General features: G+C 38.1%; 6 protein-coding genes and 3 long non-coding RNA genes across 17 annotated transcripts; 2 read left to right on the plus strand and 7 right to left on the minus strand.

Moving 5' to 3' along the window:
• Window positions 1-585: 585 nt before the first annotated feature.
• ints8 (integrator complex subunit 8) lies at window positions 586-19,511 on the minus strand. 3 transcript variants are annotated; one of them, XM_065290911.2, is made up of 28 exons: window positions 19,370-19,511; window positions 18,663-18,798; window positions 18,331-18,505; window positions 17,963-18,103; window positions 16,981-17,052; window positions 16,845-16,896; window positions 15,585-15,767; window positions 15,311-15,418; window positions 14,459-14,611; window positions 12,546-12,646; window positions 11,805-11,940; window positions 11,339-11,403; window positions 11,080-11,255; window positions 10,837-10,967; window positions 10,372-10,482; window positions 9,937-10,141; window positions 7,398-7,519; window positions 7,115-7,299; window positions 6,941-6,974; window positions 4,986-5,045; window positions 4,793-4,854; window positions 4,512-4,630; window positions 4,041-4,144; window positions 3,902-3,952; window positions 3,751-3,824; window positions 3,600-3,667; window positions 2,658-2,701; window positions 586-1,048 (listed from the first exon to the last, which is right to left on the minus strand). In XM_065290911.2, exons 2-28 carry the CDS (start codon window positions 18,790-18,792, stop codon window positions 932-934), a joined length of 2,979 nt encoding a protein of 992 aa, XP_065146983.1. In that variant the 5' UTR covers window positions 18,793-18,798; window positions 19,370-19,511; the 3' UTR covers window positions 586-931. The 3 variants fall into 3 exon arrangements, with proteins under 3 accessions (XP_065146983.1, XP_065146981.1, XP_065146982.1); XM_065290909.2 differs by having other exon boundaries at window positions 587-1,048; window positions 11,805-11,946; XM_065290910.2 differs by having other exon boundaries at window positions 588-1,048; window positions 3,600-3,664; window positions 11,805-11,946.
• Window positions 19,512-20,087: 576 nt separating this feature from the next.
• On the plus strand, window positions 20,088-24,391 carry LOC135785836 (zona pellucida sperm-binding protein 1-like). The gene is made up of 11 exons (XM_065295409.2): window positions 20,088-20,400; window positions 20,481-20,599; window positions 20,760-20,985; window positions 21,260-21,382; window positions 22,263-22,435; window positions 22,521-22,618; window positions 22,823-22,977; window positions 23,072-23,249; window positions 23,908-24,046; window positions 24,126-24,200; window positions 24,295-24,391. The coding sequence occupies exons 1-11, from the start codon at window positions 20,130-20,132 to the stop codon at window positions 24,301-24,303; spliced, it is 1,566 nt and encodes a 521-aa protein (XP_065151481.2). The 5' UTR covers window positions 20,088-20,129; the 3' UTR covers window positions 24,304-24,391.
• Window positions 24,392-30,540: 6,149 nt separating this feature from the next.
• Window positions 30,541-31,088, plus strand: LOC135780079 (uncharacterized). The gene is made up of 3 exons (XR_012335504.1): window positions 30,541-30,663; window positions 30,746-30,847; window positions 30,958-31,088. It is a non-coding gene; the product is annotated as an uncharacterized lncRNA (long non-coding RNA).
• On the minus strand, window positions 30,913-31,646 carry LOC141281076 (uncharacterized). Its single transcript, XR_012335503.1, has 2 exons — window positions 31,476-31,646; window positions 30,913-31,249 (listed from the first exon to the last, which is right to left on the minus strand). It is a non-coding gene; the product is annotated as an uncharacterized lncRNA (long non-coding RNA).
• A 215-nt stretch (window positions 31,647-31,861) lies between these two features.
• Window positions 31,862-35,994, minus strand: LOC135779968 (uncharacterized). The gene is made up of 8 exons (XR_010544918.2): window positions 35,635-35,994; window positions 35,483-35,545; window positions 35,323-35,394; window positions 35,112-35,198; window positions 34,777-34,817; window positions 34,551-34,625; window positions 33,878-33,956; window positions 31,862-33,715 (listed from the first exon to the last, which is right to left on the minus strand). It is a non-coding gene; the product is annotated as an uncharacterized lncRNA (long non-coding RNA).
• Window positions 35,995-55,303: 19,309 nt separating this feature from the next.
• Window positions 55,304-73,986, minus strand: LOC135779967 (class I histocompatibility antigen, F10 alpha chain-like). Of its 5 annotated transcripts, XM_065290905.2 has the most exons (10): window positions 73,826-73,984; window positions 70,390-70,662; window positions 70,002-70,289; window positions 69,634-69,918; window positions 69,376-69,498; window positions 67,263-67,325; window positions 66,944-67,072; window positions 66,752-66,796; window positions 65,844-65,921; window positions 62,766-64,023 (listed from the first exon to the last, which is right to left on the minus strand). In XM_065290905.2, the coding sequence occupies exons 1-10, from the start codon at window positions 73,887-73,889 to the stop codon at window positions 64,019-64,021; spliced, it is 1,353 nt and encodes a 450-aa protein (XP_065146977.1). In that variant the 5' UTR covers window positions 73,890-73,984; the 3' UTR covers window positions 62,766-64,018. The 5 variants fall into 5 exon arrangements, with proteins under 5 accessions (XP_065146980.1, XP_073668801.1, XP_065146979.1 ...); XM_065290906.2 differs by lacking the exon at window positions 67,263-67,325; XM_065290908.1 differs by lacking the exons at window positions 62,766-64,023; window positions 65,844-65,921; window positions 66,752-66,796; ... (4 more) ...; window positions 70,002-70,289; window positions 70,390-70,662 and adding exons at window positions 55,304-57,113; window positions 57,185-57,258; window positions 57,932-57,958; ... (2 more) ...; window positions 59,556-59,843; window positions 59,944-60,216 and having other exon boundaries at window positions 73,826-73,986.
• A 1,531-nt stretch (window positions 73,987-75,517) lies between these two features.
• Window positions 75,518-77,166, minus strand: qrfp (pyroglutamylated RFamide peptide). The gene has a single exon (XM_073812737.1). It carries the CDS (start codon window positions 77,164-77,166, stop codon window positions 76,666-76,668), a length of 501 nt encoding a protein of 166 aa, XP_073668838.1. The 3' UTR covers window positions 75,518-76,665.
• A 19,729-nt stretch (window positions 77,167-96,895) lies between these two features.
• On the minus strand, window positions 96,896-101,226 carry cenpa (histone H3-like centromeric protein A). Of its 3 annotated transcripts, none has more exons than XM_065291010.2 (5): window positions 101,034-101,226; window positions 100,263-100,411; window positions 98,653-98,768; window positions 97,518-97,592; window positions 96,896-97,257 (listed from the first exon to the last, which is right to left on the minus strand). In XM_065291010.2, exons 2-5 carry the CDS (start codon window positions 100,378-100,380, stop codon window positions 97,129-97,131), a joined length of 438 nt encoding a protein of 145 aa, XP_065147082.1. In that variant the 5' UTR covers window positions 100,381-100,411; window positions 101,034-101,226; the 3' UTR covers window positions 96,896-97,128. The 3 variants fall into 3 exon arrangements, with proteins under 3 accessions (XP_065147082.1, XP_065147084.1, XP_065147083.1); XM_065291012.1 differs by lacking the exon at window positions 101,034-101,226 and adding an exon at window positions 100,735-100,842; XM_065291011.2 differs by lacking the exon at window positions 101,034-101,226 and adding an exon at window positions 100,546-100,705.
• Window positions 101,227-101,895: 669 nt separating this feature from the next.
• psmb10 (proteasome 20S subunit beta 10) lies at window positions 101,896-106,735 on the minus strand. Its single transcript, XM_065290904.1, has 8 exons — window positions 106,528-106,735; window positions 105,469-105,562; window positions 105,102-105,199; window positions 104,835-104,975; window positions 104,591-104,706; window positions 104,315-104,373; window positions 102,653-102,804; window positions 101,896-102,470 (listed from the first exon to the last, which is right to left on the minus strand). Exons 1-8 carry the CDS (start codon window positions 106,590-106,592, stop codon window positions 102,359-102,361), a joined length of 837 nt encoding a protein of 278 aa, XP_065146976.1. The 5' UTR covers window positions 106,593-106,735; the 3' UTR covers window positions 101,896-102,358.
• Window positions 106,736-117,745: the final 11,010 nt, after the last annotated feature.

Raw genomic sequence — 117,745 nt, forward strand, 5'->3', positions numbered from 1 at the left:
GATCAGTGCCCTGACTACTGAACAAGGGAGCTGATTGAGCCACAGTAGTTAAGTGAACAGAGTTAACGTGATGTGCCAGCATCACCCATGACGTTGCACATTTTCAATGACGCACATCACGTCCTTATATGGGAATATCCGATTTTTACGCTTACATTGCGGATGCAAATGCATGTTTCAAATTAATATTCGATTTATTTCCACATATGAATGAGGCCTGAAACTGATATGAGATTATTGGAATTTATGTGCTTTTTCCTGCTTACACGTCCATGGGTAGTATACAATCTGTGCCACTTGAGGGGAAAAATTGGAATCGAGTCACTTCAAACAGGCAGTGTAAATGCGGCCTAACCGCACAAACCCCTTCAATAGTGCTCTTCACACACACACAGAAGATAAAAGATAATCTTCTGTGCATGTGTGATTATTAAAACATAAAACCCCCTTAACTGCTTTTCAATTTTATGTTGCAGCCTTACAGTACAATCAATTAAATTTTTTTTAGTCAATAATCTACCCTAAGTACCCCATAATGACAAAGTGAAAACTGAATTTTAGAAATGGCTGTACATTTATTTTGAAAAAACTTAAAGATCACATTTACATCGGTTTTAAGACCCTTTACTCGGCACTACAATATCACTATGACCTTGTGATTTAAAAAAAAAAATCTAATTCTTGCTCCTTGTACAGTATGTATGGTTCATGGTATATAAATGTACACTTTATTTACACATTTCACCTTTGCCAAAAGCATTCAATTGCATATGTATGATAATTTCATAAACAACTGTGAAATATGACAATTAGTTTGAACACTCAAAATGATGTATGAATGCATTAAAGACATTAGGTGACACACATTTTAATTTGAATCAAATTCAGTTAAAAATATATTTATTTTTTTATGCACACTCTTGAAGTTGATCTAGAAGTAAAGTTTAGCCATGGCCTGCAGGAATCTTTTCTTCCTTTTCTGAGCTGCAAGCTGCAAGACTTCCTCTGGATTACTGGAGTTCAACTCTGTCTGCCCAATGGCTTTAATCTGTTAAAATGCATTAAACATCATCAGTATCATGGACATGAAATGAACACTTAAGGCAAACTCACACTACTGGAAAGTGAGATTACTTGATTGCTGTAGTGCTCACACTAAACACAAGATCTGTCATCTTGTTGTAGCTATGACAGACAGCAAAAAAAAAATTTCTTACATAAATTCACTTGAGAACTTGGCCAACATTTCTGTTTATACCTGTACACCAATGATACGCAGATTGCAGTTATAGCTGCAGATAATTTGTGGTCGAGAGAGCCCAGGGATAAAAATAACAATCTGATAACTTGTGGGTGGGTGCAATAAATCACAATTGATTGAAATATCATCTACATTCTCTAAAATAAGAACTTTGAAGTATGCTGCTTTTAAATAAACGTTTATTTAAAGGCGGAGTCCACGATGTTTGAAAAACGGTTTGGAAAAGGAGACGGGCCGACTACCAAAACACACTTATAGCCAATCAAATCAAATCAAATGCCGGGTTGCGTATGTGTGGGGCGGGTCTATCATCAGAAGGTCCAGATTCTATTGGGGTAGGGGCGTGTTTGTTTAGGTGATTTCAAATATAAACATTGGCTTTCAAACATCATGGACTCCGCCTTTAAAATAATACATTACCATGTTATTGGACCAAACACTGTGAATCACAGTAAAACGTTATGCAACTATCGGGTAGGGGTCGGGCAGCATTTTTTTTTTTACAGCGGATTCAGGCTCATATCATGTTGCTGACCTGCACAAACTTATAACAAACTTCAACGACCGCAATAAGCACCGATTCAGCCGCAATGCAGGGGTTTGGTTGCAGACCGCAAAATGCCTGTTAAGGCAAATATTAAATGTGTTCTTGAGTTTGTCACACCACAGAAAAATGTGTTATTAACCACCCAACCAAATTTGAATGCTGAAAAAGGCTAAGTAACTAAAATAAGTTATCAAATTCTTGGAAAAACTGCAGGATTCTCTGCTCTCAAGTGGTGGGGGCGTGTCCGCTGTTGGTTGCTGAAACCACCCCCACTCATGGGAAAGCTGCTGTCTCTCTCATCTTTAAAAACTGCTACAACCTGATTGGATGCTCGTGATTGTGTTGGGGTGGGGCCATGCACGGTGGCTCAAGGGCATCAATGAGCCAATTTAACCCTGCCTAAATTATCCTGAACACAATGGTGAAAAACTTTTTTATTTTGCAATTCAGTACTACATAGTTTACAGTCTTTTTGCTATACATTTCTAAAATTATAATTTGTTTATAAACAATTTTCAAGATTGACTTTAAACAGACTTTAAAAATCTGTCTGCAACAACATCAAAATCTGGCCAAAAGTCTGAAATCTTGCCTTTAGAGATTTCCTTTGTCTAAATTGTTACATTTGAAAATTAGTTGGCTTGATTTTCTTCAATTAATTTAGTTAGTTGAGCTATTTCTATTAACTAGATGTCCAAATCTATAAAAATGTGTTTCAGTGGCAATAACTGCTGGACAAAGTTTTCAAAGACAAGAAAGCCATCAGCCCGGTTTGAGGTCAGTGAAAGAAAGAACGGGACCTTTAACAAAGCTCAACTGTGTCTTACAGCGTGATTCTTCAATGCTTACCGCAACTTGTCGTTTGTCGCTCTCTCCTCGTTTGTGATGAATGGCTGAGGCACAAAGGTTATGGATTAACTAACAACAAGTCAAAAGCGCTTTCACTTTGATAGATGATGACATATTAGACTAAATCTTGACTTATAACTAGAAATTGGCTAAAGAGTATCCATAAAGATTTCCAAACATGCTGCACTAATCAAGTGAGATTTTTATATAAACAATGAGTATACAAAAATCTCATTATCATAATACTGAACAACTGTTATAAGATACCCGAAATGCTTGGGACAAACTACCTGCAAAGCTCCATTAAAAAAATGTTGATCACGTTGATCAAGGGGCAAAAAAGAGTGATGACATTAAATATGATTTGATTGATTTAATTAATAAAGCATTTCCATGTCATTATTCTTAAAAACATCCTCATTTCAGAGTTTATTTCAAGTGCCTGAACTTTTTACATTACTGCAGTTTTTAGGTGGCTTGTTCCAAAAAACTTGATGTTTGCCATAGTTCTTATGGATTGAAGCGGTCTCAGCTGCCTCTAATTCCACAAACACTGATCTGATCATGGTTCGATCAAATCTATTCAATTCAATTTTATTCATACAGAATTTTACAGCAGTGTTTTAACACAGCTTAACATTAAGGGATAAGAAACATTTAAAAGTAATAAATATATAATAAAAAGAACAGAATATTCAGGAAAATTCAACTGCAGTAGCCACCGTTTAACCTGAAGAGGGCGGCACTCAGACGTTTTTACACCATATATTGTAGCATTGAAACACTTTATACCCAAACGTCAAAAAAGTTATTTAAATCGATTAACAGCACTAATAAAACCCCAGATCATTAACTAAAAAAATTGGTTTAGGGTTTAGTTACTCTTTAAAAAACAAATAAAACCATAAGATACAGTCACAATGGCTGAAGTCTAAAGGATACATGTAAGATATTCCAGAATGGTCACATCCCAGATGTAGTCATAGAACGAGTCCATGGAGTCATGACTGCTGGATTGAACAATAAAACCAATACTTAAAACTTGACTCATTTTTTAAGGCGAGTATCTACACAGCATGCTGCACGAGTTCACCTGCTCTGCTCTTGAAGGGCTTTGAATGCCGTCATGTAATCGACTTCTCTCAGGAACTGGCAGAGAACAGCCACCTGCAGACAATGACTGCATGAGTTTATCAACAATCATCTGGGATAGCGGGATTTGTGACAAAGATGCAGTGCGGTACCTGAGTGTGACAGTTCAACAGCGAGCAACACTTGATCATTCTCTTTAAAACCTGTATGCAAGGTTTCCGATCAATTACATGTCATCAGATAAATCAACAGAGAAGTGTGTAAACTGCAGGTTATTTTAAACTTTCGCACCTGGTCCGTGTAAACATCCGGTGGGACGGGTTTAGTAAAGTAATCTGAGCACACTGCCCCAGCCTGTAGGTAATAATGCATTGCTGCAGAATACTGGTTGGTGACTGTTAAACAAAAATGAACACATTAATACTTAAAAACTGCTGCTTTAAGAGTTCGAATTTTTAAAAGTTGCCATGTAAAGAAATTTATCCTCCCCCAAAACAATAAATGAATTAAAGGAATTATGTGTTCAAGCTAAACCTGTTTTTCTCTTTTATATTTACATGCTTGACAACATTTAATTCCTTTAGATTGTGATATTTCTGTGTTCAATTAATATGACTTGGTTTACTTTTGAGAGCACAAATTTAGCAACTGTTAATGTTTTATACCCGTGTTGTTAAACTTGTTTATCTTGTGTGAAGAGGCCTATAATGCTGCTTACATTTTCCAATGTAGTATGAATTAACAAATAAGACTACTACCCACCAAAGTAAATGTCGGCCTGTGTGCAGAGCCAAGACTGATTGTTGGGGTTCAGGCTGAGTGCGTAGTTCACCAACTCCTTTAATGTGACAACCACAGCTTCAACGTCAACTGCCTGTAAACTGCAAATCCAATAAAATCATTGTCATTACAGCATTGGACACAAACACTGTACCATCAAAAAACATCCTTCTAATTATTAATCAGTCATTACATAGACAGGTATATCGTAAAACACTATGGCCTTATATAATGTTTCATGCGTTTGACACATAGCGACGTACTTGGCCAGAGACGAAGGCCATATGGAGAGATGTTCAGCGGTCACCTCATTCACTATATCATCCTGTAAAAAACACAATGTGCATAAATAATGTGCAAATAATTGACATAATGAATTCTTTCCAGTCTAAAACGTCATCCCTGATGTGATGCTACAATATAAGAAATAATTATTGTAAGTAAGCGGTGTATTACCCGTACGATACTATGAAGCCTCACAAACAAAGAAATGAGTGTCGTCAGAACCAGTGGCTCCTAAAACAGAAAAACAAACAAAATAAAAAACAGAAAACATTTTACATAATTTAATATAATATAAACAGTAGAGCCTAAAAGTAGGAGAGCCCTCATGAAAACGCATATAAATGTACATAAAAATAATCCTACATATAAAATAAGTGATTTTTTAATGAATATTTGCTTTATGACATCTGACTCTCAAGCTGGCATGGTCTCCACAAAACAAAAGGGGCAGTTTCCCGGACAGGGATTAGACTATTCCTAGATTTAAATAAATTTAAGAGCTGTCCAAACTAAAAAACAATTTGCACTGACATATCATTAAACAAATAAGTGCACTTTGTTTTGCCTCAAAATGCACACAAGTTATGTTTTTTTAGTAAGGCATGTTTGTTAAAACTAGTTATGTTTCCTAATTAAACCAAGGCCTAGTTCAGGTTTAACCCTTAAAAGATCCTAGAGACATTTTGTGCCATTTTGATTTTTAAACCATTTTGACTGTGATGATTGAATATTGCCCAAATTTGCCAGAGGTTAATCATTTTTGATAAATTTTAGAATTTTGGTTTCAGTTTTAAATTAGCTTAAAATGGCTAAGCTACGCAAAAAAACAACACAAAAAAGGGACAAAAAATGCCCCATTGAAAACCATTATAACTACCATTTTTGACCCCCCATTTATCTTAACATAAACTAATACATACCTTTATGTTAATATATCATTTTGAACTACTGGCCTTCAAGTTTTAATTTTTATACTTGTCCACCAGGTGGCGCTACTTTTTACCATTTCATGCATTCATCAAAATGTCAAAATTTTGGCTGTTTTCTGCGGGCCACATTGCTACTAATCAGATAAACCTTTAATGTTGAAAATTGGTGTGTGTGTAAAAAAAAGTGTGTCTGAGTGGTAAGGGGTTGGGGGTGATGTCGGGGTGGGGTCTGTGTTGAGTGGGGCAGGGGGCATATTCAATATATTCACATTCTTCTCTCTTTGAAGGGCACATTCTGCGTTATAAACTAATTCAGTAATAAAAACGATGAGAGGCCAGAAAAGAAACAAAATCAATCTTCATTTTGGTTCTCGCTCCTGTTGTTTATGTAAACAAACAGACATAAAGGGTTAAAATTTCGACAAATTTAATTCATATTTGATATGTATGTTTCAGGCAGAAGTATTTCTAAAAGACTGCATCGTTTAAAGTGGAAAAAAAATATTGATGTATGATATTTTTAGAGCAGTTTTTGGGAAGGTATCATTTTGTGGCGTTAGGAACACTAAAGTAAGTTTTCTTTAAGGATCTCTTGAGGGTTAAAGGTGCAGTGTGTAAATTTTTGTGGCATCTAGTGGTGAGGTTGCGAATTGCAACCAACGGCTCAGTCCACTGCGCACCTCTTGCTTTTGAAACACATAGAGAAGCTACGGTAGCCGCCACCAGACAACCTTGTCATCGTTGGAGACAACTTAGTAAAAAAGTTTGTCCGTTAAGGGCTTCTGTAGAAACATGGCTGCACAAAATGGCGGCTTCCATGTAAGGGGACCTGTGGTGTATGTAGATAAAACGTCTCATTCTAAGGTAATAAACACATAACAGTTCACTTTGAAAGGTCTTTATACACCCCTGATAATTTAGTTTTGTAGATTATATTGCATTTCTGTCAAGAGATCCTTCTAAAAATTACACACTGCACCTTTAAACTAATCCTTGTCTGGGAAACCACCCCATAGTGATTTAATTAAAGCGAGGTAGTCATTAAGTAACATTTTAGTGTCCAAAAATTATTTTGTGAACAGTAAATAAGACTATATTTTTCATAATACTTGTTGGTTTTGCATTTTTGTTTCCCGTTTTAAATCCCACATTTCAATGTGCTTGCAGACTGTAAATGTGGAAAATTGTCCCACTTACCCGTAGTTTCTTCATAAAAGTCATGAATTTGCTCCTTAAATAAAAACACACACAAAGAATATAACAATAAATTAAAAATGTGCAGGCCCTGCAACACTAATAAGCACAGTATGATTTCAAAATACATGAAGTTAAATATAAGCTCATAAGATCATGTTGAGCTGTAAGTCTCACCGGGGCAGTATGCCGAGTGAAGACTCCCTTTGTTTCAGAAGACTGACTCTGCCATCATTGCTGCGTTTGTGCTGGCTGGAAACACTACAGATCTGCACCACCACTTCCCAGAGCTCTTTAGCCGTCCGTCTGCTCTCTTTAGGGCCCGGCAGCTCTTTACAGGTGGATGCTATCAGCTGCCCCAGCTACACCAGTGAGAGTACAGATAAATGTTATTTATGACAATCTGAGATTAAAGAGGTAAAGATTATGCTGGCGTTTCATACAGGTTAGGTATAGACACCTTGACATAGGGGTTGTTGTTGACCAGTGACTGTGGAACCTGCAGGGTCAGATACTCGTTCTCTCTCCAGTTCAGCATAAAAACCACACACTCCTCACCAACAATCTGACGCATGGGAATATCTGAGAAAATAAACATTTGGATGAAATATTACATAAAAAAATACAGTATACCTGTTCATATCATTAACAACCTAACTGCCATCCGCAGTGTTCATAGTGCTACACACATGGGTAGATGAGGTGTAATTTACTCACCCCAGAGAGTGTGCTTATGTAGTAGATATGTATACAAGTAGAACGACCATTTAAATACACTGGCATTATCTTCATTAAATTTAACTTAAAGACAATTTTGTCACCAAATGTTAACAAAAACATTTTAAAATGGGCAAACCCAATGAGATGAATCTTTCCAGTTGTTTTATTTAGAACCCCAACTTGAAAACATTTCTAAGTTTGCAAGTAAGAAAACAGGGCTTGAGGTCTTACTATTAACTACATTTGTAAAATTTAAGTCAACTATTTAATATTTAGGGTTCAAGTATGTGTATTTGCTGTATATTGCTGTATTTAAAACTGATTGTGCAGACCAAACGATAAGGCCTAGAGACTTGAAACTTTGCCCAATGGTAGAACTCAATTTGGGAAGAGCATGACAGAGGATCAGCCAATGGGGGGCACTACAGCGATGGATATTTTGTCCAAATATCAAGTGCCTTGTATCCATTGGTTTACACACTGGGTGTATGATTGGGAAAACTGATGCTTGGCCCTGAAGGTCTGTTCAAAGTATAAAAAAATCGGCATCCAGGGGGCGCTGTCACATTTTGTCTGTATATCAGTGGTTGTATATTACTAATCTCATTCACTTTGATGTTCTGAGGCTGCTTGTAAGTGTGAAACATATAAACAACCTAATTACTTTCAGTATCCCACACCTTAGTTAACTTCAAATTCAAGGACCTTTCAAGGACTTTCCAGGTCCAATACCCTCAAATTCAAGGACTAAATGTGGGGACACATTTCAAGTGAGAGGACGGTTACATGGTGTTACCTTTTAAGAAACATTGTTACAGTTCCCTTTCGAGGGAACTCGCGCTGCGTCGCTGCGGTGACACTTTGGGGATGCCTCCAGGGGTAAGTGCGTCTGAATGTGTATAACAAATTCAACCAATGGTGAGGCTTAACGACAAAGACAGGGTGACGCGGGAGCCAGGAAGTATATCACTGTCTGAAATATTGCCAAAGACGGCGTTACAGGGATGCAGGAAGTATGGCAAGGGAGACGCAGCGTCTCGTTCCCTTATTAGGGAACAACAGTTAAAGGGGACAGAGAATGAAAAAACATTTTTACCTTGTCTTTGTTGAATAATGCCCGCATTCACAAACATACAAAAATTTTGTCTACATGTCACATCACAGAACAAGGTTAAATATCCCGTTCAATCAATCAATGTCACCTTTAAACGTGTCAAACACAACTATGCAAAAAAGCATTTTGGTTAGGCTTGTTGCGATATTCAGTGAAACTGAAACTCCTCAGCCTCTCACCGGTGAGATCACTTGCCCACCGTGACACCGTCTTTCACCGTCATTTTGATATTTTCTTGTAATTAAATCATTTAGTTTCGTTAGAGAGAGCAAACACTTACAACTGAATGTGTCTGATGCCTGAATTCAGCGGAGCTAAACGTGCGTCATCACAGAGCAGCGGGTGTCAGATTTCATTTATTCCTGTCAGACTGCGGCGAGCAGACGATGGCAGAAGCCGCATGCTTACTCGTTTTTGTTATAAGATACATATATGATGTTTAATATAGGCGAGATCGTTTTTGTTGTTGTGTTTTTCATTAAGAATAATAATAAACCCATCATTCAAGCAGCGCTTTATGGAGGAATAGCCGGTTGCTCTGCTTGGGACTGGCGGGTTCTGTCAGAAGTACCTGCGCACATTGACTCAAGCACTTAAACCAGCTGTTGCACTCGCATTTGCACGCAAATTCATACGCGATTTAACGCAGCATATGCAAGCACTGGATTTAAACAACAGTTGCATCTAATTCAAAAGTGAAAGTAAAATTGCCACTTCTGTGCATTTATAAGCCCCTCCCACCCGGTGAAACCGGTATCATTTTTATGATATTATCCTACACTTTACAGGGAATATGGATTTTTTTCTCAGAAAACTTTTTGCATAAAATAGATTCAAGCACTTTCAATGACCTGTATCTATGTATGTATATTAACATCCCTATACAGATTCACAAACTTTTAAAGATTTCAAGGACCTGTGGGAACCCTGTACTTTATGACATTCAGATTTGAAGATATAACTGTGTGAGATTGTGTTATAGTGTCGCCTAGTGGTCAAGCTTTGCAACTCTGTGCATGTGACCTCAGCACAAAATACACTTGACACTGGGTATTTTTGTAGTTCTGTAAAGTTCAGTAGATATAGAAACCTGCAGCATTAATAAAAACAATTTGTCAAAATAGTAGTTAGAAATATCTTGACTGTTCTCTGTAAAAACACATACCATGTATCCTCATCTCCAGGTATCCTCGTACCCTGCTGACCAGATCGGGTGGAGGTCTCTCCATGTTGCCATCGGCAGTGCCCGCCTCATGCGCTCTGATCTCCAGTAAGAGCATCTCATTGAGCATCACCTGACGCAGCTTAGGAGAAAACTCTGTTACCACCTCCAGACATGCTGTGAACAGCTGCCGAGCGTGAACAAAATCCTGTCACACACAACAAAACAAAGACCATCAAATAACAACCACAGAAAATCCACCAAAACAATGTAATAATAAGATTTTAAAATCTTTAACATTTAACATTATTATTTCAGGAGCAAAAGAACTAGACTGTATTTTTACTTGGCTGGGAAACTTGGTTGTCAAAAGTCTGCACAAGTCACATCCTGACATGATATTAACTGTAATCATGTTGGTCCTGTTTGGATACATACCTTTACATCGATGCAGTGCAGACCCTTTGCCATTAAGATGTACAGCAGGTCTCGCGTCAGGTTGTCTTTTATTGCTAGTATTACATTTACATAATCAGCTGGAACCTCCCACTAAGGAAACATATAAACACTTTATCTTAGTTTAAAGGGCACAGTAAACAATTAGTAAGACTGCTAGACAAATTTTCCAAAAGTGTAAAACCTTTGTGCTGTTATTAAAATGTAACTATTTAAATAAAATATTTAAACATCCTGATAAGTCTGCCAAAGCAATACAGGGCTCAACTGCTGAGTTTGGGTGACCAATTAAATAATACAAGACCAATACAAAATAAAATTAATGCAGTCAATTATCAAGTGTGCATCAACTTCATATTTTTAAATATGCAGTTGATGCACACTTGAGAGATTCACTGCATTCATTTTATTTTGTAACTTATTGCAGTAAAATTTGTGACATTTTACCTTACTGCTGACCCTCCAGAAGGGTCGCTCGGCCATCCCATGCAGCTCAATAACAATTTGTCTGATCTGTCGAGCATCGAGTGAGAGAATGAGTTGTTGTTCAAGCTGACCGATGTTGACGCTGGCAGTCGCTGTCCAGAGCAAAACACAAACAACAATACAGTTAAATGAATTTTCCCCATGAGGCCTGTGATTATAAGTCACGTTGTCCACCCATCAGATTATATATCATCCAGGACATACTGGGAATATCATAGAAGGAAGGCAGAGGTTTGGCATTGAGGTTGACTGTGGCTGAGCTCCTCCTCATCTGCTCTATCAGGAGCCGCTTCTCCTCATCCCCCAGAAGCTCCGTGAGAAGCTGATGAGACGACACCATGAGAGCCAGAGAAACATCCTCCAGACTTTCACAAACATTCCTGCGAATCCAAACAAGGACATTAAATCTACAACAACGAAAAACAGGCAAAAGCTGCTGGCGAAACCTTGTAATTATGCTTACTTGATGAAGAAAGCCATTTTCTTTTTGATTGTTTCAGAGGTGTTATGTACCGACCGCGCACACACCTGCAAACGCAACACAACTGTTAGTATTGACTATATAAACTTAAAACATTGTAAAGAAATATTATTTGTTCTGACTTATAATATAAATGATTTATTAAAAAATTGTGTCTTTTATTATATTGATATTGCCACTGTTTATTAAGCAATAAACCACTTCAGGTGATATTTACATTTAGGCATATGGCAGATGTTTGATCTTAAGTGATTTTCTAAGGAAATCAGTACGTGTTTTTTCCTGGGTTAAAAATAATTCCCATAACTTTTTACACTTATAACACATAGCTCTACACCTTTACCACTGAGCTATACAAGAGTCATCATTGAATGAGTAAAGAGGTTTACCAGTACCGCATGGTAAAATGACTGTAATACACAGCACTGATTGGGTGCTTGGTCTGTACCTCCAGCAGGAAGTTGATGTCATTTTTGCTGGGTTTCAGAAGCAGCTGATGAAATGACACACTGAGAATTCGACCTTCCAGCGAGTCTCTCACTGCGTTACACACACACAGTTTATGACACACCTCCTCCACAACCCTGTCCCTGACACATAACACACAAAGTTATTTATACTTTCTTTCACAAACATTGAAAATTCACATAATGGAAAAATGGCTTTTTGAAGCTTCTTCTCCAGTCAAAACAGTGCACCTTAAAAGGTACCCTGACAATGAAGACTTGTATGCTGTAATACTTATATTTTCCTTTAACGATAAAAATTAATCGAAAGAAACACATTAAATATTAAAACATTCCTAATAATAAAAAAACATGTAAAACTCATTTTAACCTTTGGAGGCCGCCATTATGTTTTGTGTTCTGAAACTTTCTGAAACGACTAAACACAACTACACAATCAGAACTCATGACATATTTCTGAAGGCGGGACTTTATAGTACAAGGGAGACATCAGCCTGTTTTGAGAACGGTGAAAACAGCGCTATACAGATATGTAAATTGTGTGAAAAATACCGCGTTTTTTACTTGTGAAACATGAACACATGTTATATTGTACACTGTAAACACAATCAAAACTTCAAAAACACAGAAAGAACAGGACCTTTAAAACTATGACATATGTCCTGTTTTTTATTTTTACATTTAAACCATACGTGTTTATGAAGCATCAATCAGCGTCTCACCCTTGTTGAAGTTTGTGCAGTATCTCCAGATGAACAGAATGTCTGAAGCTGTTGGGTAGATTTAGTGTGACATTGTCCCTAATAAAAGCCTCAATTATTGCCTGTATGACAGAGAAATAAATAAAATCTGAATTTTAGAAGGGAGTTAAAATGTTATAAGATTTTCAGCAGCCCTGTGTGTTCAAGTGTCATTTGAAATGATCTTTCCTCTAACATTCAGTTCTATGCTGTTAAAGGTCTGGTCACCAATGCTTAAAAACTGAAGTGTCCCTCTTGGTCCAGGTCCACATTCCCAATCTGCCTTTATGAAAATTAACCATGTTTTTTGTGGTAAAAATGTAGTAACCGTGTTTTTTGGTGTATTGATTACTATTAGTTATACCACGGGGCTGTTGAATGCTTTATTCTGAAAAATGTCCCTACTGAAAAATCCAGCAAAGACCAGCATAAGCTGGTAGCTGGTTTAAGGTGGCAGTAGCTGGTCCTCCCAGCATGGCAAAGCTGGTGGGTCAGCTGATCTTCCAGCATGAACAGCTAAGCTAGACCAGCTTAAAAAGTGACCAAAACGCAGCTAGACCAGCTTGCTACACCAGCTAAAACCAAGCTGGGAGACTAGCTAAAACCAGCTCACCAGCTTAAGCTGGATTTTACAGTAGGGGTTCTATGGGTGTTGATTATTTTTCCGTAAACTGCACACTGAACCTGTCCAATGTATTAAAAACTGACACCATAGCAATGTTTGTGGTAACAGTGGTATACGCAGAATAACTGACTTCAGTCCTTTGAATTATTAGAAAATAATGCACACCCACAGTGTAACTTCAATCCGCTTCGCATTTTGCCGCATTACCACCTTGGGTGTGCATTATCTTCTAATAATTCAATGGCCCGTCATCAATAATTCCTTACCAAAACCATGGCTTTACTACAGCAACCATGTTTTTTGGTTTTAACTGTAGTAAAACCATGGTTAATTTTTGTAAGGGTATACACCAACTTTGTGGATTTAATAGGGTTAAAATTTCACCATTTACTTTTATTACTAGTAAAAAAATAAAAAATATGACTTTTTTGATCAAATCACATTTATTGCAGACCACAAGCTCACAACTAAGGTAAAATATCAACTCCCCAAAGAAACTTTGACACAATTAGATGTAAAATCTAACCGAGAATTTGATTGTAAAGTCTAGGAGGGAGTTTTGTTTAACTGGTCCTAATGTCTTGCCTACTGCAAATATGCATTTACCCTTTACAGCACAGCGTTGCTCTCAGGCAACAAACCACCTTTTTGAGCCTCACACGCCCCTTAAAAAAATTATTTTACATTTTTTATGTATAATATCACCTGGCATGTCTCTACAATGAAATGAGGGGCTGAAGTGGTTGTGACCTTTTTTGGGGGGTGGAGCCGTGCTTTTTGGAAGCAAAGCCACATGGGATGCTGTGCCACCGATTGGCAGGATAAATATCATTTTTTAACATGTTTAAATTGAAATAATTTTCAGAAAAAAATATGTTTATGTGCATCAGTATGTAAAGAAGTATGTTTTATTGTCTGAAGACTTTCTTTGTTTTTATTTTCATACTTAGACTGTGCAAATGTGGAAAACATTTGCACATGCAGTGTTAGTTACAATTAGTAGTGTGCATGTTTGGCTGGAATCATTTGTGATTGATGTATTTTTTGTAATGCATATATTGCTTATATAAAAAACCTTGGTGTTTTTGTACCATTGTAGCACAATGTTGCCCTGAGGCAACAAAATAAATTCTGAGTCAGGGGTAGTGGGGGATAAATTGTATGATGGATATTTTATCAGTGACCTCCAAGCTCCCAAAAAGTGGGGTGAAATATTATTTCCCCAAAAAATAAAAAGTCATGGCATAGACGGTTAAGATTTTCTGCTGACCTCATAGTTTTCATTCCTCATGAAGTTGCTGATCTGGCCATATGGGCTGAGCTGAGCCTCGCTGGGGTCTGAGGTTCCGATCAGAGTTCTGCAGGCGCTCCAGTAACCTGCCAACCGCTGCTCATCCAAATGACAGAGAGACAGACGATCCAACTGACAAACACAAGAAACCTGTTATGATTCACCCAATTACCTGTTTTATTTGATCATATACAATGCATGGATCGATGTCACACTGTACTCAAATGCTGCCGCTCTGTCTTTTGCCACTCAGTGGGCGTAACCGCAGTCCCTCTCGCCGACGGTGACGTCATGTGCCATACCCTCTATAGACCGTTTCATCGGGCGCACGTGCGGTGACGCAATAAGCGTCTGGTTCGAACTTTACTTCTGGTTTCTGTTTGTTTAATGGTCTGACTAGTTGCTGAAACTGAACTCTTAAACAAATACCTTGTTGAAAAAAAAAACTTTTTGGATTCCTATGTTATTAATGTGTTGTTGATTTTGCTTGTTAAATAAATAAACTACTTTAAAAGGACTTTGTTGTTATTTATTCTTTGCAGAGTTTACCGGAAGTTACGTGATGACCACGAAAGCCGCTTGTTTATGTTGTTACTGCTGAAACAATCAATAAATCATTTCTATTTATAACAAAACATATCATGTGTATAATGTGATGTTTTAAGCTCTCTCAGATTAGGTAAGATAGTATGTCTTTATTTTTATTGGTTGATAAGGGACTAATCAGCAACCAAGAAATATATTTAATATAAAGGCATCTATTTCATTGGTTTAAACGGCACCATGACGGCATAATAAGAGTACTTATTCTTTATGTGGAAAATGTCTCACCTTTGCAAGTAATTCTCGAGTTTTTCTGAAGTGCTCTCTGGCTTTCTCATATGCTGAATGATCCGAACAGCCTTGTTGAAAGTAAATGCCTGCTAAATCAAAATGCACCTAGGACACAGACATAGTTTACAATATAGACACGTTTTCTTGTAGCATACAAAAGCAGCAGTCTACTTCATCATCATATGAGTTACTGACAAACAAACTAAAGCACACTAAAGCAGAGTTAACTAGTTAAAAATGTGTTATTCTCTCTATAGGTCACGTGACACACCTGACACTGCAGATCATCGATGCTAATCCGCAACCCTGCAGTCGAGGACTCTGTCTCTCCGTTGGCCGAGCTCGGATCAGCTGCCAGCAGGTCAAGGGTTCGAAGCGTGTGGATGTAGAAATCTTTTTTGATGTTCAAAGCTCTTTCTAACACCATGATAGAGTCTGCTGCCTGTTCTCTGAGCTAAGAAACAAAGTGTAAATTTGCAGGTAAACACCAAACAGATATTAAAGAAGCCTTATGGGCATTATAGCTTTCTATTGAAGTGAATGGTGTCCCAGATCTGCTTCGTCACAAACATTATCAAAATATTTTCCTTTGTGTTTAGCAGAACAAAACAAAAAAAACATAAAAGTAGCCAAATGATCCAGTTTCCATGTCCATTTTCAACCCTAGGATTTGTCTCCGGAATCAAATGGTCTATTATTACCTATTACCTATTTGAAATGGTCATGAATAATAATGTTGACTCTGCTTTGATTGGCTGTTTCTCGGAGCAGCTAATTTCAGTAGCTCTGTGTGTGTGCAAACAGACCTTGGGCCCTATTTTAAAGATCTAAGTCCATTGTCTAAAGTGCATGGTCTGAATGGGCTTGTCCGATGCCACGTTTGCTAATTTAATGACAGGAAAAATGGTTTGTGCGCACGGTCGAAAAGGATTGTTCATATTTTCCTAATGAGTAATGGGTGTGTTTTGGGTGTAACGTGCAATAAACCAATGAGAGTCTCAGCTCTCATTCCCTTTAAAAGCCAGTTGCGCTGGCGATATGTCTTTTCCCTATTTAGATGACGGACTTTGTAAACTGGAAAACTAAGCGAAGGAAGATGACCCCTAGTTTAAGAATAATGTTAAAAAAAAAATTTGTTTTTATTTTTATTGAAATTTTTATTTTTGTATTAAAATCTTTAAAAGCCTTTTTCTTTCAGTCATAGAAGTACAAATAGCAGGCTTTGAATTGCTGTAAATGTATTGATATCCTACATAATCAATGTAATCTCTTAAAATAATTTGCAAAGATATAAAGAATTTACAAACGTTAACGTTAATGTTGTGTAACGTCACAGTTGGTGTTATGTTGAGATTGGTCTGTTTTTAGTGGTCTTTTACATAAGAAAGAGGAAACAATAGTGTTTGAGATTCACAATAGGTCATTACCATGTACAGGACTCTTATTATTCATCTATGCCTACATAAATACACTTTTACATTCTATGGCACCTTTAAGGGTCAATTATTTTACAAACAGATTCCAGTCATACCACACTCAGGATGTTCTCTGTGAGTTCCTTTTCCTGCTGGACCAAGTTCATCCTATAAGACACACAAAAAACATCACTAAAACACACTGTACAATTATGCATGTTTTGTGACGGCAAAAAAAAAAATGTTTCTTACATGTTTAGCTGATGTGGTCCAGGTTTGGTCTGTTTGTCAGGAAAACTGCTTAACACAATGGTTCGAATAGCCCTGTTAAGACAAGACATTGAAAATAAAAAAGAGTTTTAGTTCAGTACTGAATGTTCCATAACAACTAACAATTGGCAGTTTTGAGGCCGCACTTCAGAAAGTATAAAAGTAATTCTCTTCAATTTGATCATTTGCTAAACAAAATAGTTCACTTTATTTTAATTATAATGATTTCACACTGTTACAATTGCATATATATGTGGCAAGAAACTATTTAGGTGGGGTTAAAACGGTAGCCAAGACTTGGCCACGCCCCTTACATTATTGTGACCATCCATACAGGTTGTAGCTGAATCTTTGCGTTTTTTTAGCACTGAAATCCGACATGCCCCCAAGGGTTTGAGAGCAAAGAATGCTGCTTATTTTTCCTAGATTTTGACCATTTATTTTATTTTGTTGGCATTTTTTTAACATTCAAATTTGGGTGGGTGGATAATAACCCATTTTTCTGTGGTGTGACAAACTCAGAACACATATTTAATATCACTTTACACAGACTATAAATACATAATGATTAGAATTTAATCAAAATGTAAATGGGTGTCCAACCTAAGGTGCAAATCTTTAGAGATTAAAAATGTTTTTTTTTATATAATAAAAGTAGTTTAGTTTTGTTGTGTCAACTTAGCATTAACACGTAGTGCAGACAAAGGGTTAACACATTATAACAATCACATAAAAATTACAAATCCGAAGAAATACACAGAGAAATTATAGTTAAGGCCAAAAACTATACACTAATACATTATGTAATGTTTAACATCACTAATATATATATATATATTTTTTTTTTTCATTTCATTTTACTGAGCTTGAGTATTTATTAATTCATGTATTAATTGCTATTGGCTTATTACTTATTATAAAGCCAATTCATAATTGACCACATAAAATTAAGCGTCACACTGACCATCTGTTGTAGATGAGAACAGCCATTGCTGTGGTGGGCGGCAGGCCGTTTAGATCCAGATCCACATGTTTAACTCCAGGAGGAACACGGCTAGCACACAGTAGCTCATTTAGTAACATGTTTAGTACAGGGATGGTCAGACTGAAAAACACATTTAAGCAGAAAGACATAAACAATTATTACAATTGTATACAAAGATATGACCAGGATGTTGTAGTAATGCTGCACATAATAGAGCAAAAACTCGGATCTTCTTGATGCTTCATATGAAATAATAATTATTAATTATCTGGCTAATTGATTACTTAGATCAAATCTTCTAACTAAGAAGTGTGGATATGCAGCAAATCACATAAACCTTTACACACCCTTTCTCTAGAATGTTCAAGTCCCATTTCAGGTGAGCAGCCACTTTGAGGGCCAACAGTTTGAGTGTACGGTTCCTGCGGTTGTCTACCGGTGGCTGGACCTGGTTCTGTTCATTCACAGATGGTTTAGAGGCTTGCTCAAGAAACTGAATAATCAGTTGAACAGGAGATGGATCTGAGATAAAAATGAAATGAAAAACAATTTTAAATTCAAGAGCTGATTTAAGAAAATCAACATTATAAATAGAAAGTCTTTACTGCTTTATTGCTCACCCTTACGATTATAAAACCTTTCAATTATTTCTGAGAATTTATGTAAAGCTATGGGATACCTGGATGAGGCCCCTGTAAGTGCTGCTCCAGTAAGGATGGATCAAGCAGAAACTCAAACCAGGAGGTCTGTGGTGGTGTGCATGGTCGACTGCCGCTCACTGCCACCCGGTCTGCAGCCTCAGCACTCATTCTCACCTGCCCAAAAACAGAAAATAAGGCTCTGAAAACAGCCGATGCTTAGCAGCCCAGATAACTGTTCATGTATGTATGATGGGACTTGTGGCCCATCTATTTAAACAGTGTTATTTAACTGTGTGATGCATGTAGTAAAACATGTTCAAAATCTAATGAGCTGCATACTTAAACATTATTTTGAGTCTTTGGAAGAGCGTATATTTTCTACTACTAACTTACTGACATACTTCTGCATAATACCCTAAATTACCCATTTGCCTATAGATCAGGTGTAAAGTATCTTGTTTTGTGAAGTACATCATGTTGTTAAGTCAATGCCACAGAGTTAATGGCATGAAGGGTAGCATCACCTCATGAAGTTTTCAACATATTCTCCGTATTGCTGCACCATGTCTAAGCAATTTAAAGCAAACAGGCACGCAATGCCGAATCATAACATTGATTTCAATATTGCTTTATTCATAAAATACATTATGTACGCGTCTGTTCGGATGATCAGTTCATTGATAGTCTTTGATTAGCATTGTCCTACTAAAAGTTATTATTGCTTTTAATTACATTACCCACTGACCTGTTTTAGGATTTCCAGGTTTATAATACGACAGAAATCAGAAACAATTTATTTTACAGCAAATGCTGTAATGCTCCTAACAAAGAGCGTGAATATAAGTTATGTGCTGCTACGAAGCCATTGATCGGCTTCTTCAACGGAGAAAAACAACAGCGCCTCGTCCCTCTTTCCGTTTCAATAGCGCCACCCACAGTACAGGCGCCCCACTGCCAGTGTTGCCAGATCGTAAATATCCAAGGATCGTACCAGAAGCTCAAAATTATGGTATTTGTAAGAAAATTATCGTACAGTTATAGAAGGTAAAATGTGCGAAATACAACTATTATATAGAGAGAGTCATTCTCCACGATGATTGGCCGAGAAGACGTGAGAAGAGTTGTGGCTAGAAGGGCTACAGCAACGCCGAAATCTCTCATTTTTTTAACAATGAATATGGGCAATGAAAAAACAAGTGTAAAATAGATTAATCTTCTATATTACAAAATGAACGTTAAAGTACCGCGAGAGCGAGACGAAATTACACTTTGTGTATGAAATTTCGAATCGTTCTCGCGGTACTTTGACGTCATCCGGCTGTCGGTTCTTGCAGCGCCGTATGAAGTCGAACAAGCCTAATTATTCCACGTGGCCTAATTAAATATTGAAACTCATTACGCAAAAATCATTGTAAGACAGGTGTTGTGAATGAGGTCTCCACGAATTTAAGGACTGCTGGTTCCTTCCATTGCTATTCCAGTTTCGTTCAGGTGTAGACGCACACATGGCTGCGCAGCTAGCAAACGCGTTTGTAATTCTGGTTTTGTGCTGCTTTGAATTGGGATTTTCACAGAGTTCAAAGCATGTCTCTGATTCAGATTATTTTGCAAGCATGGAAGATTATTATTCGGATAGTGATATTGAAGCTGTACAGTTCCAGGACAGCCCTCAAGAAACTGCGGGTACAATGAAGTCTAAGCCAAGTGTTGACTGTCTTAATGACTCTTTTAAAGTGATTTTGCCCTCTGGTTCACCAAGTCTGGTGAAGGTTTTGGGTGAGTGATTTATACAATTTATTTGATTTATTTCAAAGTTTAACCATCAAGATATTCAAGATTTTAATTAATGTTTGCAGGATATGCAGTACTTGACTCTGTGCTTGAAGCCCCAAATTACTGTGGATATTCTCTAACAGAAGACCAAGACTACAATGTCCTGCTTATCAACTATAAAGGTTGTCACGTCACCTTGAAGGTATCTTTGAAGTTGCAAGAACATTTTTTTTTTTGCGTGAAACCCTAAATCCAAACCCAAATGTATTTACTTACCTGATGGTCAGAATAATGTCTTGCACTGCACTTGTCTTTTTAAATTGTTTTTATGTCTTCAATAGAGAATTTTTTGTTGTTTTTAGGATGGCCGTTATACTGTGAAGATCCTCTATCCAAATAAAGCTGGACAGCTGGATGTTGCTACTTTGTCATGTAATGCCAATATAAGTCCTGCAGATTCCCAAAAGCAGTTCCGTATGCAGTCGGATCAGGCACGAACCTGTGCCAAACTACCCCCTGCTGCTGATCCTTTCCCCCAACAAACACCATCCTTCGATAACATGGTACCTTTGAGCAGCAAACCAGGAGGTAAAAGTACTACGGCCCAAAAACCGCACTATTTTGAAATTATTAACATTTTGTATTTCTCCATTAATGATTTTAAAAGTGCGTCTGACGTTTTCTCAGAAACCGTCTTTTTTTCCTTTTGCAACGCAATTGAGAGCATTAGACCTAATGCTATTAACAATCTAATTTTTAACTGGGGTGGCATTTCGTGGTTTTTGCATCGCAGTTCCTCATTTGTTGCTTCATTTAGAAATGTCTAGTTTCATTAAAGTTTGTCTTTGTGATTCTTTTGAAGGTTGCAGTGTTTCTTTTGGTCAGCGAGTGATGTGTAACTCCTCAGTAATATCTTCAGATGAATGTCTGGCCAATGGATGCTGCTTTGATGGGATGACCTCTTCCTGCTACTATCCCATGGATGGTATGTTCTTATTCGTCATGTTTAACAATGAGTGTATTAAAACACAATGGCTGAAACGCTGTATTGGAAGTTTCCACAACCACAATGTATGTTTAGAGTTTGTGACCTTTATCTGATAAAATACAATTTTCCCAAATATAATTTAGGCAATGTTAATAACCCAGCATGGGTTTATTCGTTACCCAATTGTTGATTCTGTCCAATATTTAGTCAACCATGAGTTAAAAACAAACCCAGCATTTATGTGGGGAGTGCAGTTTAATGTTTACGCAGACTCTTCTGGTAGCAAACCTACCACTGACTTTGAAAACTCGTTTGTTTTATTGGTGTTTTTAGACCTTAGACAGTACCTTGAGTTAAATTGATTAAATTTAGACATTTAAAGTGCTAGTTCACCCAAAAATGAAAATTCTGTTACAAACCCAGTGGTCTAGTGCAGGGTGTGCGTATACCCACTTTATTTGATAACATTGGGTATACCCACTTTTACAACATGGTGGCATAAATGGGAGTACCCACTTCTCCAGGCACCCAACACCAATGTACAAACCTTTACAGTCGATCATGAATCGCTTTGGATTCATGATTGAAACGGATCATGAGCTCCGTTCACTTCCATAGTAGGGAGAAATAATACTATGAAAGTGACTAAGGCTCATGAATGGCTTGGTTACAAACATTTCTTGATCTAAAGTGTTCACCAGAAAGATTTATACAGATTTGTAGCAATATGTGAGTAAATGAGTTTCCTGGGCCTTTAAGTAGTTTTTATTGCGTGCATGCATTTACAGTATAGCCTGCTCCCGTTTAGTGCTGTTTAATTTGGATTTTTGGTGAAACTAGTTGCCTGGAAATTGACATTGTACAAATTTCTTTTCAGAATGCACAGCTGACATGAACTTTGTATTTGCCGTAAAGAATGATTTTGCAAACATCCCAGTAAACCCCATGAGTTTGATGGTTGCTGGAAATGCTGGTTGCAAGCCTGTTATTTCCAACAATGACTTCGCAGTCTTCAAATTTTCGGTCACTGAGTGTGGAACACGTTCTTTCGTAAGTATTCGGTTGTGGTGTCTGTGTACAATCACTTACTGTAACCAAGTTACTATACTTGGGCCACATGCTGTTTCTTCATCAGGTCATAGGTGATACAATCATTTACCTGGCTGAGGTACAGAGCATCGTAAGAGTCCGCAACCTGAAGTATGGCATGATCTCCAGGGATAATCCCATCAGGTTTTGTGAACTGTATTTATTGAAAATAGTGCAGCCTTTTACTGCTTTGTATGGTATTGGCTTGATTGCTTGCAAAAGTCAGGCACTTGAATAGATTATTTCATTTTCTTTCTGGTGGTTAGTGCTACAAAATGTGTTATTTAAATTTGTAAATTAACTTTTTTTTTTTTTCTTCTAAAAACGCAAACTGTTTGTGCTCTTTAGACTGGTAGTTGAATGCCGCTACCCGAAGGATTCTTCCACTTCTGTGCTGACCAGACCCGTGCTTGCCAGTGCAGGATACATGGTTATGAGTCCAAGTCTTCCTCCATACCTGCTGTCTGAAGGATTGTTCGGCGTTCAGCTTTTAATTGCTGAGGGTAAAGCTCAATAGCTATGTCATTGCTAACCTTTACAGACACCATCTGTAGAGATTTTTTTAACTAATAATTTTGCTGATTCACTTTCCTGTAGATGTGTCTTTCACAAAGTTTTATCCACGGTGCCATCAGCCCCTGAGTGTTCTGTTGGGGAAATCCGTTTATCTGGAATTGCGTCTGAAGTCTCCCAAACCTGAAGCTACTCTCATTGTGCATTACTGTGTGGCTTACCCAAGATCTGCTAGGAGTGCCCTCGTCCTGCTTTTTGATGGGTAAGAACATGTAGTGTAGATATATGTACTGTTTTAGCATCGGAGATCAAGCACACGTCTCAATCTCTAAATTAAAATGCATTTAAATGCAAACCCCTTGTGTGTTTGTCTTGATCGTGATGTTGCCTGAGGTTTGCTCTGAGAGTTTACTTGAGGTTTTTTTAGGCCATTTGCAAATATCCCCTAAGTCAGTGTTCTTCACTCCCAATCCTGGAGAGCCGGTGCCCTGCAGAGTTTAGCTCCAACCTTAATCAAACACACCTATCAGTGATTTTTCTAGTGATCATTAAGACATTGATTAGCTTGCAGGTGTGTTTGATTAAGGTTGAAGCTAAACTCTGCAGGGCACCGGCTCTCCAGGGTTGGGAGTGAAGAACACTGCCCTAAGTGATACAACCTTGTACATTTTAGCAGTAATTTCTTCAGTTAAAACGGCTAGTGTAATTTTCCCAATAAATGTCCTATTTAATTAGATGACCTAATCCTGTATAGCCTACTGTATCTTTACTTGTACTGTAAAGCTGCTATAAGAATAACATTGAACTTTCAGCTATTTCATGAGATTTTATACAACCAATTTAAAAATGTATAACTTAGACTTTTGAGCAGTAAATGTTTAAAATTAAGTTTCTTATCTGACTTTGCACTTATTTTTCAGATGCCCTAATCCTCTTGACACTGACAACACCGCTGTCCTTTATACGCAAGACCTGCCCCAGAGTCGGCACAGGCGTCGGTTTGAGATTAAAGCTTTCCAGTTCATTGACGTGTCCACCAATAAGTATCTAAATGAGGAGGTAACAAAATGAACACACGTGAGCATGTCAGTCCAGTGTCTGTCCAAATCGCCTACTGATTGCATCATCTCTCCAACAGATTTACTTCATGTGCTCCACTGAAGTGTGTATGCCCAACGGATCACCTTGTGCAGAAACCTGTTTTGATGGAAAGGTTTGTCTCTATTTCTTAATTTATGAAATCCATAAACATTCATGGATACAATTGCTCTTTGTCCTTATCCTTGTTTTTGTACATTTGTTTTTAGTCTCGATGAATAAGGACTTGAAGGACCAATGACATCGGAAGTGTGATAATCTGTGTTGTACTGCCTAACTGCAATAAATTTTATCTTTTCTTTGCAATTTTGGACTTTTACTTGAGTTTATGGATTTTGAGCCTCTGAGTAACCAATGTAACTAGCTGGTGTAATTTAGTTTTTCTCGATTGCTAAGACACATTTCTTGAATGCTGCTCTCCTTTTCTCTAAACTGAACACACAACCCAATTTTCAAGCTACATTCATAAAACCTCAGACTCTTCTTGCAAAACCAAACTTTCCCCTCAAAACTGAACTGTTGTCAAATCGTGCCCCGAGTCAATCAAAATTAAAAACACTACGGAACAGTCACTAAACGCTACGTAGAAAAATAGAAAACGCAATGCTCAGGACATGAAAGGGATAATTCACCCAAAAATGAAAATTCTGTCATTTGCTCACCCTCATTTTGTTACAAACCCACATTTCTTTGTTCTGATGAACACAAAGGGAAGATGTATTGAGAAATGTTTATAACCAAACCATTAGTGGACCCTATTTACTTCCATAGTAGGAAAAAGTATACCATGTAAGTAAATGGGGTCCATGCATGGTTTGCTTGCAAACATTTCTCAAAATATCTTTGTTCATCAGAACAAAGACAATTATACAGGTTTGTAACAACATGAAAGTTAGTAAATGATGACAGAATTTTCATTTTTGGGTGAACTATCCCTTGAAGCTTGAGAAATTTTTATTTTTTTACTGTAGGCTAAATGCATGTTGCAAAGCAAAAACAAACACTGCATTTAGCACTTGTACAAAAAGACCAAACAAATCTTATGCAGAACATGGTCACAGTAGCTCTGATTTCATCAGATATTACTGATCTTTGTCTTCGCTGACCACCTCGACCTCCTCTCACACAAACTCTTCCATACAGATTTCTATCCATTTATAGGGCCTCACAAACCAGTGCTCTCTGAACCGGTTCACTGTATGTTTCCTCATACCAGTAGCCACAAGTGTGATCAATTTTGAGTTCAAGTTGTGACACTTGTGCTTTAATTGTGTTTGATTTGTCACCTGTGTTCACCATTATGCAGCACGGGTGCATCACAATGAAAATGTGTTGGCAAGTTGTGTCTAAACTGGTGAAAAGTGCTTATGGTTTTGCCAAAAGAGTGACTGGTTCAATCAGTGGGTTCAGGCAACTGAGCATTTGGTTCAGCCAATAGGGTTTAGTGTTTTAGCAAATGAGAAAAACTGTAACACTAAAGCCCTATAGTGTATATAAATTTGACTTGATGAACCATTACTAACAAGTTTTGTCCACCAGTTCAAGTCAAATTTATATATTGGAGCACTTTCAGTGTTGCATTGTTTCAAAGCGGCTTTACATGAAGGAAAAAACACAGAAAATAGGAAAATTATTAAATATATAGCATAGAGTAGAATATATAGGGACTTTTTTTGTCCTTCAAAAGGTTAACAATAGTATACATTAGTCTATTGGTCACTTAATCTAAATAACAGGTGTCACATTAAACGACATGCCTTTCCATCTTGCATGGTCCTTTAAAGAAACAGAGGATGAGATTGACAGAGTTTAAAATGCTACTATAAAAAAGCAGAAATTATATCAACATCATTAAACGGACCACAGACCTAAAAAAAAGTTAAATGACACCGCCAGATAGAAGCCGCAGCATTACAAGTAAAGCATAATTCTCAGAATTTTCAAAACCCTAAATTAATGTCAGCAGTCTACTATATTGTTTATGTGCTTATAAGCTGATAGATCTAAGAGGTGGATTCCCAGACAAGGTTTGGATTAATCCAGGACTAGGCCTTGGCTATATTAGGAAATTTAAGTCTTTTTTTTTCAAACTTTACAAACTGCTCAAATATGCATTTTAGTCTGGGACTAGGATAAGCCCTGTCTGGTGAAACCACCCCCTTATGACTTATAAAGTGTTTGCTCCTACAGATTCAATGTTTGGTTTCAGGACTAGATCTCTCTTCATCAGGAAAATGACTTCATCATTACAATTTAAATTGAGCACCCACAGAAATGGGTGGGAAGAAAAGATACAATAAAATGAGCTGAGGAAAAATCTTTTTTCTTATCAATGCTGCAGCCTGACTTTCTCTGAGATTCAATAAATATTATGTGCCAAGCAGATGGTATAAATTAATTCACAACATTGCATAAAAGAAAGGAGGGATCCAGACTCCAATGTGTTTTCCTAAATGTTTTATTAACTGCACATGCAGCTTGTTTTAACAAACAGCCCTCCTTAGTAGTCTTACTCTATTTACTCTACTTTTCACCAGTCTGTAAAGGATTGAAGTCTAATGGTTCTTGGTTGTCTCAAGTGTTAAGCATTCAACAAATCACAATTTATTCATCTGTATCATAGATATCCAAAAATATCTAATGCAAAATTAACAGACCCAGCATACAATTAAGCAACCGTAATTAAAGTAAAAATTTATATATATATATATAAACTAAATATAGAAAAAATGTGTAAAATGCAACCAAAATCTTTCAAAGTGCTGTGCTATTTTTTTCTTCTTCTTTGGCCTATCAATCCTTATCTCCAGGTGACATCATGTTCACACTAATTTGTTCAGGTTTTAAATATTTTTAAAATCACTAAACTCTAACTGTAGGTTCACACCAGCCGCGGAAGAGGCGGCAAAAACGCGTGAACCGCGTCCAGTTTGCCGCTTGAACATTTTGAGTTTACTCCCTTAATACGCGGATTTCCGCGTGAATTTCTCGAATGACTAGAATTTCACGCGGAAATCCGCGTCATGGGAGGGGCTTCTGCGACTCCGCGGAGACTACACCACTCCGCTTGCTTCCTGTAATCACGTCACTACTACAGCAAGCTCCTGATTGGTTAACGCGGCGCGGAATTCCGCCAAAGTTCAGATTTTTGAACTTGCGCGTTTCCCGGGGCAACGCTCAATTCGCGCGTTCCGCGACATCCGCGCCGCGGCTACCGCGTGTACCGCGCTGCAGGATGCCTAATCGCGTGTTTGCATTGACTTAACATGTAAATCATCCGCGCTTGCCGCCTCTTCCGCGGCTGGTGTGAATCCACAGTAAGGGCGGATTCACACCGGCTGCGTGGCGTTTTCTATGGCATTGCTTACCAGAAGCGTTTCTGATGCGGCGCTGCTGCTGCTAGCCTATTCTGTATACATGTATGTTTCCTATTGATAAACTGACATGACGGTTTCGTGTGGCGTGAAAAATAGACGTTGGTCATATTCCTAGCATGCACGCATTTTCGGTGCGGCCTGAGACGTGCGTGTCATGCAGGCGGTGTGCATGGTCAAACCTGCTAACATGGGAGCCTAAATAAAAACGGACACGCCACGCAGCTGAGACGCTTACGCCACGCATCCCGTGTGATTCAGCTCTAAGAAAGCATGTGTACATGTGTACAAAGATTTTTGCCCTCTTATAAGATGTTTTAAGACCCTCTTACCTTGTCACACTGTGCGACATGGATCGTTTAAACTTGGGTACAACAGGCATGGAGACTGTACGATGATAACACGGAAGCTTTGACGCCTGCGTCACATGTTAGCGCAACGTCACCATGCACTCGTGGTAAACAAATACCTGCGCGCAGGTCGTAGCAGCAAACACACTGTGCGGTGATCATGCGAATTTCTGACACTGTCAGAAAACTATCGTAGGCTATCTTTGGACGCAAGACCGGGAAAACGGCCGTCTTTGAACCTCTCTCATTGTACGACATAGGACCACCGATAAAGAGCCACGATCACAGAAAACGCGACGATTGTTTCACGATGGCAACCTTTGTCTGGGACAGCCAATAATCGTGCAGTGTATCCTAGGCTTTAGTTTAATTAGGATCTATAACTAGTTTGAAAAAAACTTGTGTGCATTTTTAGGGCAAACAAAGGGCACTGATGTATTTTAAGATATGTAATGTAATGTAATGTAATGCGTTTGGTGTGTTGTCCCAAAACTTACCCTGTTGTGTTGTTTTTAAAGAGCACCTATTATGGGATACACGTTTTTAAACATCCTTTTGTGTGTAAGTGTGCATTAGTACATGCTAACGATATTCAAAAAGTACATACCTCAAAGAAAACGATGACGCGAGTTATCGTCTCTAACGTTCGAGGACTACAAAAAACACTCGGATTGTAGGCAACAGTTTACTTCTTGGGATTAGTGACGTAGATAAGACCAACATTATCATAGTTCAGCCCTCTCTGCTTTGCTTGGGTACGCCCTCAAAGACTGGGGTGGGGAGCGCCGAGTCAGAAGAGAGCTAAAATGGCGGAGGTTGTGAGTCCCTGCTTTGACCCTGTTTGCAAACTCTTGTTTCATTGTTTAAGCGATTAAATCTCTCGAGTAGATGCTGTCTCTTTAGATGGGAGGGAAAAATAGCACTTTATGGACTTCATGTTTAATACGGTTCCGGAAAAATCCAGTCAGAAGTTGTTCACGGAGTTTTCACAATAACTGCTTCTCATGAACCGAAGCTGGATTTGCGCGACGTCTCCTCTTGAAAGTTGGATTACTGTGCACTTCTGGATCACAGGCTGTAAGTATTCACGTTTATTATTTGCCTTTTACTGTACATTACGTAACCGGCAGTGTTGGGAAAGTTCACTTTCTACATGAACTAGTTCAGTTCACAGTTCACAAATTTTAAAATGAACTAGTTCAGTTCATAGTTCATATTTCCAAATTTTGAACTAGTTCACAGTTCCAAAAATGAACTAATTTATAGTTCTTTTCCCCATATTATTTTTTTTAAAATATTGCCATTATAGCCCATATAGAACCACAGACAGTAATTATTTTATCAGTTTTAACACTGAAGCTAAATGCATCAGATTTCTTCTTCATATCCAACTTTAAACCCTTATCCAACCAGGGTTTACGAGCATTGACTGTCTTTTATTTTTTGTATTTGCTTGCACATACCTTGAAAGGCTAGCCTGGTGCTTCAAGGGGTTTTCCGGGCGAGAAGCGCTGCGAGGCGTTGCGTGTATGACAACTTGCAGGTATTGCACACCGCACGTGCACGTTAAACAGCGTGAGCTTAGTCAAAGTCTATTTCAAGATCCAGAATATGCGTAAGCAGCCTTTGTTAATCGTTAACGATTTAGGACAAATATGATGTTATTTAATGTTAAACTATGCGAGTGGCGCGGCAGGGATTTGGATAGCAGCGTCCAGTCAGTGTTGTTCTGATGACGTATGCAGCCTGGTGGCAGTGTTGCCAGATTGGGTGTTTTTTCCGCTACACATTAAGGCCTGTTTACAGTGTGTTTTAGACGGGTTTTCGCCTGCAAGACTATAGAAATCTGGCACCCGACTGAATGACGTTAAAGTGAGAGAACGTGCCGTTCACAAGCCCCAGAATGAACGAGTTCATCTTGCGTTCATCAGGCAGTAATACAGTACGTTCAGTTCACGTTCGCCCAAAATATGAACTAGTTCATGAACTTTCGTTCAATGAACTCGTTCAGGCACAACACTGGTAACCGGTAACCGGAGATTAACATAATGTGCGTGTAGAGCTAAGCTTGCAAGCTAATTGTTTTGTGTTGTAATACTGTATTTCATAAACAACGTACCATATTTACACACGTGTATGTTGAATTATGCAGACTATCGTTTTTTTATCGATGTTGGTTTAGACATGTTTACAAACTTGCTAAGTTGCTAAGCTAAATACAAATACAAATGCCAGCTAAACTGTTACCAGTAAAATTTGTTCTCATGATCAAACTCAAGAAACTCTAAGTACAGATGATTTGTTTAAAGTTATATGTATTTTACTGTTGTATTTACTTGAAGCTTTCTTAGATTTTGAAACGAAGTAAACACGTAATGTGTGTTGCTAATGTTGGGCCATGTAATATGTAATACATTAACGTTTTAATGAATAGTCTAACGAGTTATAGTCGTTGTACTCTATTGTTATAATAATATGTCTTTTTGACTGAATACATGTTTGTTTTATTTGTCTATATCCTAGATTCGCAGCTGGACACATCCTTCTAACTAACACTGTATGCAAACATGCAACATCATAACACACAGTACAAGGAGTCAGACTGGCATATGAGGAGCAAAGGTGTGTTAACACATATGATGTATTTAGCTAGTGAAACCACTACCAGTCTTAGATGTATAACTGATGATGACAAAGTTTTTTTTCTCTGCATAATCATAGGAACCCAGGCAGTAGCATCTTTTCACAATGTTTCCATCACCATCATCAGTGGATGCCTTTGCCGTCCGTAACCTGAGATTTCAGATTTGCAGCAAAAAAAATTGATTTTCTCATTTATTGGAATGCTATGCAGGTATTTAAGTATTTTAGTAACTTTGTTAAATAAAGTAGTATTTACTTTTACAATAAATTAATTGCTTGTTTATATTTTACAGGTATTTGTACCTTGCAGCCATCCATTACAATGTCACCAAGCCGTAACAAAAGCAGGAGAGGGAAAGTACAAGGCTATGTTCCCAAAACACAAATGACATACCGTAAGCAGTAATGTTTTATTTCAAATACATTCATAATTAAAAACTTAATGTATGAAGCAGGGAAATAAATGATCAAAACAAAAGATTTATTGACCGCAATATTTCTACAGTTATGTGGATGATGTGATCAGGCTTGTGTTTGATGAGGTATTTGAAGATAAGCTGAAGGAAACCCCGATTCCAATGGACCTGGCATCACAGTTTGAGAAACCTTCAAAGGAGGACGTGATTGCATGCCATCTTCAGTGCAGGGGTCGTCGAAAGCCAAAATTGTGACCGATCTGATCAGGAAGCTCCAAGCGTATCTGGAGAACAACACACGACAGGATGATAACCTTATAGTGTCGTCTTAGATAGCACCAGCTGACAAAGCTTTGATATGCCATTTATCTGAATAGATAGCTGTAAGAAATGAATTGAACAATTTTTGAAAGAAGAGCACAATATGGTTACTAAAGTATGTTTATTTGTATATTGTTTAACATTTAAATATATATTTGTAATAAATAAAAAAAACTTTTGACTGACTATTATATTTTCTTTAAAGTTACATCTTTTGTTCTTTTGGGTACTTTGTTACTATAATAATACTTTAGTGTTATTGGTTTAAAAATGTAATAAAACTTACTCTAGTCCTGCACCTCAAAGGCTTATAGTCGGTACAATAAATGTTCTGTGTGTAGGGATTTAGACAATTTGTGCAAAACCTGGATGATGAATCACGCAGGTAAGAGGCCCTGGAACCTGTTGCATTCTCCTTAAAACCTAGTAAGTAAAAACATAGCACTTATAAGTAAGCATTCTTTCATAATAAACTTTACCATAGTGAAATAATGTAGAACATTCATTTCAATTAATACTTTCTTTGTGCTACATTTGGTGTTTCCATATAGTTTGCACAGTGATATAGTATCCCAGATAGCAAAACCACACTGGGGTGGTTCTGGCCCACACCTACCATGCGATCCACCCCGGATCCATCTCACGGACATGGTCCAGTGTCTAAATGCACAACGGGCCAAAAGTGATCAGGATTTGTTTCATGGCTCTGCACCAGAGATGGGTCAGCCCTGGCCCACTCTCGTACCAAAACAGTAAAACAACACTGGGGTGGAGCTGGCCCACACATACCGTTCCATCCGCATCAGATCCGTTTAACTAACACGGTCCAGTGTCCAAACGCACATCGGCCAAGAAGTGGTCAGGATCAGTTTCACGAATCTGAACTGGAAATGGAACAGAGCTGGCCCAGTCCCGCATAGAGATGCGGCACAGATCCGCGTACCAGATCAATGCCAGCTATGCCTTATTTTTGGGATTTATGGCCTATGTGATGTTTAGTCTTTCATGTGTTTAGGCTACCTTATATTTAATTACCCTACAGTCAGAAGCAATAATCATAGGCCTCCATTCACATAAAGTACACATGAAATTTTCAGAATGTATATAAGCTAACAACCATAGCACTTGTCGCTTGGTGTAGGTCTTTAGGCATTAAACACATTAAAGAACACATTATTTGTGGACATGAGCAAAAAAGAAGCATGTTCTGATTTAAGACTTTTATTTTTTTTAACTATAATAACAATTTCAAAATACTTTATTATATAAAGGGATAGTTCACCCAAAAATGAATATTTAGTCATTTACTCCCTCTCATGTTTCAAACCTGTATACCTTTCTATGTTCTGCGGAACACAAAGATATTTGAAAGAATGTTTTTTAAAAAAGCAGATCTCACAACCCATTACTACAATTGTAAAAAAAATGATTATGACAGTTAATGGGTTGTGAGAAATGCTTGGTTACAAACATTATTCAATCTTTGTGTTCAGCAAAAAATAGAAATGTATACAGGTTTGAAACACGTGGGTAAGAAAATTATAACAATTTTCATTTTTGTGTGAACTATCTCTAACACATTACATCTGTTTGGCTTATTTTTTGTATTCACAACCCCTAGCTCTCTTCCTGGAGCGTGCTTGAGGTGGTCTGCCATAGCTGCATCGATTTCCGAGTCCGTGGCTTTTGGGCTCCACCTCCTCACGGCATCTGAGGGAAGAGAAGAATATGTTTCTTTTTAAAATAAATACAATTAAACATTTGAGGTAAATGACATGCACTTACTTTCAAAATCTTTATGGTCTACAGCTAAAATTATATATATATAATTTTTCAGAAATCTTGTTTTTTGGTTGTTCAACTGCAGTTGGTTTGTTTTGATTTAAACGTTCATAACTTAAAAAATACAGCTAGGTAGCACCATATAACAAGATAATAACATGATAACAGAATAATAAACATGTTTTGACAAAAATGTTAAAAACGGAGTTATCTCGTTTTGCAATGAAACTCTTCATATATATATATATATATATATATATATATATATATATATATATATATATATATATATATATATAAATTATTGTATAAAAGATGTTATGCTTTAAATAAGTGTTAGATCAGTTGTGAGACCAACAGCATTTGTACCCTTGCTCTTCAATCCCACTGTGGTGCCCTTGAGAAAGACCCTAAACTAGGTGTGTAACTGTCAAAAAATGACACCGGCCCTCCAGGAACTGAGTTTGACACCACTGGCTTACACTGAAATTATGATTTGATTTCTTGTTTTCAGTATGGCTGACTGTTTGAGCCACTACGAACTTTAATAGTTCTGAACAAGTGATGTGTGACAGATTAAATCCTGAATTTAAGTAATATAAATTGCTGGGTTAATTATGGTTGTAATCAATATTCCTGCAATATTATGCAGGATTACACAATTCAAGGGAAACACATACCTGTTCATAACGTTGTTCATGCAGTCTCTGATAGAATATCCACCAGCTCAGACAGTTGCTGGACCTAAATGTGAAAACAATTGAAATAATGTTATAGAAAGATAGATGGAAATATATATACATATTCTTTATATCACAACTTACACAGATCAACTTGTTATCAACATCTTTGATGTATTCATAATGCATTCATAATGCAAAATACACGTCATATAGCATTTCTTACTTCTTGCATTTGAAGCTAAGGCCATAGGTGAAGAATCAGGTAGTCTCCATCCTGTTATTTTTTCGTTGTGTTACCTCACCTGTACAAATAGAGTTAATTATATGGTAGTGTAAAATATTAACAGTAAATCACTTCACAGTGTAATACTGCATTAGTTATGAAATCAGATGGCTGTACTTTAGGTCTTTGTGGTTGAGCAATGACAGACATGATAAGCTCTGTATTTGTAACTATTAACTGAAATTCAGAGAAATGTACATGTTTATACTCTAAGCTGTGTTGTCACTAATGTAGTTTCCAGCGATGCATGATAAATCGCATGCGATATCATGCGCATCTCATCATTGAAGCCGGTTCCTTGATTAGTAGTAAATTGCCATCACCTGCTTTCAGATGGAGCAGCATTTACTACACAAAGCTGAGGTTAACTGACAAGCTGGTCCATATCGCATGTATTGCAGGAGATGCGTCCCCGATAATTAATGCGAAATTGCCCCAATTGTCAGTGAACTAAGGCTTTGTGTAGTAAATGCCGCTCCATCTGAAAGCAGGTGATGGCGATCATGGAACCAGCTTCACTGACAAGATGTGCAATGACAATCACATGCGATATATTGTGCATCCCTAGTAGAATCTGCTTAAAATAAGATGCGACTGTAAAGTTCTCACATACAATGGGATGCTCTCTGGGATTGGAGTGCCTTCTGGTACTGGGGCGTCAATCCAGAATTTGGTATTGTAGACAATACTATATAGACATTAAAAACAAAAGGAGTGAAAAATGACAAGTTATTTAAGGTAAGAAAGGACACATTAATGAATGAATAACGCCATAACTGTACAATTACAAAAAAATCCTCTTTAGGTGTATGACAATACACAAGAAAACAATACTCTGCCTGTTTCGGTTGTCTGGAAGATGGCTGTTCATTATGTCACCCTGCAAAACAAATTACACCTTGCATGTAATTTCATTAAGTACAATAAACATACACACGCACAATGTATTTAAAAAAAACATAGTAGTGTAAAATATTAAAATAAATAACTTTTTATATCAAAGTTTTGGGATATTATGTTGACATTCAGGCAAAACCCTGATGGAATAAATGTTTACCTATAAATGAGAATGACATTATAAAGTCAAAAGTGTATGCACTTTGGAGCCAAGCAACGTGTTTGTATAGTGTGGGAATGCACCAAAAAAATAACAAAAAGCATCAGTAGCACGTACGTCTCATAGTGTCACAGCTTATTCTAGGGTATAGATCAATCACATCATCTTGATACCGATGTTTACTGTCATGAAGTGTGCCATCACCTGTGTAAACAAAATACACCAAAACAATTTATATAAATTTTTGAGTTTCATATCGAAATATATAAAAGTCCTTTTTGAAAGCATGATTCTTTTTCAAAGTAAAGCAAAGCAGTCAAAAACTTACAACTTAATGTAGGGTAGACAAAGTCAGGGGTCGGGCACGTCTCATCCAAGTGTGTTGGACACAAAACTTGATCTTTAGCACAAACAAGAAGATATGACACATTAGAACATTAACAAATATGTAGACTGACTGTTTAAACCATATCTACAGTTTGCCATACCTTCTTTTTTATTGTTTGTGGAATGTGCAACATCTTCATTTGGTTTGTGTTGACCACCTTCAACTGTAAACAAAATGAAATTGTAATTACTGATATTAACCCCACAAATACCAACTCCTATGTGTTTAAGTGTATAAAACTGAGGCATTTACCTGGCTTTTAACAGCTTGTTTATTTTTATTTGGATTAGGTTCTGCTCTTCCTTTGTACAAAACAAAAGCAAAGGAAGTTAATCAAACACTTATGCTGAGCTTTTAATACAGAACAGTATTTAACATTTTACATGTGCAATGTGTAGGCAATCAAATCATTCCATCATGCCAAATAACTTTTCTCTTTCAGATGTTTTAATTTCTGAAAGAAATTCTCAAAGGCTACATAAATAAGCTAAAGTAATAACTTTGACTGTATCATTAAACATACTTTATACTATGGTATAACATGTGTAAGTATAAAGTGCCTTTTAGCCTATTAGCTAATTTTAGCCATACTCAGTGTGGACAATTCTGGCAATGTTTATTTTGGTTCATTTGTGTCAAACAAGTAAAACTTAACCACGTTAATCAAATAATACAAAATGTACTTACCCAACAGTCAGAGGTGTAAAAAGTACTCAAAAATTTTACTCAATTGAAAGTACAAGTACTGAGTGTAAATTTTACTCAATTAAAAGTAAAAGTATCTGGCCAGAATCATACTTGAGTAAAAGTAAAAAGTACCACTTTAAAATTGTACTTGAGTATTAAAAAAGTAAAAGTAACAGGAAAAATTTAAACTAGAGATTCTTGTTTAAGCTTTTAATCTCTAAAAACATGAAGTGAATGCACCACATACAGGGTTTTATCCTGCTTTACAACTGTTTGTATTTAATTGTATTTCATTATCAAACTATAAAACGACCTAATTTCAGTATGCAACATGCTACTCAAAGTTTTGAAACCTTGAATTTAACTAAAGCAGAAGCTGATTTTCAAAATTGAGTATCAAGCATCTCACAGACAGCCAGTGCAGAAAGAGTTGTATTAGTTCTTGTTCACACTGTCAGTCCAAATCTGATTTTGGTGCATATTCGATTGGAACCCAATCACATTTAGAACGTGTGAACGGCTAAAAACCACATGAAATCAGTTTTTTTCTTTTCTGTTTCAAGCTATATCCAGAGGTGGTTTGAAATACTTTTCAAATCACATTTTCAGAAATACATTTAAGTCTGACCGCTGTGATCATATTTTTGTAGCTTTTCAGTTACGTCATGCTGTCGCGTCATGTACAATGTAAACACGATTGTTGTGCCAGTGTGACGTCATTGCCATAGAAACAGTGCAGATAATCCAGAAAATGGCAAAACACTACAGGACGCACAGATCGGATCTAAACAGTTGTGATACACAATTTCGACAGTGAGTCTGTCCAGTCAGACATGCAACAAAATCAGATTTGGACTGACAGTGTGAACAAGGTCTTAGTCTTGATAGAGAGGCTGCAAATAGCAGGGAACGTGAGCAGAGACTTCCTGGTGTCTGAAACTCAGGCCAGATATCCATCCAACTCTTTGCTGGCTTAATGTGTTGTCGGTTTCAAAGAAGCGAAAAAATCTTCATCCGACCAGCCCACTCGCGAGTCTCTAGCCCTTTCTCGGGCCGAGATATGGTCAACCCTTCCCGGATTTTTCCTTGGCTTTAGCTCAGGCACCTTAAGTCCAGGGCGTTCGCCCTTCGGGTCCCTTATCCTACCCAAGAGGGCCTATCCAACAAGCCACCCACGAGTCTCAGGCCCTTTTCCCAGCCGAGATACGGTTGTTCCTTTCCCCGATTTTTTCCACAGCTGTAGCTCGGGCACCTTAAGTCCACTCGGGTATAAGCGACCCAAAGGCATCCAAGCTATGGTCGTGGGAAAATCAGGGAAATGACTGCTGTATCTCAGCCGGGGAAAGAGTTAGAGCGTCAGGGTTGGCTCGTTGGAAAGGCCGTCTTAGGTAGGATAAGGGACCCGAAGGGCAAACACCCCGGACTTAAGGTGCCTGACCTACGACCGTATGAATTTCAGGGAGTGGCACGCTGCGACTGAGCCACGGACATTTGAAATTCAGGAGACCGTCGGCCACAGAAAGGGTTAGAGAGTCGGGGGTGGGCTCGTTGAAAAGGCCCTCTCAGGTAAGATAAGGGACCCGAAGGGCGACCACCCCGGACTTCAGGTGCCTGACCTACGACCGTATGAATTTCAGGGAGTGGCACGCTGTATCTCGGCCAAGGAAAATAAATAACATTTAAATTAAACTGGCCGTCAGCACAATTCAATTGGTTTGGTAAGAGTAAGGGAAAATAGAATAAAGTAATCTCTAAAAAAATAAGTACTTTTTGACTGTAAATAAAATTGTAAGGAGTAAAAAGTACTTTTTTTTTCTTAAAAAATGTAATTAAGTAAAAGTAAAAGTACTGATTTTAAATTTTACTCAAGTAAAGTAAAAATCCCCAAAAATAATACTTAAGTACAGTAATCAAGTAAAATTACTCAAGTACTTTACACCTCTGTCTGCTACTGAGAAGCTACTCTACTCTGGTGGGAAACGAATGCTGAAGTTGGTTGGACTGGCAGTACCACAGCGGACGCACGCAGTATTCCACGGCTCTGCATCTTTTTTGTTTTGAGTTTAGTGTCCCCCCTCACCTCCCTCACCAGCGGAGCCGCTAAGGGTTACACGGGGATCCCTCCGGTTGAGCGGGGGGTCGCGATGCAGCTGTTTCCGGCCACAGCTGCCTCCTGGAAGGACCGCCCAACCCTCCCCTCCCGTGCTTGCAGACAGTCGTCCGGTTTAACGGGTGCTGCCCACCAGGCATGTGGAGAGGCGGCTTCAGCACTGCACGCAATGGCGTTGCTGCAGGTTCACCAAGCCAAAGCCTTGAGGGATCTGCACGAGGGAGGACACGACTCGCCTGTCCTCTCGGAGCTCCGGGCCGCCACTGATCTGGCTCTCCGCGCTACGAAGGTGACAGCGCAGGCGATTGGTTGTGCAATGTCCACGCTGGTGGTCCAAGAACGCCACCTCTGGCTGTGTCTAGCGGACATGTCAGATGCAGAGAAAAAGAAGTTCCTGGATGCTCCAGTGTCCCAGACCGGCCTCTTCGGCAAGTCAGTGGAGTCTCTTCTCAGCCAGCAACCACAAAACCAGAAAAAGAGTGCATTCCTATTCCTTCTCCAGGTCTCCAGAGGATCGAGAGAGATGTGAGCGGGCATTCACATGCTCATCCTCCCTCTCCTCTATCGCAAGTGGGTGTTTTTTTTCGATTAGTTTAGTTATTAGGTTTTTAAGAGGTGCTCGAAAGCTGAACCCTTCGCACCCTCCCTCTATTCCTCCTTGGGACCTGTCCATGGTGCTGAAAGCCCAGCAGGCACCTCCATTCGAGCCTCTGCAGTCTGTGAGTCTGAAGTTTTTATCAATGAAAACTCTGACCCTGCTAGCATTGGCTCCGTGAAGAGAGTAGGGGACCTACACGCATTCTCCGTTGACGATTCGTGCCTTCAGTTTGGTCCTGCTGTCTCGAGCGTAACACTTAGACCCAGGCCAAACTACGTGCCAAGAGTTCCCACCACTCCCTTCAGAGATCAAGTGGTGAGCTTGCAAGCGCTGCCCCCGGAGGAGGCATACCCAACCATAAGTGTCAGTATGGAAGGCCATCAGGACAAAAATGTGTAATGGTTTGATTTGTTCTTCCTCCGCTGCATTGGCAGCTGATGTTGCGGAGCATGGGCTGTCAGCTTTTCACTAGCTGTATCCTCGCGAACCTTTTTGGCTCGGGCTCCACATTGTGTCCCCTAAGCGAGGTTCCTTTGTGAGTTTTTTTCCGTGGGGTTAATCCTACTAGCCCATGTTTCCCTCAGCAGAGCACTGCTTTGCTTACACAGCCACGGCTGTCCTTTCTCAACTACGGTTGTCTTTCGCCCACCATTATCCCTTAACGGGGCGGTGGCTTCCGCAGCATTCCTATCCCGCTCAGATAGGGTGCTTCCCAGTCGCACATCTAGTGCCCGGCCTAGATATAAGAATAACACAAAGAAAAAAAGTAGAATGTGACATAGAAGAATATCTTTAGGAAAAAACTGTACATGCAGTGCTGTAGGAATTACACTGAAGTCTTCCTATACCTCCTGACCCAGCAAGCGTGTTTGGCTAAAACAAGGCTAAATTTGGGCTGCAAGTGAAAGTCTAATAGACGTCTAACCTATAATACATTTTGATCAACATGACATAAGCAATTGATAATGTAGAGAAACATCAGAGATTTGTACATAATCATTTGCATGGATGTACTAAAGCATTTGCAACTTGTTCAAAGAAATGAGAAACTGCTTTTTTGATGTTCACAAGTGACACAATGATGTGAGAATTGAACAAGTATTTATGAGAAATTCAATTCTGATCTGAGAAATGTACCGAAGCGACTGAGAAAAACTACTGTTTGATTGGTCATCTGAGATGTGTAAAACTCCTTCTTTGTTAGTAAATTTATTTCATGGTATTATGTTCTTGACTAATTTTGACAATTGAACAGACTATTGTGCATGTGATGACTTATACAATGAAATAATGCTGACACGTTTTGGAATAAACAACCATTAGACTGAGAATCAACAATCAGTTTAGAGCAGGGATGGGCAACTTCGGTCCTGGAGGGCCGGTGTCCTACAGAGTTTAGCTCCAACTTGCCTCAGCACACCTGCCTAAACGTTTTAGTATGCCTAGTTAGACCTTAATTGGCTGCTTCAGGTGTGTTTAATTATGGTTGGAGCTAAACTCTGCAGGACACCGGCCCTCCAGGACCGAAGTTGCCCATCCCTGGTTTAGAGCAACCAGATCTATTCACTTGGAAATTGTGCTAAATGTACGCTACCTGTACTTAATCATTTGCAAAGATGTACTGAGATATTGAGACATGTACTTAGACATTTGCAATTTGATGAAATGAATAAGAAATTAAATTCTGTTGTGAACAATTGCCAAGTGGTTTGGAGGTTTGTCCATGTTGTTTTGAGAATGTAATTTCTGTTTCAAGAAATGAGCCAAACCAATGGAGAAAAACTGTAATATGAAATGACAGATAGCAATAATAGTAATCATAAACAAATTAGATTCAAGATTGTTGGAAGTTAAGGAGAGATGACCAGGGTCGTAGCAAGCTTTTCAAAAGTGCGGGGGATGGATGAAATGTTAAATTTGACATAAACACACCAGACACACACGTACATGCACCTGGGATGGAAATAAGCACCACCCATGACACAAACACACACGTGCACACACATTCTCTTTCTTCATAGACCTCTGTCACAAACTGTAACATAAATTTTTCATTGATCACCTGTGAACCTCTCTCTAAAATTGATGCCTCCAGCAACCTCCTTTCCTAAACAAGGGTGCATTGGTAAAGAAATAAGGCTGTGGAACTAGCAAACCTAGGCTGCAGTGTTTCTTTTGGTCAGCGAGTGATGTGTAACTCCTCAGCAATATCTTCAGATCAATGTCTGGCCAATGGATGCTGCTTTGATGGGATAACCTCTGCCTGCTACTATCCCATGGACGGTATGTTTTTATTCAATTCAATTCAATTTTATTTATATAGCGCTTTTCACAATTGTTAATTGTTGCAAAGCAGCTTTACATGAGTAGATGTAGAGGAGAACATTGAAAATCAATACATAGTATAAGAAGTAGAATATAGTGGCTAAGGAAAAAAACCGTGTAAGCGAGCATATTAATAATGTAACGTATACAGTAAAGTGCTAAGTTAAGCCAAAGTTGGCTGACTCTCCCTGGGACTAAAAAACCCCCTAGGAGAAAACCCGGTGGGAAAAACTCCTAGAAGGACAAAAAACCCTAGGGAGAAATTAATATTTATATTTATAATATATAGACACGGTAGGGATAGGAAGCGTGTAAGCGGATTAAACTGGTTCAGCCGGTGGCCGTTGGTCGCGCATCGGTTGGGCGTCACGTTGAAGGGCTGCCTGTAGATCAGTGGTGCGATGACCTTCACAGCAACAGGAACTGGGTCTGTTTGTCTCATTGTCCTCAGGGTCGAGGACGAGACAGGGAGACAAAAACAGAATTCTATTAGCGTAGGGGCCGTTCGCATGTATTGCAAGTGTCATACATTATAGTGGTTTAATTCAGCTCGGTTCCAGACAGGCTAACTATTGCGGCAAGAGTAAATTACCCATATGAGGTATGTGAGTGCTTTGTTCTAGACAAAATAACTACTGCGGGAAAAGTACATTTACTGGACATTCTATGTGAATGCTTTGTTAAAGAAGAATGTCTTAAGTTTAGATTTAAATTGTTCGACTGTGTCTGATACTCAAACATTATTTGGTAAATCATTCCAGAGCTTAGGGGCTAAGTAGGAAAAGGATCTACCACCTTTAGACACTTTTGATATTCTAGGGATAATTAAGTAACCCGAATTTTGTGATCGCAGTTTACGTGGTGGATTGTATTCTGATAGTAGTTCTTTAATATACGAGGGCGCTAGGCCATTTAAGGCTTTGTAGGTGATTAGTAATATTTTAAATTGTATGCGATATTTAACTGGTAGCCAGTGTAAAGATGCCAGAATTGGACTAATGTGGTCATACTTTTTAGATCGAGTAAGCACTCTTGCGGCGGCGTTTTGAACCAGCTGTAGCTTGTTTACCTGATTTGCATGGCATCCCCCGAGTAACGAGTTACAATAGTCTATTCTAGAGGTCATAAAAGCATGGATAAGCTTTTCTGCATCTGATGCAGACAGCATATGGCGTATTTTTGAGATATTTCTAAGATGGAAGAATGCTGTGCGGCAGACGTTGGAGATATGACTATCGAAAGATAGATTGCTGTCAAACATTACGCCTTAATTCTTAACCGTGGAAGATGGCACCATCGTGCAGCCATCTATGGGCAACTTGTAATCTGACATATTATGTTTGGAGCGATTTGGTTCAATAATAAGTATCTCTGTCTTATTGGAGTTTAGCATAAGAAAGTTATGTGCCATCCAGTCCCTAATATCACTAATGCAGTCTGTTAGCTTAGCAAACTGGTGGGTTTCGCTAGGATGTGACGAGATGTAAAGCTGGGTATCATCCGCATAGCAGTGAAAACTTATGTTATGTTTCCTGATAATGTCTCCTAGAGGTAACATATATAACGAGAATAGGATAAGGCCTAGAACTGATCCCTGAGGTACGCCGTATTTAACGGGGGAGTGATAGGACTCTTCCTCATTTACATAAACAAAGTGATATCGATTGGTTAGATACGATCTAAACCAGGCTAACGCCTGACCACTGATGCCAACATAGTTTTCTAGTCTATTGAGTAGGATTCTGTGATCTATTGTGTCAAAGGCTGCACTAAGGTCTAGTAATATAAGGATTGAGATTTCACCACGATCGGATGTTAATAGGAGGTCATTTGTAACTCTAAGCATCGCTGTTTCTGTGCTATGGTGGGGCCTGAATCCTGATTGGAACTTTTCATATGTATTATTATTCGCTATGAATGTGCGTAGCTGGCTTGCCACTACTTTTTCTAATATTTTAGAAAGAAAAGGTAGATTTGAGATTGGTCTAAAGTTATTAAGATCTCCCTGGTCAAGGTTTGGTTTTTTAATGAGCGGTCTAATAACTGCTAGTTTGAAAGCTGTTGGAACGTATCCTAATTCTAGCGATGAGTTAAAGATATTTAGTACCGTGTCGGACACTACATGAAATACCTCTTTTAGTAATTTTGTGGGAATGGGGTCTAATATACAGGACGATGATTTAGATGACGTTACTAATTTAGAGAGCTCTTCTATTGTAGTAGGTTTAAATGACTCAAGATGTTCGTATGATAATCTAGTGGTAATGTACTGTTGGGTAGAGTGGTGGCTGCTTGCGTAGTTTCTATGTTTTCCCTAATAGAAATAATTTTGTTAGTAAAGAAGTTCATGAAGTCGTTACTATTGTGTTGGAATTTACTATTGGTTTCTGTTTGTTCTTTGTTTCTAGTCAGTTTCGCAACTGTGCTAAAGAGGAAACGAGGGTTGTTATGATTTTCTTTAATAAGCGTACTGAGATAGGTAGATCTGGCGGTTTTAATAGCCTGTCTGTAGTGTTGAACACTCTCTTTCCATGCTGAACGCCATACCTCTAACTTTGTGTTTCGGTAGTTTCTTTCCATTTTGCTAGCTACTTTTTTAAGGGCTGCAGTATGATGGTCATACCATGAAGCTGGCGTTTTTTTTTTTGATTCTCTTTTTTCGTATGGGAGCAACGGCATCCATCGTGCTAGAGCAAACGTTGTTCAGGTTTTCTATTATAATATCCAGATCTTCACGGTTATCTGCTACATGTTTCATTTGAGACAGGTCTGGAAGAGTGCTAATAAAGCTATCTTTAGTGGTGGAAATTATTGTTCTGGCTAATCTGTAGCATGTTGTAGACTGAACGGTCCTATCTAGAAGTATTGTGTATGACACAAGGCAATGGTCTGAAACGGCATCGCTCTGGGGTGATATTTCGATGTCATTAATATTGAGTCCGAGTGACAGAATTAAGTCTAATGTGTGCTTACGAGTATGCGTGGGTCCAGACACGTTTTGTTTAATACCGAGAGAATTTAGAACATCCATAAACGCACGTCCTAATGCATCTTTTGAGTTATCCACATGGATGTTAAAATCACCAATGATAAGAGCTTTGTCTACAGTGACTGTAAGCTCAGATAGGAAGTCTGCTATTTCTTTAAGAAAATCTGTGTGGTGGCCCGGAGGCCTATATATGGTAGCTAAAATGAACGAAAGCTGTTTGTTGTTACGATCAGTTATTTCCATGTTTAACAGTATTATTTCAAACGAATTAAATTTTAGTTCTGATTTATGGTTTACTTTGAACATTTTTTTGTATATTGTAGCTACACCACCCCCTCTCCCTTTTAGACAAGGAACGTGTTTAAAATAATAGTCTTGTGGGGTGGATTCGTTTAAACTGATGTAATCGTCTGCTTTAAGCCAGGTCTCTGTTAAACAGAGTGCATCTAAGTTTTGGTCAGTAATTATTTCATTGATAATAGGTTCTTTATTGGTAAGCGATCTAATGTTAAGAAGGCCGAATTTTAACATTTGAGTTTCATCTTTTAATGTATTGTGTTCTAATTTTATGTTAATAAGATTTGTACGAGACGAGGTAAACGGTGCTCTGTATTTATTTGTTCGAGGAACAGACACAGTCGAGATGTGTTGGTACTCTGGTAAAAAAGGCTCTATGTGCTGGGATATATGTGATTTTGACATGTCAAGGCAGCTAACAGACTGATGGGTAAGCCGATCTGTCTGTTTCCTGACCTGGGCCCTGGATAGTCAGACAATATCAAAAGTAAGACTATTGGTCAGATTTCTAGAGAGTATAGCACTACCTTCCGGAGACGGATGGAGGCCATCTCTCTTTAGCAGGTCAGGTCTTCCCCGGAAATGCTTCCAATTGTCTATAAACCCTACGTTATGCTGAGGGCACCACTTTGACATCCAGCCATGAAGAGACACTAATCTACTGTAAGTTTCATCCCCCCGGTAGGCGGGGAGGGGACCAGAGCAAATTACATTGTCTGACATTGTTTTTGCAATTTCACACACCTCTTTAATAGTATCTTTGGTGATCTCCGACTGGCGGAGTGTGGTGTCATTCGTGCCGGCGTGAATAACAATCTTAGAAAACTTACGTTTAGCACTAGCCAGCACTTTTAATTTGGATCTAATGTCAGACGCTCTGGCTCCCGGTATACAATCGACTATGGTGGCTGGTGCCTCAATGTCAACGTTCCTGAGTATAGAATCTCCAATAACCAGGGCACTTTTAACAGACGTCTCAGCCGGTGTATTGCTGAGTGGAGAAAATCTGTTTGATATTAAAACAGGAGCGTGATTTGGGTGCCGAATGTGACTATGCCGCCTGACAGTCACCCAGTTAGTCAGCCGCCTTGACTCTGAAGTCGGAACCGAGCCATGTGTATTACGCTTAACACTAGGCGCACCCGAAACAGTGTTTGTAACATTAACGGTCTTACTGTCCTCAACTAGCGTTCGGATGCGCGCTTCTAGTTCAGCAACCTTCTCCGTCAGCCTTACTACTTCAATACACGTAGCACATGTAAACCCCTCTATGCTGACGGAAGAAGCTAAACTGTACATGTGAAAAGTAATGCAGGTTACAATGATAGTAATGCAGTCTTACCATTTTCATGCTGGGCGATGGCGTCTCCGTTCGCCTGAACGTGGTCCGTGAAGCTGCATCGAGACGGGTGCTGGCTCGCAGTACGCCTCGGCCGCCTACGAGCGTCTGAGGTAAGGGTGATGTGAGGCACGCTGACTCTGCGAAGGCCGGGCAGCACCTCCTTCACAGCTTCCCGATCTGGTGTGGACAGATCAGAAAAGCATACCTCGGATGAATCCGCCATTAGATCGCCAACGAAGGCAGGTTTAAGTAAACAGACGGTAAGAAATGCTAGAGGGCTATATGCTAACACTGGGTGTTACTAGTGATAAAATCGTTTCGCTTAGTAATACAATTCAGTAATCGTCAAGGTAAAGTATTCCTAAGATAAACTAATAAGTTATATTATATAGATAGGAATAAGATAGTGAAAAAAATAGGATTTAGCTGATAAGCTCAACGGAGCTTCGGGCTTGCGACTCCTCTCTTCGTCTCTCTCTCAGCGTCTCTCTCTGATGACGTCAGCGTCTCTCTCTTTGCGTCCAACCAAGGATTCCTCAGTTTTATCAATGTGTGGTTTTACACAATTGCTAAAACACTGTATCGGAAATTCCCACAATTGATGTATACTGTATGTTGTTTAGAGTTTGTGACCTTTATCTGATAAAAAACACAATTTTCCCCAAATATAATTTAAGCAAAGTTAATAACCCAGCGTGGGTTTATTCGTTACCCAATGGTTAATTCTGCGCAATAATTAGTTAACCATGAGTTTAAAACAAACCCAGCACTTACAGTCTTGTTCAAAATAATAGCAGTACAATGTGACTAACCAGAATAATCAAGGTTTTTAGTATATTTTTTTATTGCTACGTGGCAAACAAGTTACCAGTAGGTTCAGTAGATTCTCAGAAAACAAATGAGACCCAGCATTCATGATATGCACGCTCTTAAGGCTGTGCAATTGGGCAATTAGTTGAATTAGTTGAAAGGGGTGTGTTCAAAAAAATAGCAGTGTGGCATTCAATCACTAAGGTCATCAATATTGTGAAGAAACAGGTGTGAATCAGGTGGCCCCTATTTAAGGATGAAGCCAACACTTGTTGAACATGCATTTGAAAGCTGAGGAAAATGGGTCGTTCAAGACATTGTTCAGAAGAACAGCGTACTTTGATTAAAACGTTGATTGGAGAGGGGAAAACCTATAAAGAGGTGCAAAAAATGATAGGCTGTTCAGCTAAAATGATCTCCAATGCCTTAAAATGGAGAGCAAAACCAGAGAGACCTGGAAGAAAACGGAAGACAACCATCAAAATGGATAGAAGAATAACCAGAATGGCAAAGGCTCAGCCAATGATCACCTCCAGGATGATCAAAGACAGTCTGGAGTTACCTGTAAGTACTGTGACAGTTAGAAGACGTCTGTGTGAAGCTAATCTATTTTCAAGAATCCCCCGCAAAGTCCCTCTGTTAAAAAAAAGGCATGTGCAGAAGAGGTTACAATTTGCCAAAGAACACATCAACTGGCCTAAAGAGAAATGGAGGAACATTTTGTGGACTGATGAGAGTAAAATTGTTCTTTTTGGGTCCAAGGGCCACAGGCAGTTTGTGAGACGACCCCCAAACTCTGAATTCAAGCCACAGTACACAGTGAAGACAGTGAAGCATGGAGCATGATATGGGCATGTTTCTCCTACTATGGTGTTGGGCCTATTTATCGCATACCAGGGATCATGGATCAGTTTGCATACGTTAAAATACTTGAAGAGGTCATGTTGCCCTATGCTGAAGAGGACATGCCCTTGAAATGGTTGTTTCAACAAGACAATGACCCAAAACACACTAGTAAACTGGCAAAGTCTTGGTTCCAAACCAACAAAATTAATGTTATGGAGTGGCCAGCCCAATCTCCAGACCTTAATCCAATTGAGAACTTGTGGGGTGATATCAAAAATGCTGTTTCTGAAGCAAAACCAAGAAATGTGAATGAATTGTGGAATGTTGTTAAAGAATCATGGAGTGGAATAACAGCTGAGAGGTGCCACAAGTTGGTTGACTCCATGCCACACAGATGTCAAAAAACTGTGGTCATACAACTAAATATTAGTTTAGTGATTCACAGGCAAGGCCGCGTTATCCTAATGGGCAACATGGGCTGCAGCCCAGGGCCCCGAACACTAGAGGGCCTCCGAGACAATTCTATTTTGAGTTTTTAAAAACATTTTGATTGACGTAATTCTGCGTAAGTGCTACCTAGAGCAGAGGCCCCCAACCACTGGGTCGCAAGAATGTTCTGAAAAAACTTGTATAATAGCTACGTAATAGCTTATGGGATATTTTGTCCTTTAAGAGCCGACAAATAACATCGATCATTTCCACTCTTGTAGGCCGCGGTCTCTCTGGGACCTTCAGCCCACCAGGAAAAATTATAAATGGAGTACTAGATTAAAACCTTGGATACTGTACATAATCTATGCAGACAGCATCCAAGACATAATCTATTAAAGACTTCTCCCTGTATTAATTTCGTGTAAGAAGGCTGTGTCTTTATTTCTTTGTGTATGGATCGACTTTTTTCTTAGTTTAACTGTTGGATGGATGCATGAATAGCCATCTTCTGTGGTAAGTCCTTACATTAAAAAAATGTATATGCAAAAGCGAAGTTGTAAGATAAGGCAACATGCATGTTTATTCTGTTTCATGTTTATTTCGTTTCGTATAGCCCTTTTTATTTTTTTATTTCTGCACCCGTTGCAACTGCGAGCAGCAGAGCAACCTGCCTTCGCTTTTAAAAAATAGTATGTGTTGATGATAAACGTTTAAACTTACATTGTGATATGCTGAAAATATTTATTTAAATAGTTGTTATTATAGGCAAGTGTTGATTTGAGAGGCTCAATTCATCATACATGTCGTCAACTTGCTGTCGGCCGCTAACCACTAGTTATCATAAAAACTTTAACAAACAAAAACTGCTCTAAAATGTAAATAAAAAAGAAATATAACTATTTTGCAATTTAAAACAAAACTGAACTGCTTTAATTGCTGCAAGAGTACAGCTGTACAAGCTGTGTAAGCAGTTATTTTTTGCTATTTCTGCGGATTTCTTTTGCAAAATCTATGCGGAATTTTGCAGAATGATTTAAAATGTTTTAAAACTATCCGAGAGAATGTGTGCTGTGAATATTATACAAAAATAAAATATTTTATAACATATTATACATTTTATTAAAGGATTACCCTGAATTAAAGACCAACATGAACCAACAGATAATGGATAATGTGCTTTCACGACCATAGAGTTTTATATAATATACATATATTACTGTCTATAGTGTAACAGTAAAAAGAAAAGGTTTCTCATAATAAATGTAGCGTATATAGCAAGATAATTTCATCAGTTTAACAACACAATGTATATATATTTATCTTGTAAACGGATTTGAAATAATATATAATTATCGCGTCACGTAGCAAGAAAAACGATAGAGATCTCATTAACTTCTCCGCAGTAAGTTTTATTTCAAATTCAAGTTTTACATATTAAATAGACTATTAAAAAGTTTGTGCTGCTCTCATAAAAACCTCACTGCAGACAGCACAGACTTCTACTCACAAACATACGCGATGCAGTAACTATATCTTCGGAAACAGATTCCTAATGGGGAGAATTAAAAAGTTCGGACTCGGGCTGAGAATTCTGGGCTCTTCTACTTTTGCGTCAACTTGATTTTAATAATTTAAATGAGAAATTATATTTAAAGAAGAACAGACAGAAGCACTTTTAGTTGTGAGTTGCATTTAATAAATGTTATTTTCTGGGCTGTTTCTGATTGTAAAATTATTACTTGATAATATTGTTTAATTTATTTAAATAATTTCAGCCTATTTTGCGTCAACTTGATTTTAATAATTTAATTGAGGAATTATATTTAAAGAAGAACAGACAGAAGCACTTTTAGTTGTGAGTTGCATTTAATAAATGTTATTTTCTGGGCTATTTCTGATTGTAAAATTATTTGATAATATTGTTTAATTTATTTAAATAATTTTAGCCATTTAATGTTGCACATACGCTGTAAAAAACACTGGATTTACTAAAAAATATAGACAATGCATCGTTTTTGCATCCCCTTTTTTTAGTAAGTTTTACTAAAAAAATTTTCGCAATGGGGCACTTAGTAAATCCAGCCTTTATTTTTTTCAGTGTATATTGGGGGGGGGGGGGGGGCTCAAACCAGCGTTAGCCCAGGGCCTCACAAAGGCTTAACCCGGCACTGTTCACAGGATTGCTAAATCCCAGAAAAAAAAATGTTTGTACAAAATAGTTTTGAGTTTGTACAGTCAAAGGTAGACACTGCTATTTTTTTGAACACACCCCTTTCAACTAATTGCCCAATTGCACAGCCTTAAGAGCGTGCATATCATGAATGCTGGGTCTTGTTTGTGTTCTGAGAATATACTGAACCTACTGGTAACTTGTTTGCCACGTAGCAATAAAAAATATACTAAAAACCTTGATTATTCTGGTTAGTCCAAAGGATTGATGATTTTAGGCCAGTGGCTCTTACTTCACTTATTATGAAATCTTTCGAAAAAATTATTAAACAGGAGATTGTAGCATTAACACAGTCTCAATTGGACCCTTTACAATTCGCTTATAGGGCAGGTAGGGGAATGGAGGATGCGACGGGCAGTCTGCTCAATACAGTTTTTAATCACTTGGAAGGGTCAAATCAATTTGTGCGATTATTATTTATTGACTTCTCGTCAGCTTTTAATTGTATTCAACCCCACATTTTAGCTGATAGACTTTTAAAAAATCACAATATCAACCCAGGGTTAATAGCCTGGTTAGTTGATTTTTTAACGTCTCGATCTCAAAGGGTTAAAGTCAATGGTGCCTTATCTGGCAATCTTTTATCTTCTACCGGCTCTCCCCAAGGATGTGTCCTTTCTCCTCTTCTTTTTGTTTTATACACCAATGAATGCCGCTCACAATATGATGGTAGACAGATCTTGAAATTTGCAGACGATTCGGTTATTGTGTCTCTTTTAAATGGAAGTGTGATTGACCATGGACCAATAGTGAATGATTTTAATGATTGGTGCAAGCGTTCCTTTTTAAACATCAATGTCTCTAAAACAAAAGAATTAATTATTGATTTTAGGAAACAGAGCCCCTCTCTACCCTACACTATTATTGATGGTCAACCGATTGAGATAGTTAAAGAATACAAGTACCTTGGCACAATAATTGACAGCAAGCTAAGTTTTGAGTCACACACTGACGCTATTTGCTCCAAAGCTCAGCAACGCATGTATTTTTTTCGTAGATTGAGGAATTTTAACATTGACCATACCTTGATGAGAATGTTTTACTTTTGTTTTATTGAGTCTGTTTTAACCTTTTGTTTTATCTGTTGGTTTGGTTCCCTGTCCACAAAAAACAAAAAACGACTAGAGAGTATTGTGAGGACATGTAGTAAAATTGCAAGCACTAACTTTCCCCCTCTCTCTCTCACTTACTCCAAACGAGTAGCAAAGAAGGCCCAATTTATTGCAGCCGATCCCAGTCATCCTTTGTGTTGCCAGTTTAAGCTACTTCCCTCAGGCCGTAGGTACTCCATGCCTAGATGCAGGTCAAACAGATTAAGAAATTCGTTCATCCCGACTTCTGTCTCGATTTTAAACACTTTGTCAGATCTGTTTTAAGGTATTTTTATTATGTGTGTGTATTAGGTTGTATTGTTGTGTGTTGTGCCTATGTGTTTTCTTATCTGCTGACTGTACAAATAATTGCCCCTCGGGGACAATAAAGTAACCTAACTAACTAACTAGTCACATTGTACTGCTATTATTTTGAACAAGACTGTATGTGCTGAGTGCAGTGTTTATGCTGACTCTTCTGGAAGCAAACCTACCACTGACTTGAACTAGTTTGTAGTATTGGTGTTTTTAGACCTTAGACAGTACTTTGAGTAAAATTGGTTAAACCGACATCTAAAGTGATAGTTCACCCAAAAATGAATTCTCTCATATTACAAACCCAGTGGTCTAGTAGTGCAGGGTATATACAGGTATGAGTATACCCACTTTATTTGATAACATGGGGTATACGCACTTTTACTTTAACAACATGGTGGCATAAATTGGAGTACCCACTTCAGACACCACCACACCAATGTACAAACCTGTACAGTTGATCATGAATCACTTTGGATTCTTGATTGAAACAGATCGTGAGCTCCATTCACTTCCATGGTAGGAATAAATAATGCTATGAAAGTGAATTGGGCTCATGAACAGCTTTGTTACAAACAATCCTTGATCTTCCTTAGTGTTCACCAGAATAAAGAAATTTATACAGGTTTGTAACAATGAGTGAGTAAATGATGTTTTTTTTTCCTGGGCCTTTAAGTAGCTTTTATTGTGTGCATGAATTTATTTATAGCCTGCTCCTGTTTGGTGTTTAATTTGAATTTATGGTGAAACTAGTTGTCTAAAAACTGACATTGTGCCAGTATATGAGAAATATTAGATTTGAAATTAATGGAAAATATTATTTTTTTTAGAATGCACAGCTGACATGAACTTTGTATTTGCCGTAAAGAATGATTTTGCAAACATCCCAGTAAACCCCATGAGTTTGATGGTTGCTGGAAATGCTGGTTGCAAGCCTGTTATTTCCAACAATGACTTCGCAGTCTTCAAATTTTCGGTCACTGAATGTGGAACATGTTCTTTCGTAAGTATTCGGTTGTGGCGTCTGTGTAAAATCACTTACTGTAACCAAGTTACTATACTTGGGCCACATGCTGTTTCTTCATCAGGTCATAGGTGATACAATCATTTACCTGGCTGAGGTACAGAGCATCATAAGAGTCCGCAACCTGAAGTATGGCATGATCTCCAGGGATAATCCCATCAGGTTTTGTGAACTGTATTTATTGAAAATAGTGCAGCCTTTTACTGCTTTGTACGGTATTGTCTGTCAAAATTGGCTTGATTACTTGCATCAGTGCACGTTTTGCGATAGTCATGCAGTTGAATAAATTATTTCCATTTCTTTCTGGTGGTTAATGCTACAAAATGTTTTTTTTTTAATAAATCATTAACATTTGTTTTCTAAAACACCAACTGTTTGTGCTCTTTAGACTGGTAGTTGAATGCCGCTACCCGAAGGATTCTTCCACTTCTGTGCTGACCAGACCCGTGCTTGCCAGTGCAGGATACATGGTTATGAGTCCAAGTCTTCCTCCATACCTGCTGTCTGAAGGATTGTTCGGCGTTCAGCTTTTAATTGCTGAGGGTAAAGCTCAATAGCTATGTCATTGCTGATGGGTAAGAACATGCAGTGTAGATGATATACGTAATGTTTTAGCAGGAGATCTTATCACTTATTTTTCAGATGCCCTAATCCTCTTGACACTGACAACACCGCTGTCCTTTATACGAAAGACCTGGCAGTCTAGGACTAGGATGAGCCCTGTCCAGTGTAACCGCCCCCATATGACTGGTAAAGTGTTTGCTCCTACAGATTCAATGTTTAGGTCCAGGACTCTAGATCTCTCACTTTGTCAGGAAAATGACTTCATCCATTACAATTTAACTTGAGCAGAAGGCCCAGACACAGAAATGGGTGGGAAGAAAAGATACAATAAAATGAGCTGAGAATAATCTTTGAGTATCAATGCTGTAGCCTGACTTTGTCTGATTAGTCCCAGATTCAATAAGTATTATGTACCAAGCAGACACTATACATTTACTTCACAACATTGCATAAAAGGAAGGATCTAGACTACATTGTGTTTTCCTTAATGTTTTTATTTTTAACACTGCACATACAACTTGTTTTAGCAAAAAAGCCCTCCTAAGCGAGTCTTATACTTTTCACCAGTCTGTAAAGGATTGAAGTCTAATGGTTCTTTGGTGTCACAAGTGTTACAAGCATTCAACAAATCACAATTCATTCATCTGTATCATAGATATCCAAAAATATCTAAGGCAAAATAAACAGACCCAGCATACAATTAAGCAACTGTAATTAAAGTAAAAAAAGTGAAATATAAACTAAATACAATAAAAATGTGTAAAATGCAATCCAAATCTTTCAAAGTGCTGTGCTATTTTCTTCATCTTCTTTGGCCTATCAATCCTTATCTCCAGGTGACATCATGTTCACACAAATTTGTTGGGGTTTAAAATATTTTTAAAATCACTACACTCTAAGAAAGCATGTGTACATTTTTTACACATCTTTTTCATGTTATGCTTAGGGTTACATTACTTAGGGGTCGTTTCCCAGACAGGGATTATTTTAAGCCAGGACTATGCCTTGGTTTAATTAGGAAATATAACTAGTTTGAACAAACACGCCTTAATGAAACATTACTTGTGTGTATTTTTAAGGCAAACAAGGGGCACTGATATATTTTAAGATATGTCCGTGCAAATTGTTTCAGTTTGAACAGCTATTAAAGTCTAGGACTAGTCTAATCCCTGTCTGGGAAACTGTTCCTATGTGTAATTTTAACACAATTATGTGTCATTCTGTGTTGATTTTCTGTTAAAACAAAAGTTTTGTTAAAGGGATAGTTCACCCAAAAATGAAAATTCTGTCATCATTCTCACCCTCATGTTGCTACAAACCCACATAAATACATAAATTTGTTGTTCTGATGAACACAAAGTAAGATATTTTGAGAAATGTTTGTAATCAAACCGTTCGTGGACCCCATTGACTTCCATAGTAGGAAAAACGAATACTATGGAAGTCAATGGGGTCCACAAATGGTTTGATTATTAACATTTCACAAAATATCTTCCTTTGTGTTTATCAGAACAACAAATTTATGTGGGTTTGTAACAACATGAAGGTGAGTAAATGATGACAGAATTTTCATTTTTTGGGTGAACTATCCCTTTAAAAGTAAAACAAAATGTGATGTTTCAATAACAACACAGAGATGTGTGGATTCTGGGACAATGCATTTGGTGTGTTGTCCCTAAACTAACACTGATGTGTTGTTTTTAACATATCTGTATTTACCAAAAAATAACTTACTTTCTGAATTGTTGACTTCTAATCAGTTAAAATATAATTATGCTTATACCTGTAAACCGCGTTACAATACAAAACAAAAAGCACAACATACTGGAAAATGCCTGTTTAAATTGGGTAAAAATATTCCTTGTCAAAATTGATCTCCTATGATTTGTCTGAGTAAACCCAACTGTGCTTGACTTCAAAGATGTAATGTGTGAAAGCATTATTATTTTTATAAAATAAAAAAACCCACTTTTTTCAGTTTATGCATTTTGGGATTTGTAAGTAATGTGGATGTCCTAATTTGTCACATGGTAAAACATGGGCAACATGTTGACAATGGCAATATTTTGTTTATAGTTCTTCCATTTCTTAGTTAGAGCATTGAGCAGCACAGTGGCTTAATGGGCAACACTGTTTAGCAAAGAGGTCACAGGTGTACACACTGTAGATAAGATCTATAGATAATTTTGTTTCACATATCAAAGGACTTTAAGAGAGAGAGTGGTGCTGAAAACTTTCCCATGAAGACCAGGAGCCTTGACTTTATTAAGAAGTAATCTTTATTGTAAATAATAATAAACAAAAGTGCAGTCAAGTCTTAAAGCAACACTATGTCGTTTTTTTACCTTTAAATAATGTCTCTAAAATTATTTCAGTGATAGAACAACTTTTAACTGGACAAATTGTACTGTTGCTGCAACCTGAGCAGCCTCCTAGCTGCTACAAGCACAATCTGAAAGTGGCGGTGGAGGGTAGGAAACACAGCCCCGCCCCTCCCCCTGCCTGCAGAAGAGTGTCTGATAGCAGGCACTGTTGCGCTTTTCAACCACATGGGGGAGCTGTAAGTCATTTTTACATGAAAACTACATAGTGTTGCTTTAAAGGAGTAGTCCACTTTAAAGATGGGGTCCATTGACTTTTTACAGTAGGAAAAAAATACGATGGTAAGTCAATGGGCCCCATCTATAAAGTGGACTACTCCTTTAAAGATATAGCGGAGGATTTTATTTTTCCGGGTGGATCATCTAGACTACTGGCCCTGCCAATGTATGAGCAATGTCGCCAGCAACTTGTAAACAGAGCGTGCACGTGAAGAACTGGGCTCGTGCATGCTCTCTTGTGCACACGCAGGTAGAGTGTTGCACAATAGCATTTTTTTGAAAAGTGGAGACGGAGGTTCTTTTCTTAAATTCTGGAAAATCTTCCGCTATACCTTTAAAGTAGACAGGGTGGTTTCCCAGACAGGGCTTATCATAGTGCCAACTATAATGCATGTTTGAGCTGACTTAATTTAAAAACTTGCACTGACAAATCTTAACACATATCAGTGCCATTATTTTGTCTTTAGTTCCACATCCGTACGATTTTTTTTTAAGCTATGTTTGTAAAAACGACTCAAATGTCCTTATATAACTAAGGTCTAGTCTTGGCTTAATCTAAACCTTGTCTGGGAAACTAACCTGACATGTTTAATTATAGCTGTTTTAAGGGGCAGTCCCTTCAAATAAAAACAAAACACTTCTACATTAGAGTGGTTTTGTTTTAACACAGCATTTAAAAATGAAAACAATCTTCGTGTATATTGGCATTTCAGAAAAGATCTCCGTCCACACTACACATGTTTGGGCATGACCATTTATGCACACTTGGCATGCGTGTTCTATTGCTTTAATTATAGCTTGCCTCTTGTCATGTAAGCAGCCACAGTGAACAATTGCTGTTAATCCTCAACAGTTTGTATTGAATTTTAAACTTGCTTGTGTGAGTTTAACAACACGTGACAAAAGCAGACAAAGCGCGCTGCTGCTGGCAGCTCAACATGGAGTGCTCATAACACTATATATAGTCATTTAGGATGTCTGCACTGCAGCAGAATTCTGAAGTATATAAAACAGGGTCTGCAGTATTTAAAAAAACTCCGGTTTCGAGGGTCAAATCTCCGGAGTAGTGTGGATGCCAGGCTTAACTATTGCAAAAGTATTGTATTTTAAAACAAAACCATGTTAATGCAAACAGAGCCACAGATGAGGCCAAAACTATGAAAGTAAACTGATTCTGGAGTTTTAAACAAGGCTTAATAAAATTAACATAACTTTCTATAATGAAAAATAGTTACCAGCTCAAAAAATACTAGGCATAAGCCATTGCATGTTACTGCATACATCTTTCTTATAGGTGAGAGGAAAGAGAATTGGTTAATCTGACAGGGACTCTCAAGCTTGTTTTCCACAGTAGATGTACACATTAAAAAAGCTCAATAAATCCAAATGCACTCTTGCTTTTCTGAAGCCTTTTTCTTTTGCAATTGCAAACAGCAAGTGGAGGCGCTGAGTTCTTGCTCTTCATTTTTTCCTGTGGCACAAACATAAACTATGATTAATATCAAAGTGTAACATCACTATTTCAAAACAAAACTGACCTACCATTTTTTTTTAAACTGTTCCATTTTTTCCCACGCCGTTTAGTGGAAGTGCCATTTCATTTGGCACAGTGTAATCTGTACAGAGAAATAGAGACATATATGAGTGTCACAATAAGTAAAGATCAAAAACACATAATCCAATTGGTATGCATGTGGATGAAAATGTGAACATGGTGATTTGTAAACATGGTGTGAAATACAGTTTTCTGACTTTTTTCCTCAATTTTCCCAACCCTGGCGTGTTCAATTCAATATGAGTTTATAAATACATAGTTGTAAAGATAATACGGCAATACAAGACCAAAAAAAAAAAAAAAAAAATCACAAAAAGATGTATATTAACATACTGCAAAAACAATTGGCTTTAGGTTTTTATGTGTGAAAATGTTGATATACAATATATACAGTATACTTTTTCTGAGACATTAAGTCAATTAGCACGGCAAATGACAGGTACAGTATATCTCATTAAACCATTATCAGCTACAAAGTAGAATAAAAATAACTCCTTGAAGAACTATAGGGTCCTTGCACCTCGGTATTCAGGCCCTAATTACAGTGTACATGAAGAATCTGCAAGAACATCAGTTTAATCTTGGACCCTGCATACTTAAATAATTTCCCCTGCAGTAAGTTCCTTTCATGGAAAAACATCTTTACATGCAACAGTGATCACATTTTCAGCCCACCAAAATCATTAATGAAAACATCAGAACCCGGTTCTAAAAATAATAAAAGAGCAGCTTACATCCATTTGGAGTCTGTGCTGTTTCGCCTACAGAAGATAAAAAATTAAGATGATTAATTGATTGTGTTTAGTTACAAAAAAGCAGAAATGATGCATAATTGTTTCTTCTCATTTCAGGCTGCTGCCAGATTGCTAGTGAAATGCTCTCATGCTAAGCCACACACTCACGCGAACAAGAGGTTGAAATTTGCTGATACCATTAAGTAACATTGGAAAAACTGTTCAAATTAATACATTCTTAATTTTCTTAGATTGAAAGTATGTCCCAAGCAAAAAAGCTACATGCCTCCGCATGTCATGCAAATAATTAATGTTATTAATATTGTTACTTATGACAAAATGATGCTCATAATAAGTCAGAATTTTTTACACCATGTTCTTTATAACAATTAAATGACTGTTAATATAGAATATGTAATGTTCTAATACTGACCAGTTCTTTTTTTCATGTAAAGATAAAAGCCAACTGCAACTGCAATGACAAGTAAAGTAATCACAGCGCCGATCACACCACCAATAATCAGGATTCCACTGCAGTCAATGCATTTTCCATCTGCAAAAAAAATGCAAAAACTTTGTCTGTAATGCAACTGCTGAAGAGTGTTACATTTGTAAACTGACATTTAATTTCATGAAGTTATAATCATGTGTCATAATATTTTCTTTAATGATGAATAATAATGATTTTTTTCAGCTTACCCCATTTGATGATTATTGGTTCATCTAGGGTGATGTGTGACACAAAACAATCATAATCTGCTTTTTCATTTTCTGCAATTTCCACACACTTTCGCAGCTGATATGTTCCATCTTCATTTGGTCTGACTCCTGTCGATTCAATCTCTTTTTCAGGCAGAGATGTGCGATATTTCCTAATGACCAAAGTCACATCTTTGGGGTAGAAGCCAGTGGCCAGGCAGGTGAGTTTCAAGTTGTTTTTGTTACCGGGAGCCCTTTTTGCGAACACACGAACCTCTGGTGCAGCTGAGAACAAGGGAATCAGTTCATGAATCAGTTACAGCACTATGAAAGCTCTAGATCAGGGGTTTCCAAACTTTTCATTCAGGACCCACCTACAAATGTAATCTTTCTCATGCCCCACCAAAATATTCTTAAAGGAAATATGGGGGAAAACGTGTTTGTTTTGTTTTAAGTTTCCTGTTAAACTATAAATGAACTTTATGTTTATTATAAAACCACATGTAAGATAAAATATCAAACAGTGAAAGCGTTTACATGCACAGTCTTAGGTCGATTATGCATAATAAACTGATAACATGTGGGGTCATGTAAACCCGTATAACGGTTTTGTTTTATCAGGGAAATCCTGTCACTGACTGCAAGAAACCTGACAAATCTCCAAGTCCCAAGCAAACACAGTTTTCTGCATAGCCGATTTATTGCTTTGCATGTTTTTTATAATAAGCAGATTTTTTATAGTTATCCGCTTATTCTGTGCATGTAAATGCACCCAGTAATAGTAATGTAATAGTAATTAATTGGATTAAACAATTTAAGTGTCATTCAGTGCAACAACCATGTGGGCACAACCTACTTAATCCCACTGTAAGACCCACAGTTTGAAAACCCCTGCTGTAGATAAAAGTTTACTTCATTTACTCACAGTATTTTTTGAGTTCCTCGTCTCCATATTCTCTGAACTTGTTCAGCCAGTCCACACACTCTTTCTCCAGGTAGCCCTTGGTGTACTGGTTTAAGATGGGCACCTTATCCCATTTTGTCTTGGTTGGGACAGCTTCTTGCATTGGGGCAACCCACTGTGAGTTCTTATCATCAAAGGAAAGGAAGTTTGCACCATCATAGCTGTACTCATCAATACCTTTGGAGAATGCCACTTCATTTCCCTCTTTTTTAATTTCACAACCATGTCTCCACTGAAGAACATGAACATCTATAAAGACACAAATCAAAATGTTTTTAAGGTAATAATAATAGACATAATAGATATGATGAAATACACATACATGATGAACGGCATTAAACTTCCTCACCTGATTCATTGTGTCCCATTCGTTCCATCAGAATGTTGACATTCACATTAAACCACTGTTCTTTGCTCTTTCGGGATTGGGTACCTTTATCCCAGTAATCCTGTGGCAATTTTTCTTTCATCCAATCCTGTTTAGGAATCTTTTTTTGTTCCTCGCTGTTGTAGTAATCAATCTGTCTGTCATCCAGTAAACCCATAGCTGTGAAATCATAGATACCTGGTAGATCCACAGGTTTGGATAAAGCTGTGTAGATGTAGTACAGGGAATGCATTTCTGCAATGTAAAGTAGTAAAATGTATTTAGTTAAAGCTATTTAAAAAAACATTAAAAAAAACATTTTATAATCTAAAGAACCTTTTATCACTACAATGTGAAACAGAAAGTAAATAAGATATTTTTTTCCTTTTTTTTCAAATTTGTGTTTGGTATATAAAATTGTTATTTCTTTTCCATTCTTCGTGATTTTGTGCATTTTCATCCTATAGACTGAATAAATAGATAAGATGGAATAGATCATCATGGACAAATGATTCATTCAACTCATCAGTCTCCTTCCAGAATGGTTAACATGTATCCCTGTTTTTTTTCTAAAACATCCTGGGTACCTGAGTACCAGATTTTTTAAACACTGAATACAAAAAACAGTCATCCACTAGATGGCAGTAGAGCACAGACAAGTGCATACAATAGAGAGTAAACAAGGAAGTGGAGTGTTGTATTGCTGTTTTACACGTATGCTATTTGAGTTTGTTGGAGGGGTAAGGTTTTCTTTGGTTCTTCTCTAACTAAACAACACCACAAACACCCAGGCCACTGATCATGTTAGTAACTTTATTATACAGTTTTTCTGAATTGCTAAAACACTAAACCCCATTCTCTGAACCAAACTCCCAGTGGCCCAAACCCATTTTTCAAATCATTCCCACTTTTGGAAAAACCTTAAACAGGTTTAGGTATTTAGACACTGTTTGCGAAACTCATGCACTCTTTTTGCAAAACTTGAAACACAAACTTCTCACTAAAACACATTTCACACTGCAATGCATGTGTTTTGCAAAATGCTAAACACAGGCAGGCAAAAGTTGAACACAACTACAACACAGTTATCATCGAGTAAGCATAACTCAAAAATTGTTTACAAATTTTTCCAGTCGTATGGATTGGAAACAGCCTGAGGGGCAGAGGAAGAGTTTGTGACAGAGCAGGACACCACAGACAATGCAATTGGCAATTTTTTTTTTACAAAATACAAGTGCTGCATATACAAACATTCAAAACCTATCATTACTCTATACACTATATTTACAGAACTAATTTGTGATTACAGTAATGCAGATTTTAACAGTACTTGTCAAATGTGTTTATACAATAAACCTGCTTTTTGTAACCAGATGTCCTGGATGGTCCTTTTTCCATTTTTTAAGGTTTTAAGGTGTCTAATGGATGCTCGAGTGTTTATATTATTGACTCATGTGTGTAATAAATTGAAAGCTTTGTTTAATTTTGAGAACAGGTGAAATGATTTTGAAGGGATTGTCAGAGGTTCTGTGAATTTAGTTTGAAAATGTGGTTTTGTGTTAAAGGTTTTGAAAAAATAAATAAATGCTGGTTTCGAGAAAAGTGTTTGTGATAACTTGCAGTATTTCTGTGAATTGCTAAGTGTTTTGCTCAGGCGAGCGATACTTACATTTATTTTAGAAAACAAAAAAAGCATTTAATCTTATTTAAATTCTTGTTTTCAAACTATTAACAACATACACAGATAAGCTGTACATTAAATTAATGCTTTTAATGACAAACCCCATTATAAACAATCAGCTGTTAAAACCATTACAAAATAAGTTTGTCATTTTTGACAGATTTAAAGCCCAGAAGTAATCTACAATCTGCTGGGGGTCTTTCTTTCTTCTCAAAGATAAGATCCCACAATTATTAGCAAACAAACCCACAGAGACCATCATCGCTTTCCTTAAATGTTTTACACTTTCCATTATAACCATTAGAATTTCTGTGATGGTTTATATTGGAAAAATGCACATTGTACAGTTCAAAGTTTTGAAATCAAAATTTTAAACCACAGCCATAAAACAAACATTAAAAACATTTTTGTGTTGTTCTGAAAGACTATTAGTGTAACTAAATAAATAAACATCCCAAAAACCAAAAGGGTTCTTATATCCTGAAGCACCTTAATTATTACCTTGTGTGTTACTTGAAATAACCATTTTCACAATTTAATCCAGAACATTATTTTTGTCTGATCATTTATTTTGGTTAAATAAAGAATTGTGGTTTGATAAAAAAAAAATGTTGAAACACAATCTTGTTAAAATGACATACGTCAATGGTTATTCTGTAAAGCATGGCGGATTAACGGTCCTGTATGCTATCGAAGTATTCATCTACGTTACCCATACGAAATCTTGCCATGGTTTTACTACAAATAAAAACAAAAATATGTCTAAGTTACCCCACAAATTAATGTTTTTGCAACTGTAACCATTTTTTTGTCGTAAAACAGTGGTTTTACAAATGGTATTAAAAATAAACATGTTTACTACTTTTACTATGATAAAATGATTGTAATTTTGGTTTCGGTATTTTTTGCGTCCATAGAATACACATTTTATATAAAGTATATGTCATAAATTCGTACAATTCAAGTCCACACGTTTTAGAGGAAGCGTATTGTTCTACTTTTACTTTCGTTTTAGAAGAAAGAACAAGTATCGTCTAAATGTGACTTACCCGCTTGAACCGACACTAAAGTTCCGAAATAAAGAAAAATACCAAGCAGAATAAAACGCTTAGCGACACCCGAGTCCATGATTTTAAACCTCAGATTGTGTAATTTTAATAATGTGTAGCTTATCGCGTCGTCAACACCCAGAACTTGAAATGTTCAATAACAGGAACTGAGTTCAGCAAATGGCGGACGCCGTTTGAACCAATCAGAAAAAGCTGAAAGCTTATAATCATTTGTATCTGGGCAAAGTAAAGTGAGCTTACAAAATGAACACCCAGCGTTACATTCTATAAAAAGTTATTAAGGCTGTCAAATGTACAATGTCTCACAAAAGCACCAAAATACCTTTTACTTGGCATTCCCTTTGACTTCATCAAATGCTGAACCTCAAAGTCCCATAAACAAACACTGAATACAGAAAACAGGAATCTAGTCACCAAAACACCCTGGAAACGGATCATGTTAGTAGTTTTATTTTATGTTGCCAGGGGTTTTGCACAAGCAAGCACGCTTGCAATTTTTTCTGAAATTTATTTTATTTCATCTTTATTTTAAAATCTTTCTTTGCAAAATATTAACAAACATACACATTAAAGATAAGCTGTACATACAATTAATAAATCATCTACAAAGCTGCTAGGGGTCTTTCTTTTTATATGTCAGATAACATCACATGATAATTAGCCAACACATTACCAGTACAGACCCGAGACCTTTTTTGCTTAAAGTTAATACAATTTAAATTATAACTAAATTAGATCTATTACAATTTCTATTGGGAAAATGCACATGTACAGTTCAAAGCATCGAAAACAAAATTTTAAGCAACAGCTCCAAAACAACCCTTTGTAAAAAAATATTTGGGCTGTTCTGTGACTACTAGTGTTACTAACTAAATTAACATATCCCATAAAACAGAATGACATTTAATGCAGATAAGAAATCCTTCACCAACTCAGAACAAAAAAAAACATTTGTAATCAACAAAAAAATAATCAATTAATGTCTTTTGTTAAACTTTTTTTAAATAACTGAATGTATTTCAGTAATAGTCGTCAAACAAAATATTTTCAATCTTGATCTGGGTCTTTGCCGACTAAAAGATTTGTCTTAGATTTATAATCTAGATGTATATCTATAATTTACATTACTGCAATTCATATGCAACCTACAGTAAAAAAGTAATTTTGAACTTTGACAATGATAAATAATAAACTGTATCATTTCATATGAATCATCCGTCAGTGTTACTTTGTATCAGGGGTTGATCTGTTGGGTTATTGATTCTGTATCTGTAGACTCCTTTATTAGTCGGTCAGCACTGGAACCTCACACTAAAACACAGACAGAAACATTCATTTGTATTGGGAGTTAGGTTGTTAGTATTTTTCACATCAATGATATGGGCCCAAATGATATTATATATTTAAATGAACTATAATTGTATTCACTAGACAAGAAGTGCATTAAAAACTGAATTACTAGATTTACAATACAGCTCATAACAACCATAGCTGCACGGTTTTACTTTGGATGGACCAAAGATTATTAGCCCTAATCTTGATTGCTATAACTAAATGTTTCAGTTTGACTAATATTTAATCTTCATAAATATTCACAAGTAACTGCACTCCATCTTTCATAAGGATGTAGAAGTGTCTAGGATTAAGTAAAAAAAAACATGCCCAAATAAAGTCAGTAATGCTGTCCTCACACATACACATTAAAATCAACTTAACCTAAAGCAGTCTTAAAGGTGCAGTGTGTAAATTTTAGCAGCTTCTAGTGGTGAGGTTGCGAATTGCTACCAACGGCTCAGTTTACTGCTCACCCCTCACTTTTGAAACGCATAGAGAAGCTACAGTAGCCAACACCAGAAAAACATGTCATTGTCGAAAACAACTTAGTAAAAAAGTTTGACCATTAAGGGCTTTTGTAGAAACATGGCGGCACAAAATGGAGACTTCCACGTAAGGGGACCCTCTGTGTATGTAGATAAAAACATCTTATTCTAAGGTAATAAACACATAACGGGTCATTATGAAAGGTCTTTATACACCCCTGATGATATAGTTTTGTATATTTTTGTGCATTTCTTTCAAGAGATCCTCTTAAAAATTACACAATGCACCTTTAAGTCCCTCTTTCATATCTGATAGACTAATTTCAATAATTTTGTGTAAAACTAGAATTATTTATAGTCACTGTCTGTTCAGAGTGGGTAGGGCTGCAAGACATTTCAGAAAAATGTGATAAAGCATTACTGTATCGCATCGTTTAGCATGTTAAGTTTGTAAAATCGATTTCAATTTAAAATATATTTAAAGTCCCCCTTAAATAAAAATGAAACTTTCCATTTAGCAAAATGGTTAAATACATATGAACTGGTATGGTACAAAACACAAAATTCACATACAGAAGATATAATCATTCAAAACTTATAATTTGACACGTGCGCTAAAAGTCTAGAATTTTATGACATCGTCCTACACTTCAGCTTATCATCAAATTTCCTGTCCAATCAAATGCCCTCTAGATGCTGAAGTGTCCCACCCCCTACACAATTAGAAAAAGGTACAAGAAGATATAAAAATTGTCACTGGAACGGTACCTTTTTAAAAAGCACACTTTTGTACCTACAGTAAAAGGTAAACATTGGTTCCTTACAGATATAAAGCGGTTGCTTAAAGGTATCTGTGCCAACATGGTACATATTAGGACCTTTTAAAAGGGTACCGGCCCTGTAAAAACAATTTGGAACCTTGTACCATGTGAGTGTACACTGCATGGAACCTCTGCCTGAAAATCACAAGCGCCTGAAATAAGACTTGTTACTATAAGAAATGATTTAGACTATAGTGTGTTTTTCATTGAATTGAATAAAGTTTGATATCGCGTCAGTGTCACACGAGCCGCTACAATGCAGACACATGCTTGCGCTTACCAAGGCACTTCAGTGGGCCTTTAAACTATTACTACATCTTGGAATTATTATAAACATTCAGTTATTGCAAATCGGCAACATTTGTATAGTTTCTAAATACTGTGCAGCCCTACTAGCGGGTAAAATTGCTGATTTATGGTCTCACACATGAAAACAAAAGTGCCAATTGAAAGCGCCATCAGAGTAGATGCACTGCTGCTTGATATTTACCCTGTTCATTTTCAACATTCACTTTCTCCTGAGAGCTAGTCGGACTGTTGTCTGAAGATTCGCCTGAGCTCCCTTGTCCTGTTGGTGAAACAGAGAAGATGTCAAGATGTACCAACTGTACTATACTGTGGCCTTCCATGTATGTAGAATAACATCAGGCCACAAAAATGATTACTAAATACTGAAAACTTCATCTGTTGATTAAAGACTTAAAGTTAAAATGTGACCATGTCGGTGGAATCCCAGCTAAAGTCTCATAATCTGAGATTAGGAACATCAAAGTTTGAAATCAATCACTGATTTCACATTGATATCAATCTTTGACCTTACTTTTTACTAAAGATGGCAAGTTTTTATATATATAATTTTCTTACATTATGTAGTATGATTTTGTGCAGATAACAGTAAAACAAAAGGGTCACAAATAGTTACTTTCTCCAATTTTTCTCTGATTTTCAATTTAGCTGGCTCACATTTAGCTGAGCCATGCTGACGGTTACCATTTGTAAATTATAATGATATTTAAATAACTTGATTATTATCTTTTCTAAAAATAATAATAATAATAATAATAATAATAATAATAATTACTGATTGGTTGCTACAAGTAAGTGGTTTCTAGCATGTTTTGGGTAATTGTAACTGTAAGGTTGCTTCCTGGCTCAAGACAAAAAACCTTAAGAAGATTGTAAATCTGATTGTAAATGCAGCAGGATAAGATATGCAGCGTAAGTCAATGTATGAGCAATACTCATACCCAATAAATTAGGGTGCCTGCCCTAGCAAATTCAACTAAATGATCAAAATGGAATCATAATTTAAGTTTTGATTTTATGTCCTGTAGGTTTCAGTTTTAGCCAAACACTAAAAATAAGCAAGAATTGTAAACAAATAAGGTGCATGGTCACCAGAATCAGGTGTTCTTCTCTCCTTGCTTCCAGTGCTTCCACCATCTAGATGTGAAAATGTTACATTGTTACTCTGTCAACAATATGTACTTTGTACACAATATGTGCAACTGATATTTGATAAACACTATGCCAGTATATTACATTTAAATCTGGCCTAATCAATGATATGCATGTCTGCAACACAGTTACCACATTCGTTCACTTTCTCCAGAGAACTATTGCCACTGCTGTCTGATGGTGCTTGATTAACCAAAGCTGTATTCTCTTCAGCATTCTGTTCAATGTTGTTCACTGGTCTATTTGTATTATTCTGGTTTCCTGAAGACAGAAAACATCTATAAATGTAAAGACAGTACTTGTACTATGTCCCTCTCTTAGACCCCATATTTTACATCAGCATAGCTAAGATATATCTGTACGAGCCATTTTTGTTTAAATTGTCCTACCGAATCCCTGTTAAAACACAACCTAGACAGATCAAGTATAAGATTTTTCGGATAGTTGGTACCTGTATTCAGAAGAACTTGACTACAACTGGCATTGGGATTGGTTTGGTTTCTGCGTTGAGAATCTAAAAGGTGGATTACAGAAACAAATTACTTTTGAATGCTCATTATACTATATTTTATAGAAGTGATTCCAATGGTAACACTATGTTTCAAAAACACCCAAACAAATCAAGAAACATATTTTTTGTCCACAACAGATATAAAAGTCCATTCATGATTAAACTCTTTTACAGTTTTTCTCAATTGCTAAAACACTATAACCTCGCTTTTGAACTAAAATTTCAAAACCATAATGACATTTTTCAAGAAGCACACCCATTTTGCTAAACACTTTCAACCACATCCAGAGGTAGTCAAAACCACTTTCAATTGAATCTTTTTAGAGTTGCGGAACGCACATGTGGTTGAATGTGTTCAAACAGCCACACGCGACTGCCTTCTCTCCGCCCATTTATCTAATCTGAGGTATTAAACACAAGTTTTGTTTTAAAAGCGTGTGAAAGTTGCGAGATCCTATTTCATCAATTGCGCTGAAAATTCAGAGAAAGCTCCTACATACACACGTACAAAACTCTGTGCAGCATGTATACTTGCTATACAGGCAGCTGACTCCGACATAATATTAGTTTGCGTCCATATAAACTCATCATTAATCCCGCTTGCATTTGAATGACAGCAGAGAGACTCGCGCACCGTCTCGACAGACCACCGCCCCTCACAGTATTCAGGACAAAAGCGGTCGAAAGTGGACAAAAGGGACGGATTTAAATAGCAGGTGTAAACGTGATGTGTGTCTCTCTCGTCCACTTGTGATCCGATCGATGAAAACACATCTTGATACCAAGTGTAAACAGCCCCTAAGAACCAAAATTGAACACACATACATAAAAGGGCCTGAATCAGTTCACTGAGCTTTGAAACAATGGATCCACACAAAAATGAAGAAATAGGTTGAGGAGGACGGAGAAAGAGGAGGGAGAGGAGGAGGGAAAGGAGGAGGATGTGGTAAAGGAGGAGGAAAATGACATGGGGAAGGAGGAGGGCGAGGAGGGAGAAAAAGGGCAAGGAGACAAGCAGTAGATGAAATTCGAGCCACTCTAGTTGACCATGTCCTTGTCCATGGTATGACTATGAGGGAGGCTGATCAACGAGCAAAGCCTAAATTGAGTCGTTTCACCGTCGCCTCATCTTCAGAGCCTTCAGGGAGGGAAACAGATAGATGTACTAACAATAAGACTGCTCTGTACAGTAACTTTAGTGTGCATACACTGTTGGACTATGCTACTGTAATAAAAAAATGCATCAAATTGCCTCCCATACAGATTGACATATCAGTAGATGAATGCCAGGGGTGGATCATGCAAGAGGATTTTAGCCTCGCTGTTTGGCTAGGGCCAATATAGACTGTGATGTGGATGAGATTCTCTGTCCTGACCCAGAACAAAGACGGGATGTTGAGGCGGAATCATTTTTAATTAATTTTTTACAGTTGTGCTGTGTAGCACATGAATGAATTTATTGAACCACAAGCAACTTACCAGTTTTGGATATTTTGTTTTGAATTTATTGCACCAGTGTGTAATACTATGTTGTAGTGTGTGTGTTTTTGAAAGCTTGTGTGTGTCGTCTAAGGGAAAAGTTTGGGTTTTACTGGAAACACTACGACTGCCTGAATAACATGTTGGCAAAAATGTATCAAGATCATTGCCTCAAAAACAAGAGCTAATGAGAAATCACCTTGGTTTTCTCACCAGTTAAGATAAGACATCAGTTGAGAAGAAGCTGCTACAGTAGCCCACTAGCTAGTAAATGTGAACATTAAAAATAATAATCAATGTTTCACTACATTCGCTTCCCATGAGGTAATATGAATTGCTTGTTTTGAAAAATCTTAAAAAACTTCTGTAGCGTGTGATGTGCTGTGATTTTGAAATCTTTTAGTATGAGCATGTTTAAGATTTGAGAGGGGAAAAAAATCTAACAAGATTCTCTTATATGTACTGCAATCAGATTTAATAATCGACAAGAATTTTAGAAATCCTGCAGTGTGAGCCCGACTTAAAGGAAATCATTAAAAATAAATGACAAGAACTTGTAATGAAAAATACTGACCATTTCTTTTTTTCATGTAAAGAAAAATGCCAACTGCTACAGCTATACAGATAACAACTGCAATCACAGCGCCGATCACAACACCAAGAGCCAGGGATTCACTGCAATCACTGCATTTTCCATCTGCAAAAAATTCAAAAATTTTGCCTGTGATGGATGCAGCTGCTAAAAAGCACTATTTCATGAAGTTATAATCATGTATCATCCTATGAATATATTTTCTTTAATGATGAATGATAATGATTTTTTTCAGCCTACCCCATTTGGTGATTATTGGTTCAAGTAGGGTGATGTGTGACACAAAACAATCATAATCTGCTTTTTCATTTTCTGCTATTTCCACACTCTTTCGCAGCTGATATGTTCCATCATCATTTGGTCTGACTCCTGTCGATTCAATCTCATTATCAGGCAGAGATGTTCGATATTTCCTAATGACCAAAGTCACATCTTTGGGGTAGAAGCCAGTGGCCATGCAGGTGAGTTTCAAGTTGTTTTTGTTACCGGTAGCCCGTTTAGCAAACACAAGAACCTTTGGTTCAGCTGAGAACAAGACAATTAATTTATGAATCAGCCCCAGCACTATGAAAGCTATAAATAAATTTGACTTAAATCCATTTACTCACAGTATTTTCTGAGTTCCTCGTCTCCATATTCTCTGAACTTGTTCAGCCAGTCCACACACTCTTTCTCCAGGTAGCCCTTGGTGTACTGGTTTAAGATGGGCACATTATCCCATTTCCTCTTTGTTGGGACAGCTGCATCACATGGGGCAACCCACTGCGAGGTCGTATCATCAAAGGAAAGGAAGTTTGCACCATCATAGCTGTACTCATCAATACCTTTGGTGAATGTCACTTCATTTCCCTGTCTTTCAATTTCACAACCATGTCTCCACTGAAGAACATGAACATCTACAAAGAGACAAATCAAAATGTTTTTAAGCTTATAATAACAGAAATAATAGATATGATGAAATACACATGCATGATGAACTTCATTAAACTTCCTCACCTGATCCATTGTGTCCCATTCGTTCCATCAGAATTTTAACATTCACATTAAACCACTGTTCTTTGCTCTTTCGGGATTGGGTACCTTTATCCCAGTAATCCTGTGGCAATTTCTCTTTCATCCAATCCTGTTTAGGAATCTTTTTTTGTTCCTCGCTGTTGTAGTAATCAATCTGTCTGTCATCCAGTAAACCCATAGCTGTGAAATCATAGATGCCTGGCAGATCCACAGGTTTGGATAAAGCGCTGTAGATGTAGTACAGGGAATGCTTCTCTGCAATGTAAAGAAGTGAAATAAGAAAAAAAATGACAATTTAAGCAATTTCAACAGGATTAGGTAAAATATAGTTTTAATGTTTCATTTCTACAAAGTATTATTTCAAGAGACATACTAAAAAAATTTTTTATCTTCCCACACATAAAAGGACACCGAAGAAAGACCCTGTTCCAATCTGGACGGAAACTCCCCAAATTACCAGGTTATGATTATGGCATAAACCACTGAAATGCTACACCAGCTACACCTTGATTTAAAAATAGCATTGCACCACCAAGGACAAACCACCTACACCACCACAGCATGAGACTGACTATGGATGCCTAATAATATTACGGTTTGATTAACGGCTAGAAATGTTATACTTTTGTAAAATATTATTTACTACTTTAATGTAAGTCAGAGGGAAACTTCCTCCATCCTGGTTTCTCTTAATGTTTAATTCGCCACTATAACTCCCTTTTAGAGTTTTGGTTCCTTCCCACAGTCACCAGGGACCAACCTACATCTATTAAGACACATATTTTCACCATAGTACTGTGTAATTTTCAGCTGGACTTCTGTTAAAGGGATAGTACACCAAAACAACTGTCCCTAACTGTCAACTTCTTCCGTCTTGGTTTACACACACGCACGCACGCACGCACGCACGCACGCACGCACGCAGGTTTCCGTGTTTTGTGGGGACATTCCATAGATGTAATGCATTTTATACCATACAAACTGTATATTCTATTCCCCTTATCTACCCCATTCCCTAACCCCAAACATCACAGAAACCTTTCTTGTACCTTAGATTTTCAATAAACATCTTCATGTTTGATTTATAAGCTTGTTTCCTCATGGGGACATCAAAATGTCCCCACAAGGTCACAAAAACACTGGTATTCCTATCTTTGTGGGGACAATTGGTCCCCACAACGTGATAATTACCAGGTACACACACACACACACACACACACACACACACACACACACACACACACACACACACACACACACACACACACACACTTCAATTAACAAATTTTTATTCATATGTCATAAAAACATTCTGTTTAACAAGGACAAAACAGGTTAATTCAAACAACTTGTTAAACCAACTTGATACATTTTAAATGTGTCAGGCTAATTAACAATAGCTTATGTTAAAAATGTATATCCTAATAATACCATGTTCATTAGTAACAACACATGTCATCATGGTAATGAAAGTTGTAAACGACACACAGAATAAACAAACGAAAAGAGACTGTACTCCTCACTGGCATATATTATTGCTTAGTGAGTGAAATACTTAAAATCCCACAAAATACCAAAAACCTTTAAGTCTTTCTCTTTACCTGAAAACACACAAAATATTTAAAAAAATTACTCGCCAAATTCAGTCAAAAGCAAAACATGCTTGGAACTGAAAATCCTCTGCCGAGTTAGTAGTCAACAAAAATCATTAATTTTGTCCTTTACAGATTTAAGTGGGTTGAACATGATATAATTAAAGTGATAGTTCCCCAAAAATTGAAAATGTTCTCACTCTCATGTAGTTACAAATTGTATACATTTCTTTGTTGTGATGAACATGAAGGAAGATATTTTGAGGAATATTTGTTACCAAACCGATCAGCCCCTTTTACTTCCATAGTAGGAGAAAAGAATACTATATGAAAGTGAATGGGGCTCATGATTCCTCAAAATATCTTCCTTCGTGTTCATCAGAACAAAGAAATGTATACAGGTTTGTTACAACATGGAAGTGAGTAAATGATGAGAGATTTTTCTTTTTTGGGTGAACTTTAAGTTGTGACGATGTTATCTTGTTACAAGTGGTCTGGTGAGTGGTGTGAACACAAAGAGTGGTCTGGTGATCTTAACAAACTACCATTCCCAGATGTTTTCCTATCTTGTTTGTGGCTCAGTGCTTACAAATTTAAACAATTGAGACATTGACTTGAAAGTAAGTTAACTGTCTAGTATGGTTGGGTATTGAGCCCAGTTTAATTATTTTTTAATTCTGATTTACAGAGTACATGGTTAATTTTGTAAACATAAAATTATATTTTAAAATGCTGGTAACTGAAACCCTCCTAATGAAATAAACAATAAACATTTACATTAACAACAGGACACATGTAATTATGTTTAATAGTTTACTTTTAATATGAAATTTACTTTTTAAATACGTTTGAGAAATCATTTTTTTTAAATACATAAAATATACCGGTTTAAATAAAATATGTTTAAAACAGTTCCATAAAGCCTCAGAATAATTGTTCTTTAAATCCAACACAAAGCAGTAGTCAGTAATAATTTGCCTGAACAGCAACCATAAATTTATTCTTATTATTACTAATAAACTTTATTAATAAACTGTTCATTCAAAAAGTGTCAAGATACTTAATCAGCCCCAAAGTTCATTTTTAGATCATTACAAAAAAATGCATGTGCATTCTCTTGCGCACTCCTGTGGATACATCGAGTATAAACCATAGATATACTTTGCTGTAACTCTTTTTAAGCCTGGGTAGTCATACTCATTTTACTTTCGCTTTTAAATTAGCAGCAATGCCAGGGCAAAACAATGAGGAATCATCTTGTCAGATAGCTTTCCCAACTACTAGCCTAAGCCTAATTTAAATGTACGTTTCAGTTGATGAGTTTCATGGTGTAAGATGCCAAAAGTAAATGTAAATGCTACTTATTTTGCTTTTAAGTTTTATATCCATTAAAACAAAGTCACAGAATATTATGTAATGTTTATTGTGGAATCTGTTAATTTTTCGAAACCAATACTCAAATTCAATTAAGGTCAGGAAAGTTGGACTGTCAAACAAATAAAAACCTTAACGCAGTCAAAATAATTAAAGGAGCAATTTCATTTACTGCCACAGCATACGCATAATCAACAGTCAAAACCGAAAGTATTTTTGTAAGTACCTGTTTACCTGCGCCATTTTACTGACACACCTGTTGAGTTTACCAGATCCGAAAAAACATTAGTTTCTTTGATACCGATATAATATAGGTCTATACATACGCATTTTAACATAAGCTACTGTTAAGCGTAGACAGCGTAAACAAACTGCTAAATGGAGACACTACTTAATTGTTAAACTTTTAGTTTGTGAAAGCGCAGATTGTATGAAAATAACAACAGACTTACCACTCTGGACCGGTACAACAGCACCGAGCAGAACCACTGAACAAAAAACATACATGATATCCATTTTTCAAGGTTGTGGGTGCTCCAGTGCGCGAGCCACTCCACACACCATTTGTTCTTGTTACACTGAATCAAATGACTGACAAGTCAGAGCGGACTTTACTCCTTATCCACACCCTTTCGATTTTAAACCAATGATAGGACAGAAAACCGCAGCGTCACTAATTCACATGAGAACGCCGTAGTCAGAAGTTTCAGCTGTATGTTGATCATTAGCATGACTGTGTTATGATGTTATTTTGTATCAATTTGTTTTAGAACATGTGGAGAAAATAAAAAAATAAAATAAACAAAACAACATGTGGAGAAAATTTCAACTTGTGTTTAATAAACATCATTCTCTCAACCCCTGTCATTACAAAAGTTATAACAGTTTTATTTTTGTAAAATAATTTTTATTTTTAGGACATTTAAGGACACCTACAAAATAGATGTTTAGCAATTTAACATAAACATTAATGGTTTTCGAGATATGACACAAAATCTATTTTGCTACATTTAATTCCACTTATTTAATATGGATTTTACATGTGATCACGTGGATAACATGGGATTTACACAGGAGTTAAATGTTTCTGCACACATGAAATTCATGTGGCTTTTCTTTCAGGGACTGTTAACTGATTATTTATAATAATTATAGAATTATTATAGACATTGCTTTCTGCATGGCAATTCATTTCTGCATCATCTGCCTATAGGGGTTTAATCAGTTGTGCAGCTGAGGCTCCTTGAGACCAGACCATGGTAGTCGGATAGCCTACTGAATTATAACAAATGTTTTCTGCCTTTGTCTGCTTGACAGAAACAACTTGTAAAGAGACAAGATTGATTAAAATCCTTTGGACAGATTATAATATCTCACAAAAGATGACCAACAGCCTGTCAATGACAAAACAAGCTTACATTTTTTTATTTTTAACAATCGTTTATAAAAGAGTTAAAATGCATAATAATTAAATTTGTAATTAAACAACGCATTAAATGAAGTTTTTTACAGTATTTTTGATTGGCCCACCAAAAACATGTCAGATTGTTGTCTCTTTGCCAGATAAGTTGTAATGCATTCCCTGTATTGTGCTGCTGATTGTTTGTTTACTTTAAAATTACACATCTTAAAAATGGTTTGAAAGCGTAAAACAGCTTTAAAATACTACATTTGAAATATTATTTGAAATTATCAGCTAAATTATGAGTTTATTTAAATATTTATCTTAAATAGATAGCTCACCCAAAAATAAAATTTCTGTCAGAATTTTATCATCATCATTTTGTTCTAAACCTGTATGAATATCTTTTTTTCTGATGAACACAAAAGAAGATATTTTGATAAATGATGGTAAGCACACAGTTGATGTTACCCATTGAATTCGTACTGTTTTCTCCTACTATACAAGTCAATAGTTTTAGCAGTGTGCTTTTCATCATTTTTCAAAATATCTTATTTTGTGTTCATCAGAAAAAAAATTCATAGGTATAAAACAACATGAGGATTAGAAAATTATGACAAATTTTAACTTTTGGGTGAACTATCCCTTTAATGTTTTTTTTATTTCATAGGGACATTCGTTGCAGTTGCACCTTTTTATTTCATCGTTGCTCCACCACACTAATTTACATTGAACAAGCTACTTGAATTTCGGGGCCTTTTTGCACCTTCTTGGATTATTTCTTCTTGGATTATCTTGTTTTGGAACAAAACTCTTCTAGTATAGTTTTTAATTACAATTAAAAGATGTTTGATAAAATAGCATTTTCCTAATTTTCCATTGGTTGTATCATCCCGGCAAAAAATACCAGTCTACAACATTAAAATAAATGTTTTTTAGTTTATCAGAGAAATCTAAAATCATTTAAGATCACTTGGGGTCATATGGATAACATAAAAAGTAACCACACACAAACCACAAACATTCTTTAGTTAATTTGTTTATTTATTCTTAATGCCATTCCATCAATACTTACACATGTTGGGGGGAAGGGGAATTTGGCATTTCCAATTTAACTAACCTACATGCTTTTTGGCCTGTGGGAAGAAACCAATGCTGACTTAGAGAGAACTCCACCCAGAAAGGCCGCTTGGCTTAGCCGGGGCTCAAACCAGGGTAAGTTTGTTCAATGGAATAAAGCTACAGAAATGTAAAATTTGACCCCTTTTTAAATCTCAGAAACTATTGTCTCTCTTTAATTTCTTTTGGTTTATTTTTTTTTTGCTTAATTTATTGATTATTTGTCACTGGAATGAGCTGTAGCAGTCTACTTAGATTTTTATGTATAAAAATGCAACTTGGGTTGGCTTCAATGCATAATTGGAGTAATGCAAATTTTTCAGCACTATACAACTCCAAGGAGCAAACACTTTCTCTGTCATTACTGCATGTTTAAACTTCAGGCATTGAACATTTAAAAACTTTAACTGGCATTGCATCCCTATAGTCTGCTAGGACTGTTCCTTTTTTAATCCAGTTACAGACTTTACAGACAACTTTTCTCTAATAGTTTGGGTTTCTTGCAATTGTTACTTTGTAGTTCCCAAAAATACTCATAAACACAACTGTAATTATATAAAGCTACTTTATACCTGTAGACTAACCCAAATCCTCACCACACCCTTATGAAATGAAAATATTTGCATATTTTGAATGAAAAAATGTATGTAATAATTTATTCATGAGTTATTTATCTGTGGATAAAGTCCATAAAGGTAAGTTTTGTTCAGCTAACTTCTGGAGTTAAATTTGTCCCAGAGCTTTTGTGAACATAAACACAGAACTTTCTCTTCATTTTCTGCCAAATCGAAAGCCAAAACCTCCTTTCTGTCTATTAAAGGCCTGCAAACCTCCCGCGATTGAAGTGAGGGCCTCGTTCCGCTTTTCACCACCCTCTTCTTCATCATCACCACCCTCAGAATAGTGTAGAGCCTCTATATGATTGTCTGGGAATGTCCCCATGGGTCTCCGTCCCAGCTCTTCTCGTTTCTGGCTCTTTACGATGCTCCTCTGCCCCCAGCCCAGTTCTGCCTTCATCCTCCCTAGAAGCTCCTCAGGCTCCTCCGTGAGATCCCAGGGTCGGAGTTCTGATGTCGGTCTATTGCCTGAAGTTCCTAGTGAAGCCTGAAGCTTGAGCATTGCAGCTTCCCACTCAGGACTGTCCAGCATAGGCAGGTAAACCATGGGTTGGTGTGGCAGCATCAGTACCCTGGGAGGCTGAACTAGTAATACTAGCAAAAAGAAGACTGTGGTTTTAATAGAGGAGGAAATATGGAAAACCTGGAATTTCATCTATAATATAAGGAATAGAGGGAAAAATTAGTCCACATAAAATGAGTATAAACACCTTTAAATTGCTTCATGTTCGCACAGGAAATAAGATAAATTATTTAAAAAAGCAAACTCTTTTGAAATTTTTACCCAAATTGTTTCCCCAATTTGTTTTAGGCAAAGTAAAAAAAAATCCGGCTTAAAATAAGAAGAAAATCTACACTACTACTTGGAAAAAGTTTTTATCTTGAACACAATTTTCTCACTCAAGAAAGTTCATTTTGTTCAAGAATGTATTAAAAAAGGAATTGAAATATGATTTATGCCAGTGCAGGCTATGACTTACCTTGCAGACCTGTCCGAATCTCTAACCCATCCTCTCACAGCCTCTTTAAATACCCTACTCTTATCAGATCTGCCCATTGTCAATGACTGGATGGGTCTTTGCTAATTGGTTAAAACATCTTTGTGACGCACAAACGATCTCTAGTAAGTCATCAACATTTCTTTACCTAGGATACGCAGTTAGCTTAACTGGCAAACATCAAGTGGACAATTACTGAAAAACGGTTATATATACAATCAAACTCCCACACAGAGCTTTTAAGTTTGTATTGAGAATGCACCTCACCAGGAGGTGTGACAGACATCAGGAAGAATTTGCTCTTCAGGATGTGTAGTATTAGGACCATTAGGCTGTTTTACCAGTAGTGAGGTCTTTCTAAAGAAAAAATTGAGTGTTAACTATTAATTTTGTTTACTGAATGAAATTTTTTTAACCATTTGAAGAGTCCAATATAAAATCAAACAGTAATATTTTTTTATTTGCTTCTTTTTTTTTTTTTTACAAAAGGAAACAACAATTTACAACCCCAAAACAGAAAAAGTTGGGACACTGTAGAAATTGTGAGTAAAAAAGGAATGGAATAATTTACAAATCTCATAAACTTATATTTTATTCACAGTAGAATATAGATAACATATCAAATGTTGAAAGTAAGATATTTTGAAATGTCATGCCAAATATTGGCTCATTTTGGATTTCATGAGAGCTACACATTCCAAAAAAAGTTGGGACAGGTAGCAATAAGAGGCCAGAAAAGTTAAATGTGCATATAAAGGAACAGCTGGAGGAGGACCAATGTTTAGGAATGGGAATGTTGTCCTATTCTTGTCTAATACAGACTTCTAGTTGCTCAACTGTCTTAGGTCTTCTTTGTCGCATCTTTCGCTTTATGATGCACCAAATCTTTTCTTTGGGTGAAAGATCTGGACTGCAGGCTGGCCATTTCAGTACTCAGATCCTTCTTCTATGCAGTCTTGATGTTGTAATTGATGCACTATGTGGTCTGGCATTGTCATGTTGGAAAATGCAAGGTCTTCCCTGAAAGAGACGACGTCTGAATGGGATCATATGTATCTAGAACTTGGATAAACCTTTCAGCATTGATGGTGCCTTTCCAGATGTGTAAGCTGACCATGCCACATGCACTCATGCAACCCCAAACCATCAGAGATGCAGGTTTCTGAAAAGAGCGCTAATAACAACTTGGGTTGTCATTGTCCTCTTTAGTCCGGATGAAATGGCATCTCAGTTTTTCAAAAAGAACTTCAAATTTTGATTCGTTGGACCACAGAACAGTTTTCCACTTTGCCAAAGTCCATTTTAAATGAGCCTTGCCCAGGGAAAACGCCTGTGCTTCTGGATCATGTTTAGATATGGCTTCTTTTTTGACCTACAGAGTTTTAGCTGGCAACAGCGAATGACACGGTGGATTGTGTTCACTGACAATGTTTTCTGGAAGTATTCCAGAGCCCATGTTGTGATTTCCATTACAGTAGCATTCCTGTATGTGATGCAGTGCCATCTAAGAGCCCGAAGATCACAGGCATCCGGTATGGTTTTCCGGTCTTGACCCTTACGCACAGAGATTGTTCCAGATTCTCTGAATCTTTGGATGATATTTTGCACCGTAGATGATGATAACTTCAATCTCATTGCAATTTTTTTCTGAGAAACTCAGAAAACTATTTTTCGCCGCAGCATTTGGAGAATCTGCCCATCTTGACCTCTCAGAGACACTGCCAATCTGAGAGGCTTTTTTATACCCAATCATGTTGCCAATTTACCTAATAAGTTGCAAATTGGTCTTTCAACTGTTCCTTATTTGTACATTTAAATTTTCTGGCCTCTTATTGCTACCTGTCCCAACTTTTTTTGGAATGTGTAGCTCTCATGAAATCCAAAATGAGCCAATATTTGGCATGACATTTCAAAATATCTCACTTTCAACATTTGATACGTTATCTATATTCTACTGTGAATAAAATATAAGTTTATGAGATTTGTAAATTATTCCATTCCTTTTTTACTCACAATTTCTACAGTGTCCCAACTTTTTCTGTTTTGGGGTTGTAGGTTTAATCTAATGGTACATATCTTCTGTACATTATTCACTTTCCACTGGCAGTATAGACGGTTTCAGCAGTAACAACATAAACAAACGTCTGTCGTGGTCCGCACGTAACTTCAGAATAAGAATAAATAAGAATAAATAACAACAAAGTTCTTTAAACGTAGTTTATTTATATAACAAGCAAAAAAAAACAACACATAGATTACCTAGGAAACCAAAACATTTGTTATTTTTGATGAGGCATTTGTTCAAGAGATCAGTTTAGCAACTAGTCAGGCCATTAAAAAAAACTAAACCGAAAGTAAAGTTCGGATCCAGACGTGTATCGCGTCAGCGCACATGCTTCCGATTAAACTGTCTATACTGATACTTTCAGGGAAAATTTGTTTTTAACATGAATTGTTGACACATCTTTTTTTTAAAAAGTACAGCAACATATTTTTTATATTAACTTGCATTTAATATTTTTATTATTTTATTTGCCAAATCTTAATGTTTTTGTTTGAATGAAAGAACTGCATTTACCCTCTCCTTTCACATGTTTGCATGTCTGTGGAATGCTAAATAAATCTTCCTGATAATAACAAGTTTAATTATGTTTTTTTTTTTGTCTATTTTTATTGTCTATCACTAATGCTTTGGCCTTTTTTTTATTTATTTCTTGAACTGTGTGAATTTTTACTGAAAAAAATGCCATTGAAGTGCTGAGGGTCTACTTCATTATATAGTTGCTTTATTGATTTTTTACTGCTCAAGCAATCATGACTTTGCATTTTGGATCCATAACTTAACAATCTTTATTCATTTAACTTATTAATTTACAAAAAACAGAAACTTAAAAAAATCAACTTAATTATCAGTACAAAAATGCTGTGAGGAATACCCTTAAGTCCTTGTGCATGAAAATTTTGAATGATTAAATTCAAAGAATTAATTGAACTGATGGGACATATACTGTAAACAATTGCTTATTAAATGAGTTTTACACTCTTCACAGCATTATTTGCTGTAATTTATAGTTTTTTTGTGAAGTCACCGTTCAGGTGATCAGTGTTTCCATATGCATGCACCATTTCACTCCACTTAAATGAAGATACATGTGAACAGTACAGTTTGTTGTGTGCTTCTGTCGAGAATTAAGTTCATTCATTCATTCAGTGACTGAATCAGTCCTGAATACCTTTCATTACACCTTGTTATATAAAATTAAATGAAAATGAACACAAAGTGAACTTAATTGTTTAAGTACACTGTACAAACTCCAAGTTTGGTGAACTTAACAATTTAAGTTCAATCTATGTGGCCACCAAGTTTAGTGAACTCAAATATTTAAGTTTTTGGGAGATGTATTATTTAGTTTAATTGAGGGAATGAGTTTACTGAATCAAATGAGTTCAGCCAACTTAGTAGGGTTTTCAGTGTACTTATACAATTAATGATCAATGGAGAAGTTAATCATTGCCGAGTATCCATATCAACATCTTTACAACCAGAAGTTGTTGATAAATCTCTGTCAAATCAGATACTTGTATCACCTTTCTGTTTGGATATTAGCGTTTTCAGAAGAGCACATAGCTCATAGCATAGCTGCCTAAAACTGCTTTGGCAGACACACGGCCTCATACAAACCTCAATGAAACATAACTTTCAAAGGCTCTGGTGTTTTAAACTCCGCCCCCATGTTATAAAACCTCTCTTGCTGTCTCCCTTTCATAAATCTACTGTTGCCAAGTTGCAGTTAGAAAGAAGTTCATTAATGAGCTGCTGTGGTTTGGAGCATTGGTTTGAGCATTCTGAAACCAAGAACGTATAGAAGAATACCACACACTAAATATACTCTTGTACAAGATTAGGGTTTTTGCTGTTAAAAACATTTATAGAGTCGTTAATCACGTTCCCGCTTGTTTTCCTTCACTGGTGGAATGATCTTCCTATTTCAATCTGGTCAGCCACATCTCTTGCAACATTCAAAAAACAATTAAAAACCCATCTCTTCCAAAACTACTTGACATAGATATTGACCGCACTTCTTTCTCTTATCCTTTTTCAGAAAAAAATATAAAAAATAAATAACACACTTTCTTTTTCTCTCAACAGGTATTGTTTAGAAATATTGAAAACATTTTTTTACTATTGCCTCTCTATGACACATCTCTTTTAGTGTTTCCGAATCTTTGTAAGTCGCTTGGGATAAAAGCGTCAGCTTAATGTAATGAAAAATTTAAATGTAATTCTAAAAAATAAAAGTGTCAGACATTTTATTAACCTTTAAAATGTTCTTTTGAAATACTTTTGCAATGTTATGTGATCAATCTAGGGCTGTAATCATGTTAAATCAGTGAAATTAACTTATACAACAAGAAAAAAGTAATACCGAAATAAAAGTGCATTGCATAAATAAAAAAAAATCACATAATGTTGACTAATATCTATAATTGATTTATTTTGTTTAATTTTTCAATATTTTGTGTTATTAAATAAATCAAGTGACAATCCTAGATATATTTAAAAATATTATTTTTATTTGTAACTTTTTTAATACCTATGGAGAAAATTAATAAGGAAGAATTTAAAGGTGTTAAAAATGTCAAGTCACTCTTTAAATAATGCAGGAAGTGCATTTGAAACGAATTCAGTGTGTTTGCCATGTCCTGAGTTTATGAAAACACATTTATGCTAAACTGATACTAAAGTAGTGTATAATACAACACAAACAACTTTGAAATACAACAGTAATGTTACATTTCTTAATGGTATAGTGTCAATATATTTCCTCTGAAATTCATCAGTAATGTTATCCCATGCCTTCTGCTCTATGCGCTTAAGGGGACCAGTAAGAAAAATGACCTAAATCTCCTTATAATGGCTCTATTCTATGGTTTATAGAGCATAATAATGACTTTATAGATACAGTAGTGGCCATTGTAAAGATTTAAAGTTCTAAAAATTTTGGCCACCACTTTATGTAAGTGAGACTGTATTTGATTGGAGCAGTATGGACAAGGACCAAACATTCATCTATGTCTGTTCTTTTATTGGCTTTTCTTTAGCTGATAATGCTTTGAAATCTCATACACCAGGAAGTTATTAGATTTAAAAATATGTGACACTGGCTCCGGCTCATCAAAGTTTCTGGCACTGGTCTCTTCCTGTCTTTAAATTTACTTTTAACTCATAGCCCACAATAAATGTTTTTTTTTTTTTAAATATACCCCGTTTATAAAATATGCTTAACATCTTTATTTTTGCTCAATAAGGCATAGCCCTGGCTTTATCTAAGCCAAGAGAGAGGTTTTATAACATGGGGTGGAGTTAAAAACACAAGAGCCTTTATATAAGGAAATATATTGACACTATACAAGAGAGTTTAAGAAATTACTGTTGTTTTTCAATGTGTTGCGTGTGTTGTATTATAAACTACTTTAGAATCACTTTAGCATGTGTTTTCATGAATTCAGGATGTGGCATTATTTTTTATTTAGAGAGTGACTGGACACCTTTAAATTCTTCCTTATTAATTTTTGTCTGTAAATCCAAACTGTTATGTATAACTTCAGTCAAATGGTTTAGGCTCAATATAAAATTTTGTCTTGACTTTAATGTTCTAGAATCAAGCGACTGTTTAAAGATATCAAATGTAAGCCAACAAAGCTATAGGTTGTGCTAAACCAGTCCTACTGGTCAGACTATTTTATCTTTCGCATGAGGGTTGTGCTGAAATGCATAACAAAATTCCAGAGTTGCTACGTGTACCACTCACTAATTTAACTGTCAAACAACATTGTCCTTCTTAAATGGTTACTTAATAATTACTGATTTAAAACTTTGGTCTAGAATATTATGTGCTGGAATTGTTGTAAGCACCTGGTAGACATGACAATCTTACTAGATATTAATATATGGTATCTTAAAGTACCTTTGAATAATACATATTTAAAGGTGCCATAGAATTAAAAAAAACTGTGTTCACCAAGCCATAGATGAATAATAAGGTAATTTTTATTTAAACCCTGTGCATGCAAAAGACTGCTGGAAAACAGGCCAATCTCAACATAACAACAATTGTGACGTTAAAGTCGAGATATACCCCCACCATTTAATTACACATTTAATTAAGAACAATGATGTTAAAATGCTAAAAACAAAGTTGTGACTGTTAAGTTAGCGCTACGTGCTAATTAAAGGGATAGTTTACCCAAAAATGAAAATAATGTCATTAATGACTCACCCTTATTTTGTTCCAAACTCGTAAGACCTCCGTTCATCTTCGGAACAAAGTTTAAGATGTGTTATATGTAGTCCAAGAGCTTGTTGACCCCTCATTGAAAATCTATGTATGGTATACTGTCCATGCCCAGAAATGTAATAAAAACATCATCAAAGTAGTCCATGTGGCATCAGTGGGTCAGTTAGAATGTGTGAAGCATCGAATATACATTTTGCTCCAAAAATAACAAGAATGAAGACTTTATTCAGCATTGTCTTCTCTTCCACGTCTGTTGTGAAGAGCATGCGTGAGACTGAAGTCACGTGACTGCAGTGCCGCGGATGACGTACGGACACGGCTGACGTGTTATCTGGTGCGCCCCAGCTGTTTGTTTTTTTGTGTGGCCAGGCTTTGTTTACAATCTGAGGGAGACGCACGCTGTTAAAAAAACTTCATATCTGAGGATAACAAGTCATCAACATCACTGCAGTCACGTGAAATCCTGATGTGTCAGAGCTGATGGTGTGGTGGACGGTGCTCCGACATGTGGTGTAGACGCGCTTCCGGTGACCCGAGTTCGGGTCCTGGCTTGAGGTCCTTTGCCGATCCCATGCCCCTCTCTCCACCCTGTACTTTACTGTCGTCTCTCAATTACTGTCTATCAATAAAGGCAAAATGGCCCAAAAAAATAACAAAACAAAATCCTGATGTGTGAAGGGAACCCCAAAGACTTGTTCGACTTCATACTCCGCCACAAGAACCGACAGCTGGATGACATCAAAGTTCCGCGACAGCGATTTAAAAGCAAACTCCTGATTGTGCGAATTGCTCTTGCGGTACTTTGATGTCATCCGGCTGTCGATTCTTACGGCACAGCATGAAGTCGAGCAAACCTAAACACGCTCTTGAGATTATCATGTGAAATTAACAATATCCAATCAGAAAGTGAGACGATGGAAGACAGAAGCATTCATGGCCAGCAAAAAGTGAAGTTGATGTGGACAGCAGAGATGGACCATGTTCCCGCTGTCTCAAAGTTTTCACCCCAACCCTTTTCTTTATTTCCCTTATATTTTCTGTGAAAATTATTCCAAACACTATTGTCACAGGCCGGAGCGGACCCAAGATCTCTATAAGGGTCACGCCCCTCTCTAATTGCCACCTCGAGGAGTTTCCCAAGACCACCCCAATGACCAGACAAACAAGTATTCTATAAATTAGAAGGAAAGCAGAGGGAAAGGGCAGTTTAAAACAATCTTTTTCTCACCTCCAGGCGGTTTGGACCATGAAACGGGTACTGCGACTCTTTCCTTGGTTGGTCCTTGGACTCGTGGCGCCCTCTGCTTCTTCCTGGAGGCAGACAGGGGAGAACCCTATTAGTGGCTTGTTTCTGTACTCGTTGCTACTTGCCTAACCTCTTCGGTCTCTTGTTCTCCCGATAGGTTTCCCTGGCTGGACGTCCCGGTCCCTCGGGGAACTCACGCCCCACGGGTGCAAACCGTGGCCAGAGGTGGATACTCACACTACGTCGGCGGCTCGTTTCTCGTTCGAGGGTTACTATGGGTCAAGGTAGGTTACACACTTTGCAGGTAAATTACTCACAGGACTTAGGATCTTCGTTCACTCTGGGGCACGTACTGGAGCAAGGTAGGTTATGTCACACCCAGGGGGTGGCCACTAATGGCTAAAACCACGCCCCTTCTCCACTTCCACCTCGAGGAGGTCCCCAAAGCCAACCCAATGACCAGACAACTACGACAGGTAAGTATAAAAATAATCTTTATTGATTTATTAAATATTTAAAATGTTCTTGGGTAATGGGGAGGGGGGATTAAAACTAACATCCGTCCCTCCAGGTGGGCCACGGACAGGGAGCAGGGGAGCGAAGAAAAGGTCCGGGACACTGTGGACCAGGGGGGCGTGAGACTCAGGCTCCAACCTGGTCTAGGGTATCTGTGGCACGCTCCTTTGTCCTCCTGGAGGCAGAATCAAAAGCAAATGAGTGTTGTGGATTCTTATTCGGGCTGCGTACCTGGGTCTCCCTGGTGCGGCTCTTCCTCCTGCTTTCACAACTTTCGTCGAGTCACTCACTATTTCTTCTCTCTCCTCCACAGGTAACAACTGGCGAAGAGACAGTTAATCGGATGTGGATGGTTCTCACCTCCTGGCTAGACACTGCGTACCGTAAGTACAGGTTTCGTTGCTCTATCTTCAGGTTATTCACTCTCTCTGTTCTTTTCCCCACAGGTATCAACTTGGACACAAAAACACAGTTATTAGGCTTCGAGTGGCTCTCACCTCTCGGCTGGACGCAGCGTACCGTAAGTACAGGTTTCGTTGCTCTATCTTCAGGTTATTCACTCTCTCTGTTCTTTTCCCCACAGGTATCAACTTGGACACAAAAACACAGTTATTAGGCTTCGAGTGGCTCTCACCTCTCGGCTGGACGCAGCGTACCGTAAGTACAGGTTTCTTCGATCTCTCCTCAGGTTATTCACTCTCTCGGTTCCTTTCTCCACAGGTATCAACTTGGACACAAAAGCACAGTGACTTGGCTTTGAATGGCTCTCACCTCTCGGCTGGACACAGCGTACCGCAAGTACAGGTTTCTTCGATCTCTCCTCAGGTTATTCACTCCCTCTGTTCTTTCCTTCACAGGTATCAACTTGGACACAGAAGCACAGTTAATTGGCTTTGAATGGCTCTCACCTCTCTGCTGGACACAGCGTCTAGTGGAGCAAGTCGTCCCTACGTGGCGTCGGGGGCGAACCCTCTCGACGGCTGTGCGGTGGCAGGGGGGTGGGATAGCTCAACGTCTCACCGGGCCGAGCGCTTCCCTTTCCTCGCTGCCGTCAGGCGTTCGAACGCTGGACAGGGGCGCCCCTTTGTAGAGGCCATGGGACGATGAGATCGCTTCACCTCGCTCTCTGCAACAATAAGACTCGCACAGTTGACAGTATTGAATGATAATAGCCACAAATCGTACTCACAATGCTGCTGCTTCTCCAGCTCTTCGTTTCCGCTCGCCACACCCACCAAATGTCTAGGCGGGCAAGGATCGTCCCGGGGCACAGTGCTACTTTCTGGGATCTGAAACATGCTCACAACATATGTAAAGTTGTATTAAGCTAAGGCCGGCAGCCTCTTGGTCTTCCCTTAGCGAAGTGTGTGGCAGGCGGGGGTCTGTCAGACAAGACATACAGCAATCCACAGCAACCCACAGCAATGTACAACACCACGTCAAAATTAAAGGTTTTCACAGCACAAAAACTCACCCACCACGCTCAGTGCACAAAAAGGACTCCCGTCTTCCTTTACTTCACTTCGGTCAGACCTGGCGATGAATAATGCGGCCCAGCTAGTGGTGTCGTCATTGTGACGGCTTCGGTGAATGTCCACTCGGCTCACCCACCACGCTATAATAGGGGTAGGGCCATCTCCTTCCTCCTAGAGGAATCTCACATGCAGCTAGAACGATACACAAGACATTTACAACTTGCACTTGGTACTCACAACAATGTCAGTTTCAATCCCCGGTTTCTCTTGGTCTCCATTCATCAAACACTCCGTGTGTTTTTCAACCTTTAAGGTTCGGGATGCCTTCGTAAGTATACTAGGGTAATCAACAAGACTTCGAATCAACGTTTCTAAAAAAAAGCCTCCGTTGCAGTGCTCCTTTAACTCACAGCCCCGTCCTTTTCGCCTCCCCTGGCTGCCGCACTCTTTCCTCTCGCTATAAGCGCTCTTGTGGATCAACGGCGCCCTCCGGCTCTTCCAAGGACAGGGCGTGTGGTTCAGTCTGCCCTAGGCAATAAAAAGGCGCTCATGCCCGAAACAACTCCCTCACAGCTCCGTCCTCTTTTGCCTCTCTTGGCTGCCGTACGCTCTCCTCTCGCTCTAAGCGCTCTGTGGATCAACGGCGCCCTCCGGTTCCTCCGAGGACGGAGCGTGTGATTTGGGTCTGCCCTAGGCAGTAGTGGACCTCGTGCCCGAAACAACAACTCCCTTGTGTGCTGCTACAGCTCCATTTATGTGTCCCATCCTCATCTCTTCCTCCAATCGGAGCTGCTTCTTTAATGTGCTGCACCTGTGGCTCGTTTCTGCACAATTTGCGTTGCCCGGGAGACCAGGAAGTGAAGGGTGCGCTTAAAAATTCTATCCGGGCGGAACCTCTCCTCTCCATTTTCGGTTCCGCCCTAAGTCACCCGGTGACAGTTACACGCCACTAAGGTAGACACTCACAAGGCTTGAGCTCTTCGTTCGCTACGGGACATCCACTGGGGCTCCGGTGAGAGTTTCACGCTATTTGTCCCGTTCGTCCCTCCTTAAGACGTTGCTGTAGGCAGAGGTAGGCAACACGTCACAATGGTAAGTTACTCACAAGACTTTGGACTTCCCATTCACTTCGGGGCGTTCACTCAGACACAGGCAAGTGTTCACACCATAGACACGGTTCGTTTCTCTTTAAGACGTTGCTGCAAGCAGAGGTAGGTAACACATCACAATGGTAAGTACTCACAAAACTTGGACTTTCCATCCACTTCGGGCTGTTCACTGGGACACAGGTAAGTGGTTCACGCTATTGACACGGTTCGTTCCTCTTTAAGGTGTTGCTGTAAGCAGAGGTAGGTATCACATCACAATGGTAAGTTACTCACAAGACTTAGACTTCTCGTTGCTGTTACAGGCAGTGGGTTTTCGCAGCAGCGTTCACACATGGTATACCTCCACCCTTCACCTAAGTTTCCGGGGTGTCGTGGGGACTGAGGAGTCGTGTGGCGCAGAGCCGAACGCTTCCCTAGCTCCCCCTTCTGTTATGGTCACCGGGGTAACGAGCTGGGGCGAACTCTCGACGAGGCTCCGCCCACACCCAAGGTTTCGGTGGGATATATCTGCACACCACTACGACCCTCCATCCGTACAATGCACGTTGGCTGCTACTCACTCCGATGTACCGCCGGGCTTCACCACTGCCTGCCAGCTGGGGTGGCGTGACTCCTGCTAACACACAGAGAGGCAAAACAAAAAAGAAGTGTAATTTCCCTTCCTCATAGGGCTCAGACCACAGCGTGTTCTCTCCTTCTCACGACCCGTCCAGGCCAGGGCAGCTTTGGTCGCTACAAGCACAGCATACACAGCAAGCTTTAGTGTAAACACAATTGATAATCACAATTTACCCACAGCACTCTGCACACACACTTTACGTGAATATATGGACTGGAGCCGCCTGGCTTTGACTACCTCGTGAGACGGGTGGGACGTTGTTCTATCCCTAGAGAAGACGGGTTAATACACAATGTTGATCAATGCAGCCCCAGTATGTTCACAGTTACCTCTTCGGCTCACCCACGCTTCCTTTCTCCGCAGGGCCAGATAGACAGACAACACACGTTTCCCCAGTCGAGTTTCTTACCCGTGTTTCTGGTCGATCCACGGCTCACCCACGCTCCTCTCTTTGGTGGGGCCAGGGACCTTCAACACACACCAAGTAGCTCTTCTTATAAATACTTCTTCAACACACATCAGCTGTTACTCACGCTTTGTCGTCAACACAATCCCACAGCAATGAACTTCCTGACTCGATAGTGACACAGTCACACTTGAAATCGCCCAGTAATTCTCTTCACCCGGTCGTCTTACACCTCCTTCATCCCCAAGGGATCGATATAGAACGATAAAGCGAGTCTGCACAGCAGCAACAAAGCGCACACAAAGTACACCAAAAGCACCCCGTCTGCTATCTTCAAAGGTCCTTTTGTACTCTGCCTTCTCTCCTCATTCGCCTATCAGCAATCGCTGTCTTAATCGCCCTCACCTGTATGCAATAGGGCTTGATTTTTGACTTCGGGGAAGCCCCGGGGATTCCGGTGTTCGGAATAAAACGTCCGGGCGGAACTCATCCTTCACCCTTTTAGTTCCGCTCCTATAGATCGTCACCCGGTGACACTATCATTGAAATTTCTTCCTTCATATCGTCTGCCATGCTTATTCTGTGTTAAAGTCGAGACTCTGGTTGAAAATCTGTTTGTGTATGGTGTGCTGTCTTTGACACATCATGGCACACCACACACAATAGGTGCAAAACGGTTTAATCTAGGATTTTTTTATCCTCATGTTTGTGGTCTATCACATTTTTAAAAATCTTATAAGATGTAAAAAATGTTTTGGTGTGTACCCAGCATTAGTGATGGACCTCTATTGTTTTTATACTTAACTAATGGTATACCTTTACCTAACCCTTACAACTTGTATGTTACTTTAGTGGAGTAAAAGTGATTTAACATGAAATAAACTATGTTTCACTAGTTCGCCTGCGCATTCAGGTCTTAATGATTAATGGTAAACAAACTTGGCTTGCTGTCCTCGAAGGGAGCTCTGTACCTGAGCTCTGAACCTTCAGAGAGAGCGAACCTGAGGCTGGGGCTCGAGCCACAAGTTCAACCCAATGCAACGGAACTGCAAAGAGGAAGAAAGAGAGAGCGAAGGAGGAGATGGGGAGGAGGAGGGATGTCGGAAAAGAAAGCAGCTGGACAGGAAGGCCTGAAGGCTGTCTTATATACGCCCATGATGATGATGATTGACAGGCCTGAATGTTTAGGCTCCTCCCGAGCCTACGTTTAGAACTGCATCTAAAGCAGCAATGACATTCTTAACTGTGATAATCAGAAATTGGCCTTGTTGTGAAAGAGAAAGTTGTTGGCGGTGTGAACAGGGCTTAAGGTTAGGGTTGATACACATGATCTCATTATGTTTAATTGGTGAGTGGCACCCATGGGAGTTAGATTTTTTTTAACCATTCTTTCATTTTAATCTGATTTCTAGAGACCTCAGATTGACGCAAGTCTGACAACATCGGTCTCTTAAAGAATTTTCATGTAAATGTGAGGAAGCATTTTTAGTGCCACGCCCACCATTGCTGTACAGTAACTCACAGACTCCGGTTTCTTTTTTCATGTTAATTCATGGTCAGAAGCTTCTTATAGCTGTGAGACTCAATAACCAAAGAGTATTTTCCCAAAAGTCTTGGGGATCATCACAATGTTTTCTGGCAAAACCGAGACAAGCCTTGATGTTATTTTTGTCTTGGAACAAACCATGCCATTTTTGCCCAGTCTCTTTCTTATGGTGAAGTCATGAACACTGACCTTAACTGAGGCAAGTGGTATCTGTAGTTCTTTGGATGTTGTTGTGGGGTCTTTTGTGATGCTCTTGGGGTAATTTTGGTCGGCCGGCCACTCCTTCATCAATGTTCCATGTTTTCACCTTTTGTGGATAATGTCTCTCAAGGTGGCTCGCTGGAGTCACAAAGCTTTAGAAATTGCTTTTTTATAACCTTATCCTGACAGAACTCAAAACTGACAGAACTCAAGGGGGGCAAGCACTTTTTTAATATTTAAATGTGCTTTATGATCTGAAACATTAAAGTGTGACAAATATGTAAAGAAAATAAAAATGCCAACACTTTTTCACACCACAGTATGTTATATAAAAATGGAATCACAAAGTGCCCAAATTTGTCCACTAACATCAAATCAGTGCAGCTGTTATTAACACCAAGTAAGGGTTAAACTAATGTAAGAGCTTGTCTATGTAAACTATAAACATACAGTCAAAGATTTGATACAGCAGAATTTATTTTTAAACCACAATAAGCCCTTTAACTTACAAACACATAAACATTCTGTCAAAACATTAAAGAGAAAATACAAATAGAAAATCCCTTCTTCTGAGAAAACGGGCCATTCACAAGAAAGACATGGGTGCACGTGACCTGTGCACCTTCGGGCAGACATCTACAAAGCAACAGATTTACTATGCTCATGCACACATACATTCATCTAACTAGCGGTTCACAGCAATTGAACTTAAGGATGCATATTGTAACATTAACATTTATACAATTTCTCTGAAAAGTTGTCTTATTAGAGAAATGTGCAGTGTTCGAATTATGTCAAAGCTTATGGGGGGTCCCCTAGCTAAGCCCCACCCCCCAGCCAAGCTACACCCCCCTCATTATAGGGTCGCTGTGATTTCACAACGTAAGATGTGATCGTCCTTCATCAACAATCATCTGATCCTGGTTTTAATCAAAGAAACCCCAAATTACCCTTAACTCAAACTCTAAAAAAGTTTACCCCTCAAATTAGTGTGAAACACTGGCAAGGGCAGAACTTTTAAACAGAATAGGGGTGAAATAGGGTGGACTCATTCTTAAATTACATAATTTTACTATATAGTAGTGGTTAAATGGATAATTACATTGCGTTTTTTGAGTCATAGATTGAATAATTTTCGGATCAGCAAAACTGGAAATTATGAGCATATAAAAATAGAAAAGAACAAAGTTACAAATAAAGCAAGATCTAACAGTAGTATTTAGGTACATAAATAGAATCAAATGAATAATAACACTGTCTTCTTCACTGTATAAATTACATATAATTAATCTTTTTAAAGATACATAATTTTAAAGATAGTTATCATGCCACCAGGTTGAAGGTTGCTGTCCACAGCACTCACAGCAGCCCCATTCGCATAATTTGCGGGTGGTATACGTCCCCACCGCTTTATGACCAAGTTGATTGTGCCCCAACTTCCGACCACGAAGTAATTCTTGCGTTCATAATCATAATTAGGGTCCATATTCATTTAAAACGCATGGACAACGCATGACGCGCCGCCGCCTTCTGCTTTTCAAAGCGGTCGCCTGTGAACACGAGTTTTGTTTTAGACGCGTCTATTTGAGTGCACTTGCTGCACGTTTAGATTTAAAATAAACTTGAGCGCAACTTGATACCTTGATAAAAGGTAAATGTAAATGTAAAAAAAAGGTAAAAATCTACCGGTAAGTTATATATGTAACAATGATTAATCTATTAATAGTTATTCTTCATCTATTTCATGCAAAACGCTAGGGTAAAAAATATAGGGGAAAACATTTGTTCCTTTTCAGCAGTTTTTGAATAAGTTTAATTGAATAATATTAAAGGTGCTCTAAGCGAATTGAAGCGTTTTAGACCATAAAACATTTTTTGTTACATACCGGAAACATCTCCTCACTATCTGCTTGCTGCCTGTCCGCTGATCAAACTGTAAAAAAACGCGATCTCTGTAGACAGCCCAGGCTTCACAAACGGCAATATCAACAAATGGCCAAACCTAGCATCACAAAACAAAACAAAGTATTTCAGCCAATAAACGACAAGAAGGATTTGGGGGTGGGGGTTGGGCGCGTTCATGAAAGCACGGAAGGGAGGGGGAGGAGTTAGCTACGCTCCGTCTGTTTGAAAACAGTTTCAAACGTCAACAATAACTAACGTCTCGCAGATTCGCTTAGAGAGCCTTTAAAATACCTTATGGTAGGGCTGCATGATGGCAAAATCATAACTGTTTTTAGACTATTTGCATTGAATTGGAAAGGATATTTTTGGAAAATATATTAATTGCAAGGCTGCAAAGAATAGTGCACTGAGGATTTAATTATATTATTTTAATATAGTCAGTGGTGAACTAAAATGGGCCGGTCTAAGACATGAAACTCCAGGGCTGAAAATGAGTCCCACTTCGGCCCTGCATGTTACATTTTTCCAAGGTTTAAAAAAACACATGCAAAATATACTTTCTACAAATAATTATTTATTTCTGAAAGATGCGTAGTTGAGCGATAGGCTAAGTATTAAAGAGACTATCAATTATTATCATTTAAGCGTGATTTCTTCTGCTTTCCTAATAAAATATTTTGTATGACTGGGTTGACCAGCCGTCAGTCTGAGTGGATAGCTTTGGCACTGTTATGAAATAATTGTTTGAGAAGATTTAAAAAAAAAAACCCTTAAAGGTGCTCTAAGCGAATTGAAGCGTTTTAGACCATAAAACATTTTTTGTTACATACCGGAAACATCTCCTCACTATCTGCTTGCTGCCTGTCCGCTGATCAAACTGTAAAAAAACGCGATCTCTGTAGACAGCCCAGGCTTCACAAACGGCAATATCAACAAATGGCCAAACCTAGCAGCACAAAACAAAACAAAGGGTTCCAGCCAATAAACGACAAGAAGGATTTGGGGGTGGGAGTTGGGCGCGTTCATGAAAGCACGGAAGGGAGGGGGAGGAGTTAGCTACGCTCTGTCTGTTTGAAAACAGTTCAAACATCAACAGGAAGTGACGTCGCACATTATTCGCTTAGAGCGCCTTTAAACCTAAAGATTACTAAAGATTCTTACCGCAACTGAGGAAAATACTCCACACGCAGATAGAGACATTAACTCGTCTGTCAATTCCTCCAGAAAACAGCATGAGGCGCAAGTTTCTTTATTTCGGACAGAAGTCATTTGAATTATTTTATTGCGAAATTGGGACAAATAATGGACAGTATCGCTTTGTGACACGCAAAATGAAAATGTATGTAGTATTTTAATTTTAATAAAAACCAGGGGACCCCCCTAATTTATATTTTTGTGCTTTATGGGGGGTCCCTTAAGGCTTATAGGAGGTAGAGGTCTACACGGAAGACCCGAGACCCGAAGACCCGGGACCCGACCCGGGACCCGTACGGGTTCGGGTCTATATTTTAAATGATCAGCCGGGTCCGGGTCGGGTCTCAATCTATTACTTCGGGTCCCGGGTCTGTTTAACATTGTGGCTAATACCCGAGGTCAATCGAACTCGGAGAACACACACTCACATTTAAATAAAATATTTCAAAATCAGCAACAAAAACTTAGATGAACTGTTGCATACATTTTTTCTATGACGCTAAAATTGCGTTAAAAAGTTTATATTTGGTTGCTCCAACCAGGCAGCTAACGCGCATGTGCTCTTTTACTGTGTCTCTGCTCTGGCTACCAATCAGGAGCTTCTGCAGTGAGACGCAATGACTTTACCTTTGACTATTGGCTCTTTTATTTAGAAGGCGGGACTTATTCCGCCGTACCGCGCATTTTGCACTGACTTCTCTTATTTTTATAATAATATTATAAATTGACCGTCTTGCTGTTATATCTAAAGTTTTCGCGACTCAAAGAGCACAGAGATGATAGCAAAGAAGCAACGAAAGCAGCCATGGCACTGCACGAGCAATCGTTATTATAATCCAAATGGGCAAACATTATTAAGCAAGTTGACCCGATGTAAAACTGCGTTATTAATCACCATGACTGTAAAGTGGACTTTAAAAGCTGGAATAAGCATAAAACATTTCATCGTCAAGAGAGGAATAACATGGATGGAACTTTCTTGGAAATAAGGATTGTGCATCACACAGACAGGTACAAGGAGGGAGAAGACTAATGCTGCGTTCCAGGCAACCTATAACCCGTAACTCACGACTTCAAAACCACGACTCACGACTTTGAACTGGGAGTACATCGATCTAGTACGAGTTCACGGGTGGGAAGTCACGGGTTTGACTGCCGTTCCAGAGCACTTTCACCGGTAGAAGGTTGTGAAAACACGAGTTACAGGCTGCCTGGAACGCATAGGGTCGTGAGTCGTGGTTTTGAAGTCGTAACTCACGGGTTTAAAAACCTGCCTGGAACGCACCATAACTTCTATGGGTAAGACAAAAAGTTTAATTTTCGCTACTTGTTTATTGACTTATAAATAACATTTAGCTAAAGAATATTTGCCGGTCGGGTCTGTGTCTTCCCGGACGGGTTCGGGTCCAGATTTTAAATAATAGACGGGTCTTCGTCGGATCCGGGTCCAGCTTTTAAATAATAGACGGGTCCGGGTCGGGTCCGGGTCCAGCTTTCAAAACAACAGACGGGTCCGGGTCGGTTCAGTGTAGCACATTTGCGGGTCTGATCGGGTTCGGGTAGGAATTTTTGGACCCGTGTAGACCTCTAATAGGAGGTCCGGGACCCCCCCAGACCCCTTCAATTCGAACACTGGATGTGTACAAATAGTTTATTCTTTCTTATGCATAATTATTATTAGAGTGTATTATGCATTTCAGAACCCAACTCAGCCCGCTGGACATGAAGGCTTTATCTTTAACATGGGTCACTTGATAAGACACATCATGCCTTGTGTCTCATGTACAACAAGCATACTTGGATGTAGCCCAACCTTTCACTGAAAGTAAAAGCATCTGCCAAATGTGTTAAAGGGGACATTTCACAAGACTTTTTAAAGATCTAAAAAATCTTTAGTGTCCCCAGAGTACATATTTGACATTCTAGCTCAAAATAACATATAGATAATTCATTATAACATGTTAAAAGTGCCACTTTGTAGGTGTAAGCAAAAATGTGCTGTTTTTGGGTGTGTCCTTTTAAATGCAAATGAGCTGATCTCTGCACTAAAAGAAAGTGCTGTGGTGCAGATTAAGAGGCGGTATTATCCCCTTCTGACATCACGAGGGGGGGGGGGGGGAATTTCAATGACCTATTTTTTTCACATGCTTGCAGAGAATGATTTACCAAAACTAAGTTACTGGGTTAATCTTTTTCATATTTTATAGGTTGACAGTAGCAACACGAGGGATCCAATTATATCATTTTAACATGGAAAAAGTCAGATTTCCCCTTTAAATGTAAAATCTGATAAACAAAATACAATGAATAAAGCTTGCAGTTTACCCTCACATGCTCTTAATTATTATATGTAGAGATCTGGGCAAGCACACTGGTTGAATTTCTGACATGCACACATGGCTTTGCTGCCACCTAGAGGACAAAATACATCAACTTATAAAACCTGGCTCCTCATTTTAGGTTTTACTGTGTGTGTTATTTTAAAGTGACAGCAATCATAAAATGTTCAGGGAGATTTTAAATTATATGATAAAAAATAATTTGTACAAAATATCATGACATTTACAGTAAAAGTTTTAGGTAAAATACATTTATAAACTATTCTGTTATCCAGAACAGTGCTTGTATTCTGCATTATTAACTGAAAGGAAGATAAAAGAAAGCAAACTTATATTTAAAGGTTTATTATTAGCTAAGAAAATGTAAAATACAAATAAAATGTACTCCTTTATTATTAAGTTTTTGAAATCTAACTCCCAAATGCCACAATTTATGCTTTCTTATGTATAAACAATGTCTATTGTTGAAAGAAGCAATCTAAAGTTAACTGTACAAACAACTGCCAACAAAAACATGTACGTAATCAGCAGTACTATAAAACAACATGTTTATTAACAACAAACATAACTTTACAACACTGAACTTTTTATACATTACAATAAAAACCATTTAAAATGTTTCCATGTTTCAGACATACATGTAACTTTCTTGGATGCTTATTTTAATTGTTTGAACATTAAATTTGAGGTCTGAAAAGTATAGGAAATTTAAAACATGTCTATACACTGTATCCAGTCCAAAAAAAAGAAAAGAAAATATAACTTCACATGTTTTCAACACCTCTGATTCGACGGGCAAGCTGTATATCACGTGGAAACAATGTCACCCTCTTGGCATGAATAGCACAGAGATTGGCATCAGAGAACAAACGGACCATGAACGCCTCTGCAGCCTAAAGAACAAAAATTAACAAAAATGTAAGCTTTTTTTATACAACGTTGGTACTTTTTTCACTACCATCATAAATAAAAATATGTAGTTTTTCTCTTAATCCGATGAGATTACAACAAACTCACAACATGCATTACACTAATTGGGAAAAATAGGAGGAATCAACATGCATTTTCCATAGACAACCCAATATGATATATTTCTGGGAATCGTGAAAAGGTTTACCTACAAGGTAAATAGTCAAATATAATGGTCACTCACCTCTTGTAAAGCCATTAGTGCATAGCCCTGCCACATTAAGTTCTCCCGGCTAAATGTCTGACACACCTCACGTACCTGTATGCATGTGAAATGAATAAAAATAATCATGTCATCAAATAAATCTGAGCCATTTAAATCTACATTAACACCTTTATCCAAAACAAGTGTATTCAAACTATACATTGTATCAGTATTTGTAGATATTAAAGAAAATAAATAAGAATAAGAATTGATGTTTCATACATGAAGTGCTTTTTAACAGTTCATATGATGCGATTTCACATTTTCATTTTTCTTAAGTTTGTTTTGTAGCTGTTATGCACATATAAGGTCAAAGTCTCATACCAAATAATTTATAATTCTACCTAAAAGAGATTCAGACCTAGCTATAATGGCTACGTCCCTGTGTAGGAATATTTGCATAATGCCGCTTAAATGTATATTCCAAGAAAGAAGACGTGGCTTCAGTATTCACTAAAGTGTAGCCCCCACCATGTTATGCACATGCTGTGTGTTTCTTTGCGAAAGTGTTTTGGATGGCCTTTCAAAAGAATACAAAAGTAAAAATCAGTTTTGCTGTATTATTTATAAAACGGTTTCAGAACAGTACAACAAAATTATTTAAGTGTGTGCAGCAGTTTCCTGAACCTGGCAAAGTACAAAGCCGACTATCCAAAAAGTGGGGCAATTCTAATCTGGCGCTTCTGATTTACAGCCTGCAAGTATGTTGTATTTTTGTATTTGACACCCAAAGCCTGGTTCGTCTGACTAGTGTGATCGCTCTGTACCACGGCCGGGCGCGGTTTGGTTAATCACGCCCCGGCCGGGTTGCAGAGGTGAGCTGGAGCATGGTTCACTTGGTTGATTAAACGAAGTAGCTTAAAAATATTAAAGTAAGTTGGAAAATCCAGTTTGGAGCCAGATCACTGAAGAGAAATTGATCTTACACCAAAACGGCTAAATTAAAAGACATTATTGTTTTGAAAATGATATACAAACTCACCATATTAGAGCTGTGTAGTATACTGTGTAGTATATATTTTTATGATAAAAATATTCTGCATCGATGCATAAAAGTTTAAATAAATATCATTAAGTTAACCTTAAAAGCTAAAAATGAGAATTTAAAACATACCAGTCGTGAAAACGGGCCCTTGCGCAACAACAGATCTGTGGATTTCTGATATTTGCGTATCTCCATGAGAGCTCGCGTCCCAGGTCGAAACTTGTGCTTCTTGCGTGGGGATTTCTCTAGTAAAGAGCAAATACAGATTGATGACAGCCATTTAAATCATGCTTAGACATAACTTACTGAAGTTAACACATTTATTCTCAATCCCCTATAGTTTTTAAAATAAAGGGTCTAAACAAAGTTGATATAGAGTAGTATGAGTGACAACTACAAATAAATATGCAGAACATCTTAATTTCATGTCTGTTATAAACAGTGCTGGAAATAGCAAATATTCACTAGAGGGACTTTAGCTGGGGACATATTTTATATTATATATAGGCACAAAATCCCCCATTATCTATGTATATAATGTGCACAGATTTTGGAGGCTATTGCATTGCATAGAAGATCTCCACATTTTGAACTCTGCCTCCCACCTTGAAATGCACTCCCTGGATTTAGTCCTCACTATTTATAGCCCTGTCATGTGCCCTTGTGTTAAAAAAATTAGTAGGGGGAAATCATAGGCCTAACCCCATAAAAAAACAAGTCTTACACTCAAGAATAGAAACTTGCTTATTATTAGCTCTTATTTAGTAGTGTTTGTATATTTCAGTTTATAGATTACATTTGCCAAAACATTTGCAGAGTGTAAAAGATTTAAATGCTTGACCCGTTTCTGTTGCATGTATTCATGCTTTTTGTGCACTGTTGCATGTATTTCTGGATCTGTCACATGCTTGTGTGAGAAGTTAGGAGACTGTTTTCTCAAAACGTGTCTTATAATTGGTAACACTAAACACATTAGACAGAATTTACATTTGAACAGGGGTTGTTTCAGCTACGTAAACACAGCTTTATCCATATTTACAGTTCAGCTTTATCCAACTATTTTTTGTTCAGACTTGCTGCCAAAATCACTGTTTATTCCTGTTGTTTTACCTCAAGTGATCCGCTCTCGATAGATTCTGTTCTGTTGGGACAGGCGCTCAAAAACATTTTAAGAGGTTGCAACTTACAGGTACTATTATGGCCAATCAAAAACATTGATATTGCACAGCCAACCATACAGAATAATATCCTCCTATTTTATATTTCTTTATTGATCTTCGCTTTTGTATGTGATTCTAGATACAATTGTTTTGCAGTGGATAAAATATAGATATCATTTTAATTTAGAATATAAATAATTATAGAAATCATTTTAATAAACTAGGATCTGAGGCATCTTAAAAATGGGAAATATACCTTTATCCATGTACAGGCTATAGTAAACAAAAGGTATGGAAGCCACAGACAAAAATTAAGTGGGAAAAAAATATTTTTAACACCAATTTGGCAAACAATATCCCTAAATCTCAAAGCACTATAAAGACTAATCAAATTCAACAAAAAGGTAAACTAAAAAACCTCATCAAGCTCAAACCTGGCTGGGAGGTAGGCAAGTCCTGCCATGAGAAAATGACGACAATGGCAACAGAAGTACGAACGGGAGATAACCCAAACAATAAATTGTACAAAACAGTAGACTTCTATACCTTACATTTTGGTACATATCTGAAACACCTTACCGGATGGTCCACTGGTGCGTCGGGTTCTGGATGTGGAGGGTGCTGCTGGTGTAGCAGGAGGGGATCTGCGCCTGGGGGTCGATGGCTTTCGCTTATGTGCTGATTTATTGTGCCGCATGTCCACACAATATCAGGTTTACAGGACGAGACTGCAACACATCAATGCAACTATAAATCCAATGCATCTAATATTATTCATACACACCATAAGTCAACAAGAAACGTATTTAATAAAAACGTTAAATTAGTAAGTACCCGCCAAAAACTACGATAAGTAACTTACGTGACTGCAGTTATGTTGTAATAAAGCCTTTAAACTATACACACGAGATGCAAACGTAAAGAGCGAAACTGTAAACACTTTATATAAACAGCACTATGAAACCAAAGCACTTTCACTTTACACAAACACACTCTCTAGGCGATGTATTCCGCACATTAAAACAACAACAATAACATTGAATCAGCATACAATCTCGTTTTTTCCAGCACTGAAACTCGTAGATGTAAAATCCTCTATCACGCACGATTTCAAACAATGCTACTGAGCGCCTTCTGTAGTTCACTGGCCAATGAGGAAGCCAATAGGCATATGACGTCACCAGAAAACTATATTTGATTGGCTGGAACGACGCATAGTATACATTACATACACAGTACCATGTACCCAACAATTAAAAAGTCAATGTAAAAAATGTGATTTGTACTCCTTTATATATATTAAATAAAACTGAGAATGCTTAAGAATAACCAGAAATCGCAAATAATTACCTGTAATTGGTCAGGAATTATGTTGCAGGTTTTCGCCAGTATGAGCGTAAAGTAAAAACTCAGCTTATAACAAGTTCATTTGTTAAAACGTCGATAGAATGCGTTAACTACCATGTCGTGAGCTCTCTGTAAAGTAATACGTAGACGTCTACTTTTGTTGATCCAATGAGAAGACTTCAAATTTGTAAACAGGAAGTCGTGCACTTCGATGCATTTTTACATGCACATGGAACGAGTGCCTCCTAGCATCATAACAGATTTTAAATAAGGACAAACTTACAATCTGTAAACTTGACAAATAAATTTGAAACTTCAATCAATACTGGTGTCACAGTTAAAACATGATTTATGTAATTATATTTTAACCAATGTAATGGCAGCTTTGTTTGTTTTTAGATTGTTATTATTATTATTTTTTTGTTAATGTTTCCACTTTAACAGGCATCCTATGTCAGATATGTGACACTCACATCAGCAGCAGACAGGCAGAGGCAGTTTAGATGCTGACACAGTAATAGAGCACATGCTGGGATGTGATTTATAACTCATATAAAACCTAACACATTAAGTCAAGCTATTTTGAATTGTTTTTATAACTTAGAGTAACCGATCACTTTGTCTTTGTCAGCTTTTCAGCATCATCTGCTTAATTAAACCCTATCAAAAGTTTACATACACCTCCTGACTAAAATGTATGGGGACTTCTTGAGTATCACTTAAAGTTTCTATATCTTGTAAAAATTAGAGTCTTTTTGATTGTCCTCGGTTTATAAAGATGAATCTCAACATTATACAGCCACTAGTGAACAGGGTTTCAATACACAGAAGATGATAAAAAGCAAAGATTCAACAGGGCCTGGAAGATATTTCTGAAGATCATTAAACAGTTTATTGGGTTAAGACAAACAATAAACCTTTAAACAACCATCACAAAACATATAAAACTCTTATTGATTGACCAACATGATACAGTGTTAAGAATCAGGTGTATGTAAACTTTTAACTGTTATTTTTAGAGATTCTGTTATGTAAAATATCTTGTTTAGGGCACTAATATTGCAAAATTTTATAATCTTGTGAGTTATTGTTTATTTGAATTTTTCAATATGTATACACTTTCAAGAACTGTTTTAGTTTTATTGGCGTTTTGTGCTGAGATGAAATTATAGGCAATTGTCTGGGCCATCATGTAAACAAGAACCATCTTAGATGTAGAACAACAAGATGAACTCTTACATGCAATCAAGCAAAGTATAAAACAGCTTATGAATGTTGTTCTTTGAGAGAGACAGATGCGATGAAATGCAGATGTTCTCTTGGTGGTTTCATTCAGTGTCCATCACATGAACAGATTCTTCCACAAGATCCAGTGTTAATGGAGTTACTGTTTCTGTGAGCACGGCAGTAGTGCCTGGCTTGTATCTATATGTGCCCTCCCTGGTGCATGGGAAGAGATAAGACATTATTCATTTGAATAATAAGTTATTAAAAATTGTGAAATGTTTTTGTTTGAAAGTTAGATGACAGTGTCAGACATAAAGGTAAAATGATAAAACATGATTATCTTTTGGGATATCATTAGTGATGTTTTCCATATGACACAGGCCTATGTGTGTTACCTTTGTCCTTTTTGAGTGGGCTGGTCATATCCCCTCAGATAATCTACTCGTTTTTCAGTGATCACACACAGGTCTACATTACTGCCAGAACCCAGGTCATTGAAGATCCCTGCTGTGATGGCATCTCTCACTAGCTGCTTTCCTTCCTCCAGCTGTTCAATCCAGACAGTTTATGTACATATGGATTTGACAAACAGGAACAAATATAAACATAGCTGCAAGGAGCAATTATCAAATGCTTTAAGACCTCCAAAAATGCTTACTGCACATCTCCTCTTTAAAACAACATTTTTAGGTTTCACATCATAACATGGCATATTATACTACAAACTGATACCTCAGAACAAATGAAGTGAAAAACCTCTAAAAAATGCCATTTAAATGTTATACTAGTGATTTTTGAAAATAAATTCAAAAGCGAGACCTGTCAAATAACTATATGTTACCCAGGACCACAAAACCAGTCAAAAGTTGCACGGGTATATTTGTAGCAATAGCCAACAAAACAATGAGTCTCATTCACTTAGCATGCACGCACGAATTTGTTCATGAAATGTGCGTTCAGCGTTTTGTTTTAACACACAAATCATGAATCAACAAAATATTTCATACAAAAAAAAGGTAAGAACACTTTAGACCACTCGTATACGCAATAATTATGAACAAGGAAAAGAACCCTATAATATATATTTGTGTTATATATTTTCATTGTTCATGAATGAGACCCATTGTATGTGTCAAAATTATAGTTTTTTTAATGCCACCCCAGATTTCAGATTTTCAAATCGTTGTATCTCAGCCAAATATCGTCATATCCTAACCAACCATATGGAACCATCAATGGAAGGCTTATTTTTTCACCTTTCAGATGATGTATACATCTAAAAATTGACCATAATATGGTTTTGCGATCCTCTGCTTCCATCTACTGGTTGAAATGGTAACTTTTTTAAGGGTGCTTGTTTTCCACCAGAAATCTCCACTAATGCAAGGCACATTTTTTTGTGTTTACTCCATTAAGCATGCTTTTCATGCTTTGCACAGACTTTTAATTATATATTTAATTTAAAATAAAATGAATGATTAATCCTCTTTAAACACAATTTTCACATTTAATATTGTCAATATCAACACCTATGTTGTAGATATGATGCTTTATTTCGTTTTTTCCCCCTATATAACTTTTTTCAAGCTTTATCCTGTGATTATAATGTAGCATAATTGCAAAAAGCTATTGCCAGATCTCCATAAAAGTTTGCATGCTTGTTTATAGTCAAAAGACCAGAATGTGTCCCCTTATTGAAACCCATGCCTCCAGGCCTTCCTGTTTGGTCTGTATGATCGATTGTACGGCAAAATATTCAAATGGAGCCTTTGAATAAACACTGAAATATTACATAATGTAACATGAATCCTAAAATAAAATCTTCAAGGTAATAATTTAAATGACTTAAATTTCTTTTTGCAGAATCAGTTTGCAGCAGGTTTATACGTATATGATTTTAGATCTGGTTTATAGAGCAGACTTACATAAACCTAAACTCAAAACACTAACTATTAAAATAGGCTACCAGAAGTAAATCGGGATAATTAAAAAATAAAATTCTGAAAAGCATAGTGTATGGGAATATCAACAAAAAAATGTAAAAACAATAGTCTCACCTCCATGTTTGGCTTGTATCGATCTTCAAATACAGAAATAGCTGCAGCTGCTCCAGACCCTAAAATATATAATTAGCATTAATGCGATTCAACTTTAAAGATCTAACAGAATGTTCTCATCAGTCAACCATAAATTTAAGAGCTGTGCTCAGACTGTACATGTCATGAGACCAAAACATAGTTATACTATGTTTCAATATGGTAGGCTACTATAAAAACAGGGCTCAATGTCAGAAAATCAATCAGGAAAAGAGGAATCAAGAAAATCAAGTCTACCCATGGTAAGGAAAGGAAGCTTATCATAGGAACCATGAGGATAGATGCTATAGAGCTGCGGACCATTAACATCCACACCTCCCACAATTAGAGAAGAACCAATGTGCCCCTGATACCTATAAAATGAAAATCAACAATCAATGGACTTCATACATTGTACTGTAAAGATAAATAATCAATTATTAATTATTTTGGCACTTTCACTTTATCCGACCAAATTACTGAATGAGCATCACTTTTCCACCTAAACAGCATCTGTTTCAGTTGTCGTGTCACAGTGACAACGAGAGGAGGTCGTCCAGTGCTGAGCGAATGAAGTTCCACATTTGATGACATCATCTGAGTGGTGACTTCAGCATCAGCTGCCACACCTGCACCGCAACAGCTACGACAAAAAAATTATTTAAGATATCTTAAAATATCTATAAGTTACAGTTGTAGTACAATATAGTTTTGACCAAGACTCAAGCTCTTTCAACAGTCAGGCAAAGAAAAGATCCAGAACACTCACTAGATATTGGGGGCTATGTAGTGGATCTTCATACAGTTTTTATCAGCAACGACCATATCATCCGTGGCCCTCGTGTCTGCTCCTAAAATCACTCCATCCTAAAATCAAATGCATTTCATTTTGTTTATTGTATATCATTATAACATTTTATATTAGATACATATATATAAATTATGTAGTGTTTATATAGATATATATAATTATATATAATTACATACATTTTACATAATAGAATATATAGTAGTATATTTACATTTCAGTGATTCATGATTTCAAATGTTCAATAAGGGACAAGAGACTTTACTCATACATACATAATTACATTAATTACATAACCACATATTGCAATCAGACATGTCAAACAGACCTTGAATAACAAGCCAGCGATGGTGGTGCCAGTCTTTCTTGCTTTTGGTGCACTGTAGCCTTTCTCAGATAGGTTTGATTCCAGAACAGCATTTCTATGAAAAAGGCAAATCCAGACCTGTTTAATATAAACTGCAACACCATAGCACCAAGGTGCCAGCCTCAGCTAAAGCAGCCCTGGTATATAAAACTCTAACACTAAGACAATCATTGTTTTTAAGACTCCTTGCCAATAACAAAACCTAAACACTTTACTTATTAATTATCATATTTTTTTTAAATGTTAACATTCATGTAACAGATGTAACTGACAGGATTAAGCTAAAATGGAGAGTAACACTGACTAAATAGCAAACAATGTTTAATGGACAAACTATAAAAATCTTAAGCGGTCAATTTTTTTGTCTGAGTAAGTCAACTAAGGATACTTCTTATATTTGTGAAAATGATATTTTAAAAAAATCATGTTTTACAAAATCTCAAACTAGCTGCCTTTGTCACTGTGATTCTGTGTTTCTGTTTAAAATACATTTGAAAAGAGGCATGTTGTCACATAGGTCAACATGTTTAGTATGCTGTGTATTTTTCTACATGTTCAATAGTTTTTTTTTGTGGCCAAGCTAAGATGTGTGCCTTTCAGATTTAAAAAATGAAACCTAAACCTGAGAATTTTTTTAAAGAAGAAAAATTTTACTTCCTCTCCATATCTCCATATCATGGGATCAAAGGACAACTGTCATACTATTTTGTTTAAAAAGTAAAGTATTTACGTACACATTCAATGAAGTGAACATGCACCAGACAGGGTTTGGCAGCATGTCCAACATTACAGAATTACCATAATACTTTTTGAAAGTGTTTTGGGTGTTTGAATGGTGGCCATGTCTGTTTGCTCATATTTAAGCTAATGTTCCTATAACTAGTCCGATTATACTAATTTATAACGAATTCCAAACGTATGTAACACATCACAGAAGCTGTAGTGTTTATAATCTCTGTAGATTTTCTGCTTAATCGCATTTGAGTCTTTTTAAATATAAACATACAATGAATGTCTCACCTGCGTGTGTTCTCAAAAGAAAATCCTCCGGTCAGGCTCTGACACTTTTTTGATGTGTTCAGCATCGTTCACCTGCACACTATGTAGTATATAATGCGAGTTAAGGCCTGAATAAATGACTGTGTAAACTATCTTTTTGTGTGTTTACTTGTCTCATATATAAAATGTCGGCGAGTCAGTGCGTCAGCAACTTTAACGCATGAGCAGGTTTTTGTTTCACTTTCACTTATGACACATGATAGCTTCTGTGAAAAAATATAGGCCTACTTTTGACTAACTTTAAAAAAAATGTCTAAATTGTTACAATTAATTCATTGTAGTTTTCTCAAATTATATTTATGCTTTATAATATGAATAAAAAATTGACAGTAAGTAAAAAGATTATATAATTATTGAAAACCTAATATTTACTATTAAATACAGATAAAGCTTTTGAATAAATTATTATGGGGCGGTTTCCCGGACCAGGATTAGCTTAATCCAGGACTAGGCCTTAGTTTAATTAGGAAATATAACTAGTTTTAACAAACATGCCTTACTAAAAATATTACCTGTGTGCATTTTGAGGTAAAACAAAGGGCACTGATGTATTTTAAGATATGTCAGTGCAGGTTATTTTCAGTTTGGAGAGCTCTTAAAAGTGTTTAAGTCTAGGACTAGTCTAATCCCTGTCCGGGAAACCGCCCCAATGTGATTTTGTTACTGGCAATTTTATAAACTTATCTCAAATTTCTAAATCTATATAATAAGTCTAATAATGAGCCTGTTCTCTGTGCCAAGTGTGTTCTCCTCCTACAGTGTATAATGTTCTTGTCACGGTAGGAAATCCACTGTTTCCTCCGTGTCATGTTTTGTGTTTGTACTCACGTAGTCTCCATGTGCTCGTTTAGTTGATTGTTCTCACCTGTGTGTTGATTGTCTCGCTCCAGCTGATCCTCATCATCACTCAGCTACATATACTCACCCGTTTCTCTCCCTGTTGTCAGATCCTCATTTCATGTTGCTGCAGTCACTGGTTGGATTATTGTCTCCCGTGTTCGTGTTTTGGATCAGTGTTTCGTGTTGTCGTCTCCGTGTGAATGTTCCGGTCTGTTCCTGGTTTCACCCACTGACCGTCTTCACATTCACCACCGACTTCACCATCCAACACTTCTCACACCACCGTAGACCATCGATCACCATTGCCAACATCCTGGACTCAGTTATCATTTCAGTGTTTCATTGTATTTACCATCATCTTTAATAAACCATTTCTGATTGCCTGCACTTGCTTCCTCCTCTCTACGAGTCGTTACAGTAGGATCTGAACATCATGGAAGCAGCAGGCGATCACTCCCCATCTCATCTGGAGGACTTCCTGCAGAGAGCCATTGGTCATATGGATCGTCAAGAGAAGGCGATAGATGAGATGGGTCGAGCTTTCCAAGCAATGGTGACGAAGGTGTCTGAGCTCGCCCTCCAGGCTCAACAACAACAACCACCGCCACCCGCTGCGCCTCCCACGCCACCCGCACCGCCGATCGTCCCCGGGGGGATTTCCCAGTCCGAACCACGCCTCCCTATCCCTGAGAAGTATGCGGGTGAGCCTAAGTTTTGTCGATCGTTTTTGTCTCATTGTTCTCTGCATTTCGCTCTGCAGCCCCGCACGTTCACCACCGAAGAGATGAAAGTGGCATTCGTATTGTCTCTGCTTACGGGGAAGGCTGCCCTCTGGGGGACGGCGGTGTGGGAGAACCAAGACAGCTGCTGTGCTTCGTTCCACGCCCTTTCGGAGGAGATGAGACGGGTCTTCGACCGCTCCGTCGCCGGGAGGGAGGCGGCTAGACTTCTCACGGACCTACGTCAAGAGGACAGGTCCGTATCTGACTACTCGATCGAGTTCCGCACCCTGGCGGCGGAGTGTAAGTGGAACGAAGAGGCGCAGTGGGATCACTTCCTGCATGGGTTGGCTGACCGCATTCAACAGGAGATCCGCGCCGTTGAGCTCCCCACTTCTCTCAATGGTCTCATTGATCTCGCCATCAGAGTAGACAACCGACTCGACCAAGCCACCAGACGGAGAGGAAGAGCTGTTCTCGCGACTAGACCGGAGGCTCAGCGTCAGCGCGCAGAGATTGCGGTCAGCCCACCTGGAGATCTTGAACCCATGCAGGTGGGGCGAGCTCGGCTCTCCCGGGAGGAGAGGATCAGGCGGAGATCCCTGGGACTATGTTTATACTGTGGCAGCCAAGAACATCACATCCAGCGCTGTCCAGTAAAAGACCAAGCCCGATAGTAAAACTGAGGCTACTATCGGGTGGGATCTCTGCCAAGAAGACCTCATCTACATCGACACTCCTTCCGGTGAGACTACGGTGGTCCACCCACGCACTTGATCTTCACGCTTTGGTGGATTCGGGGGCCGAGGGGTGTTTCATGGACTTCAAGTTTGCTCGTAAGCTCAACATTCCTCTCACCTCTCTAAATCACCCCATCGCACCTTTCGCACTTAACGGACACAGACTGCCAGTCATCACACAGACCACCATACCCGTTTCCCTTGTCACATCCGGTAACCATACAGAGGAGATTTCATTTTTCATCACAGACTCACCTCAGACTTCCATTGTTCTCGGTCACACTTGGCTCCATAAACACAACCCCAGGATCGATTGGCGTCTCGGATCTGTGGTTAGCTGGAGCGAGGAGTGTCATTTGTCTTGTCTCCTGTCTGCTGTCATTAATGTTTCTGAGTCTGTGTTTCAGGGGGAAGCAGTGGATTTGGCTAACGTGCCCGCGGAGTACCACGACCTGAAGGAGGTGTTCAGTAAGTCTCGGGCTGATTCTCTTCCTCCTCATCGTCCCTACGACTGTGCGATAGAGTTATTGCCAGGTACCTCTCCGCCTAAAGGCAAGTTATATTCCTTGTCTATTCCAGAGACAGCGGCCATGGAGAAATATATATCCAGTTCTCTAGCAACGGGGTTCATCCGCCCTTCCTCTTCTCCAGCGGGGGCGGGGTTCTTTTTTGTGGGAAAGAAGGACGGGTCTCTGCGACCTTGTATTGACTACCGAGGACTGAACAACATAACGGTAAAGAATACTTATCCTTTGCCGCTCATGTCTTCAGCCTTCGAGAGGTTGCAGGGAGCGTCCGTTTTCACTAAATTGGACTTACGTAACGCTTATCATTTGGTCCGCATCAGGGAGGGGGACGAATGGAAGACTGCTTTTAACACCCCTCGTGGCCATTTTGAGTACTGCGTGATGCCTTTCGGGCTCACGAACTCGCCAGCGGTCTTCCAAGCACTCGTTAATGACGTGTTGCGAGACATGGTCGATCTATTCATATATTTTTACCTGGATGACATATTGATTTTTTCTTCGTCTCTCCAGGAACACGTGCAACACGTACGACGAGTGCTTCTACGGTTGCTAGAGAATGGATTGTTTGTCAAGGCGGAGAAATGCGTTTTTCATGCACAGTCTGTTTCTTTTTTAGGACACATCATTTCGACTGAGGGTGTTCGCATGGATCCTGAGAAGGTTAAGGCTGTGGTAGATTGGCCATCCCCAGAGTCTCGCAAGGCCCTGCAGAGATTTTTGGGGTTCGCCAATTTTTACAGGCGTTTCATTCGCAATTTCAGCCAACTAGCCGCGCCTCTGACCGCTTTGACCTCCCCTAGTTTGACGTTCAGGTGGTCAGACGCAGCCGAGGCTGCGTTTGCCAAACTGAAAAGCTGCTTTGTTTCAGCTCCGATTCTCGTCACCCCTGATCGTTCACGTCAATTCATAGTGAAGGTCGACGCGTCAGAGGTGGGGGTAGGAGCAGTGTTGTCCCAGCGCACATCCTCAGACGGAAAGGTGCATCCGTGCGCGTATTATTCTCATCGTTAATCTCCTGCGGAAGTTAATTATGACATTGGCAATCGAGAGTTGTTGGCAGTCAAACTTGCACTGGAAGAATGGCGTCACTGGCTTGAAGGGTCGGGTGTACCCTTCATTGTATGGACGGACCATAAGAATCTCGAATACATTAGAACCGCCAAAAGACTTAACTCCAGGCAGGCTCGGTGGGCATTGTTTTTTGGTCGTTTCGATTTTGCACTTTCTTACCGGCCGGGTTCCAAAAACATCAAACCCGATGCTTTATCCCGTCTTTTTGAGCGTTCCGATCGTACTGCTACTCCCGAGCCCATTTTACCGGAGACCATCATTATCTCCGCGCTCAGATGGGAGGTCGAATCGAAGGTTTTGACTGCCTTAGAAGGGGTAACGCCCCCGGCTCGTTGCCCACCGAACCGATTGTTTGTGCCGGAAGGGTTACGGTCAGACGTCCTCCAGTGGGGTCATTGTTCCAGTGTGGCTTGTCACCCAGGGGTTAGTAGAACTAGGTTTCTAGTCAAGCAACGATTTTGGTGGCCTGGTATGGCTCGTGACGTCCACGACTTCGTCTTGGCTTGTTCGGTTTGTGCTATTGGTAAGACTTCCAATCGACCTCCAGATGGGTTACTCTTACCGCTGTCTGTCCCTTCGAGACCCTGGTACCACATTTCGCTAGATTTCATTACTGCCCTCCCACCCTCTAGGGGTAATACGGTGATTTTAACCGTAGTGGACCGGTTCTCGAAGGCGACTCATTTCATTCCCTTGCCCAAATTACCATCAGCCAAGGAAACAGCGGTAGCTGTCATTGACCACGTCTTCCGCATACATGGCCTCCCGACAGACGTGGTCTCTGACAGGGGTCCCCAATTTGTGTCCAAATTTTGGCGTGAGTTCTGTAAATTGTTAGGAGCGACTGTTAGTCTTTCATCCGGGTTCCATACCCAGAGCAATGGTCAAACCGAACGAGCCAATCAGGATGTCGAGAGGGCGTTGCGATGTCTGGCTTCCAATAATCCTTCGTCCTGGTGTCAGCAACTCTCAATTGTGGAGTACGCACACAATTCTCTGCCAGTGTCATCTACGGGCATGTCTCCATTTAAGTGTAGTTTAGGTTACCAACCACCTAATTTTGTCAGTACGGAATCTGAGGTGTCGGTCCCCTCCGCACACGCACTAGTCCAGAGGTGTCACCGCACCTGGACCAGAGCTCGCAGAGCTCTGCTCCAAGCAAGGTCGCGCACCAAGGCTAAGGCCGATCGCCACCGGTCGAAGCCTCCCCGTTACGTCGTCGGTCAAAGAGTGTGGCTTTCTACCCAGAATATTCCGATGCGTTCCGTTTCGAATAAGCTTGCTCCCAAATTTATTGGCCCGTTTTCTGTTACCAAAATTATTAATCCGGTAACAGTGCGTCTTAGCCTCCCACCGGCGTACAGGAGGATTCATCCCGTGTTCCATGTGTCCAAAATTAAACCGGTGATTTTTTTCCCGTCTTAACCCGCCTGCCCCGGTTCCCCCCCGCCTCGTATCGTTAATGGGGAAACCACATATTCGGTTAACCGTATTCTGGACTCTAGACGGAGGGGACGCGGATTTCAGTACTTGGTGGATTGGGAAGGTTACGGTCCAGAGAAGAGAAGGTGGGTCCCTGCTCGGGACATACTGGATCACCGCCTTATTGATGATTACAATCTACAGGTAAAGCAGGCTGGGAACGTCAGGTGACGTCCTAGAGGAGGGGGTACTGTCACGGTAGGAAATCCACTGTTTCCTCCGTGTCATGTTTTGTGTTTGTGTTTGTACTCACGTAGTCTCCATGTGCTCGTTTAGTTGATTGTTGTCACCTGTGTGTTGATTGTCTCGCTCCAGCTGATCCTCATCATCACTCAGCTACATATACTCACCCGTTTCTCTCCCTGTTGTCAGATCCTCATTTCATGTTGCTGCAGTCACTGGTTGGATTATTGTCTCCCGTGTTCGTGTTTTGGATCAGTGTTTCGTGTTGTCGTCTCCGTGTGAATGTTCCGGTCTGTTCCTGGTTTCACCCACTGACCGTCTTCACATTCACCACCGACTTCACCATCCAACACTTCTCACGCCACCGTAGACCATCGATCACCATTGCCAACATCCTGGACTCAGTTATCATTTCAGTGTTTCATTGTATTTACCATCATCTTTAATAAACCATTTCTGATTGCCTGCACTTGCTTCCTCCTCTCTATGAGTCGTTACAGTTCTACTCTTCTATAATCTGCAACAAACTTCTTAAAACCACCAATGTAACGAAAACTTTCATATAACAAACACAAAATACTAAACATTAGTTTAACTTTAACATAAGTAACATTTACTTTCCTCCTGTTTTCATCTTAATTAAATGCATTAAATAACACTTGGTTTAGACATTTACTAGGCCTATTTTGCAAAGCATGCTTGGAAGGGACAATCTTCAGCAATGTTATAACACAACTAATGGATTAGGTTAACTAATTGACCACAATTTCAAAGTCAATTCAATATATATATATTACATTTAAGTAAAATTAATTTATGTTCTTTACAATTAAAAGTGCAAATAGTTCATATATTAAACTGCGTGACTCCAGAGCCTCCTGCAACTTGCCAAGCTTTAATTTAAATTGATAAATCTTTAATTTTTTGGACATACCAACTGAAGTATTTTTTTTTTTAAGTTTTCACCTTAGATTTTTTTCACTTAAAGTAAGATATTTTCAATTGATAAAACTTACCAATTTAAGTAATTTTTGAAGTCGATCTACTTTTTACTTCTTAAAGGAGACATATCATGCTAAATTCACTTTCTTGGCTCTTAAATGCATTTTGTTGTATATTTGTAGTGTTTATAAGTACATAAAAGTTGAAATTAGTCTCTTCAGGTGCTTTGTTGATATCTTTATATTCTGTTTTGGTCATATTTTCCAACCGGTTCAGATTTTTCTATTATCTATTACGTTTTTTGAACAATTACGTCACAGTATTTGCAGCGGAACTGCTAAATAAGGACATCGACTTCCAGCCCAACACTACGAGCAATCCGCCATTTTATATTTCTCGCTGCGATATTGTAGTCCAAGCTCAAGGATGCAGAAGTTACGAGAGCGTAAGAAATGTACTCACATCTGTGGGTAAAGTCATTTTTGTGTGCCCGAGGCACTTTAAGGATAACTACTTCACCAATCTCCGCCAGTATAAAGAAGGAATTGCCGATAGACTTCGTCTGATTGAGGGGTCAATTACTTCTTTCTTTGGAGACGACGAGCAGAGCACTTCGGTAAGCAGTTTATAACTTAAAGTAAAAAAGTAAAGTACACGGTGGTCATGGTTTAGCAGTGCTGTTTCTCACTCCGAAGGCTGCAGCCTGCGGAGATCGCTTTTGGGCATCAAGCCTGGTTTAAGTTAACTGAGCATTACATTTGCAAGTCATGAGCATATTACAACAACTTACGATTAACTAAGAATAATAGTAAACTTTATAATTGTTAATATTCTGAAATAAGACCGTCTTGATGACGTATGCAGCCTAGATATGCGACCTCCGAAGGCTGCAGCCTCACACCATTGCGATACCTCCATATGAAGACGTTGTTCTGCAGGTTCGTCGTCTTCATTTTCCTCTCAGTCCGTTTCCGACTCTGGCGCGAACATATAAGGCTGGATGGACAAGTCTTCCGTTGTTGACATTTTGTGAATAACGAGTAAATAAAAAGTTTCTGTGCAGCTAGATAATCGTATCTCTGCTATAAAACTACAAAAATGGCCGAACGGGGTGGAGTTTAACCGAGTGTCACCTCTGCAACCTGGAGAGGGGGCAGGGTATGACGTGCATTTAAAAAGACAGTACCAAAACGAGTTGCTCTCAGATGCACATCAGAAAAGGAGTAGAAAGGGGGCCTGTGGGGCTATAATAATGAGGTATTCAGACCCAAGCATTGCAGTTTCGCTTTACATAGACCACAAATAGATGATTTATATGTAAAAAGGACAGATTTAAAAGCATGATATGTCTGCTTTAAAGTATAAATAATATGGTTGATTCAACGATTCTTATATGATATCAATGTACTGGGAGATCAGACTGCTTGAGAAATTAAGAGCAAGAGGACCCCTAGTGCTTTAGGGAGTGGTGGTCTTGTCTCAGCTACATTTAAATGGTAAATGATAAAGAAGGATTTCCCCTTTTGTATTTATTGAACCATAATAACAAAACTATTATTTCAATAATAATAATAATAATTTACAACTAAAATGTGCAAAATTTCAAGTACCTTGCTCTCACTGTTTCCATGCACAAGAAACAGGAACTGTTGTGAGGGCCGAATTAGTACTGTAGGCTGAACTTAATTCTACCCAATATTACATGTATCACTTTTAAGGGCCAATATTATGTTGCTAAAAAGCACATTATTTTGTGTATTTGATGTAATGCAATGTGTTTGCGTGGTTTATGGTTACAGTTTTGCTTTGACCTGGTTAAAGAAACTAGGATCCACTCAGTTTTCATCATCACTATCTCAGCAGAGCAGAAGACAAGTCTTGCAAATGTGTTAACCCTTTCTCATTTCACACCCTTTTGCAAAAACACAGATGTCATTCAAGCAGTCCAAACTCCATTGTTTTAGCTATGGTAACCAAACAGAAACCATCTATTCCTAACTATTAGAAACTACCTAGATCAGTATGAAATCACAGAAGCACTTCTTAGACCCTCCTTCACACAAATCTTCAAATAGCAATAAGTCTGCAGGCCTTGTGCCATGTCTGTGTTTGCCAGCATGGATGGAGGAGGTCTAAGGGCGATTCCCACCGGCTGCGTGGCATGTCTGTTGCGTGTCTTTCACATGTCAGCTGCATGGCGTTTTCTATGTCCTTGCTTACCAGAAGCGTTTCTGACACTGCGCTGCTGCTGCTAGCTTATGTATGTTTCCTATTGATAAACTGACCTGACGCTTCCAAGACGCTTGCGTGTGGTGTGAAAAATAGGCGTCGGTCCTATTCCCAGGATGCACGGTCAAACCTGCTAACATGGGAGCTTAAATAAAAACGGACACACCACTTTGAATGACCTCTGTGTATGAAATATGCTATACAAATAAACTTGCCTTGCCTTGATGTGGCCCTATCATCAAGACAGAAGAGACTGAGTATCAATAGTGGCTATGTCTTAACAAACCCATGCAACTCGAAATTGCTCCACTTTCAGTGGAGGAACACCAACGCAGACACAACTAGCATCTATGCTTCTATTGTGGCTACCCGGGATACCACAACATTTCCTGCCCTGCTAAAACCCCACATCAAAGTCAGATGGTAAACAAAAAGCCATTTTTTCCCTTTCAGGAAGCCTGTAGCATTAATGTAGAAATTGTTCATGAAACTGCTTTTCTGCCATGATTGACTCCAGAGCCGCTCTCAATTTAATCAATGAAGAAATTGTGAAGCGTTTTCATATCCCTACTCAACTCTGCAAACCTCCTCTCAAAATAACAGCCATTAACATCATCTCTACTGGTAAAGGTATTACTCACCAAACCGTCCCACTTACATAAGAGATAGGACTATTTCATCAGGAAACCATTACCTTTTATATCATCTCCTCTCCCCGCCATGATGTGATCCTCGGCCCTCCAAGGTTAACTGCACACGACCCAAAGATTTCATGGAGGACTGGTGAAGTTATTAAATGGTAACAACACTGTTGAATAATTGCATTGTTAACCCCTCCCATAAACCCTGTCTTTCCCCCACTGTCGAAAGCCCTGTTGTCAAGCCTGTAAATATCCCAGAGTGTTACCAAGAATTTCATGAAGTGTTCAGCAAAACTAAAGCCACCAACTGCCTCCTCACCATTCATGGGACTGTGCCATCGACTTACTTCCCAATGCCATGCCCCCTAAGTTCAAAGTTTACCCCTTATCACAAGCAGAAACCCAAGCTATGGAGGATTATATTACTGAAGCCATGAATAATTAGTTTATTCCACCTCACCTGCTGCTGTTGGATTTTTTCGTGGAGAAGAAAGATGGAGGTTTACGACCATGCATAGATTACAGAGGTCTCAACAACATAACTGTCAAGTTTCCATATCCTTTACCTCTCGTCCCGACAGCCTTAGAACAGCTTCGAGAAGCCAAAATCTTCACTAAATTGGACTTAAGAAGTGCATGCAATCTCATCAGGATTATAGAAGACGCACCAGATGCTTAATCACATCACCGCATGTGCGTCCGATGAAACAGTCTCTTTAGGGTTTAATGACTTGTTTAACTGTGCCATCAATGCATTTGTAGAGCAACCGCATTATGTTATAAAATTAATGTAATTAAACAAGGTATGTAAACAATGAAAATGACAACAGTCATGTGATTGATTTTAATGTTCAAAGCTGCAAAAGCAATAATGCTGTAACACATTTTATTTATTTTCAACTTTTTATTTTAATTGCAAAAATTTTAACTTTAAAAATATGTTTTTATAAAATTATTAGAGGAATGCATTTTTGCACAAAACTTTCTACTTTATGGTTTCATTTTCATTCTAATAAATTCCATAAATGGATTCAACTATTTAAATGAGACAAAATATGTTACAACTTCAACCCCGTGTAACTATGTTAATTATCTATTATTACATTCAACCCTTTTTTGTGCTCCATGCAATACATATTGGATGTCCTAAGGGTGAGTAAAAATTAACAGCAAATTTTCATTTTCTTGTAAACTAACATTTTAATCAAAAATGACTTGAAATCCAACTGCAGGATGCATGTGGACTGTGTAATAAGTTTAATGATTGACTTTAAATGTAATAGATATTTGGTTTAGTACAGCCATAGGAGCAGGGGCGGCTGGTCAATGGGACGCTGCCCCATTGAAGTTGGCCAGAGAGGAAAGGTACTTTGACATGTTACCCAAAAGTTAAATATATAGTGCAAATTAATACAAAATAAAATCTTTTAGTTGTACTATTTCCCTGTTAGTCATTTATTAAAAAAAGAAAATCAAAACCTTTCATGCCCTCAGTCTGATCACAGATTTGTTGTCTGTGTCCATGCTTTGTTGATGTTTTGTCGAGCACGTGTTGATGTTTTGACAGCCCTCGGTTATCCTTGTGCTTTTCCCCCTCCCTCCTTGTTTCCTCATTCATTATCTTTTCTGGGTTGCACCTGTTCTTCTTTAACTCTCCTGTTTATTCCATGTGTTCTCTCTCATTCCTTTTTAGTTCGTTGTACGTAGTTACCCGTCTGATCTACTCATAGTCAAGCCAAGTATCTTTCCAAGTCTTGTTTATTGTATATAATAGTTGAAATGCTTACCTTCATTACGTCTCGTCT

Source organism: Paramisgurnus dabryanus, chromosome 19 (assembly GCF_030506205.2).
Source record: "Paramisgurnus dabryanus chromosome 19, PD_genome_1.1, whole genome shotgun sequence".
In the NCBI taxonomy this organism is placed as follows: Eukaryota; Metazoa; Chordata; class Actinopteri; order Cypriniformes; family Cobitidae; genus Paramisgurnus; species Paramisgurnus dabryanus.

Bases quoted from the DNA above. Each gene is read 5' to 3' on its own strand.
- ints8 (XM_065290909.2), bottom strand. From the start codon at position 18,792: ATGAGTGCTGAGGCTGCAGACCGGGTGGCAGTGAGCGGCAGTCGACCA. The intron at 14,612-15,310 runs GTGAGACATTTT...TGTGTTTGTCAG, and splicing joins CTCGAGAATTACTTGCAAAG to TTGGATCGTCTGTCTCTCTG. The intron at 4,631-4,792 runs GTACGTCGCTAT...TTGGATTTGCAG, and splicing joins TGGCCTTCGTCTCTGGCCAA to TTTACAGGCAGTTGACGTTG.
- LOC135785836 (XM_065295409.2), top strand. From the start codon at position 20,130: ATGGCTGCGCAGCTAGCAAACGCGTTTGTAATTCTGGTTTTGTGCTGC. The intron at 22,436-22,520 runs GTAAGTATTCGG...TTTCTTCATCAG, and splicing joins AGTGTGGAACACGTTCTTTC to GTCATAGGTGATACAATCAT. The intron at 22,978-23,071 runs GTAAAGCTCAAT...ACTTTCCTGTAG, and splicing joins TCAGCTTTTAATTGCTGAGG to ATGTGTCTTTCACAAAGTTT.
- LOC135779967 (XM_065290905.2), bottom strand. From the start codon at position 73,889: ATGGATATCATGTATGTTTTTTGTTCAGTGGTTCTGCTCGGTGCTGTT. The intron at 69,919-70,001 runs GTGAGTAAATGG...TCTTGTTCTCAG, and splicing joins CGAGGAACTCAGAAAATACT to CTGAACCAAAGGTTCTTGTG. The intron at 69,499-69,633 runs GTAGGCTGAAAA...AATTTTTTGCAG, and splicing joins ACCAATAATCACCAAATGGG to ATGGAAAATGCAGTGATTGC.
- qrfp (XM_073812737.1), bottom strand. From the start codon at position 77,166: ATGAAATTCCAGGTTTTCCATATTTCCTCCTCTATTAAAACCACAGTC.
- cenpa (XM_065291010.2), bottom strand. From the start codon at position 100,380: ATGCGGCACAATAAATCAGCACATAAGCGAAAGCCATCGACCCCCAGG. The intron at 97,593-98,652 runs GTATGTTTTAAA...ACATGCATACAG, and splicing joins AGGGCCCGTTTTCACGACTG to GTACGTGAGGTGTGTCAGAC. The intron at 97,258-97,517 runs GTGAGTGACCAT...TTTGTTCTTTAG, and splicing joins CACTAATGGCTTTACAAGAG to GCTGCAGAGGCGTTCATGGT.
- psmb10 (XM_065290904.1), bottom strand. From the start codon at position 106,592: ATGCTGAACACATCAAAAAAGTGTCAGAGCCTGACCGGAGGATTTTCT. The intron at 105,563-106,527 runs GTGAGACATTCA...CCTTTTTCATAG, and splicing joins TCTTTTGAGAACACACGCAG to AAATGCTGTTCTGGAATCAA. The intron at 104,707-104,834 runs GTGGAAAAGTGA...TTCATTTTATAG, and splicing joins CTGAAACAGATGCTGTTTAG to GTATCAGGGGCACATTGGTT.